Raw genomic sequence first — 144,179 nt, 5'->3', positions numbered from 1 at the left:
GTATAACACATATATACAAAACAAAGCATGCTGGCACATAAAAACACAAACGCAAGAAAAATGAAAAGTAAAGGTTACTTGGTTTAGGAGATTAATTCGGGGTCTGGCCCCCTCGGGAGCCAGACTTGGGCGGCACGGCCTGTTGGGTCACTTTAGCTTTCTTTCTTGCCGGCGATTCCGGCTTCTCTGTCCTCTCTTCTGTCTGTCCGGATACGGTCTTCTTCAGGGTCATGGGTCTAGTAGAGAACGGGGTGATTAGAGGCTTGGTGACTTGTGGCTGCTTCTGGATAGATAGATTTCCTGGACTTGGTGCCTTGGATCCGCTACTAGGTCCAGGAAGTGTCTTTGGTGCGTCAGGGAATTTCTCGCGCAACCACTTCGTCATTGCCATTATCAGCGAGACACCCTCTGTCATCCTCTCAGAGCATCTGGATGACGTCGCCACCAGATCAGAGATGCGCCCCTTGAGGGCCACCATTTCCTCCCTAACCTTCCTAACCTCCGTTCTCATTTCTTCCACTCTCGTTCTTACTCCGACAACTTCTTTCCTGACCCTCTCAGCCTCACTACTGTCCTTTCCATTACCCCGTAGGGCCACGATTTCTTCCCTCACCTTTTTAATTTCGGATCTCATCCATCCGACTTCCTTCCTCATTACTTCCACTTCCACGACTGACTGTCTGGCTCCATCCACATCAGCAACTTCCTTCACTCCCGCCACCTCTTGCTTCTGTATGATCTGGGCATCCGATTTACCAACTTCATAAAAACAGACATCCTTCCCGTGCGTGATTAGCAGCCCCTTGTTAAAGAAGTAATCCATGTTGAAAACCTCTGGGGGTAGACACATCTTCACTTCCCGGCAAGCCTTGTGGATCTTCATGATCACATTCCGCTGTAGATAAGCCCCAAGGAGATGGCATGTGTATAAATGCCGAGAAGGGTTGGCAGTTACTTGGTGGCAGGCTTGGGCTAACCAATAACCCAAATGGACACGCACTCCCGTGGCCATGCACCATGTGAAGTATAAGTCGGGGGTCGTCAATGCGTTGTTGGTCGTGCCCATCAGATTGTAGCTAATAAAGGTTTGGGCGAACCTTAGGACCCTGTCCTCGATATGGTGAGCCTTCAAAAAACTAGTTTTAAATTGACCCACCCTCGGGTGAGTCAAGAATTCCCATGCGCTCGGCGCTTTGAAACCTGGTGTGAGCTTTGGTGGGCCAACCATTCTCTCGTTCCATAATCCTTCGTCATCTTCTGTACGCGTCAGCAGACCCATTCGTAAAGTCCACTCATGGATGCTCATCACATGCTCTTCATTGAAAAGCCGGAAGTTGATGGAATCGGCATCCAAGTCAGTGGTGGACTTAAACCGAAAAGTCGAGAAAAATTCTCGTGCCAAGTCTATCGGAACCTCAAGGGTGCTATGTTTTAGCAACCAGTCAAAACTGATTGCCTCTATATACCCCCGAAACTCGTCATTGCTTGAGATCCCCTTAAGCTCGGCCGAATCGTACATCTTCCCTGATTTAGCATACTTCCCCACGACACTCTTCTCCGCATATATTGTTGTGCATTTTGGGTCTGCGAACTTCTTCATCTCGTTCATCAGTTCTTTAGTGATCCAGATTTCTTTCGACTCAAAGTTGAGCTCCACTTCTTGTGCTTCTTCGGATTCACTGGACCCCTCAGGGCTTTCGGACTCAGCAGCGTACGGTACCTTAGCAGGTGGAGTGAGAGAGTGTTCAACGGGCTTTCCTTTTACTTTCTTGGTCGAGGAAGGAGCAATCTGTTTTCCTTTCCTCTTTCTATCCACCGCCTGGCGGCGCTCCTCCTTGTCGCTTTCCTCATCGTTAAGACTAGGAGAGATTACCTGCTCAGGGGCTGCAGTCTCTAGACCCAGCGACCCTTCTTCCGTCTGCTGGACGGTTTCATCTATCTCATCAAGTAGGCTCCGGCGAGCTTGCCTCCTTGCTTCCCTTGCGTTAACCGGTGAATCGGTCCCTTCGGGGACATCAGTCAGGTCTACTATCAAATTCATCCCGTCGCCGACGGGTTCCTGTACATTTCCAGAAACGAGGGATTCTCCCTCTTCACTCAGTAAAGGGGTTGCCCCCGTGATGTAAATAGGAGTTTCTGTCCCCTCCAAACCATCTCTAACGTGGGCTTTGGAACCCACCGCTTGTACAGGGGTTTCCCCCTTACTAACATTTTCTTGGGCGTCATCGCCCTTTGGAACATTATCACCAACAACAGGGGTTTCCCCCTCAACAAACTCCTCCAAAACAGGGGTTTCCCCCACTGTACGACTATCAGTAAGAACAGCAGAAAGATCCACACCCTCAGATTCAGGTAGGGATTCTCTCTCAACAAAATCCACAGCGGCAAACACAGGATTTACCCCCTCAGAAACGCCAACCACTTTACCCCCTACCTTTAAAACATGGATTTCCCCCTCAGTGGTAGAACCTAACCTGGGTTCACTTACGGCCAACAATTCCAACCCCGCGGTCAGATCTGCTTCTTCTTCACGAATTTCCGCGGCGGTGGTTTCTTGAACGGCAGTAGTGATTTCTGGAACTGCCTCCGGCTCAGCGGTGGATTCTTGAACTGCCTCTGGTGGCGGTGCGGCGGATGTTGAAACGGCTGGTACGGATTTCCCCATCACAGATGCGAACATGGCGAACGCCTCCATAGCTTTTTTCTGGCCCCCCAAATTTTTGTAGTAGGTCAACCATGAATGCCGCCGCGTTAGAATCGGCGGATCCTGAAGTGTTTCCGGTACTCTGCTTGTTATCCATGAAGAATTCTGTAGAAATTTTGACAAAAACTTGGAGAGAAATTTTCTTGGATTAGGGTTAGAAAAAGAAAACCTAGAGAGAAATTTGGGGAATTCTGGATATAGAGAGAGAGTGAGTAAGGAAAAATAAAAGGAGAACACGGTTATTAGCCGATAGGTATGGGAGAGGACGGTTTTGCAGGCAGTTGGCAGGCATGACGCTAGCGACTGTATGCCTCCCCATAAAGGTGTCCATTGAAATTCGAACCGGTGCCAACTCCCTCCAAAATTTTACTCCTCAATTCCCTGCCCCAGTAAATACTCTCTGCAGAACTACATATAAAAAAAAAATCAAACTAGAAAAATGAAACGCCAGACCCCCCATGTCTAGGATATGACAATATCAAAAACATTCCCAAGGAGTCTGGTATTTCGAAAATATTTTTGGAAGATTATTTTTTTTCTGATTTGTTTGGGTTTTCTTGATTTAAGGAAAACAATTAAATATTTACAAATTGTGTTCAAGTGTTCTCACGATTCCTAGGTCAGGTCATGGTAAAACTTCTTGGATACTGGACCTAGGAAGTCCTTAAGAACACTCTCTTCCTAGACTGATCAGGTGATATCAGGGAGTGCGCGTAGTCCCATTTCGTCCACTACACACAGCTCCGAGTTATCCCTAAATACCTTCACACGATGACCGTTGACAAGAAAAAGGAGTTGAGTTTGAAGCACTTCCCTGGATCTCTACTGCTCCATTTGCACGAAGACTCACAATAGTGTATGGTCCAGTCCACTTGGACTTCAGCTTACCAGGCATTAACTTGAGCTGGAATTGGAACAGGAGAACTTTCTGCCCAACTTGCAGTTCCTTGGTCCGGAGATTCTTATCATGCCAAAGCTTGGTCTTTTCTTTGTACTACATCGCTGATTCGTAAGACTCAAGCCTCAATTCTTCCAACTCCTGGAGCTGCAGTTTCCTCTCTCCCTCACAGGCTTGAGGATTCATATTAATCTCCTTGACTGCCCAGTACGCCCTATGCTCAATTCCCACCGGCAAGTCACACATCTTGTCGAATACTAACCTGTAAGGAGACATTCCAATGGGCGTTTTATATGTTGTTCTGTATGCCCATAGTGCGTCATCAAGTCTCTTACTCCAGTCCTTCCTTGACGGATTAACCGTCTTTTCCAGAATCGCTTTGATTTCCCTGTTTGATATTTCAGCTTGCCCATTTGATTGAGGATGATATGGTGTGGAAAGGCGATGGTGAACTCCGTATTTTCTCATTAGAGCTTCAATAGTCCGGTTACGGAAATGCGTCCCATTATCAGATATTATAGCTCTGGGCACTCCGTACCTGTTAAAGATGTTAGCTATAAGAAATTTTGCTACCTCTTTGGCTTCACACGATGTGGTCGCCTTGGCCTCTATCCACTTTGAAACATAGTCAACTGCCACAAGTATGTATGCGTTCCCGTATGAAGACGGAAATGGACCCATGAAATCCATTCCCCAGACATCGAAGATCTCACACACAATCACTGGAACTTGTGGCATTTCGTCCCTCTTGGAGATTCCCCCTGTCTGTTGACACCTCTCACAGTTCTGGCAAAACTCGAAAGCATCCTTATGCAATGTAGGCCAGTAAAATCCACTATCTAATACCTTCCTTGCGGTCTTCCTAGGTCCAAAGTGACCTCCACAAGCTAGGGTATGGCAATGATTCAGCACATCCCTCTGTTCCCACTTCGGAATACACCTCCGGATTATTTGGTCGGTTCCCATTCGCCACAAATACGGGTCATCCCAGTAATAGTACTTAGCGTCGCTCTTCAATTTCATCTTCTGGGCCCGGGAGATTACTTGGGAACAGGGCACCTCTCCAGTGACTAAGTAATTTGCCAGGTCAGCGAACCATGGCTCATCGTTTTGATGACATTTCCCTTTTTCGGCTTCCCCTAGACCTGTTAACGCCATAATCTCTTCCCAGCTGATAGGTCGAGGAAATTCTTTCACATAGTACAAATGTTCCTCGGGGAATGCATCTGGTATTGCTTCCTCGGTCTCCCCTTGAAATATCCTACTCAGATGATCGGCCACCTTATTTTCTGACTTCCCAATCGAATTCCTGCAAAAGCAACACCCAACGGATTAATCTCGGTTTGGATTCTTTCTTCGCCAACAGGTACTTTATAGCCGCGTGGTCGGTGAAGACTATCACCCTCGACCCAAGTAAGTACGGGCGAAATTTCTCAAATGTGTACACTACCGCCAGCATTTCCTTTTCACTAGTGTCATAATTTCTCTGAGCCTGATTCAGCGTTTTTGAAGCATAAAAGATCACATAGCTTTTCCCATCGACTCTTTGACCTAGCACCGCTCCCACGGCATAGTCGCTTGCGTCACACATAATTTCAAAGGGTAGATTCCCGTCGGGCGCTCTAATAATGGGAGCAGATACTAGCCTATCCTTCAACAACTGAAAAGCCTTTTTGCACTCCTCATCAAAGACAAAATCAACATCGTTATGCAACAGGTGAGTGAGTGGCTGAGCAATTTTTGCGAAATCATTTATGAACCTCCTATAGAATCCTGCGTGCCCTAGGAATCCTCTTACCTCCTTCTGATTCGTCGGGTAAGGCAGTTTTGAGATCACATCAATCTTCGCCTAGTCTACCTGTATCCCTCTTTCCGAGACTACGTGCCCTAAGACAGTTCCTTCAGGGACCATAAAGTGGCATTTTTCGAAATTCAAAACCAAATGTTTTTCCTGGCACCTTCTCAATATCACATCCAAACTTGCCAAACATGAGTCAAATGAATTCCCGTACACAGTGAAGTCATCCATAAAAATCTCTATGCAATCCTCCAGGAAATCTGAGAAGATACTCATCATACACCGCTGAAAGGTGTCTGGCGCATTGCACAGACCAAACGGCATCCGTCTATAAGCATACGTTCCAAAGGGACACGTGAAAGTTATCTTCTCCTGATCCTCGGGATCCACATAGATTTGAAAATACCCACTATACCCGTCTAGGAAATAGAAATATTGCTAGCCCGCCAGCCTTTCCAGCATCTGGTCAATGAAAGGTAGAGGGAAATGGTCTTTCTTGGTCGCTTCATTTAACTTCCTATAGTTGATGCACATCCTCCACCCAGTTACTAGTCTAGTGGGCACCAACTCATTCTTGTCGTTCTTTACCACCTGAATTCCTGACTTCTTGGGTACCATATGTACTGGACTAACCCATTCACTGTCTGGTATGGAATAAATGATTCCTAGGGAGAGCAGCTTCAATACTTCCTTCAGCACTTCCTCCCTCATGTTCGGATTCAATTTGCGCTGAGGATCTCTGCATGCTTTTGCTCCTTCCTCCAAGTTGATGTGATGCATGCACAGATCGGGGCTGATTCCTACCAAGTCAGAGAGTGTCCACCCAATAGCCTTCTTGTTTCTTCGAATTACCGTCAGCAATTCCTCTTCTTGTCCCTCGGTCAAGTTGCTGTTAATAATCACAGGGAAATTTTCATTCTCCTCCAGATACGCATACTTGAGCCCAGGTGGAAGCGTTTTTAACTCTTTCTTGGGAACGTCTTTTTCCTGGGGCAGGGGATTTTTTTCTGTTGCTTCCGTTGTCATTCCCTTCGTCGACCCAACAGAACCTTCCACACTCGCCACATAAGGTGTATTCCTTGACCTAGCTATCTCCGGGTTTACACAGAATTTCAGAATTGCTTCAGCTAACTCTTCATCTGATAACTCACTTGTGTTCATTGCTTGACACCAACTGGCCACTTCTCTATCAATGGCATGACTCATCTCGGAATTCTCAATCTGTTCCTGCATTAATTCGGTCTCAAGATATTCCTGGACCAAGGGGTTAATAACATCTATAGCATGCAAATTTTCGACGTCAAGAGGTTTTTTCATTGCCTCATCTAGGCTGAATGTATATTTCTCCCCATTATAATCAAGGCAGATGGTACCATCAAAAACATCAATGATAGTCTTGGCGGTACGTAGGAAAGATCTCCCTAAAAGTACTCCGCCAGACTCTGCGGACTCATTATCACTCATCTTAATCACATGGAAATCAGCCGGATACAAGAAGTTATGTACCTTGACTATCACATTCTCAAGTACCCCTTCAGGACAGATGCATGACATGTCCGCCAATTGGATCACAACCTTCGTGTCCACCATGCCTACCCCCACTAATTTCTTGTATATGGAAAGTGGTAACACATTTATGGATGCACCTAAATCGCACATAGCATGCTCGATTTTTACATCACCAATAGAGATGGGTAAGGTAAACATACCTGGATCATTGCATTTCGAAGGCATCCTCCGCTTTTGAATCACTGCAGAGACGTTCTCGCCTATCAAAATTTTCCCACTGGGTCTAGCCTTCCCAACTATAAATTCCTTGATGAACTTGCTAAACACCGGCAATTTCAAGGCCTGTAAAAATGGTAGATTAATCTCTAATTTCCCAAAAATATCCATGAAGTCCACCGGTTCTTCCTTCTTCTTCTTGGCTTCCCCCCGACTTGGGAAAGGCTTCAGTCGCTTCCCTGCTCCTGTAGAGCTTTTAGCTAAGAATTCTCCAGTTTCCTCCCTTACTGCCTCGTTCTCCAACTCCGGCTCTGGATCGAGGAAAAAAAGCTCAGCTGACCTTGGCAAGGGTTTCTCCAAATCCCCTGTCTTAAGATCATCCTTGACCCAGAAAGTTCCTCCCTCCAAGTTCCTAGGCCTAGGAATTGTATCCTCGTCCTTGCCTCCCTTGGGGCTTGTCGTTTCTTTCGTTCTTACCACTGGCCCATCATATCCTTTCCCGGATCTTAAGGTAATCTGACTTATATTCGCTCTATCCGGTGGCCTTACGGAGGCGGGAATCTTCCCTTCAATTCCCCTCATATCACTCAAAGAAGTGGCTATCTGGGATAACTGCTTGGCCAACATATCCATTGTTGCCTTTTGCTCCTGTTGAGCTTCTTGAAGCTTGTGCACTACGTCATTGTTCGATTGCAGGTTGTTTTGCATATGCTGCTGAGAACTGACGAGATCGTGCACCATATTGATAAGTCGTATTCTAGGCCTAGGTTACGGGTCAGTATGATGTGCATAATTGAATTATATCTGCAAAACTAGTTGCTTAAGCGTGCAGGGTAAGCGTTCTAGCCAGTAGGCAGAGTTTCAGACACTTCAAGTGAAAAGGGCGTCAGGACGATTACGTACTGACCAGTATACATGCAAAAATAGCTCGAGATGGAGAAGGAGGATAGCTGGGACTGCTCAATCACAATTAAGGGCAAAGAAGTCATTTCACCGCAAGGTCTTACCCTAAAAATCAAGGGTAAGCCTCCCTATAAAAGGAAGCCACTTGGAGAGAGAATCATCATGAACCAATTCATCATCATCACTCTTATGTAGAATTCTCTCGGAGTTCAGTCCTTCAGCCCAGTCCTGAATCTCATTCCTCGCCACTGCCATGGTCACTTGAAGATCTAGATGTTCTCGGAGTTCCAGATCGTCCGTTCCAGCCAACAGAACCGTAGTTAGAGATATCATCGCCCGGAGTGGCAAAACACTTTTATTCGCTTTCGTAGTTTAATTTACTTGCTTTCATTACGTTGGATCTTTGTTTGCTTTTGGATATTTTCTGTTTTTGAAGTACTTGTGGAAGATCCGAACGTGTTTATGATATTAAGTTGATTTCCGTTTCAGTTATGGTGTTGATTTCTTTTCCTTCCTATTCCGTCTAGTTAGCTTAGATCTAAAGTTCCTTGGTGTTTAAGTGCTGAAACTTTCCTTTATTTGTTTCCGTCAAAATTCCTTTAGTTAAATGTGGAACTATTGATCGTGAGTGAATCGCTGCATGTGAAGTCTTGTTTGAGTTCGTTTTCGTTTTCCTGCTGACCAGTACGCGGAGTTGCATTTTCTGTGTTTTGATTTCAGATTTGGTGTTCTTATTTGTGGATCTGTGATCGCGAATTGATAAACTGTGTTTCCGTGTTGAATCTGGAAGCAGATTCTGATTTTAGTTTGTGTTGTTGAAGAAGATAATGTCCATGTCTAATGTTGGGGACCACTTTACTTTTTAGATGCTTTTTTGCTTTTTGCCCTTTACTTTTAGTTATAACCTGCAGATCTGTCAGTCTAGTCACCATGACTACCACTACCCTCTGAATATTCTGTCTAGCCCAAAATAGAATCTCGTACCTTCCAAATATTTTCTGTTATAAAAATGTCCCCCTATTTCCACGTACACAGCTGCACCCCTACACTTCTTTCCCTATTCCAGTCAGTAGGAAATTACCTTTAAGTTCTTGCCTAGGTAGAGACTCAACCCGAGCGTGGTAGCTAACCAAACCATCCAGAATATCACCACAATAGTTTTAACGCACCATCTCTGTGGGATTCGACCCTTACCACCACTATACTGATCAGTAGAAGTGGGTTGAGGAATTTTTGAAACCAGGGTCTAGGCTTAGTTAGGATCTCTATCCTGACCAGTAGGATATATCCTTGCTAGAACGACACCTAAGCGCCCTGAGGTCCTTTCAAATGGCGCCGTTGCCGGGGATGGATGGCGTAACCTAGGCCTAGAATACGACTTATTTGTGTTTCAGTCCCCTCGTTAGATGAATTAAAGGTTCGGGAATCGTTTCTCGCCCTTTTCCATGAATTGGGTTTTGAATGGTTGTTATGAAATGAGAATTTGAATGTTCTGGTCGACTTGGCCAAAGAATTTTTCGCGACCTTTCGATTCAAGGTCACAACGGATTTGGATGTAGAGTGTATCAGTTTCAGAGTATTTGGAGGAGAGATTAGGATGAATTTGATTGAATGGACTGTCCGGCTAGGGATATGCAGTTTGGAGGAAGCCATAGGGCCCGAGTGGAGAGATAGGGAGCGGGGGATTCCCCGCAGGCATGTGGACTTTGAGCCCCAGGTAGCTTGGGAAGAGCTTACTCACCCCGGGGCAGGACAGTTTCAGTCCACTATCTCCCGATCTATCCATCTCAACGATCCTAATCTACGCCTGGTTCAACTCTTCTTGGGTTACAACCTTTTAGGACAGTCGAATTCGGCAGTCCGGACATCGATGACGGAATTGTATCTTATGTGGTGTGCCAAGAGAGGCAAGAAGTTGCACTTAGGGTTCTGGACTGCATACACATGTCACCTCATCGCTACCCACCTAGCACGGAATATTTCCCTCTGCCATATATTGGGAATCTTTGTGAGAAACAACATCACCGTTTCAGAGGACGCATACCCCTTATTCGTCCGGACGAATGCGGTATACATGAGGCAAGGTGTGCCACACTTCTACGCGATGGGAGAGGAAGCTACACCCACTGCTCGGTTGGCAGCAGCTCATGAAGCACCGACACACGACCAGAGGCAAGAGGGGATGGAAAAAGCAGTAGAGGAGATAGCGGAGGGAAGCAGACAGATAAGGGCAGAAATGATCGGATTGGCATCAGACCAGGAACAGCGTCAAGGGAAGATCGAGGAAGCGATGGAAGAGGTGAAAGAAGAAAATCAACAATTGAAAGCGGAAGTGATGAAATTGGCAGCAGTGATGGAAAGAATGTTGAGGAGTCTGCGGGGCAGACGAGACAGAGTCAGAGGCAAGAAGCTTTGGAGACGATTGTTACTAGGCTTGGAGATGAGAACCAGAAACTGATAACGGAGATGGGCAGAATGGCATCCGTGATGGATGAGTTATTGAATGAAGTCACAAGCCTGAGGAAGGAACAAGCTGTTGCACCAAGGGGCCATGGAGGCCGAGTTAATGAACCACGAGTATCCGAGGAGAAATTACCCGAGACAAAGGAAGCAGAGAAGGAACACGAGGAAGGAGAAGCCGAAGAGTCGGTAGAATCTGGGAACAAGCAAGCCGAGAAGGAGGAGGAGAAACCGGTAGAACCACCTGCACCACAACCTGCCCCGCGAAGGAGCAGGAGGAACAAGTGACCACCACCCCCATCTGACCAGTTAGTTTTTCTTTTTATTTTCTTTTTTTTAGCTTTTCGTTTTTAATTGTGTTTTGTGTGTTTAGGTAGTATACTTTCTGTTTGTGCGCAAACCCCATTCATAACACTTAGCCTATTCTATAGTCTAAGTGTGAGAAGTTAAGGGTTTGTCTTTTTGGCGCATGTGTTTGTGTTTCTGTTTTTCGTAAGCATGCCGGCTCACACTTAGCCCATTCCATGGCCTAAGTGTGAGGAGTTTTGTATATATGTGTTTTGTTGGTTGCTGTTTAGGTTTTCAAACTCTCACACTTAGCCTATTCCATAGTCTAAGTGTAAGAAGTTTTAGTTTTAATTTGTTGTTTTTGTCTGTTTGTCTATGTGTCCATCATACTGGCCATTACCTTTTCCACTTCACAGCCCTATCTGAGGGCAGACACTTGTGAAGTGGGAGGAGGGACGCAATGACCAGTATGATGAGTATGTATATATGTGTAGTTTTTGTGTTTGTGTTTGTGTCCCGTTAAGTATAGTTTTTTTATTTTGTGTGTTGATTGGGCTTAAAACTCAACCATCTTGAGCTGACGGTGAAGGGAATTGAGGGAGATAGGACAAGCTGGAAAACCGAAACCACCCTCCCTAGTACCTTCTAGTCAGGATAGATGATGTGAGTATGAAAGAAAAGCCCATGCTTAGAGCCAAACGCGAAAGCCCTCTTCAAATGTGAGTTATAAGCTTAAAGTGGAACCACTTTCCACAAATATTGAAAAGAAAGAGAGGCTGCCACAAATTGCCTAGGATGAAGTGACCACGGGTAGCAAACACTGAAGGCAGTAGGAAACCCCCCCCCCCCAAAAAAAAAAAAAAAAAAAAAAACCACCCTTAGAACCTCTTTTCCCAACTCTTTTACCCAGATAAATACCCCTAGCCCCTGGGACTGTGTGTGTGCAAAGCGTGAGGCGAATGAAGCTTACTGGCCAGAAAGATGTACAAGAAAGCAGACTCCAGCTGGGCAAGAAGGTTCGGAAGAAAATCGACCAGGGAGTTATCCGGGGTCCACAAAAAGGAAAAAAAAGGGGAGAGAAGAAGGTATAAGGGTGGCGAAGCCACAAAGGAAAAAGAAAAAAAGAGAGAGAGAAGAATGTGCAGAAAAATGGTCAGAAACTTGACCACAGAAAAAAAGAGAAGGAATAAGGGTGGCAAAGCCACAAGATGATACTGACCAGTTGGAGACCCAAGCCAGAAGCGCCAACTAAGAAGCAACTGATCAGAAGCCTAATGCACAGAGTCCCCCCCACATCAATAAAATAGAAATGTTGAAACTTAGAGCCTTAGGAACATCTACCCCAAAACACTACAACCCAATAGCCCCATTACAAGCCTTTAAGCCCTTCAGTAGCTGCACGTGAGATCCAAGTCCGAAGCAAGCGTGGTTGAGCATATTGAGAGAATGCGGTCCCAACATTCCTGGTGAGGTATGAGAGACCGAGTGAATCTAGTGTTTGGCCGAGAGTTTGGGCGATCTTGACAAGCGGATATACTGACCAGGAAGGAATGGGGGGTGGCAGAAGTTCAAGGCTGTCTAAAGCCGGATTGCACCAGATCCCGAGGTAAGGGATGGTTGAAAATATAGCCCAATCTTTGTGTTTTAGTTTTTTATTTGTGTTTGTGTGTTTTTCTATGTTTGACCTAGTGTTTTTCTTTGCGTCGTTGTAGTATAGAGTCTAGTTTAGGTAGAGTCGGTCAGGGGAGTAACCAGGCTAGAATTCGACTTATTTCTTTTTGTTTGTTCTTCACACTTGAGGACAAGCATGTGGTAAGTGTGAGCAGTTTGATAAGTCGTATTCTAGGCCTAGGTTACGGGTCAGTATGATGTGCATAATTGAATTATATCTGCAAAACTAGTTGCTTAAGCGTGCAGGGTAAGCGTTCTAGCCAGTAGGCAGAGTTTCAGACACTTCAAGTGAAAAGGGCGTCAGGACGATTACGTACTGACCAGTATACATGCAAAAATAGCTCGAGATGGAGAAGAAGGATAGCTGGGACTGCTCAATCACAATTAAGGGCAAAGAAGTCATTTCACCGCAAGGTCTTACCCTAAAAATCAAGGGTAAGCCTCCCTATAAAAGGAAGCCACTTGGAGAGAGAATCATCATGAACCAATTCATCATCATCACTCTTAGGTAGAATTCTCTCGGAGTTCAGTCCTTCAGCCCAGTCCTGAATCTCGTTCCTCGCCACTGCCATGGTCACTTGAAGATCTAGATGTTCTCGGAGTTCCAGATCGTCCGTTCCAGCCAGCAGAACCGTAGTTAGAGATATCATCGCCCGGAGTGGCAAAACACTTTTATTCGCTTTCGTAGTTTAATTTACTTGCTTTCCTTACGTTGGATCTTTGTTTGCTTTTGGATATTTTCTATTTTTGAAGTACTTGTGGAAGATCCGAACGTGTTTATGATATGAAGTTGATTTCCGTTTCAGTTATGGTGTTGATTTCTTTTCCTTCCTATTCCGCCTAGTTAGCTTATATCTAAGGTTCCTTGGTGTTTAAGTGCTGAAACTTTCCTTTATTTGTTTCCGTCAAAATTCCTTTAGTTAAATGTGGAACTATTGATCGTGAGTGAATCGCTGCATGTGAAGTCTTGTTTGAGTTCGTTTTCGTTTTCCTGTTGACCAGTATGCGGAGTTACATTTTCTATGTTTTGATTTCAGATTTGGTGTTCTTATTTGTGGATCTGTATTCGCGAATTGATAAACTGTGTTTCCGTGTTGAATCTGGAAGCAGTTTCTGATTTTAGTTTGTGTTGTTGAAGAAGATGATGTCCATGTCTAATGTTGGGGACCACTTTGCTTTTTAGATGCTTTTTTGCTTTTTGTCCTTTACTTTTAGTTATAACATGCACATCTGTCAGCCTAGTCACCATGACTACCACTACCCTCTGAATATTCTGTCTAGCCCAAAATAGAATCTCGTACCTTCCAAATATTTTCTGTTATAAAAATGTCCCCCTATTTCCACGTACACAGCTGCACCCCTACACTTCTTTCCCCATTCCAGTTTGTAGGAAATTACCTTTAAGTTCTTGCCTAGGTAGAGACTCAACCCGAGCGTGGTAGCTAACCAAACCATCCAGAATATCACCACAATAGTTTTAACGCACCATCTCTGTGGGATTCGACCCTTACCACCACTATACTGATCAGTAGAAGTGGGTTGAGGAATTTTTGAAACTAGGGTCTAGGCTTAGTTAGGATCTCTATCCTGACCAGTAGGATATATCCTTGCTTGAACGACACCTAAGCGCCCTGAGGTCCTTTCACATATCATCGATACTCTTTGGTGATTTCGATGGCTGACTGGGCCCTGGACCTATGCTCAGAGTCGGTCCACTCACTTGACCCTGACGAGCGTTTCCTTGACCTCCTGAAGAGTTGTTGGATTGATTTTCTTGACCCTGGTAATTGTTCTGAAAATTCCTTTGGTGCGGTGGTACATAAGAGTTCCCTTGACTGTTCTGATTTCTGTTTCCCCAGCTCGAGTGGTCTCCTTGGTTCCGATTGATCCAGCTGCCCTGCCCCTCTTGATTCATTCCTGACCAGTTACCTTGTCTTTCGGGCTGAGGTGCAAATTGCTGACTTTGTTGTGGTGCCGGCTGATTCTGCTCATTGTCAGTCCATCTGAAATTTGGATGGTTTCTCCAGGGCGCATCTCTCTGTCTCCCTGGATTCCAGCTCCCATCGGGATTCCAACTTCCCATTGAATTGACCTGGGCCTGATAATCTCTTTCCTGGGTCCCGTAATATTGCTGAATTTGATTATCTCCTGAACCAGGAGATTTCTCCTTCCCTTGTGAAGCCAGCGGAATCGTCTTTTCAATCGCGTTCAAAAGAGCTTTCTCGAGCCTATCAATTCTTGCTTCTACTTTGTCATCTTCTTGCTCTCTTACAGCATGCACCGATCCTCTCCTCACTGCATTCCTAGGGTTATCGTATTCTTTTTTAGCGTCGATCAACTTCCCCAGGATTTCTCTTGCCTCACTTCCAATTTTTCTTGTGAAATTCCCTCTACTCGAGGAATTCATTAGGTCCTTTGACTCAGGAGTTGCCCCTTCGTAAAACAGAGAGTAGGTCTCTGCCTCTATCATTCGGTGGTTCGGGCATGCATCCAACAACCCCTTGAATCTCGACCAATACTGACTCAACGATTCATCGTATTCCTGCTTACACTCTAGTATTTCTTTTTTCAGTGCATTCGTCTTGTTGGATGGAAAGAAATAATCTAAGAATTCCAACTTGAAGTCCCTCCATGTGCGGATAGAATCTGGGGGCAACCTCAATAACCACGTATTAGCTTCCCCCTTCAAGGTAAATGGAATTGCACGTAGGCGATAATCCTCCTCTGTTGCATCATTCAGCCTCTTCTGAATACCACACAACTTACTGAATTCATTTAGGAACTCATACAGACACTCATTCCTACGCCCAGAGAACGTTGGCAAGATGCCAAGTACGTTTGTCTTGATCTCAATAGTCCTCTGCGTGGATTCATCACTATTGCTTGAGCTGGTTCTCCATCTAAATGGGCAGTGAGCGAACCGATCTCTGGATCTGGATCTACTACTTGCGCCATGACTACTTCCTCTGCTTCCCCTGTTTCTGACTCTGTTTCTGATTCGGGTGGTGACTCTGGATCTTCGCGTCCTGACGACGTCCAAGATTCGTCGCTAGTAAATTCACTCAGAAACGGATCTCCCGTGGTGAACCCTGATTTGGTGGTCACAGTAGAGACTGTATCCTTTACCCGCCAGTTAAACTGGCCGTGCTTCCACCCAGATGAGTTGCTCCAGTAGGTAGATCTTGAGCCTCTGCTCATAAACTACAAATAAAAGAGAGAGAAAATAAATTAAAACTATTTACACCACCGACTCTAAACACTAACACAAAGTACGCCATCCATCCCCGGCAACGGCGCCATTTGAAGTCCCGCTCTCGCTAAGATATGACTCAGGAGCGGAGTGAGCAAGTGTGCACAGAGAAAGTTAATGCAGATGCCCGGTCAAGACACCGCGCTTCTTAAATTCACTGGATCACTAGGTCCAAGAACTCAAGGAACATAGAGTGTTTCTGTCGTTGGACACACTCGACTCCCCTTCAACAATTAAAATCCCTCAACCCCAAATACTATAGATTAGTATAGGGAAGCGGGGTCGATCCCACGAAGATGGATTCGTAAAGTAGTGCTTAGAGACTCTGGAAACAAGCGGCTGCTGCCACGCAAAGGGTTGAGAATTTTACCTTACTCTAGTCCTAGGCACGAAATGTAAATGCTAGACCTAGGAAACTGTAAACACACTGACAGCAAACATCGTCATGACCGCGAGGTATTAAAATCACTTCCTAGACCGTGTAAACGATTCACTAATTAAGACTAGACAGAGAGAATAAAAACAGTGGGGACCATGACTCCAAATATAGCAAATACGGTAAAAGCTGCAAACAACCAACTCATGCCCTGACTAACAACGACATGCATTTTCCTAACCGACTCAAATACGTAAATGGAGAAAACAGAGCACATACCTAGATTCAGACAGAATATAGAAATCAAGACGCCGGAACTTGCTATGAATCGAAAATGCATCAGATCGACATAAACTAGGCGAAGCGAAATGAAAACACGTAAACTAGTCATGAAATTAAATCAACACTGCTCAGATTCACGTCGGGTGCTTAATCCACTCCGGATCCAAGCCATCCGAACTCAACAACCATCAAAATCAACTCCATAACTCCGATTCTTACAGATCTGCTCCGATCAACTCCGAATTCCAACAATCACAGACAATCCTACAATATCAGCAAGACAAAACCCCGATTCATCCACAAACAAACTCCATTCTCCCAGATCCAACCACGAACCTGCAATAATCCACGAAAACAACCAACTCCAACAATTCCAACTCCAACATTCAAGTGAACACAATCAACAAACAGAAATCAACACAATCAACATAAGCGAAAACGAAACTTGCATTAAGATAAGAGAAATATTCAGCAAAGAAACAGAGGACCGAGCTTCGAACAGCGGAGCTCGGCGAAATCAGCAAAGTACGAAAACGGAAATTAAAATTGTTTCTTCGCCCCACAGAAGGACGGTGTTACAACCCACAAATACTTCCGAGAAAACTAAACGTGAACCCCAGTGCGAACCCGAGATCCTCCGCGAATTAGAACCCAAGTGTGTGAAAAGTGAACTTAAGCTACAAGCTGTTAGTGAGGCCTCCAACCGAGAAGGTCCCTCCAGCTTGCATGCTTCTTCCTTTTATAGATGCGGACATAGCCTTCTAGAGTCATCGTAGAAATCCCTATTCTACCCTTCAACTCCGAGGCTCCCTCCGTCAAGCAATTTTCTTCATAATGTCCACTCTTTCGCCAGTTTCCTAGGTCCATGCAAGCGTCCTCTTCCTTTCCTGGATCTAGCGAAAACCTTCACACACCTGGCTTTAAACATACGTTAGACCCAGCATTTTCACGAAATAAAATCCCTAGACCGATTCATGAAATTAGCCTTATCACTACCCAACAACTTACTCCTTTTATGAGTCAGCCAACCCAATTTGTTTCCAATGGCCCAAACCACTAATTGAATATTTGTGAACTATAAGTACCAATGTGATCGATACCCTCTTCATGGCCCATAGGAAATGGGCTGAAAAAAAGGACAAACCATTCACTGGGCCACTTTCATTTCTGGTGGTAAGTTCATAATTTATTAACATTGAGTAAATTTGTTTTAAATATGAAGCATTATGTACACCTGATGAACTATACTAATGATAACTTTCATTTTGTATCCATGCTATGTGGATAGGATTGTCATTTGATCGCGGCTCGTTACCCAAACATTCCCAACCATCAAGTGCTGTACGAGCAAGCTCCCAAACCAACGCTAGAAAATGGAGCTCGTGCTAGGGCCATTTGGTAGAGGCATTAAGGAGCCAATCTTCGACCCCCGAAGAAGCAACTTGTCTGAAGATGCTGTCAAGGTGAACATTGGGTCCTCATCTGGGGTGAAGCCCAAAGACAGCTCTAGTAGAGTTGCCGAATGTAGAAGTACCTTGGTCACAGTTATGGAAAAGGCTGTCGATGCCCTTGGAGAATTGATGAAGAACATGGAAGATGGGGCAGATGATGTGAAGAATGATGGCTTCTCTAATATCGCAGCCGAATGCACATTGAGAGATGATGAGAGTTCAGGAGATGGAGCCCGATAAGGAGGCGAATGAAATGTAGTCCATGTTTCAAGTAATGGAAGAAGATGAGCTAGACAATCTAGAGTTTCTTGTTGCATTAGAAAAATTAATGAGGGTGGCTGAACAGAGAAAGAAATGGCAAACAGAAGGCCATCATTCGATCTTGGCTTTGAGTTTGGTGTGTTGGTTTCTGGGATTACAAGATATAAACCGGGCGTAATACAACCCAAAAGAAGGAATACAAATGAAATAACTAAAACTGAATTACAAGGATAAAACTAAAAAGTAAACCGTAATGATTATTTTAGCAGAGTCGAGGAGTCCTCTTTCCACAATACGAGATATGGCCCGGTAGTGATCTCGGGTTGGCGTTTCGTCTCCAAAGATAAAATGGCTACGTCTCTGGTGAAACAGCACCCCTGTCAGCAGAGCTCCGGTGAACTGGATGGAGGAGAGGGCAGAGCTTCGACAGAAAAGACAATGCAGAGAGGGAGAGAGCTTATGCTGTGTATGCTTGTGAATTGGTGTAGAGATGCATGGAATCGCTAGCCTATTTATAGGCTTAGTCCACTGCAGGGGTCAACCAGCCATGATGGCTGTCATCATTGTGAGTCTGTAACCGCTGACCGTTACAAGGCATTACAAACCGTTACGAGAGCTGGAAAGCCTGACCCTGGACGGACGTATCGGGATACGCTGCGAGTCTAGGTTCGTTCACAACGTGGACTTCATCCTGACGAGGTGTCAGCTATGTAGGCTTTTACCGCGTCTTACTGACAAGGTGTCATCCCGCTTGGCTCGCTGACGTGGAAAGGTTGGTGCTCTAAAAAGAACTAAACCAACCAGCCTTGGGTCGAACCCCAGCACCGAGCCCCCGACCAGGCCCAAAGAACAGTCCAAAGACCACCCAAAGACCAATTTCCAAGATCCAAGTCCAAGTCCACGGACACGGGCTCGGGCTCAGGCTCGAAGCTCAAAGCCCGAGGCTCGCGGCAGGGTGGGCGGCAGCGCGCGCATATGCGCGCGCATGTGGGCTCTACAGCCCATCTTAGTCCACTAGAATTATTATATGTAATAATCCTACTTATTAAATACTTGTTTAATAAGCTTGCTACTTTCAATATGGGATAGTTAACTCAATTAATACCATGAGTTCTCTCATAGCTCAATTAAATAACTCGCAATTTTGCACGACTTTAATCCATTATTTCTCACTCACCGGGAATCGGATTTGAGAAAATGAATATACCACGGTCATCTACTCCGAACGTAGATCGTCGCTATATCATTTAATTTCACAAAATTAAATGTCTCATTGGAAGTATTATTGGTCAAGGTCCTTTGATCGGGCATACGATTCCAACAATCCCCCACATGAGTGGAAATAGCCAAATGCATGCAGACACAAGCTCAACCCTCGAGTAGTATATAAGCATAAGGATAGGTAGTTGTTGGCTTTGAACCATCCATAGTCAACACCATCGGATACACAAGCGACTTAGTAGCGTGATGCTTTGAACTATTTCCCCACGGTGTGCACCGAGACAATGGTGTTAACACTTAAACACTTCAACCTCATCCGTTCTCACGTTTTGTGTCCTTTGCGGCCTTGGACACCACTTTGGATTCATAAGTGTGTTATTTGAAGCAGCCACACTTCACACTTACATAGGTGATTCCTAATCGAGTATCTTGCCCTACTCGGTTTCCTTGAGAACTCAATCTCCTCGAGATCCTTAGGAGTCATTAAAATTCATAGACTTAGCCTCACCACTGGGCAAGTTCTTCAACACTCTATTGCTCTCTAGGGAACAGATATAGATGAGTGTTTCACACGAACTCTCATAGCTTAGTTTTCCCATTGAACCAAGTTCTTGAGATCTTCAGTCATCATGGTTGGGTTACCACTATGACAATTCTTTAGTTTGTGGATTTTAAACTCATTCCCTCTTGTAATTTATTCATTTGATCACGGTTTAACCCTTAGGTTAGCGGAACCGCTAGATTATCTATTGACTTCCACATAGTAAATTGTAATCACCCCTGTTGTGATTAAATTTCTCACGGTATTATGTCGTCGACGTATATGTCGAGACTTACCGTTATAGAAGCCATTGTTTGCCCTTCCAATAGCAGCTTGGCTATCACAGTGGATCAACACTGGTGGCACTAGATTAGACCAATATGGAATATCTTCAAGGAAGTTCTTAAGCCACTCGGCTTCCTCACCAGCTTTTTCTAAAGCTAAGAATTCTGATTTCATTGTTGATCGGGCTATACATGTCTGTTTCATGGGTTTCCATGATACAACGCCTCCCTCAATGGTAAATAAGTATCCACTTATTGAAAGTGAGTCCTTATTGTCGGATATCCAATTTGAGTTTGTTTTAAGTATCTCAAAACCCTTACAAGAGCTCTCCAATTCTCTCTGGTTGGATTGCTCATGTAACGTCTCAAGTCGAGTGCAATTAGTCAAGTACATAATGCACCCGATGACCCGGGCATACTCTTCTTGTGCAACGGGCTGGCCTTTGTTTTTGCTCAAGTGAACGTCGAGTTCAATAGGAGTCTTAACCGGCGCGCCATCATAGGCATTGAATTTCTTCAATATTTTCTCAACATAATGTGATTGTGTTAAGATGATTCCGTCGGATGTTTTTAGAATCTTCATACCAAGAATTACATCGGCTAGATCCCATGTCTTTCATGTCAAAATTTTTCTTTAACATGGCCTTTGTATTGTTAATCACTTGAGTGTTACTACCCAAGATTAATATATCATCAACGTATAAACACACTATAACATGACCGTTATCAGTGCTCTTAATGTAGACACATTTGTCGCATTAGTTGATTTTAAACCCATTCGATAAAAACACATTATCAAACTTCAAGTGTCATTGCAACGGCGCTTGTTTCAATCCATATAGGGACTTTACAAGTTTGCATATCTTTCTCTCTTGTCCAAGTACTACAAACCCTTCGTGTTGTTCCATATAGATTTCATCTTCTAATTCACCATTTAGAAACACTGTCTTTACATCCATTCGATGAATCTCAAGATTGTGCAATGCAGCAATAGCGAGAAGCACTCGGATATATGTAATCCTCGTTACAGGTGAATATGTATCGAAGAAGTCGTGTCCTTCCTTTTGTTTAAAATCCTTTACCACTAGTCGGGCTTTATATTTATCAACTGTTCCATCGGCCTTAAATTTCCTTTTAAGGACTCATTTGCATCATAAAGGTTTCGCACCTTCAAGTAGATCAACCAACACCCAAGTGTGGTTTAGCGAAATTGAATCAATTTCGCTTTGACCAGCTTCTCTCCAATGTAGCCCATCTGGGCCATCAAATGCTACTTTAATAGATGTTGGTTCTTCATCTAACATAAAAGCAATATAGTCAGTGCCAAATATTTTTGGTGTCCTGACCCTATTACCACATCTTAGAACTGTATCATTTGGATCGGGTCTTGCACGCTTGCGCGATTCAGGTTCTTTATCCACTGATTTAGAACTAGTAGCTTCTTCTTCAATTCATGTCTCATAATTGGGTGAGACCTCTTCTTTGTCCTTGCAAGGAAATGTATTTTCAAGAAATACGGCATTCCTTCACTTGATTGTTTTTCCTACTGTTATAGTAGATATTTTAGACTTGTGAACAACGAATCGATATGCACTATTGTTAAGTGCATATCCAATGAATACAATCAACTGTTTTAAGGCCAATTGTAACTTCTTTGGGCGGGGGAACCATCACCTTCGCCAAACACCCCCATACTTTTATGTATTTGTAAGATGGTTTCCTTTCTTTGCACAACTCATAAGGAGTGATGTCCTTTACTTTGAGTGGGATTTTGTTTAGGATATAGTTGGCTGTCAAGATAGTCTCCCCCCACATGTTTTGGGGCATTCCTGAACTAAGTAGCAGCACATTCATCATCTCTTTTAGAGTTTGATTTTTACGTTCTGCAACACCATTAGTTTGTGTTGAGTATGGTGCAGTTGTTTGATGAATTATACCACTTGCGTTGCATAACTCCTCAAACGGGGCTACGTATTCGCCTCCTCTATCACTACGAATCATTTTGATTTTACAACCAAGTTGATTCTCAACTTCGTTCTTATAATTTTTGAATGCTTCAATTGCTTCATCTTTACTTCTTAAAAGATAAATGTAGCAATACCTTGTGCAATCATCTATGAAAGTGATAAAGTATTTTTTACCACCTCTAGTTTGCACCATCCTTAAATCACATACATCCGTGTGAATTAATTCAAGGGGTTTTGTGCTTCGTTCAACCGAGTGAAACAGTAACTTAGTCATTTTCGCTTCAAGACATATTTCACATTTGTCTTGGGTATCCACTTCATTAGCCTTTAGTAAATCTAAATTTACTAATCTTTTAATGGCTTTTGAATTTACATGTCCCAATCTACAATGCCACAAATTTGAACACTCAGTCAAGTAAGAAGAAGTAGATGCTTTATTATTATTAGCCAATGGATTTGGGACAAGGTGTGTAGCCACAGTACGCTTGAAAAGTCCATCGGTTACATAACCTTTTTTCCGAGTGACTTTCCAAACTTGTACAATGCAAACCTATCAGACTCAAATACAATTTTAACCCCCTTATTAACTAGTATTGATCATGATACTAGGTTCTTGCGGATGTCCGGGACGTGCAGCACATCCTTCAAGGTGATTGAGACCTCGGACGTCATCATGAGAATCACGTTGCCAATGCCGAGGACTTCGGACGATGCTTGATTCCCCATGTACAATGCAAACCTATCAGACTCAAATACAAGTTTAAACTTTTTTCTGAGTGACTTTCCAAACTTGTACAATGCAAACCTATCAGACTCAAATACAAGTTTAAACCCCTTATTAACTAGTATTGATCCTGACACTAGGTTCTTGTGGATGTCCGGGACGTGCAGCACATCCTTCATGGTGATTGAGACCTCGGACGTCATCATGAGAATCACGTTGCCAATGCCGAGGACTTCGGACGATGCTTGATTCCCCATGTTGATCTTCCTCCCTTCAACAGCAGTATAGGAGCCAAACTTGCTTTTGTCGGAGCAGACATGAGCAGTAGCTCTGGTGTCAATGTACCAGCCACCCTTGTTATCAACAAGGTTCACTTCTTCGGTGACCACAGCAATGAGGTCATTCTCATCACAGTCCTTGAACTTCTTCTCAACGACGTGGGCAGCCGACTTCTTCTTCTTCTTCTTGTGGCAGTCTTTGGCGAAGTGGTCAGGTTTGCCACATTTGTAGCAATCGCCGTCAAACTTCTTTGCAGGCTGCTTTCCCTTCCTTTTGTCCTTTTGATTTGGGCGAGGACGTTTGTTGGAGGGACCGCCCTACTCCAACAGGTTGGCTTTTGCTTCAAGTGGGCTAAAGCCCTTAGCCTTTTGATCGCTTTTACGCACATCGATTTCAATGCGCAGTTTCACGATCAAGTCTTCGAGAGTCATCCTCTTTCGCTTGTGTTTGAGGTAGCTCTTGAAGTCCTTCCAACTAGGAGGAAGCTTCTCAATGATCGTGCACCTTGTGAATTTATCGGGCAAGGTCATCCCTTCAGCCACAAGTGCGTGGATGAGCATTTGGAACTCTTGAACTTGTTCCATGACAGGTCGGGAATCGACCATTTGTAGTTCAAAAATTTGGCTACAACAACATTTTCAATACCTACTGTGTTGTCGATACTATACTTCTTTTCTAGGCTTTCCTACATCTCTTTTGATATGTTTACAACAGAGTATACATTGTACAAACTATCATCTAAAGCACTTAGAATGAAATTTTTACAAAGATAATCTCCTTTTTGCGAAGCTTCATAGCCCGCCATGACTTTGATCCCTGTCTCTTGATCACTTGGCGCAGGCGGCTCGTTTTCCATGAGGAAATTCGCGATGCCCAATGTTGTTAAATAAAACATCTTTTGATGCCCCCTTTTGAAGTCAGATCATCTAAATTTTTGTGGCTTCTCGGTGCCAAAGGTACCGCAATTGGTCCATGAAATAAACCAATCCTGTTGCCCCCGAAGGAGCCGACAACTTGGTTGGGCATAGAGCCCCCACCATTCATGTTGGGCATACAGCTCGCCATGGTCACACCGACACCGAAGGAGCCGGCACCCGTGTTAGACTGAAGGCCCCAACACTCGATCCAATAAAGGATCCGATGGAACAACTAAAAGTGGAACCAACCGCCCCACTCGAGGTGGATCCAACAGTGGGCCCAAAGGGGTTAACAAACTCCCAAGGGGTTGTTGATGAAGATGGATAGAACCCGAAGGTTGGCATCATCGATGGAATCGACGACGTGTTGATCAGTGCAGCAGCGACAGTGTTGGATTCAGTCAACATATCCAGTAAATGTGTTAAGTTTCGAAAGTTTTTAAGTTCAGTTATGTCCAAATTCCTTCAAAGTCAAGTTATATCTCGTCTTGCGATTGTTGGTTTCTGGGATTACAAGATATAAACCAGGCGTAATACAACTTAAAAGAAGGAATACAACTGAAATAACCGAAACTGAATTACAAGGAAAAAATGAAACAGTAAACCGTAATGAGTATTTTAGCCGAGTCGAGGAGTCCTCTTTCCGCAAGACGAGATACGCCCCGGTAGTGCTCTCGGATTGACGATTAGTCCCCAAAGATAAAACGAATATGTCTCTGGTGAAGCAGCACCCCTATCAACAGAGCTCCGGAGAACTGGATGGAGGAGAGGGCAGAACTTCGACAAAAAAGACAATGCAAATAGGGAGAGAGTTTATGTTGTGTATGCTTGTGAATTGGTGTTGAGATGCATGGAATCGCTAGCCTATTTATAGGCTTAGTCCACTGCAGGGGTCAACCAGCCATGATGGCTGTCATCATTGCGAGTCTGTAACCGCTGACCGTTACAAGGTGTTACAAACCGTTACGAGAGCTGGAGAGGCTGACCCTGGAAGGACGTATTGAGACATGCTGCGCGTTTAGGTTCGTTCACGACGTAGACTTCATCCTAACGAGGTGTCAACTATGTAGGCTTTTACCGCGTCATACTAACGAGGTATCATCCCGCTTGGCTCGCTGACGTGGAAACATTGTTGCTCTAAAAAGAACTAAACCAACCAGCCTTGGGTCAAACCCAAGCACCGAGCCCATGACCAGACCCAAAGAACAGTCCAAGGACTACCCAAAGACCAATTGCCAAGATCCAAGTCCAAGTCCAAGGGCTCAGGCTCGAAGCTCACGGCTTGCGCAGGGCGGGCGGCGGCGCGTGCGTGTGGGCTCTACAGCCCATCTTAGTCCACTAGAATTATTACATGTAATAATTCTAATTATTAAATACTTGTTTAATAAGCTTGTTACTTTTAATGTGGGATAATTAACTCACTTAATTAATCCCATGAGTTCTCTCATAGCTCAATTAAATAGCTCGCAATTTTGCACGACTTTAATCCATTATTTCTCATTCACTGGAAATCAGATTTGAGAAAGTGAATATACCACGGTCATCTACTCCGAACGTAGATCGACGCTATATCATTTAATTTCACAAAATTAAATGTCTCATTAGAAGTATTATTGGTCAAAGTCCTTTGACTGGGCATACGATTCCAACATGGTGGCAGAAATGTATGTTGATGATGGGCTGCCTCGTCGAAAATCATGATGTTGTGCTGGGAGTTTTGGGTTTTTATTTGGGATGTAATTTATAAAACACATTAGCATGGCATGTAATTAACTAGCATGTGTTGATCTGTTTTGGATGAACTAAACTGATTCATTGTATCATATTATATAGTTTTTGCAATAGTCTTGCTACATTTTGGGGTTTTAAAATGGTGATAAGTTCTTCATTTGGTTTTGTGTGTATTGTTGTTTGATAATTGATCGGTCAATACTACACCGACATGGGACAAAAATATATCCCAGAAACTACATCTTTCATGTTGTACCATTCATGCCCGTACATGATTTGGATAAGGTAAAAAACTATTTTGCCTCTCATTTTTCATTCATGAAGTGTTCACACATAAATAATTTTACTTCATCCTGTGTGATGACGTAATATTTAAGGGGTTGAAGTAAATATCTTATTGAATGAACTATTTTATTATATAATACTACTGGCAGGATATTAATATACCAATGGCAGATGTTATTCCACAATCAAACTTCAGCATTGATGCTGGACTTATTACGGAAAACTTAGAAGTGAATCTAATGGCAAAGGTAATACTATGACAATAGTTAGAAGCTTACCTTCTATATGATGAAGTAAATTGTCTTTAAAATATTTCATTTTTTGAATGGAAGTATTGTAACTGTTGGTTTAAATTGTATGAATTACCAGGATGTTAATACGCCGTGTGTCATTCAGTGTGGACAATACGCCAAAATACAAAGGTTGAAAATACCATGGAGAACATCTTATAACGTTGAAGATTGTGGAGTGTATCTAATGCGCCACATGGAAACATACAAGGGTGAGCGCGGAGGTTATTGGAATTGTGTCTTGAAAAAATCAAGTTCGAGCGTACTTCAGAGCTTGAGGGCCAAATATTGTTTAGCGTTGATGTTAGTAGAAAATAGCCATGAAAGCTTCAACAACAAACATGTTACAGCAGCATACTACGAGGAGGAAAGCAAACATAGTGTAATACATGTTGAGAAAATGATAGCAGGATATTTAAAGAAGAAACAATGAGTTTAGGAGATCAAGTTTTGGAATAGACATACATCTGTTTTGAGCAATTGAGAATAAAGTTCCACAGCTTTTAATTTTGTTCATTATTAGCCTGAAATACTTCATTGGGTAATAGATTTAGTTAATTTCGCAGATCTATTGACTATTGATTAGATGATTGACAAATGGAATATATATCAAAGTAAGATTAATAATATACTGGTAAGAGATTGTGACAAATTTAATATTTCATGAGATTTTAGTTTACGTCGATTAATAAACTAAATTACAGACTTAGAAAATATTTTCAGCCTCGACATAAGGAAAACATTATAATAAATAATAAAAAATTGTGACACACAATATATATTCTACAACTTAATTAATATGTTCATTTACTTCATTAATGTCAGTTTACATTACTTAATTTCATGGCGTTATTTAGTTCATTCAATTTTAAACAAATTCAAAATCAAAGTGTAATTGAACTATATAATAGTTTCAGCCTTGACATGACAAAAATATCATGATAAAGAACAAATACGTCATTAAACATTTCACACGGTCAATTCTCTTTATGCTTGCAAAAAGTTTAAACAAATTCAAATTCAAAGTGTAAATAAAGTAATAAACTACATGACTGAAGTACAGAACTAAATGAATGAAGAACAAAACATATCCGAATGAAGCAATATATGTTGGAAAAGAACTACTGGAACAGAATAGAACAACCAGCCTTTCACTTGTTTTTCCTCTTCTTCTTCTCCACCTGTATCTTGTCACAATTCCTTGAATCATGCCGACCAACCTCGTTATGTTTGGCACATTTACGACCAAGCTTGGACATCTCTTTTATTTCTTTCTCAAGGCGTGAAAGACGTCGACCGGAACCCTTGGTGCTGAGGACAACATGTGGATGAACTTCTATTTCACTAGGGACTTCCGAGCCATAAAAATTCTCAATCATCTGTCTCTTGTCAATTATGGACAATACATTTCCCTCGCCAAGTAATTCTTTTCTCCCTTAAGCCATATGATGCACTATTTTTTAGCACTAAATAAACCTGCAAGTATACAGAGTATGTATAGTATAGTGAAAGAGCAGGTTTGTGCAGGTGCCGTTTCAAGCAAAGGGTGTATCCTACTGATCCCTACTAAACCTGAACCTGGTATCAATAATTCCTCAACCCTCTTCTACTGGGTAGTATAGTGAAGGTAGGGGTCGAATCCCACGGAGATGAATGCGTTTTGGGAATTGTGGTGATATTCTGGAAAGGTTTGGTTAGCTACCACGCTTTGGGTTGAGACTTATCTAGGCTGGAATTTAAGGTAGTACTCTACTGACTAGGAGGCGGGAGAGATGTTAAACAGACGGCTGTGTACGTGTGAGTGGGGAACATGATGTTTGGCTAATAAATGTAGAAGGTACGAGTTTACTATAAAAGGCTAAACGGAATATCTGAGGAAAAGAGGTAGTTAGGCGACTAGACCTGCAGATCTAAAAAGTAACAGCTGAAAAGTAAGGACAAAAGTAAAAAGTTGTTAAAAAGCAAAGTGGTCCCAAACTTGGATGGAGATGTTGTCTTCTTCAACATAAATCAAATCAGATCAGCAAAACCAGATTCATCACCATAAAAACACAGATTAACAACTTCAAGAACACAGATCTACAATTAAAACTTCAAATCAAAAGATCGAACACTGAAACTTTCATTATGCTTACTGGTCAACATGCAGGGTGGCAGGAATCACGTAAACTGGGTTTTCACACTTAACTAATTCAGATCTAAAATCTAACAGCTATCTAGACTTGCAAACTCAGAGAGATTAACTACAGAAGTTAAAACATGCGATTCCACACTGGAAATTACCGTAACAGCTAGATCTAAGCTATCTAGGCTGAAAGAAGAGAAAACGGACATGAACCGATGTTGGAAAACAACTTCATACTCAATAAGACGTTTGGATCACAACTAATACTTCAAAGTAAGTAAATATTTAAAGTGCAACAAATCCAATCTTAAGAAAACAGAATGTGATTAACTAAGAAAGCAATAAAGATTGTTTTTGCCACTCCGGGCGATGGAACTGCTAACTACGATCGTGCTGACTGGAAAGAGAACGTCTGGAACTCCGGAGGTTTCTGGAACTCAGGTGATCATGGCTATGGCGAGGAATGAGAATTACGAAGGATAATGCTAAAGGAGTGATCTACCGAAGAGAGATTGCTAACTAAGCGTAGGAGTTAACTAACTAATTGATGATCATTCTCTCTCCAAGTGGCTTCCTTTTATAGGGAGGCCTCCCTTGATTTTTAGGGTAGACTTCAAACATGAAATGACTCTGTTGCCCCCTTGCTTGCGGCTGATCTTCCCAGCTACCCTTCTTCTCCATCTCGAGTCTTTTTGGCATGCATACTGGTCAGTATTGCACCCTCCTAACGCCCTTTTCGCCTGAAGTATCCGAAGCTTTGCCTACTGGCTAGAACACTCAACCTGCACACTTAAGCAACTGTTTTGCAGATATAATCCAATTATGCACATCATACTGACCAGTAACCGAGGCCTAGAATACGACTTATCATATAGCTAAAGGTCAGTACCGAATATCGAACACAGGAAAACAGACAAAAATTGGCTATCTTCTACTAAGCTCCTTTCACTATTTGGAAAACCGAAAGTTTTGGGATTTTTGAAATAAAAACAAGAGTAAACAACTAATTGCAAATATAACACATAGATAAAACAAATGAGATAAGGGAATTCCAGAGATGTGCTTTCACTGTTTTGGTTATACAAATTTCAATTACAATACCTAGCACAGTTCATACTTTGATAGAACGAGTCACATAAGTTATGTCCATACGGCACAAGCGTAGATTACATACACTAGGGGCGTCAATCCTAGATTTTGTAACTCCCTAAAGCTCCTAAGACCCTTGAAAAGTCCTAACTCTCAATTAACAGTGTCGTTTTAAAGGAAACTAATTGTAGTGCCAACTAAGTTTTTCTAACTTGCCAACCTCCTCTCACGATTATGTAGCAAGTCAATAGATCATCACCAAATGTGTCACTCAAACGTGAAGCAGTTATCCATTACTTAGAATAGGAACAAAGTATGAACAAAACGAATATTAAATAAATAAGAATTGTACAACCAAAGTCGTTACTAACACATCCATAGAATTCTATGAGTTTAGTTACACATAGTGGAAAATGCTAAACACATAGTTTGTAGGGAATTCATAAAGAACATAAGAACTAAAGCAAATAAAACTCAAAGTTTGAATCCTTGTAGCCTTGATCTTCTTTTGATTCCTTCTTCAAAACCCTTGAACAATGGAACTCTCAATTATTTCTCTCTTTTGAATTATGGAGCAAAAAAAAGATCTCTAATGATGAAGCTTGAGGGGGTATATATAGCTGCAAATTTGTCCTCCTTAATTAAGGAAAAATGCTGCAAAGTATGGTAAATCTTGGGGAGAAAGTAGGTCAAATCTGTGCGCCGCGTTTTCCTAATAGGCCACTGCACAATCTTCAGCAGTCGCTGGCGAGTGGTCCGTAGTAGGGCTGGCAATTTTCGACACGACACGATAATCTAACACGAATCCGCACGAAATTATTGGGTTGGGTCAAGTCTTATTGGATCCGTGTCCTTATCGGGTTGACCCATTAAGAACCCGATAATTTCGGGTTGGGTTCGGGTCGGATACGGGTAACCCATTAAGAAATAATATTATTATTTTTATTATTATTTAAAAATATATATATTACTTTAATTTTTTAAATAGTATAAAACGAATTTTAATTGTGTAAATTAGGTTAAAAATTAAGGTTTAATCGTGTAATATTAGGTTTTAATCGTGTAATATCAGGTTCGGGTTGTTATCGTGTCGTCTCAACCCATATTATATCGTGTCGATAACGGGTTCGTGTCGGGTGCGGGTCGTGTTCGGATTTGAAGGTAGCAGGTCGGGTTCGTGTTCAGATTTACAGTTTCCTTAACAGGTCGGGTTCAGGTTAGGCCTTATTGGGTTGGGTCATTATCAGGTTGACCCGATAACGACCCAATCCGCACGATTTGCCAGCCCTAGTCCGTAGCCTCTGTTTCTTCATCAGCGGTCACTGGCAATCATCTCGTAGCTTCTGGAAATTCTGGAGCGGTCGTTGCGCACACTCCAGCGGTCGCTGGGCGTGTTCTTCGTTTCAGCACAACTTTTCCGGAGCAGACCGCTATCTGTTCAGAGGTTGATGTCGGCCAGCGGTCGCTGGCTGAGTTGCAGGGGACCGCTGGACGTCTTGAAAGCTCCAGATTTCCAACTTCGACTTTTAGCTATCTTTTTGGGCTCTAATTTACACATTTATTACAAAACACGTCAAAATACCAAAGTAGATAAAACATGCAAAATATGGACATAAAATGTGATTTTGACATTCAAAGCGTACCAAATAAAGGCCTTAAAATAGTATAAAATACGAGCGTATCACCATAATATGTCTAAAAGCACGTATTTTATCACCATTTCCTTCAAGAAGTCGTGCAATTCCATAAAAATCTACATGCATATCCCTGTATTCCTGCTTTGTCTCATCCACAACAATAAATGTTTCAATATCATCATCAAAACCACGATGCACATGCTTGACAAATTTAGACTTCAACCAACGCCCTCCATGTAACTCTTCAGGGACTAACGTCATTTTTTTGTTTCTCAAAACCCAAAAAATGTGATTGGATACGAGCCCAAGCCTCTCGAACATCTTACAACCACATGCATATGAATCACGAGAAATGGAGTATGACAAGGTCCAATTCTTTGAGAACTTGTCGTCGACCTCATAAATCTCGTTCTCACCATCAATTGACACTGTCATCATGATGACATTATCGACTGCTTCCTCAATCTCAATTGACAAAGTTGGAATCGTGTTAAAATCCAAGTATTCTAGCCTATTGTTGTTGCTCTCTGGCCATCCAATGCGTTGTTGTAATTCATAAGAAATTCAACAAGATTAGAGCGAGAATTGGAGTACCTCTTGAAGAATATGTTACGAGATTCAGATATAGATGTGGTTTTATCAGTGAACTCATTGGAAAATCCCTAAAGTATGCAGCCACTTGTAGTTCATTATATAACAAAATTATTCCAGCGCAATGACATAAAACAATTCATTGGATAGAAAATATGTTTCCAAAGGAGGATGTGTACCCAAAATTTTCGTGAGGCAAACATCAAGGAAAACCACGCCCATATTTTTCTATTACTTCAGTCTAGGCTTCTTCAAATTCTTCAGGCTCTATCAACTTAGACCACACACAATTGTTTAACTCATTTTCAAGTCTTTATTGTCAAGTTGATTCATTGGTAACTTTTCCACAACCTTAAACATGATGTGGCACATGCACCATCAATGTCTTGAATCAACAAGGACTCTGGCCACAACAACCTTCATTCCCAAATCCTGATCAGTAATAATCAATTTTGTTGCAGAACCCATAATGGGCATTTTGTTAGGGTTTTGTTAGGGTTTTGTATACTAGAAATCACCTTTCGAGTGATTGGATACTGTAAAACACTAATTGTTATTTTCCAATAAATGCAACATATTATTTTTTGTCATAATGTTCTTATGTTTTACATTTAATGGTTGTTTATTGCATATTTAAATGTATAAGCAAACGTAACAAAGTCTAAGTCTTTGTTTTAGTAGACCGGTTGAGGGCGTCGTCCAATTTAAGGTAACTCGGTCAGTTCTAAACAAAGAAAAATAAGAATTTCACAACCTAGATAGGCCTAGACTACCTATCGCGAAAGGTTGCAATGTCAGTCCGATTATTTCTAAGCCTTATTGAAATAAGATGACGTTGGTGTGGTATAGCACTGAATGGATCTAACAGCAAGACGAGTCTTTATGCTATCTACTGAAAGACGAGGTCTTGAAAATTAATTTCTTAATCAATGTACGTTAGCATTGAGCATACGATATTGAGTATCTACTACTTTGACTTACCAAAGGTGCGGGTTTTTCGTCACCGAACGATCCAGGTATATTGGGTAGTGGCGATCATTATCTAGCGGTGCTAGAATTGCTATTGCGTTGAATCGTGCGCGAGGAGAGTCTCGTTTGATAACATCCACAAGAGGAGCTCGAAACAAGGTTTTATTATTCGGAACCTAGCTAGTTAGAGTTTAATTACTCTATGAATAATAAATAAGAGTTTCTTGCTAAGTCCACTCTTAGAGATTAAAATATGTTAATTAATTAAGTCCATAGCAGACAATAATTAATTAATTGATGTTTCTATCTTAAGCGCGGGAAATAAATTAAATGCAATTAAAGGAAACCAGGAATACTTGTAATTTCGGATTTGGAAGGCAGTGCAATATTACGTCTGTAGTGGCTACTTGTAATATTCCAATATAAGCTTATATTAAATTGTGGGTTCAATTTAATTAGTAAAAAGCTAATTGGGTGATGCATGTTCCAAATTCTTCTTTAGATCCCTGACTGGGCCCAATATGTGACTTAATATAAATAGGAGAATAAAGGAGACAGAAAACATAATTATTATTGTTGAGAATTTTCGTCCCCCTTAAAGAAAGAGAGAGTTCGAAATTTTGCCTCCTCCGTGAGCAGAGTTTTGTCGTCGTTATTCAAGTCCTAGTACGTTGGAGAGATTTTCCCACACAAATATCAGCGTATAGTCCGGGACACCAGTCAGAAGGTCCGAGGTCGAGTACTGAAGATCTTCACGTGGAGAAGACGCAAGCCATCATCGATTCTTGACTGAATCAACAAGGTAAATTGGCTAATTCTGTAGTAAGCATGTTTTAGGGATTTTACATGCTAAAGCATGTTTTAATTCAAGTTATGAGCATGATACATGTGATAATTACGCGAATAGAATTTGTCTAAATAATCTGCTAAATAGATCAAATTTATGTGATCGGTAAATTCCTGGACGCTTCCGCTGCCAACCCCTTCAATTGGTATCAGAGCCAGTGTTTGGCTCTGATTATTTGGATTTAAATTTCGCGAAATTCATGTATGCATGTCCAATTTGATTGCAAAGCATGTTATTGGTGTTTTGTTTAACTTAATATGCATGATGAACTCAAGAACTATCGAATCAAAGAACTTGAATTGCTCGATCGTACGAGACGTGCAATCCGTCGGCGCTCGCACCGAGACGGATCACACCACGCGCGATCGAGGTAGGGATGTCGAGACAGTGGGAGCTAGGGAGCCACGATCACATGGCGACGAGCGGACGAGCGAGGGCTCATGCGTGTCACAGGCAGAGATAGCACGCACCAGACGCACCGCGTCAAGACCGACATGGATGTTGGCGTGGTGCGGCGGTTCGACCGAGAACCGGCCCAGACACCGAGACGCGAGGGAACTCCAACCCTAGGCCGAAGGTCCGAGACGGAGTCCCGAGCCACTGGCTGAGACGGACGCGCGGAGTCGCGCGCCGTGTGCCACTGAGATGGGAGCATCGTCGCTCGGATAGGCCGAGATGGGCGACAGCAACTGGCTGAGAGAAGCGCCACCGTCGTGCGCGCTGCTGGCCGAGGACCGCGTCACCCGATGTGCTGAGACGGCCGAGAAGCATCGGCAACGGGCGCTCGCAGCTGGCCGAGACACGTCGGCACACGACGGTCGACAAGACCGAGACGAGCGCTTGCCGCTGGCTGAGACGCGGCTACACCCGATGGCTCGACGGGCCGAGACGCTGGCGCCCCACCTGCGCGACGATGGCCGAGACGCTGCGTGCGTCGTGATTCGACGACGAACTCGTCGGATCTTCGTCGTTCATCGTTCGTGCGAACCTCGTACGATGAGATAACGATGAAGGATTATTTTAATGATTATTTAATTATTTTATTAAAAGATATGATTAAAATAATATTATTTAATGGAAATAAAATCTTTTTGGAAGATTTGCCTAGATTTTAGGAATATTTTTATTATTTTCTATATCTATAGAAACAAATAATATTATTTTATTCCTAGATGATATAGATGAGAATAATTTAATAGTTTCCTAATATTTATCTAGATTTAAGGAATATTTTCATTATTTTCTATATCTATGGAAATAAATAATATTATTTTGATTCCTAGATGATATAGATGAGAATAATTTATAGTTTCCTAATATTTATATATCTAAAATCCTAAAAAGGATAGATATGTATGAATACATTAAATAATGAAATATATCTTCCTAATCTTGAACAAGGAAATAATTTGAATTTATTTTTCATGTCTTATTAAGGATTAAATAATTTGTTTATTTTAGATATACCTTATAGTAGACATGAATAAGAATTAAATTCTAGAGTAACAGTTTCCTAAAGGAAGATAACAACATTAAACTAAAGATTTAATTATCCAGCAAATTAAATACCAACAAAATTTAATTAAGCCTTAAACTGCCTCAAGGCTAAGGATAATTAAAGAAAAACCATAACCCAAATATTTAAGCTATAATTTCGAACTCAACGTTTGTATATGGTCTCCACCAATTGGTCTGCAATTTATGAAGCCTTTTTCTAATATTATCGCCACCTGCACTGTGGGGACAATAATCCTAAGAAATAGCAAGTTCATATGGCGGACTTCTCAAATATAAATGGTATGAACTAGAATAATCCTAAGAAACTACGAGATTCAGAAGTTCACACAGGATTTATGAGATAGCTTGATCTTGTTAGCAGCACATAAGCATTGTTATGGGAGTGTGTTGTAGAAATGAGATTCTGTAATGCTAAACTTGGTGGTCTTGCTTAGGCAACATTAGGCGGCCATGCCACTCTGTGGTCTCTGGACTATTCGTCGGTGTTGTGACCAGTAATATTGTAAGATTTTAATGCGTATTGACTTCCTCTGGAGGGTACAAAATTTTAATTTTACAGTTGTAAGATTTTGAAAAGTTTTATGGTTAATCTAATCAAATTTCTTACAGAAGTTTATGACAAATAGTAAAATACTCTGTTTTGTAGTGCAATTCAAATCGTCACAATGTCGTTCAATCCTCTTTCTGCAATTCTCAAAGAAAACAAACTCGAGGGCCAAAATTACATAGAATGGAAACAAAATTTGGACATCGTTCTTACAGCTGAAGAGTACAACTTTATGCTCACAACCCCGCGACCTCCAGTACCGGCAGCTAACGCTGCGCTAGGACTCAGAGATGCACATAGAAAGTGGCATAAGGCGAATGAGATGGCTAAGTGCTACATGTTGGCATCTATGTCTTCAGTACTCAAGCATCAGCATTCTGCCATGGAAACTGCCACTGAAATTATGCAGAATCTCAAGAATCTTTTTGGTACTCAGACTCGAACGGCTAAGTCTCAAGCCTTTCAGAGTATCATGTCGAAGACAATGAAGGAGGGCTCGTCTGTGAGGGACCATGTCCTCGAGATGATGGGCCACCTCAACCAGATTGAGGTATTGGGAGCGACGATCGATCCCGAGTCCCAGGTAACAATCATCCTTCAAAGTCTTCCCCCTAGCTTCCAGCAGTTCAAGCTCAACTTTGAGATGAACAAAAGGAATTACACCTTGGCAGAACTATTGACTGAACTTCAGTCAGCAGAGGACCTTATGGTCCAGGCTAAGGCTGCCATGATGACTTCGGGACCTCGTTCCTCTGGCTTCAAGCCTAGCAAAGGAAAAAGGAAGGCACCAAACTCAGAATCGGGCAAAGTGGCTAAGAAAAGAAGAAGAAAAGGGCAAACAAGAAGCCCTCGGGGAAGTGTTTCAAGTGTGGAGAAAAGAGGCATTGGAAGCCAGACTGACCTAAAAGGGGCAAGGCTACAGGTATGCACCAAGCTTAAGTAGTTGAGTCATGTTTGACTTTGACATCTACTTGCACTTGGGTTATTGACACAGGAGCCACTGATCATATTTGTTTTGATCCTGACTTAATGCAGGTGACAAGACGGCTACAAAATCGTGAGATCGAAGTCCAGCTGGGCGACGCTACCAAAGTGGCGGCCGTTGCAGTGAGAGACATTTATTTGCGCTTTAGTAGTGATAGATTTTTTTATTTTGAAGAATGTTTTGTTGATACCTTCTTTTAGAAGAAATTTAATTTCAGTTTCTATATTGGTTTATGATGGATATTCGATTTCTTTTAATGACAACTGCGTTATTAAGAAATATGGTTCTTATATCTGTCGTGGTATCATGGAAAACAATCTGTACACAATCATTTCTACACAATTTAATAATCGCAAATCAGAACTCAATACAACATCGAAAATTTCAAAGAAATGAAAGGAACCTTCAAGTTCAATGAATGAAACATACTTATGGCACCTTAGACTTGGTCATGCAAATGAAAGGAGGATCCATTCTCTTGTTCAACAAGATCTTATCAAAGGTCTAGAGGAGGAACCTTTTCATAAGTGTGAGTCATGCTTAGAAGGCAAGATGACCAAGAGGCCTTTTAAGGCTAAGGGCAATAGGGCCAAGGAAGTACTTGAGCTCGTTCATTCCGATTGTATATGTCTATTTGATGCGTCACAAGTCAGAGTCTTTCGACAAGTTTAAAGACTTTAAGACTCTTGTGGAGAAGCATCATGGAAAGAATATCAAAAGCCTACGATCTGATCGTGGAGGCGAATACCTCAGTACCGAATTGTTGGACTACTTATCAGAGTCGGGAATTAAATCCCAACTGACTGCGCCGGGCACGCCCCAGCAGAACGGCATGGCTGAAAGAAGGAACAAGACCTTGTTAAATATGGTTCGATCGATGATGAGTTATGCACGTCTGCCTATTTCATTTTGGGGACATGCCTTACTTTCTGCAAGCCATATTTTAGACAATTTACCATCAAAATCCGTACCTACTACTCCTTATGAGTTGTGGACTGGGCGCAAGCCCAATCTAGCACATCTCAAGATTTGGGGTTGCCCTGCTCATGTATTGGAAAAGGATCCAACTAAGCTAGGATCAAGGACTGAGGTATGTTTGTTTATAGGATACCCCAAAGGGACGAAAGGTTAAGAATTCTTTAGTCTCCGAGACAAGAAAGTCATTGTGAGTACTCACGCGACATTCTTAGAGGAAGACTATGTAATGAATCATAAACCCAGCACTGAAGCGGCTCTTGATGAGCTAACTTCTGTCACAAATTCCATTAACCAAGAATGAGTACCAAGTGTACAAACAATTCCCGAAACTTTAACTTCTACTCAAAATATTGTAGTGCCGCGCCGCAGTGGGAGGGTCTCGCATGAGCCCGACAGATACATTGGTTTGGGAGAATCTATGGATCACTCCTCGGACAACAATGTATTAGATCCCTGGAACTTTGCGGAGGCGCATGCAGATGTCGATCATTGCGAATGGGTGAAAGCAATGGATTCAGAACTACAATCTATGATAGACAAAGACGTCTAAGATTTGTCTATCCTACCCGAAGGTTGTACTGCCATTGGGAGCAAGTGGATATATAAACGTAAATGTGGACCCGATGGACCAGTTAAAGTCTTTAAGGTAAGACTAGTGGCCAAGGGGTATACCCAAAAGGAAGGCGTCGATTATGACGAGACCTTCTCCCCAGTGGTCATGCTCAAATCGATCCGGATACTATTGTCTATTGCAGCTTATATGGATTGGGATGTATGGCAGATGGACGTTAAGACTGCGTTTCTAAACGGCGGTCTTGAGGAGACCATCTACATGGAACAACCCGAAGGATATGCCATAAAGGGCAAAGAACACATGGTTTGGAAGCGTAAGAAGGCTATTTATGGCCTCAAGCAAGCATCTAGATCGTGGAACCAATGTTTCGATCAAACTGTTCGCAAGTTTGGATTCGAAAAGTGCCCAAGTGAAAGCTGCGTGTATAAGAAAGTTGATAAGGGGAATGTGGTGTTCTTAGTTTTATATGTAGATGACATTCTTATAATTGGAAACAATAAAAAGATGTTGTCATCAGTACGAACATGGTTGTCGAACCAGTTCGAGATGAAGGATATGGGAGACGCGGGACACATCCTCGGGATCAAGGTTTTTCAGAATCGAGAAAAGAAGATGTTGTGCTTATCTCAAGAACCTTACATCAACACAGTACTTAGTCGTTTTAGCATGCAGGACGCCAAGAAAGGTTTCTTACCTTTTAGACACGGCATCCATTTATCTCAAGAGATGTGACCTAAAACGCCGTCTGAGATACAAGCAATGAGAAGGATTCCATATGCTTCGGCAGTTGGAAGTCTCATGTATGCTATGCTTTGTACTAGACCGGATATTTGCTTTGTTGTTGGTATGGTGGCAAGATATCAGTCGAATCCGGGCCAAGGACATTGGACTGCCGTAAAGAACATACTCAAGTACCTTAAACGGACTAAGGACTATGCTCTAGTTTACAATGCAGTCGAGCTCTGTCCTTTGGGATATACTGACTCAGACTTTCAAGCTGATCATGACTCGAGAAAATCTACTTCAGGATATGTGTTCACCTTAGGAGGTAGAGCCATAATTTGAAAGAGTGTGAAGCAGAAATGCATCGCGGACTCTACCATGGAAGCCGAGTATGTGGCCGCTTCGGAGGCTGCAAAAGAGGCTGTATGGTTCAAGAACTTCCTTATGGATTTAGGTGTGGTTTCGAATCTGCCCAAGAGCATCACCATTTATTGTGACAATTCTGGTGCTGTGGCAAACTCGAAAGAACCAAGAGCTCACAAAGCGAGCAAACACATAGAGCGGAAGTATCATATCATCAGGGATATAGTGCAGAGAGGAGACATACAAGTGGTCAAGATTGAGTCAAAGAACAACCTGGTAGATCCTTTTACAAAGGCTTTGGCGGTGAAACCGTTCGAGTGCCACGTTGAAGGGATGGGAGTTTGACTCATTCAAGACCTCAACTCGCTTTCAGTATAAGTGGGAGAAATTTTAGACGTGTGCACTACCATTTTGTATACTCGAAAGCTGTTTTGAGTATAAGTGGGAGATTGTTAGGGTTCTGTATACTAGAAATCACCTTTCGAGTGATTGGATACTGTAAAACTATAATTGTTATTTTCCAATAAATGCAACAGATTATTTTTTTTTCATAATGTTATGTTTTACATTTGATAGGGCCTATTTCATGCATCGGTTTATGGGTGAAATACATGCTACTTGATCGGTTTATCGCGCAAAACAAGTGTTAAATGTGCAGAATTACCACTTGACCAAGGCTTCAAGGCCGACCTGATCAAGCAAGTACAAAGGCGATAAAAGGCTCAGAATCGGGAGAGTTGATCAAGGGGAGCGATCAAGCAGTTAGGAGCGGACCACGGGCTTCTGGAAGAAGAGCACGTGAGGAAATGAGCTGGATACAGCGCACCATTCTGTTATCAAGGACGACGTTCTAGAAGGGGACACGTGCTGGAATATGAGACGCAAGGATGAAGCTGAGTCACGAATTTTTTATCAAAAAGCGACGACATTCTAGAAGAACAACACGTAGCAATCAATGAGTCGCTCATTCTCAGAATGAGTGAATATTCCCTGACAAGATCGTTATCCAGCTGGAGGCCGAATCGAGCTTATAAATAGAGGGTGTGCCACCACAAAAAGGAGACACTTTACTTTCCGCCTAGTTTAGTTTAGCATAGTTATCTAGCGTAGTCCAGCTCTCTAGCTTAGTTTAGTTTAATTCTCTAGGTTAGTTAGATAGCTTAGTTAGAAGGGCGACCAAAGGGAGCGCTGCAGAATACTCATTTCTGTTAGCGTGACTTAAGTTTCCCGCTGAGATTCTTCTCAATTTACCGCTTTCTTAGACTCCAAGTGTTAGCTTAGTTTAATTTCACGATGTAATCAGTTTTTAGTTTAATCAAGTTATTTTCGCTTTAAATCCGCGCATTTACTTTTCTGTTATTTCCTGCAAATCACTTGGCCCAGTAGTTAGAATTTCGTTGATCAAGCTAGCTAGTTTAAATTCTGTCTAGATTAAAACAGTAGTTAAAACTCCCAAATTAAAGCGTGGCAGCAGCCAACCCCTCCCCCTGTTCACTACTCACGCACTCGACACACCAACTTTCCTGTGGGATCGACCCCGAACTTGTCGCTTTACTTTTAAAGTTGTGCAAAATTGGGAGTTATAAATTACTTTGGCAAGGCAGAAAGGGCGAGAGCTAGAGTGCAATGATTAAGTGGCAACGACATTTGCTAACTGATCCAATCGGTTCGGTTATCACTCCATATAACTTGATCCGCATTCTATTCGTGTTTTCGATCTCTTTCCTAGTCCCTCCAAAATGGCGCCGTTGTCGGGGAAGCATGGTGTTACTTTATGTTTGTGCGTAGTGCGTAGGTGTATATAATTTTGTTTCTCATTTTTTGTTTTTGCTGTTGATGAGAAGGTACCACCAAGGCGATTACTGGAATCATCCCTTGATATACAGAAGAACTAACACTCACTGGAGAGTCCAGGAAGCCGACGTTGTCATCACTCATCGCAGAGCCGCATTAGAAGCAGCAGCAGCCACCGAGCAGAAAACACAACCACCACCACCAGAACGAACGGAAGCAGAGATGGTCGTTGTCATCGACGACTCGGGGATCGGTTCTCTACATGCTCATGATGAGAGAGAGCCCACGCATGCCATCACCGCTACTCCTGGGATGCGGACCATTGCCATCAAATCAGGAGTACTGGCCGTCTTGTCCCACTTCTATGGCCTTTCGAAGGAATGTCCGTATGCTTTTCTGGACGAATTCTGCCGGTACTGTGATATTCAGCCCGTGCCAGCTGGGTCCACATCCGAAGATTACAGACTCAAAGCTATTCCTTTTGTCTTGAAGGGGGACGCGGGTGTCTGGCTGTCAAGGCTGCCAGAAGGATCCATCAGAACGTTGGCTGAGTTTCGCATGATATTCATCGATCGTTTCTTTCCAACATAAAAAACAAGTGCCCTAAAAAGGGAAATTACAGAAGCCAGACAGGAATACAATGAGCCCCTCATCCAGTACTGGGATAGGTTCCAAGGACTGCTTCAAGCATGCCCTAACCACAAATTGGGAGAGAAGGAAATCTACTCGATTTTCTATGGCGGACTCACGATGGATAGCAAAAACGACCTCAACCTCGCAGCACAAGGGGATTTCTCAAAAACCCTTTTTAGCCAAGCTAAGAATATTTTGGAGAGGCTGATTGAGGCTAAGCGGTCGTATGAAACCTCTCGAGGGCAGTACAGGAGAGGAGCAGTGCACGCAGCAGAAGCGCGCAACGATGAAAAGCTGGAGGCTCGATTCAAGCAAATGGAGAAGAAACTATTGGAAACAGTAGAAAAAACGAGACCACTACCACCACCTGCACCAAAGGAGACACAGTACGTACCACAGCCGCCACCTCCAGAAGAACATCATTACTATTACTGTGAATTTCCTCCTGAGGTAGAGCAAGTGAACGCAGTAGGCCACTGGAACACAAATGGCAACTGGATCCAGGGGAAGCAGAGAGATGCTCCGTGGAGGGACACCCCAAACACAGGAGGAAATAGAATGCAGGGAGGTCAGGCAGGATGGTCAAGTGGACCTCAAGGGAACTGGTCAAGTGGAGGACAGCCTAACTGGTCAAGCCGACAACAAGAAGGAGAATGGGGGTACCAACACCAAGCTCCTCAGTATGGCAACCAGGGTAGGCAACCAAGTAATCAAATGGTGAGTTATGTCCCGCAGTACCACAGAGGAACCCAGCAATCCCAAGGGAACCTACAGTACTACCAAGGAAATCAACAAAACCATCTGTCCCAGAACCAACCAAAGCAATATGGATCTTCCGATTTCTACCAGCAAGGCCATGGAGGAGGCTGATTTAATCAGAGAAATAACAGGCAGCAAGAAGTTCCAGGGGATATGATGGTTCTACATCAGCCTCATGATGTTGTGCGGGAAATACAGGAAGCCCAGAAGGAACAGAGAGCCGCATTAGAAATGCTTACAAAGCAGTTATCTTAGGTCGCCATGTCACTAGGCGAGCTGAGAGGTAATGATGGAAAGATTCCGGCTACAGTGCAACCTCCAGCAGGGCGAGAGAATGTTAACACAGTCTCTCTGAAATCAGAAGGAGTTTATCAGACCCAACTGCAAGTTTTCCAGCATCCAGGGCAAGTCTTAGTAAAAACCTTGAATCCAGCACCCCTGATCAAGTCACAGCGAAAGAAGAGTCTAACATATGTGAACATGGTGCTGAAAAGAGAAGGAGGGTCGAAGCAGAGGAAGTAACCGGTGAGATCCAACCTGATGATCTTCCCTCAAAGAGAACTGACCCAGGAGTATTTACGCTCCCAATTTCTATCAGAAATGTTCAAATAAAGCACGCAATGTGCGACCTAGGGGCTTCCATCAATATTATACCGTATTCTATATACAAGAAGCTGGAGAACGCTAAGCTCGTCCAAACCAATATGGAAATACAGCTAGCAGACGGATCCTGCATCTACCCCGAGGGAGTTCTGGAAGATGAAATCATCAAGGTGAACAGATTCATGTATCCCGCTGACTTCTTTGTTATAAAAATTAGGAAACCAGGAGCGGAGGAGTCTATTGGAATCCTTTTGGGGAGACCTTTCCTATCCACCGCTAACACCGTCATTGACGTCCGCCATGGGATAATTAATCTGGAGTTTAAAGGAGAGCGACTTACAGTCGGCATTAATGCAGCTGCAAGAGAGCCACAGGACAGAGAGAACATACAAACAGTAAACGTTATCCTCCCTCGAAAAAAGGAGTATCCAAAAAGGGAATCCCCCAAAGAGCCACCGTCTGGTTCCGCTGAAGGCGAACAGCTGAAGAGAGAGGCAGCAGAATGGTATGATACGACAATGGCTGAAGCAATGGATGACCAAGCCATTGGAAGGGCAATTATGGAGTTTTGCCAGCCATCACAACCAGCTGAGGCAAGAGAGATTACTCAGCTAAGAAGGGTCGAGAAACCACCTGACCAAGTTGCTCCATTAAAAGAAATGCTGAAGAAGGATCCCTCGTTTACAAGGCAACTATTTTCCGTACCAGCATCACCGATGGCATTCAAGGACCTGTCCAGTCAGACAGATCACAAGACAGTCAAACCACGATTGCAGAGAAAGGAAGAATTACTCTTCCAACATCAACCCCAGCTGATGCCCAAGAAGCAAAATTCAAACTGGCCGGAACATGGGACAGTCATGGCAAGACACACACATGTGGCAAAATTTCCATACCTTATTAACCAGAGGAAGATCAGAATCTTGTTAAGGCACACTAAGGGCCGTGGAGGACGTATCAAGGATTTCGCCGGGGGAACGCAGACCCTGACAAAGTTTAAACTTTCTGATGACTGCAAAGCCACGTTCACATTCCTGAAGGAACAATTGATGAGTTATTCTATAATTCGTGGTCCTGACTGGAATCACTCCCTTGAGGTGATGTGTGACACTAGTAACTGTGCTGTGGGAGCAACACTAAGTCAGAAAATCAAAGGGAAAAGTTATGTTTACCTCTACGCATCAAAAGCATTGGGTCAGGCGCAAAGGAACTATGATGTAACAGAAAAAGAAAAGTTATCGATAGTCTTTGCATTTGTGGCGTTCAGGCAGCACCTACTCGGTTCCAAGGTGACGGTGTATACAAACCAGGCGGCCATCAAATACTTATCGTCGAAGAAGGGATCAAACCCGCATTTGATCAGATGGTTACTCCTTCTACAGGAGTTTGAATGGGAAACAGTTGACAGAAAAAAATGTGAAAACATAAAGATCCATCAGGAAATGAGGATTGATCAAGTTAAACAGAGAAACTGGGAGCAACGTAAACCTAAAAGGGCAAAGTTCGCACGAAGGACCAACGGTTTGGAGCAAAGCGAGCTACCCGGAAGGAACGAAAGGAAGGCGTTTGTAGTGGACGACATTTCACTACCAATGCCTAGCTTGTACCAGTAAACAGGTATAAGGAGTGATCGGGTATTCATGGATGGTCTGCTTGATCAAGCAATAATTTCTAAATCTCTAATTCTGATCAAGTAACATTCCAAGGAAACCCGGTCAAATCCTTGTAAATTAAGTGTGTTTAGTTTTATTTTCGTTAATCAAAAGTCAGAAGTGGAGGAAAGGAACTGATCAAGTGGAATAATGTGAGCTGTCATCGAGATTTAATTATTCACGTTATTAGTGCAATTTGAATTTAATTAGTGGAACAGTTATTGAGTTGATAAGAGCAGGTGATGACGAGACATGTGCAGTAAGTAGAGAGGTGTCAGGCGGCGCCGACTATTGAAATGAAAGGACGATCTGGAGAGAGGAAGGAAGCGTATCGGGGAAGCTTTGCCATCTGGCATTCTAAAAAGGCGCGCCGGTACACGAAAGGTCACAGAGATATCAATAAGTGGGGATCTCAACAGTCGGAATTTGAGTATAAAAGAGGGTTTTCCGGATCTCACTTTCCATCAAATATCTTCAGAACCTTTGTGCTATCTTTATTCGGAAAGAAATGCAGGGCAATCAACTCGAGACCTCCAATACTTCCTCGTTTTCTTTAGGAGCCGGTCCCGATAGTAATAATCAGAGATCCTTTTCACCACCGAGTCCACCAACCACCAGAACCCCATTATCGCCTCCTAGATTCATCGGCCCACTCCAATATGTGGACCCGGCTGACATAAGGCATGTGGACTCCGTACTCAGAAGTTTTCCCGTGGAGATTCACACTGCCCTAAAGGCTCGCCCAAGGATTTCTCGGTCTAAGGACCCTGTCCGCCACCACAAACAGAGGGGCTGCCTCGTCCCAGTGATCTCTCTTTACGACGAAAGGAGGCAGAATTTAACCTTCCATCGACCATAGAAGAAGACTTCATCCCGAGAAGAACGCGCCACCAGGCAATGAACCAGCTGCTTCTTGAAGCTGAGGGTTCAAGATAGCAAGTGGATGAGGAGAAAATCAAGAGACCGGAGCAGTCATTGAAGCAAGCAAGACTGTGGAGAGCAACCAGGTGAGAGCAGAGAAAGGGATCAAGAGGAAGGGGCTTACTAAAGACTGTGGGCCACCATACCAATTAAGGTATGGGGCTTACTAAAGCTGTCAGCAGGTCTTTTGCTTCCCCTCCCCGAAGGAGAAAAAGAATAAAAATACCAAGGAGGAGGAGCTCCGATAAGCACGAAGCCGTAGAGGCAATAAGGAATGCCTGTGTAATGGAGGCAATAAGGAAGGAGCGCAACATTCCCCTGATTCAACTGTCTAGAAGGCAGTACTATCACCCTTAACCTTGTTTCTTTGTGTAAATTGTGTACTCCAATCTCACACTTAGTAATGTGTCTGGACTAAGTGTGAGAAGTTTATGGAAGTTGTTTTCTATTTTGCCTATATCTGTTTATTTCTATGTGGTTACTAGCATGTTTTGATTGCTGGCACTATCTAACACTTATGCCGTTGCCTGTGCCTAACCCTTCTTTCCACTGCATCCAGCCCCTCGAGGACGAGTTCATATGCAGTGGGGAGGGGGGACGGATTAGTTACAGTAGAATCATACATGCTAAAAAAAATTTCGAAAAATAACAAATTCCAGATAGTAATAAAATAGGCAATATGCATGAAATTGGATAAATGGAAGACTTGATTACTTCTTGGGAGAGTTAGAAAAAGGATTCAGTATGCTCACATGTAAAACTTGATTGCAAAAGCTTGATCAATTTGAATGACGCAAGTATGATATAAACGCTCAATTTCTAAACCAACTGTGAAGCCTCTCTATATGTGAGTTATAAGCAAAAAGTAGAACACTTTCTACTATTTTTACAAAAGAAAAATTATGAGAGGCTGATTTTTAATATTGAGATGAAAATTGCACAAGTAGTAATGACTAAAGACATTAGCACTTAACCATTTGAGTCGTGTTCTTCCTTCGTTCCAAAAACCCGCCTCATTAGTCAAGGCACCCCCTAGTTACCCAATTCGAGCTTATACGCTCTTTCCCTTTCTTTGAAGCCTTAAAGACAAATTCAAAGTTTCATATCACATAAGGAAAGAGGGTCAAAGAGATGGAGTTTGTCAAGGGTAACGAAAGGAGATAGCAAGAAAAAGGAGGGGCAGCCAGGTTAATCAAGTTAGACAATCGGGTTGATCATTGATCATATAAAAAGAAAATGATGAAAAGGTTTTAAAAAATAAGGGCAGGAAATAGTTGTAACCTGACCCAGAAAATCAAAAGAAAAAATAATATAAGGCTGAAGGTCGAAATCTGACCAAGAAGGAGCACCAATGTCACGACCGCCCAAACAAGGGGTACCACAACGCGGCGATCGTGACCGACATGCATGGACAACAATTTAAAAGAACACCTTACTTAAAAGATTTTAAGGTAAATTTTTTTTTGAAAAGACCTAAGATAAAATACTTAAAAAAAAGGATAACGGAAAAATTAGACTTAAGAAAACACAACAATTAAATAACTAAAGTAAAACAAACATTAACTCAAATCCCGAAGAATACCTTTTTCAAAAGACGACGTAAACACACGTTTAAATCCTAACACCACCATACATGTTCAAACACAAAAACATAAAGATTAAGGTCTTAAGACACAATTTAAAACATAGCAGCGGATAAATAAGGTTCAAGAGAGTCAAGGATCACGCCTATGTATGACGACACAACGTATCCTAGGGTCTTTAACCAGCTCAACATCCACCGCAACATCCCGCTCAACCTGCAAAATTTTTAAAAGAAATTGCAGGGCTGAGTACTTGTTGTACTCAATGGGCTCATGCCGAAAACATTTATGTAGTTATGTCATCCATACCAGTGATCTCGAGTTTTATACGTAGTAAAGAAAATATCACGAGAACACAAAAATGTTTCATAGACTGGCCAGTCAAATAATCTCCCCACTTTTCACATCAATCCAACAATCACAACCACAGTGCGACGAAAGTGTGGCCACACTATTCGCCCACGAGACCGGCCGACTTGCAAGGACGGCTCACGATCCCACCAGTGTACACAGCCCGATAGGGTTTACGGCCCTACTCGGACCCGAATTCGTTTCACAAAACAGCCATATAGCCTAACGGAGTAAACTCATACGAACTAGGCATCAGACACACAATCTCATAACAAAAACAGTCCATGGCATGACATAACAGTTAAACCACCCTTGTATCTCCACATAATATTTTTCGGAAAAATAAAGAGGTTTGAAAAGAAAGCCCACCTCGTTCTCTTAGTAATTCACAACCCAACTTAGCAACTCTCGATCCTCGAGTTCACGAGTACCCAACACCCTTGTCAACGACAACACAAGTCAGCCTCACACAACATTATTTTACTATGCATGTCCTATCGTCTCTCTCTCAACGTTTTCCTCAATTTCCCAAACCCAACATACATCTCAAAGGTGTAAAACACACGTAACACATTTCAACTTATCACAAGTGATTTCAACATTTAAGCACATTCCTTGGACATACATGCATCATACAATACTTTTAAACTTGAGAAATAAGTGTCATTTAATCAAGGCAGAAAACTGGCAGAATTGCGCGACCGTTTTGTAAAAATCACTTTAATTTTACCCGACCTCAAAACAAGCTAAATTTTGGTCACGATACAGAGGACACATTCAAGTTCATCCATGAAAATTTTCATATCGAAATCACGTCATTTAGTCAGTCATATCACATATTGAACTCTCTGGTCGGAACATACAATTTCTGGCAGTATTGCGCAGTTCATTTGAAAACTTCACCATAAATTCATACGATGCCCAAAAAGGTCGAAAATTTAACACAACATAGAAGACACTTCAAATTTTCATATAGTTTACGAATCACATCGATCGGAGGTCATTTGGTCAGTCAAACAGAAAACGAAACATTCATGGCGAGAACTCACGTTTCTGGCAGATTTGCGCAGTCAACTTCAAAGATTTATTAAAAATTCATTTTTCGATAAAACAGGCTGAAAATCACACGAGACACAGAAAACACCTTGAAGTTTACTCAGTAAAAATTTCATAGCCAAATTCGTTCGTTTGATGGGTCGAACACAGATCATAAATCACTGGTCGTGCATCACAGATTTCTGGTTCAAGTTCGAAAATAGGGTTTTTAAAACATCCACAACAAAACACCGATTCTTCATACTCGAGAACTCACATCATTCACAAATATTTCGATCCAACCCATGATTTCAACCAACAATGCAAAAATCAAACAAGTTCTTACGAACACACAATTTCCCTCCCGTTAAAACTTGCGATCTATCAAACCTACACTCTCTACATGCATGTAGGACTCAAAACATGGTTCAAAAGAGAAGGAGGAGGAAAAGTGTGCGAATATACCTTCCTTTGACAAAACGAATCGGTAGAAACGTAGAATGGAGCGATTCGTCGGAGGTTCTCGAAGATAACTTCAACGAATTGCAAGAACAAGGGTTGGATGGAGGATTTTTGGAGGTGGGAGCGTGGGAGAAGATGAAAAAACGTGTGGGAGAGGGAGAGAAGAGAGGGGGCGAATTTTTGAGGTGAGTGGGGGCTAGGGTTTGATTATTTGCTATTTATTTGTTAGGTTTAAAATCCCACACATAAGGAATTAATTAAATTGTGGAGAATTAAAATATAGATTAATGAATAAAAATCCCACAATTAAAAGAATAAAATAGGCATGTGGGAGAGTGGAGTTTTCAAAAATTCCATGTACACAACAAGGAATTTATTTGGTATTTTTTTTTCTTGGAGAATATATTCATAACTTAGGAAATAAAAATAATGAATTAAGGGGAACAAATAAATTAAATCTCCAAGTAGGAAATAATAGGGGTGGGGGCCGAAAATTAATGGGTAATTGCACAAGTAATTTATTTAAATCCCCAATTAAATAGAATAGGATTTAAATTAGGTAATTTCTTTATAGGAAAAAGGCTCCCACAAAATAGGCAACAATTTATTTAAATTCCCACAAGGAAAAATAAGCATAGGGGCGTGTGATATGGAGGAAAAAAAAGGAAAATATTCACACCCCCAATTAATTAGACATAGGAATTTATTTGAATAAAAAGGGATTCCATAAATTAGGAAACAATTAAAATATCCCTCCAAAATTTCTTGGAGGAGCCGAAAATTGCTAAGCTCAAATAGCCAAGGAAATATCCCAACTCTCTATCTATTTTGGGTAAAGGAATAAATTTTAACATGATTTAATTAGATTAAATTCAAAGGAAGGGAGTCAATAAAGCACCAATTAAATCAAATGAAAATAATTCTTTCTCCTATAGGAGATTTTCGAACACTCCCAAGGAAAATAAAATGGAGTTCGAATTTCATGTAGTACTACTTAGGGGTCATTTGGTTTGGATTTAATTTGGATAAGTATCCCAAAATAATTAATTAAATCCACAAAAAGAAGTACTATTTCAATAATTAGGAAGGGCCGAATATTTCAATGAATCGACTCGAGAAAGGATAAATGCATGATCCTATTAATCTTTTCCCCACATTGGAAAAACGATAAAATCTCAAGCTCATCAATCCACAATTACCACGGCAATTTATTTCACGCAAAGCACTTAATCACATAAAATCAAACGTTTAAAAAAAATTCCAAAATTCCAATAACAAAATAAAAAGGGTCACAAAAGTTTGGGATGTTACATCCTTCCCCTCTAAACAGAAATTTCGTCCCGAAATTTGATCGTCTCACACAAACAGCTCGGGAAACTTTTCTTTCATCTTATCTTCTAACTCCCACGTAGCTTCCTCGGGACCATGGTGCTTCCACAACACCTTCACGGACGCTATCGTCTTGTTCCGTAGCTCTTGTACCTTCCGATCTAGGATTGCTTCGGGCCTTTCCTCGTAGCTCATGTCAGGGGTTAGGATCACTTCCTCTTGGTGAATCACATGTTTGGGGTCGAACACGTACTTGCGCAACTGCGACACGTGGAACACGTTGTGCACGTTCCCAAAGCTGGGAGGTAACGCCAAACGATACGCCACAGGACCTACTTCGTCGATGATCTCGTACGGTCCAACAAAACGCGGTTTCAGCTTGCCCTTCACTCCAAATCTCACAACTCCTCTCGTCGGGGACACTTTCAAGAACACTTTGTCACCAAAGTCGAATTTGATTTCCGTTCGACGCACGTCAGCATATGATTTCTGCCTATCTTGAGCTTCCTTGATCCTTGCACGGATTTGATGCACAATTTCCATCATCTCCTTTATGGCGTCGGGTCCTAACATCTTTCTCTCGCCAACTTCATCCCAATAAAGTGGGGATTGACACTTCCTGCCGTACAAGGCTTCGTACGGAGCCATATCGATCGTCGCTTGATAGCTATTGTTGTAGGAGAATTCGACCAATGGTAGAACCGTTTCCCAACTTTCTCCTCGATCTAAGACAACTGCTCGCAACATATCTTCAAGTGTCTGAATCGTCCTCTCGGACTGCCCATCCGATTGCGGGTGATATGCAGTGCTGAAGTTCAGTTGTGTGCCCATCCAAAACTTTGATGTGAACTTCGTATCGCGGTCGGATACAATGGTCTTTGGCACTCCGTGCAATCGCACAATCTCGTTCACGTAGAGCTTTGCTAGTTTGTCCGCGCCATAAGTAATCTTAATCGGTAAGAAGTGCGCGCTTTTAGTAAGTCGATCAATGATCACCCAGATCGCAGTGTTGCCCCTCTGTGACCTTGGCAAACCCGTCACGAAATCCATAGCTAGATGCTCCCACTTCCATTCAGGAATTTCGAGCGGTTGCAACTTCCCATATGGTCGCTGGTGTAAGGCCTTCACTTGTTGGCATGCTAGACATCGTTCCACATATGACGCTACATCCCCTTTCATCCCATTCCACCAAAACCGTTGCTTCAAATCCTGATACATCTTCGTGCTTCCGGGGTGTGCGGTGTAAGGCGTGTCGTGCGCTTCACTCAAAATCTCCTCTTTTAGCACCTCATCGCTTGGCACACACAATCGTCCATCGTATGTCAAGGCATTATCCGCCTCCTCGAGGTAATGATCAAGCTTCTCAGCTCTCACTTTCACGCGTAATTCCTTCAACTTTCCATCACGTCGTTGGGCTTCTATGAGTTTGGTTCTCAAATCTGGCTCAATCACTAGTGTCGCCAATTTTGCACCTACTGTCTCGGGCGCTTTCACTATTTCCAAACTCATCTTGTCAAACTCGTGAATCAAAGCTTCCTCTTGCGTTAGGAAATAAGCTAGTTGAGGTTGGTTCTTCCTACTCAAGGCATCGGTGACCACGTTCGCCTTGCCTGGATGGTAATTAATACCGCAGTCATAGTCTTTCACGACCTCTAACCAAGGTCGTTGTCGCATGTTTAGCTCCTTCTGCTCGAAGAAGTACTTGAGACTCTTGTGATCGGTGTAGATTTCGCATCTCACTCCATAGAGATGATGTCTCCAAATTTTCAGTGCATGCACCACTGCTGCTAACTCCAAATCATGCGTCGGAAAATTCAACTCATTCGGTCTCAGCTGTCGGGAAGCATATGCTATCACCTTCCCATCTTGCATTAACACACATCCTAGTCCTACTTTCGACGCATCCGTATAGAAGGCGAAGTCCTTGTCGGGTTCTGGTACCGCTAGGACTGGTGCTGTAGTCAATTTCTCCTTCAATAATTGGAAACTCGCCTCGCACTCTGGCGTCCAAACTACCTTAATTCCTTTCTTTAGTAGTTGCGTCATCGGTCTCGCAATCTTAGAGAATCCCTCGATGAATCGTCGATAATATCCCGCCAATCCCAAGAAACTGCGGATTTCACTTGGCGTTTTCGGCGATTTCCAATTCTGTACGGCCTCGACCTTTGCTGGGTCTACTTGAATCCCGTTTGCCGTCACAATATGACCAAGGAAGTTCACTCGAGTCAACCAAAACTCACACTTACTAAACTTGGCATAAAGTTTCTCCCTTTGCAACGTTTCCAACACTGTTCGTAGGTGCTGTCCATGCTTCTCTTCGTTCTTCGAGTATACCAACACGTCGTCGATGAAGACTAACACTAACTTGTCAAGATACTCGTGGAAAACTCGGTTCATTAAGTCCATGAAAACGGCTGGGGCATTGGTCAGCCCAAATGGCATCACGACGAATTCGTAATGTCCATAGCGAATGCGAAAAGCAGTCTTAGGCACATCCTCTCGTCGGACCTTTAGTTGATGATACCCTGATCTCAAATCCATTTTCGAGAATACGCCCGCTCCTCGAAGTTGGTCAAACAAGTCATCAATCCTAGGCAGTGGGTACTTATTCTTCAAGGTCATCTTGTTGAGCTCACGATAGTTGATGCACATCCTCATCGTCCCATCCTTCTTCTTAACGAACAAAACTGGCGCTCCCCATGGTGACACACTGGGTCGAATGAAACCCAAGTCTAACAGTTCCTGCAACTGGACCTTCAACTCGGCCAACTCCTTAGGGGCCATTCGGTATGGCGCCTTTGATACTGGCGCTGACCCTGGTTCTAAATCAATGGTGAACTCCACCTGTCTGTCGGGTGGCGGTCCTGGCAAGGCTTCGGGGAACACCTCGGGAAAATCTCGCACCACTGCCACGTCTTCCACTCTCAATTCTTTCTTTTCTTCCACATTCAAGTATACCAGATACGCCGGACGCCCTTTTCTTATCATCGTAGTTGCTTGTAAAGCAGAGATTATGGAGGTTCGCCGGTTCATGGAGATCCCATACACGATAGTCGGCTCTTCGTCCGGGGCTTGAAAGGAAATCTGTCTCTCTTTACAGTAAATCGTTGCGTGGTTCTCGGTAAGCCAATCCATTCCCAAGATTATGTCTACATTCTCCAAAGGCATAACGTGTAAGAGTTGAGCCACTACTCTTAGTTCTCCTAACACAAACTCTATGTTCGAGCAAGTTCTCACAATATCTATCAGTCCTCCAACCGGTGAAGACACATTCAAACTCGATTCAAGCATAGCAGTAGGGAGTTCTAAGGCATTCACACATGACATGGAAATAAAAGAGTGCGAAGCACCCGTATCAAACAGCACAATAATAGGCAATTGTTGGAGCATTCCCATACATGCCAAATTCTCCTTGCCCTTGTTGGCTTGGGGTTCCTGCCCTAGATTCCCCTTGAGTGCATATGCCCTTGCTTGCTGTGGGGCCACTTGTCGGATTGGTTGAGGCTGCTGTGGTGGCCTCTGTCCTTGCCCATTCTTCACTCCACCTTTGTTATTGTTTTGGCACTCTCGAGACATGTGCCCGTTTCCACCGCAGGCGTAACACCGAATGCCTCCAACTCGGCACTCCCCAACATGATGCTTGGAGCACCGATTACAGTAGGGTGTTCTCTGCGGGTTTCCTCTCTGCTGTGGCACAATTTGGCGCCCATGATTCTGCGGCTGCCGAAAAGTGGAAAAACGCCTCTTGTTGTCAAAAGGAGTTCGGTTTCCCTCCCACTTCCTTTTGTCTCTAAAGTTCGCTGGGGGTGCAGACGGTGCAGGATTTGTTATCCTCTCATTCTTGGGCAGTGCTTCCTCCACATCTAAGGCACAGCCCAACACCTCGGAATAAGGAATTCCCCTCCGACTAGCCACTGCTACACTTATCTCTGTCCTAAGGCCGGAACGGAACTTTGCAGCCATCTTCTCGTCTGTATCCACCAATTCTGGCGCATAACGCGTCATCTCACATAGGGTGCGGTCGTACTCTGTGACCGTTATACTTCCTTGCTTCAACGTGTGGAACTCCACTACCCTCGCCTGCCGATAACTTTCCGGAACATACTTGTTGTAAACCTCTTCCTTAAAATCCTCCCAAGTAAGCGCCTCACGGCGAGCGGAGTCCATGGTTCTCTTCTTCGTTTCCCACCAAAAGTCAGTGGGTCCTGTCAGCTGATACGTCACGCAGGCCAGGCGTTCCCTGTCGGTGCATCCCATAAACTCAAAGATACGCTCAATGTCGCGTACCCATGCCTCCGCCTTCGGGGGCTCTCCCAATCCATCGAACTTAGGTGGGTTATCTTTCCGAAAGGCTTTGATGTACTCCCTTTCGTTTGGTTGGGGTAGAGGTGGTGGTGGAGGCGGGGGTGGATTCCCGACACTTCCTTCTGTCTGTTCCGCCACGTTGTTCTCCACACGCGGACCACGTCTACGTCTTGGAGGCATGTTGATCTAAAACGCAGGTTAGCACCGTTGTGAGTACATCGTTATCAAAACACCACCACTTTCATGCATGCGTACAGTACAATAAAAACACAAGTACTTAAAGGCATACAAAAAAAAGGAAACTTCCAAAAACAACGTGGAAAGGAAAAACAAAAGCATTCGTTCGGAAAAACAGAAAGGTACTACTTCCATCGTCTTAACAACTTAAGGGAAAAGAAACAACATCACCCATCTATCTAGTGCTAATATCCTCTTCCGGGTCTTCTTCCTCTTCCGGGTCTTCTTCCTCTTCCGGGTCCTCTTCCTCTTCTACGTGGTACTCATCAATCATACGGAGATCTTCTTCGTCATCCATACTATCATCCGTGTTAACATCCACGTAGTCATCTTCGAAACCAGGGACCATGCCTTCTTGTGGTACGGCTTCTCTTACTGCCGTTGGTTTAACCTCGATCACATCTTTGTCTTCCCAAAAGGTCTCATCTTCTTCTTTCTCTGTCGATGGTGGTCGCTCGGAACGTGAGTCAATCAAAGCACAGGTTAAGGCCTTTAGAAAACCTTTCATGTCGCCGGCCATCATCTGGTTTCTTGGTTCGTACCACGTGAACCGACTGGCTGTTGTTTCCATCCAAGGCTCCCAATTGTCGGGCATCAACTCAATTAGTCTCCTTATTCCACCATAGGCCGTTACATGGTACCCGCAGACATCTCGCCATAGGGTCTCAAAACGGGCAACAACCTCTCTCTCATAGTGGTTGTAATCGTATATCGCTTGTCGCATTCTGGCACTATACTGACTGCTCTTAAGCGCGGTTCGTTTCGTTCGTACCATCTACGTGGAGACGAAAATTTTCTTTTAAAACACCAAATTGTATTATTGTTTGAAAAAGTTGTTAAGTTTGTCGCGTGGTTTGAAAATTTGTTGTTGTCTTAACGTATTCGTACCATCTCGATATCACATTTGTACATACAATACATGTCTAAATTATCACGCCAATCATACTCGTATTCCATGTAATCATGCTATTACAACATCATATTTACGCACATCATTCATTCACATGCATAAACCTGTCAACGTCATATCATATCATCCTTGCATACTTCCAACAATTTAAACATACCTTACTTTCATCGGTTGAGCGTGATGCTTTGGATGTTGAGCCTTCGTGACACTTCTAGTCAAATAAGGGTTCGCTAACTTAGACTTAAAGTGAAAGAAGACTCTCGGACCAGAGAGAAAGAACAAAGCTCTGATACCACTCTGTCACGACCGCCCAAACAAGTGAAAGAAGACTCTCGGACCAGAGAGAAAGAAGACTTAAGGTAAATTTTTTTTTTGAAAAGACCTAAGATAAAATACTTTAAAAAAAAAAAGGATAACGGAAAAATTAGACTTAAGAAAACACAACAATTAAATAACTAAAGTAAAGCAAACATTAACTCAAATCCCGAAGAATACCATTTTCAAAAGACGATGTAAACACACGTTTAAATTCTAACACCACCATACATGTTCAAACACAAAAACATAAAGATTAAGGTCTTAAGACACAATTTAAAACATAGCAGTGGATAAATAAGGTTCAAGAGAGTCAAGGATCACGCCTATGTATGACGACACAACGTATCCTAGGGTCTTTAGCCAGCTCAACATCCACCGCAACATCCCGCTCAACCTGCAAAATTTTTAAAAGAAATTGCAGGGCTGAGTACTTGTTGTACTCAATGGGCTCATGCCGAAAACATTTATATAGTTATGTCATCCATACCAGTGATCTCGAGTTTTATACGTAGTAAAGAAAATATCACGAGAACACAAAAATGTTTCATAGACTGGCCAGTCAAATAATCTCCCCACTTTTCACATCAATCCAACAATCACAACCACAGTGCGACGAAAGTGTGGCCACACTATTCGCCCACGAGACCGGCCGACTTGCAAGGACGGCTCACGATCCCACCAGTGTACACAGCCCGATAGGGTTTACGACCCTACTCGGACCCGAATTCGTTTCACAAAACAGCCATATAGCCTAACGGAGTAAACTCATACGAACTAGGCATCAGGCACACAATCTCATAACAAAAACAGTCCATGGCATGACATAACAGTTAAACCACCCTTGTATCTCCACATAATATTTTTTGGAAAAATAAAGAGGTTTGAAAATAAAGCCCACCTCGTTCTCTTAGTAATTCACAACCCAACTTAGCAACTCTCGATCCTCGAGTTCACGAGTACCCAACACCCTTGTCAACGACAACACAAGTCAGCCTCACACAACATTATTTTACTATGCATGTCCTATCGTCTCTCTCTCAACGTTTTCCTCAATTTCCCAAACCCAACATACATCTCAAAGGTGTAAAACACACGTAACACATTTCAACATATCACAAGTGATTTCAACATTTAAGCACATTCCTTGGACATACATGCATCATACAATACTTTTAAACTTGAGAAATAAGTGTCATTTAATCAAGGCAGAAAACTGGCAGAATTGCGCGACCGTTTTGTAAAAATCACTTTAAATTTACCCGACCTCAAAACATGCTAAATTTTGGTCACAATACAGAGGACACATTCAAGTTCATCCATGAAAATTTTCATATCAAAATCACGTCATTTAGTCAGTCATATCACATATTGAACTCTCTGGTCGGAACATACAATTTCTGGCAGTATTGCGCAGTTCATTTGAAAAATTCACCATATATTCATACGATGCCCAAAAAGGCTGAAAATATAACACAACACAGAAGACACTTCAAATTTTCATATAATTTAAGAAACACATCGATCGGAGGTCATTTGGTCAGTCAAACAGAAAACGAAACATTCATGGCGAGAACTCACGTTTCTGGCAGATTTGCGCAGTCAACTTCAAAGATTTATTAAAAATTCATTTTTCGATAAAACAGACTGAAAATCACACGAGACACAGAAAACACCTTGAAGTTTACTCAGTAAAAATTTCATAGCCAAATTCGTTCGTTTGATGGGTCGAACACAGATCATAAATCACTGGTCGTGCATCACAGATTTCTGGTTCAAGTTCGAAAATAGGGTTTTTAAAACATCCACAACAAAACACCGATTCTTCATACTCGAGAACACACATCATTCACAAATATTTCGATCCAACACCAATGATTTCAACCAACAATGCAAAAATCAAACAAGTTCTTACGAACACACAATTTCCCTCCCGTTAAAACTTGCGATCTATCAAACCTACACTCTCTACATGCATGTAGGACTCAAAACATGGTTCAAAATAGAAGGAGGAGGAAAAGTGTGCGAATATACCTTCCTTTGACAAAACGAATCGGTAGAAACGTAGAATGGAGTGATTCGTCGGAGGTTCTCGAAGATAACTTCAACGGATTGCAAGAACAAGGGTTGGATGGAGGATTTTTGGAGGTGGGAGAGTGGGAGAAGATGAAAAAAAACGTGTGGGAGAGGGAGAGAAGAGAGGGGGCGAATTTTTGAGGTGAGTGGGGGCTAGGGTTTGATTATTTGCTATTTATTTGTTAGGTTTAAAATCCCACACATAAGGAATTAATTAAATTGTGGAGAATTAAAATATAGATTAATGAATAAAAATCCCACAATTAAAAGAATAAAATAGGCATGTGGGAGAGTGGAATTTTCGAAAATTCCATGTACACAACAAGGAATTTATTTGGTATTTTTTTTTTCTTGGAGAATATATTCATAACTTAGGAAATAAAAATAATGAATATAAGGGATCAAATAAATTAAATCTCCAAGTAGGAAATAATTGGGGTAGGGGTCGAAAATTAATGGGTAATTGCACAAGGAATTTATTTAAATCCCCAATTAAATAGAATAGGATTTAAATTAGGTAATTTCTTTATAGGAAAAAGGCTCCCACAAAATAGGCAACAATTTATTTAAATTCCCACAATGAAAAATAAGCATAGGGGCGTGTGATATGGAGGAAAAAAAAGGAAAATATTCACACCCCCAATTAATTAGACATAGGAATTTATTTGAATAAAAAGGGATTCCACAAATTGGGAAACAATTAAAATATCCCTCCAAAATTTCTTGGAGGAGCCGAAAATTGCTAAGCTCAAATAGCCAAGGAAATATCCCAACTCTCTATCTATTTTGGGTGAAGGAATAAATTTTAACATGATTTAATTGGATTAAATTCAAAGGAAGGGAGTCAATAAAGCACCAATTAAATCAAATGAAAATAATTCTTTCTCCTATAGGAGATTTTCGAACACTCCCAAGGAAAATAAAATGGAGTTCGAATTTCATGTAGTACTACTTAGGGGTCATTTGGTTTGGATTTAATTTGGATAAGTATCCCAAAATAATTAATTAAATCCACAAAAAGAAGTACTATTTCAATAATTAGGAAGGGCCGAATATTTCAATGAATCGACTCGAGAAAGGATAAATGCATGATCCTATTAATCTTTTCCCCACATTGGAAAAACGATAAAATCTCAAGCTCATCATTCCACAATTACCACGGCAATTTATTTCACGCAAAGCACTTAATCACATAAAATCAAACGTTTAAAACAAATTCCAAAATTCCAATAACAAAATAAAAAGGGTCACAAAAGTTTGGGATATTACAACCAAAGAAGAAAAAATATCTCAATTCTGATCCAGGGAGTCTAGGCAAATCTTTGGCTTTTGACTGATGTGATTTTTCTTTAAAATTTTTAATTTTTTTTATTTTTATTTTTGAACTTAGAACCCCTAGGACCCCACCCTAATACGTTACTAACCTTGAGCCTCGTTACAACCTTAAAACAAAGACCTTAAGGAACTATCTTGTGCAGTCCGATTCAAGGTATTAAATTTATGGCAACATCGAGTGAACAGTCCTAACTCTTCAGGTAAGGAATGAGTGACTGAGTGAATCCAACAGTGGTTTTTGAATTGAGCAATCTTGACAAGCTGACACCTTGATCAAGCAAAGGCGAAAGAGAATGAACACAAGCTACTGACAAATGGATTGACCTCGACCTCGGGTATGATTGTTGGAAAATTATTCGGTCTAATGCATACATGTGAATACGTGTCTTTATCTTAAGGTCTTGTTTTTCTTTTCGTCTTTTCTTTTACTTAAAAAATAAATAAACCATGCCTGAAATTTGCCCTATCTTTTTCTTTTCTTTTTCTTTATACTTGGGGACAAGTATGTTTTAAGTGTGAGCAGTTTGATAGGGCCTATTTCATGCATCGGTTTATGGGTAAAATACATGCTACTTGATCGGTTTATCGCGCAAAACAAGTGTTAAATGTGCAGAATTACCACTTGACCAAGGCTTCAAGGCCGACCTGATCAAGTAAGTATAAAGGCGATAAAAGGCTCAGAATCGGGGGAGTTGATCAAGGGGAGCGATCAAGCAGTTAGGAGGGGACCACGGGCTTCTGGAAGAAGAGCACGTGAGGAAATGAGCTGGATACAGCGCACCAATCTGTTATCAAGGACGACGTTCTAGAAGGGGACACGTGCTGGAATATGAGACGCATGGACGAAGCTGAGTCACGAATTTGTTACCAAAAAGCGTCGACATTCTAGAAGAACAACACGTAGCAATCAATGAGTCGCTCATTCTCAGAATGAGTGAATATTCCCTTACAAGATCGTTATCCAGCTGGAGGCCGAATCGAGCTTATAAATAGAGGGTGTGCCACCACAAGAAGGAGACACTTTACTTTCCGCCTAGTTTAGTTTAGCATAGTTATCTAGCGTAGTCCAGCTCTCTAGCTTAGTTTAGTTTAATTCTCTAGCTTAGTTAGAAGGGCGACCAAAGGGAGCGCTGCAGAATACTCATTTCTGTTAGCGTGACTTAAGTTTCCCGCTGAGATTCTTCTCAGTTTACCGCTTTCTTAGACTCCAAGTGTTAGCTTAGTTTAATTTCACGCTGTAATCAGTTTTTAGTTTAATCAAGTTATTTTCACTTTAAATCCGCGCATTTACTTTTCTGTTGTTTCCTGCAAATCACTTGACCCAGTAGTTAGAATTCTGTTGATCAAGCTAGCTAGTTTAAATTCTGTCTAGATTAAAACAGTAGTTAAAACTCCCAAATTAAAGCGTGGCAGCAGCCAACCCCCCCTCCCTGTTCACTACTCACACACTCGACACACCAACTTTCCTGTGGAATCGACCCCGAACTTGCCACTTTACTGTTAAAGTTGTGCAAAATTGGGAGTTATAAATTACTTTGGCAAGGCAGAAAGGGCGAGAGTTAGAGTGCATTGATTAAGTGGCAACGACATTTGCTAACTGATCCAATCGGTTTGGTTATCACTCCATATAACTTGATCCGCATTCTATTCGTGTTTTTGATCTCTTTCCTAGTCCCTCCAACATTTAATGGTTGTTTATTGCATATTTAAATGTATAAGCAAACGTAACAAAGTCTAAGTCTTTGTTTTAGTAGACCGGTTGTGGGCGTCAGTAGACCGGTTGTGGGCGTCGTCTAAACAAAGAAAAATAAGAATTTCACAACCTAGATAGGCCTAGACTACCTATCGCGAAAGGTTGCAATGTCAGTCCGATTATTTCTAAGCCTTATTGAAATAAGATGACGTTGGTGTGGTATAGCACTGAATGGATCTAACAGCATGACGAGTCTTTATGCTATCTACTGAAAGACGAGGTCTTGATAATTAATTTCTTAATCAATGTACGTTAGCATTGAGCATACGATATTGAGTATCTACTACTTTGACTTACCAAAGGTGCGGGTTTTTCGTCACCCAACGATCCAGGTATATTGGGTAGTGGCGATCATTATCTAGCGGTGCTAGGATTGCTATTGCGTTGAATCGTGCGCGAGGAGAGTCTCGTTTGATAACATCTACAAGAGGAGCTTGAAACAAGGTTTTATTATTCGGAACCTAGCTAGTTGGAGTTTAATTACTCTATGAATAATAAATAAGAGTTTCTTGCTATGTCCACTCTTAGAGATTAAAATATGTTAATTAATTAAATCCATAGCAGACAATAATTAATTAATGGATTTTTCTATCTTAAGCGCGGGAAATAAATTAAATGCAATTAAAGGAAACCCGGAATACTTGTAATTTCAGATTTGGAAGACAGTGCAATATTACTTCTGTAGTGGCTACTTGTAATATTCCAATATAAGCTTATATTAAATTGTGGGTTCAATTTAATTAGTAAAAAGCTAATTGGGTGAGGCTTGTTCCAAATTCTTCCTCAGATCTCTGACTAGGCCCAATATGTGACTTAATATAAATAGGAGAATAAAGGAGACAGAAAACATAATTATTATTGTTGAAAATTTTCGTCCCCCTCAAAGAAAGAGAGAGTTCGAAATTTTGCCTCATCCGTGAGCTGAGTTCTGTCTTCGTTATTCAAGTCCTAGTACGTTGGTGAGATTTGCCCACACAAATATCAGCGTATAGTCCGGGACACCAGTTAGAAGGTCCGAGGTCGAGTACTGAAGATCTTCACGTGGAGAAGACGCAAGCCATCATCGATTCTTGACTGAATCAACATGGTAAATTGGGTAATTCCGTAGTAAGCATGTTTTAGGGATTTTATATGCTAAAGCATGTTTTAATTCAAGTTATGAGCATGATACATGTGATAATTACGCGAATAGAATTTGTCTAAATAATCTGCTAAATAGATCAAATTTATGTGATCGGTAAATTTCTGCACGCTTCCGCTGCCAACCCGTTCACATTTTCCTTAGATAATAAGTCTGCACCAAATGTTACGGGTCTCCCATGGTTTCCTTTGCTCGTGAAAGGTGCAAATACCATGCAGTACTTGAATTACATCCATTCATCAAAAAGTCAATAAAGGTACAATAATGCAGTTATATATAGTTCATTATGTTAAGTATATACTTCATTCTGATCCATTCATCAAAAAGTCAATAAAGGTACAATAGGAGTAAAAAACTAAAATCGCCAAAGGTCAAACAAATAAGATGATACTCCCTCAGTCTCACAAGAATATGCACTATTTCCATTTTAGTCCGTCGTACAAGAATATGCACTTTCTAATTTTGGAAACTTTTTTCTCTCTAATGAGGTGGGACTCATTCTCCACTAACAATACTTTAATTACTTTTTCTCTCTTCCTCTTTCTTACTTTACCAATTATGCATTAAACCTGTGTCGAAGCCAAAGTGCATATTTTTCGGGGACCGAAGGAGTAATATTTTATTAGTTAAGTAAATCAAGATTTGAACTTTTGAAGTCCAATGCAGATAAATACATTATGAAACCTTACTTATTATGTTATCATGATTTATTTTATCATTTTTGGTTGCACTTGATGTTATTAATTTAGAGTATTGGTCTAAGATTTGTTTGATATGCTTAAGAGCATCCGCAACGGTGGTGACGGTCGCCACCGCCGTCCGCGCCGCTGGCAATGCGAAGCACCGCCGCCGCTGCGCTCGCGCCGCGCCAGCGAGCAGCTGACGTGACGGCACGGGATTGGGCAACGGCATAGCCGTTGCCTTCAAATTTTTTTTTTTACTTAAAAATCGGTATTTAATTGTAAATAATGATAAAAAATAAAAAAATATATTTTCCAAATCCAAAAAGTATGGCCGTTTTTTCCCGTTTTTTCTGAATTTTTTGAATTTTTTTTCCCCAAAATCATCTATAAATACACACATTCATCATCCATTTATCACATCAAATCATCTCTCATTCATCTCTCATTCATAATTCTCATACAAACTATCAACGCATTCATCCCTCACTAAAAACCTAAGATGGATTTCACCCATATTATGGCGGAAGCGGAGCGCGAAGAACAAGAATACTACGAACAACATCGTGCCGCTTACGAAGCATATGTCGCGGCAAATACCTCCGCTCCTCCTCCTCAACGAACTAGATCAAATCGCCGCTACATCCATCGTGACCGGGAGGGAGCCCACGAAAGGCTCGTTGCCGACTACTTTGCCGACCAGCCGCGGTTTCCGGCAGATTACTTTAGGCGCCGTTTTCGCATGTCAAAGCGCTTGTTCATGCGAATTGTCAACACATTGTCCGCACGTGTTGAATTACAAGAAGACCTAATCAACCACATGTAGGCGAAATTCGGCAACGAGTAGTGTTTTTTTATTTTTAGTATTTTAATTGTGTAATTTTTAATTTTTAGGATTTTAATTATGTCGTTTTTATTTTATTTGTCATTTGTAATTTTATTTAGGTTTTTTTAATGAATTTTATTATTATGGAAATGTTATTGTTTAATTGAATTTTAAATTAATTGTGCTCGTCCTTGCGGAAGAGCACAGCTGTGGGTGTTGTGCTCTTGCCAGAGAGCAGGCAGAAAAAGTGGGGTCGGGCCAACATCCGTGCCGCTGGCAAGAGCACCTGCAATTATATATAGTTCATTATGTTAAGTATATCCTTCATTCTGTTATGAGTTTACTTCATTCCACTTACACATCTAAACGCTTCTACACTTACATCATTCCAGTGGACTATTAATTCACTATAGAGTGTTAATAGTACATTGGATTGAGTTATTACATCAATCCTGCAAATGTTTCGTGCATATGCAAGTTGATCACATCAATAATCATGAAACAGTAAAACAAAACATTGTTCGTACCTATTAGTTGAATAAGTTGTGTCAAACGATACTATGTCACCGTATAGATTGAAATTCTTCTTAGCATGTTGGAATCTTGATTGGTCAAATGACTTTGACTAATAATAAATATTATAAGACATTTAATTTTGTAGATGACCGTAGTATATTCATTGTCTCAAATCCGATTCCCGGTGAGTGAGAAATAATATATTAAAGTTGGTCACAATAAAGCTAGAAATGAGCTATGAGAAAAACTAAGGGATTAATTAACTAAGTGTTAATTATCCCACATCGGGGATGATAAACTTCTTTGATGAAGTATTTAATCAGATGAATTATTATGTGTAATAAATATCGTGAAATAAGACGGGTGAAAGATCCCACACGCGAGCACACGCGCGCCGCCACGGCCCGCCCGCGAGCCGCCCACCGTGCATCGTGCACTGTGACCAGTGTCCCGTGTCAACGTGCCCCGTGCCCCGTGCCCCGTGCCCCGTGCACCGTGTGCCGGGTGCCTTGTGCCTTGTGCCTTGTGCCTTGGATCTTGGCAATTGGTCTTTGGGTGGTTTTTGGGCTGTTCTTGGGAGTTGGTCGTTGAGCGTGGTTCGAGCCCCGCTTGTTCTTTTTAGACCACTCCAAACTTCAAGCTATCCCCGGCGGGTCCTGGTCCATGTTATGGTCCCGCTGGACCCCGACGCATGACGGGAGACAAAAGGTTCCCGTTGGACCCCGACGCACAATGGGAGACAAAAGGTCCCCGCTGGACCCCGACGCACAACGGGAGACAAAAGGTCCCAGCTGGACCCCGACTCACAACTGGAGTCAAAAGGTCCCCGCTGGACCCCGACGGTCCATAGTGTATACCGTCGTGTAGCATGTCCAGGTGCATCGTGTCTCTCCAGCTCCCACTGGCTAGTGCAACAGTCAGTAACCCCCGGAGGTTACAGTCAAACCATCATGGCACACATGATGGCTGTTGACTCCATCAATGCTCCTGCAGGTGGACTTGGCCTATAAATAGGCAGTCACTTCATGCATTGCACACCATTAGACACACAACACATTTGCATAGCTCTCTCCCTCTATCTGCATTATCTTCCCGTCGAAGCTCTGCCCTCGCCATCATCTAGCTCACCGGAGCTTGTTCCGTCTGCGGTGCTGCAACGAACAAGACGAAGCCGTTTTATCTTTGGGGACGACACGCCAAACTGAGAGCACTACCGGGGTGTATCTCGTCTTGCGGAAAGAGGACTCCTCGACTCGGCTTATATCTTTACGGTCTATTGATTCGAATTCTTCTTTGTAATTTCAATTCAGTTTATTCCATTTAATTTCTCCATTCTTCATTGGGTTGTATTGCCCGGTTAGTGTATCTTTGTATCACAGTTGATCAATTTTCTACCAACAATCGCAAGACGAGATATACTTGCCGTTGAAGAAGGAGTTTGGACTTTAAATTAAATCTAAAACTTTCGAAACTAATACCTTAGCGTGGAGATGGATCCCGTCGTTGCGTTCGCCACCGTCGCTTTCCCCGACTCTAACGCTGACGTGCCCACTGTTCCCCGCTGGGTCCCCGTCGGGTCCCCGCCATGACCACGACTCCCGTCGAGTCCACATCATTACACTTAATTACCCAAGCGCCTTGAGCGCTTACTAACCCATTTGGGTTGACTGGTGCATCCACCTTGAGTGGCACCGATGGTTCCACATTAAGTGGTTCCATGGGATCCTTGATAGGATCGAGTGTTAGACCTTTCGAGGTTAACACGGGTGTTGGGACCTTCGGGACCAACACGAAGAAAGACGGTTCAACTTTTTGTGGTTCCGTGAGATCCTCCAATGGATCGTGTGTTGAGTCCTTTGGGATCAACACGAGTGTTGGGGCCTTCGGGGCCAACACGCAAACTGACGATTCCACTATTAGTGGTTCCTTTAGATCCTCTAACGGATCAAGTGTTGAGTCCTTCGGGGCCAACACGAGAACTAGTGGTTCCACGTTTTGTGGCTCCATAGAATCCTCTAATGGATTGAGTGTTGGGACCGTCGGGTCCAACACGAGAGTTGATGCCGTTGGGATCAACACGCCTGACTCCAATGTGGGGGAGAGACCTCATGAATGGCCAATAACAGGAAAGTCCTACGGGACGTCTCCCGTCGTTCTCATTGATAGGGACATAGGGTCGTTGGGCGTGTCCCATTGGTCTCAAGGGACGTCTCCCGTTCGTCAGGAGACATGGGAGACGTTTTGCTCCCGTCCGTGCCTTAGAAAATGTTGGAAGACATTTGGCACACGTTAGGTCCCAAGGGACGTCTCCCGTTCGTCGGGAGACATGACGGACATTCGACTCCTGTCCGTGGCATGGGAAATGTCAGGAGACATTTCTCACCCGTCCGTGCCTTCAAAACGTCAGGAGACATGGGGAGACATTTCGCTCCCGTTAGTGCATTAGAATATGTCGGGAGACGTATGGCACACATCTGTGACGTGGGAAATGTCGAGAGCAAATTTTGCAACCGTCGGTCTCCTGATCGTCGGGAGACCTGAGGTCCTATCCGTGCCTTAGGAAATGTCAGTAGACGTTTTACACCCCTACATCCCATGTGAAATGGCTGGACAAATTTTGCACCCGTCGGTCTCCCGTTCGTCGGGAGACATAGGGAGACATTTGGCTCCTGTTCGTGCCTTAGCAAATGTCGGGAGACATAAGGCACACGTCGGTCCCTAAGAAAATATCGGGAGACGTTTGACACCCGTCCGTGTCTTGACAAAATGTTGGGAGACATTTGGCCCCGCCCATTCCATGAGAGATGTCGGGAGAAAGATAAAGCCATCAACCAAGAAGCTTGGTGGATCCAAATTTATCAAATATGCCAAAGGAAACATAGCCGTCGTGGTAACTAAAGAAGTCAACCACGTCGAGAATAAAGGAGATTGGTACATCGACACGGGCGTCACTGCCCACATGTGTGCCGATAGAAGTAAGTTCTACACTTACAAGACTGTTGAGGGGAGGAAGCTCAACATAGAAAACCAAGTCTCATCCAAATGTGTCGACTTTGGAGATATGGTCCTCAAGATGACGTCCGACGTGACAATCACTCTAAGGAAGTGCTACATGTCCCGGATATACGCAAGAACATAGTTTCTGGATCAATACTTGTAAATAGGGGTTTTTTAACTTGTATTTGAGTCCGATAAATTCTTTGTGTATAAGTTTGGAAAATCCATCGGAAAATGTTATGTAACCGATGGTCTATTTTAAACTAAGTTTATCGGCTATTCGTCGTGTTTGAAAAGCCATTGGCTAATATTGAAAATGCAAAAACTTCCTCCTATTTGTAGCATTATAGATTAGGACATGTGAATCCTAATGCTATAAAAGTTTAGTAAACTTGAATTTACTAAAGACAAAAGAAGTCTATACCCAAAACAAATGTGAGATTTGTCTTGAGGTGAAAAATGACTAGATTATCGTTCCATTATGTTGAACGGAACACGAAACCCCTTGAATTAATTCACACCAATGTATGTGATTTAAAATTCGTGCAAACTTGAAGTGGTATAAAATACTTTATCACGTTCATAGATGATTGCACAAGATGTTGCTATCTTTATTTTTTAAGAAGTAAAGATGAGGCAATTTAAGTGTTCAAAAATTATAAGAACGAAGTCGGGAGTCAACTTGGATTGTAAATGAAAATGATTCAAAATGATAGAGGAGGCGAATACTTAGCCTCATTTGGGGAATTATGCAACACAAGTGGTATAATTCTTCAAACGGTTGCACCATATTCACCACAATCTATTGGTGCTACAGAACGCAAGAAACTGAACTCTTAAAGAGATGATAAATGCGTTACTGATTAGTCTAGGGATGCCCCAGAACATGTGGGGGAAAGTTGTTTTGACAGCTAACTACTTCCTAAACAAAATTCCACTCAAAAGTAAGGATGTCACTCCTTATGAGTTGTGAAAGGGAATGAAGTCATTTACAAATACCTCAAAGTGTGGGGGGTGTTTGACAAAGGTGATGGTTCCTCTGTCAAAAGAAGTTACAATCAGTTCTAACACGGTTGATTGCATCTTTATTGGGTATGCACTTAATAGTAGTGCATATCGATTTGTTGTCCATAAGTCTGAAATACCGACTGTGACCGTGGGAACAACAATCGAGTCAAGAAATGATGTATTTCTTATGAATATATTTCCTCGCAAAGACAAGGAAAATATTGCACCCAATTCTGAGACGAGAATTGAGGATGAAGCCACTAGTTCCGAATTAGCGGATGAAGAGCCAGAATCGCACAAGCGAACAAGGCCCGATCCAAACGATACAATACTAAAACGTGGTAGTAGGGTCAGTACACCAAAGACAGTTGGTTCTGACTATATTGCTGTTATGTTAGATGAAGAACTAATATCGATAAAAGCAGCCTTTGCTGGCCCAGACGGGTTGCATTAAAGGAAAACTGTTCAAAGCAAAATTAATTCAATTTTGCTAAACCACACTTGGGTGTTGGTTGATCTACCTGAAGGTGTTAAACCTTTAGTTTGCAAATGAGTCCTTAAAAGCAAGTTTAAGGCCGTTGGAACAGTTGACAAGTTTAAATGGTGATTTAATATGAAATCTATATGGAATAACCTAAAAGTTTTGTAGTACCTGGACAAGAGAGAAAGGTTTGCAAACTGGTTAAATCCCTCTATGGATTGAAACAAGCGCTGTTGCAATGACACTTGAAATTTGATAATGTGATGTTATCAAATGGATTTAAAATCAACGAATGTGACAAATGTGTCTGCATTAAGAACACTGATAATGGATACCTTATAGTGTGTCTCTACGTTGACGATATGTTAATCATGGGTAGTAACACCTAAGTAATTAACTATACTAAAGCCATGTTAAAGAGAAACTTTGACATGAAGGATATGGGTCTAGCCGATGTGATTTTGGAATGAAAAATTCTAATTCAAAGGAATCATCTTGACACGATCTCATTATATTGAGAAAGTACTAAAGAGATTCAACGCCTATGATGGCATCCCGGCTAACACGCCTATAGAGCTCAAAGTTCACTTGAGCAAGAGCAAGGTCAAGGGCAAGCCCGCTGCATAAAAAGATTATGCACGGGGCATTGACTGCATTATGCATTTGACTAATTACACTAGACTTGACATTGCTTGCATTGTGAACAAATTGAGTCGTTACACGAGCAATCCAAGCAAAGAGCATTGGAAAGCTCTTGTAAGAGTTTTGAGGTATCTCAAGTATACTCAAAATCATGGGCTACACTTTTCGAGATACCGCCCGGTACTTGAAGGGTACTGCGATGCAAATTGGATATCCGATAACAAAGACTCACTTCCAACAAGTGGATATGTCTTTACTATTGGGGGTGTTGTCTCATGAAAATCCAAGAAACAGACATGTATAGCCCGATCCACTATAGAATCTGAATTCATAGCTTTATATAAAACCGCAGAAGAAGCCGAATGGCTTAAAAACTTCCTTGAAGATATTCCATGCTGGTCAAAGCCCGTGCCTCCAGTGTTAATTCATTGTGATAGCCAAGCCGCTATTGGGAGGGCAAACAGTGGCTTGTACAATGGTAAGTCTCGACACATTCGTCGACGACATAATACAGTGAGATATTTGATCACAACAGGGGTGATTACAATTGATTATGTGAAGTTATTGAATAATCTAATGGATCTTCTAACCAAAGGGTTAAATCGTGATCAAATGAATAAATTGCTAGAGGGAAAGAGTTTGAAATCTACAAACTAAAGAATTGTCATAGTGGTAACCCAACCATGATGACTGGAGATCCCAAGAACTTGGTTCAATGGGAAAACTAAGCTATGAGAGTTCGTGTGAAACACTCATCTATATCTATTCCCTAGAGAGCAATAGAGTGTTGTAAAACTTGCCTAGTGGAGAGGTTAAGTCTATGATTTTTAATGATCCCTAAAAGGATCTCGTTGAGATGAAGTTCTCAAGGAGACAAAGTATGGTAAGATACTTAACGAGGAATCACCTATGTAAGTGTGAAGTGGGGCCGCTTCAAACAATACACTTATGAATGCAAAGTGGTGTCCAAGGCCTAAAATGGACACAAAACGTGAGAACGGATGAGGTTGAGGTGTTTAAGTGTTAACATCATTGTCTCGGTGCACGCCGTGGAGGAATAGTTTAAAGCATCGCGCTACTAGTCCACATGTGTATCCGATGGTGTTGACTATGGACGGTTCAAAGCCAAAAACTACATATCCTTATGCTTACATACCTCTTGAGGGTTGAGCTTGTGTCTGCATACATATGCATTTAGCAATTTCCACTCATGTGGGGGATTGTTGGAATCGTGATTGGTCAAATGACTTTGACTAATAATAAATGTTATAAGACATTTAATTTTGTAGATGACCGTAGTATATTCATTCTCTCAAATCCGATTCCCGGTGAGTGAGAAATAATATATTAAAGTTGGTCACAATAAATCTAGAAATGAGCTATGAGAAAAACTAAGGGATTAACTAACTAAGTGTTAATTATCCCACATCGGATGATAAATATCTTTGATGAAGTATTTAATCAGATGAATTATTATGTGCAATAATTATCATGGAATAAGACGGGTGACAGAGCCCACACGTGCGCACATGCGCGCGCACCGTGTACCGTGACCCGCGAGCCGCACACCGTGACCCGTGTCCCGTGCCCCGTGCACCGGGTGCCGGGTGCCTTGTGCCTTGTGCCTTGTGCCTTGTGCTTTGGATCTTGGCAATTGGTCTTTGGGTGGTCTTTGGGCTGTTCTTTGGAGCTGGTCGTTGAGCGTGGTTCGAGCCCCGCTTGTTCTTTTTAGACCACTCCAAACTCCACGCTATCCCCGACGGGTCCTGGTCCATGCCATGGTCCCGCTGGACCCCGACGCATGACGGGAGACAAAAGGTTCCTGCTGGACCCCGACGCACAACGGGAGACAAAAGGTCCCCGCTGGACCCCGACGCACAACGGGAGACAAAAGGTCCCAGCTGGACCCCGACTCACAACGGGAGTCAAAAGGTCCCCGCTGGACCCCAACGGTCCATGGTGTATCCCGTCGTGTAGCATGTCCAGGTGCATCATGTCTCTTCAGCTCCCACTGGCTAGTGCACCAGGCAGTAACCCCCGGCGGGTACAGTCAAACCATCATGGCACACATGATGGCTATTGACTCCATCAATGCTCCTGCGGGTGGACTTGGCCTATAAATAGGCAGTCACTTCATGCATTGCACACCATTAGACACACAACACATTTGCATAGCTCTCTCTCTCTCTCTGCATTATCTTCCCGTCGAAGCTCTGCCCTCGCCATCATCTAGTTCGCCGGAGCTTGTTCCGTCTGCGGTGCTGCAACGAACAAGACGAAGTCGTTTTATCTTTGGGGACGACTCGCCAAACCGAGAGCACTACTGGGGCGTATCTCGTCTTGCGGAAAGAGGACTCCTCGACTCGGCTTACATCTTTACGGTCTATTGTTTCAAATTCTTCTTTGTAATTTCAATTCAGTTTATTCCGTTTAATTTCTCCATTCTTCATTGGGTTGTATTGCCCAGTTAGTGTATATTTGTATCACAGTTGATCAATTTTCAACCAACATAGCAATGGGATCACACCAGAAGAGACGAGTGAGTCTATCATGAATTGGGCCAATTGCAAAATGATCGTGAATTGAGCCACCACAATTTTCCGACGATGGAGATCAATGAAGATTGAAGGAGATTACGAGAAGGAGATCGATGACAATTACAGGAGATTGTGCTTGTATAAGAAACGCGACCAATGATTTGAGAGAGAGGAAGAATCACGTATTTTGTGCATGTTAATAAACTGATTTTCCAAAATACCATTCAATAATTTTTATGGAATAAAATATTGAAATAATGGTAAATTAATCCTAACCATAAGATTAAGAAAATGGATGGACAATATTTGATCTCTAGTTCGGTCTTTAAGATTGGTTCGACTTTGATCTAAGGAAACCACTACTTAAATGCATAACTAGAGAACACAAATTTAGTTCACTATAAGAGTGATTTAGTTCACTACACGAGGAGTGAACCAAAACGCCATTACAGTGAACTAAATCCTTCACAGAGTAAATACTTCACTATAATGGTGTTTTGGTTCACTCCTTGTTTTCAAATTCATATTGTGAACTAAATCGCTCATATAGTGAACTAGATCGTTTTGATCTAATGGCTTTGTTCTCTAGTTATGCACTTAATTTTAGTTATACTTTGATCTTGATCATCTCCATATATATATATATATATATATATATATATATATATATATATATATATATATATATATATATATATATATAGGGGAGCGTTATTCTCCTTTTCACATCTTAGATCCTTTTTCCTTCTTAATATTACGCGTTAGATCTAAGGCATCAACGGATCAGATTGATTCTATAAAACTGGTTCCGTGTTGCATTATAGAAGGTGATTGTATGCATTACAGGGTTATTATTGACATTTGACGGAAAAGTAACTGCCACATTTTGGTATCTGCGAATAATGCACCACATGGTCACGAGTAATGCATATAATTGACTATATAATGCACAATATGTGAACTGTAATGCATATGAATAAGATGTACCATGTTATGATGTTTGGACACACGTTTCTTGTTTCCCCTAAGGGTTTAATAAGCATAGGGGCTAGGGTATAGTACGTAGACACGTATGTAATCTTCACATGGTAACGAGTAATGGATATAATTGACTATATAATGCACAATTTGTGAACTGCAATGCATACGAACAAGATGTGCTGTGTTATGATGTTTGACACACGTTTCTTGTTTCCCCTAAGGGTTTAATAAGCTTAGGGGCTAGGGTATAGTACGTACGCATTAATAACAAATTATAAAACGATACGAATAATTCATCAAATTGTCACGAGTAATGGATGTTATTAACTATATAATGCACAATATGTGAACTGCAATGCATACGAATAAGATGTACCATGTTATGATGTTTGACACACGTTTCTTGTTTCCCCTAAGGGTTTAATAAGCTTAGGGGCTAGGGTATAGTACGTAGACATTACTAACAAATTGTTGTTATTGGAATATACGTATGTGCATTATTTGATTTAGGTAGTGCATTATGTAGCTGTTAATTGTCATTATCTCAGTATATTATGCATTATTAGAGGTATTGTGTATATGGGTTAATCAACGGATTGAAGATTACATAAGTGCATTTAGTAATGTCTACGTACTATACCCTAGCCCCTAAGCTTATTAAACCCTTAGGGGAAACAAGAAACGTGTGTCAATCATCATAACATGGTACATCTTGTTCGTATGCATTGCAGTTCACATATTGTGCATTATATAGTCAACTATATCCATTACTCGTTACCATGTGAAGATTACATACATGTCTACGTACTATACCCTAGCCCCTAAGCTTATTAAACCCTTAGGGGAAACAAGAAACGTGTGTCAAACATCATAACACAGCACATCTTGTTCGTATGCATTGCAGTTCACATATATAGGCAATTATATGCATTACTCGTGACCATGTGGTGCATTATTCGTAACGGTTTCCAGCCATTATTAGATTACTATTGTACCCTTATAATGCACAAAATAGGACAAATAATGCAACACGGGATTAATTACCCAATGTTGATCTTGACCGTCCATTTCTCTAATCTAATGGTTGATATTAAGAAGGAAAAAGGAGGAAATATAGGAAAAGGAAATGAATACATCCTTATATATATATATATATATATATATATATATATATATATATATATATATATATATATATATATATATATATATATATATATATATATATGTATATATATAGGGAGATGATCAAAATAAAAATGCATTTAAATCCAGAAATGCAGCTCAAATCTTGGCCTTGTAATTAGATGATCTAATAGTCAATAATTAACCAAAAACACGAAAGGTCATAATATCATGCTAAGATCATTTTAGGTCATGCTTTGTTAGCATGACCTAAAAATAAACTAACTATGACCTAAAAGTTCCCTACGTATGATATTGTTCTGCGTTTCTATAATTAAATCTAGTTTTGCATAGAACTAGATTTAATTACAGAAACGCAGAACAATATCATACGTATGGCACTTTTAGGTCATAGTTAGTTAATTTTTAGGTCATGCTAACAAAGCATGACCTAAAATGATCTTAGCATGATATTAAACCCAAATATTATAATATGATCTAAAATTGCTTAATTATGACCTTCCGTGTTTTTGGTTAATTATTGACCATTAGATCATCTAATCCTAGGGCAAAGATTTGGTCTACATTTCTGGATTTAAACACATATTTATTTTGATCATCTCCCTATATATATATATATAGGGGTGCATTATAATGATAACCCCAATTTCAGTAATAACCCTATAACTAAATCTGGACCACACATTTTTAAAATCACGTGGTCTAGATTCAAACTTAGATTTACTTTATAAAAAAAAAGCGCGGGGTAAATATGTCATTTCGCTCATGATAAAATTTACGTATCCAAATTTTGCTCATTTAATTTCTGAATTTTGCTCATTTTATCATTTTATCAGTCAGTCAAAAGTATCATTTTATCAACTCAGAGTATCATTCTATCCGGCAAAACTATCATTCTATGCAATAAACCTATCATTTTATCATTTTATCATTCAGTCAAAAGTATCATTTTATCAACTCAGAGTATCATTCTATCCGGCAAAACTAACATTCTATGCAATAAACCTATCATTTTATTAGTCAGTCAAAAGTATCATTTTATCAACTCAGAGTATCATTCTATCCGGCAAAACTATCATTCTATGCAATAGTTTTATCATTTTACGTGATATTTGGCGAAATTCAGAAATTAAATGAGGGAAATGACAGTTTTACCCCCGCGCTTTTTTTTATGAAGTAAATCTAAGTTTGAATCTCAACCGCATGATTAGAAATATGTGTGGTCCAGATTTGGTTATAGGGTTATTACGATATTTAGGGGTTATCATATGATCACGGCTATATATATATATATATATATATATATATATATATATATATATATATATATAGGGTTTTGATCTATGCAAAATTGGATTTAAATACAGAAACGCAGAACAATATCATAATTAGGGCACTTTTAGGTCATAATTAGGTAATTTGTAGGTCATGCTAACAAAGCATGACCTAAAACGATCTTAGTATAACATTAAATCCAAATATTATAATATGACCTAAAATTGCTTAATTATGACCTTCCGTGTTTTTGGTTAATTATTGACCATTAGATCATCTAATCCTAGGGCTGAGATTTGGTCTGCATTCCTGGATTTAAACACATACTTATTTTGATCATCTCCCTATATATATATATATATATATTACAATTACAATTACCAAATTTAGGGTTTAGGAACTCAACATTATTTTCTCTCGTACTTTCTTTCTCTCCACTTTAACTATTTATTATCATTTTTTTCAAAACGAGTGCAGAAAATGAAAGTACCCTATTTTTCGTGGACGGATGGAGTATAACATACTAATAATTATCACAATTTTTTTATATCAATATAATGTATTACAAATATCGTGACATGAGAATCTCAACACAAGTACCCGAAAATATCAACACAGTTTTATTGATATTGTACACACATTATATTGAGATTGTTTGACGCATTTATTGATATAAAATCTGCTTATCAACATATACGAAAATCAAAATCAAAATTATAAAATTTCATCTTCCGATAATTCTCGGAACATATGCAATTGAGATCTAGTTAGAATCCTTATGAAATTACCTTTTTATTTGATATATTTTTTATGAAAAAATAATTTAAATCGAGATAGTTATGTAAATTTCAAGTTTAAAGATGATTTTGAGGAGAGAGAAAGTGATTAGTTTTAACTACCCTATATAAGAATTGACCTATATACCCTTTAAGTTTATTTAATATTTTTTAAAATTTTAAATATAATCCATGTGTCATTAATTCAAACACTAGATCTCCTAATCCAATGGCTAAGATTTTGTCATAATTTGGGATTGCTAATTAGTTAGCAATTGATTGCAAATCATATACTTACCCGAGTTATTTCTCATCAACGAAAAATTTCGGTTATATTAATAGATTGAAGAGCAATTTAGGAGGGTGTAATTCAACGAAAATCTATCCTCTAAGAAAATCTATCCTTTAAAATTGTTGTCGAAAAATTAGGGAAAAAAATATATATCATAATAATATTTGGCATAATTTTTTCACGAATGGAAAATAACAAACTTGGGTAAAGTTTCATGATATTAGAGCATCTCCAATAGCGGCGAGCGCACCGGCTAGCCGATTCTTGGCACTCGCCGGTCCGCTCGCCGAATCATTGCAGCCGGCGAGCGCCAAATCACCGAGAAAAATGGCGAGCGCTCGGCGATGCGCTCGCCGATCTCCTGGCCGCCATTGCAGGCTCCAGATCGGCGAGCGGGATTTTTTTTTATTTAATTTTCGAAACACTATATATACGCGATTTGATCGTCATTTTCATTTGCACCACTTGTTTTAACGAGTACTCTTTCTATCTTAATTTTTGTACAAGAGCAACAACACGAAATGGAGCACAACAACGAGCCTACTCCAGGGACGAGCGGGTCTCAAACTCCGACGGTACCCGCGGGGGGTTGATGGGGTCTGATGCCCGGGTACTACTACGCTTGGCAGCAGATGATGCCCGGGGTGGCATCCGGGGGTGGTATGCCGGGATGGCAGGGGATGCCGGGGGGTTCCGGCGATGCAGGGCGGGTCGGCGGTTCCGGGCGGGCAGGGGGGACCGGGGATGCAACCCCTTATGCCGATGATGTCGGGGTGGACACCCGGGATGCAGATGACGCCAGGGTACCTGGGGATGCAGGGGACGTCGGGGGGGACAACGTCTATCGCCCCAGTCTTGATTTTGCTACTGCTGCTTCGCACACATCGACTCCAGCGGAGACGCAGTTCACTGGGTTTGAGACCTTCTCCTTAGAGGAGTTGGGACAAGATCTCGGGAATGCGGACACTCCCGTTCAAACGGGGGGAGTAGGGCGGGGTCGGGGCACGCCCAAGAAGAAGAAAGGGGAAAAGGGTGGTCGGCGAGTCGTCGCAGCCAGCTGGTGACGACTCGCTCGGCACGGAGGAAGTGGACGGATGTGGAGAATGTCGCGCTGTCCAAGGCGTGGGTGAGTGTTTGTGATGATCCTCTCACCTCGAATAATCAGAGGATTGTCAACTTGTGGGCTAAGATAGCAGCAGCCTACAAGGCATTTTGCCCGGAGGGGAGGCCACGCAACGGGGAGGAATGCCGGAAGGGGTGGGACCGAATCCGGCAAGGGGTCTCCTGATTTTCGGGCTTGTACACCAACGCCCTCTGAATGCAATCCAGTGGCCAAACTGACGAGGACTGCAGGAGGATGGCGGAGAAAGAGTTCCCCGTGCCCGGGCTTTACAAGGAGTTCACATACTGGAACTGTTACCTGGTGCTAATGGACTCCGAGAAGTTTCAGGCAGGAGTCAATGCTGGCTGTCCGAAGAAGCAACACCTGAACTATACCGGTGATTACTCCGGCGGCAGCAGCAGCGGTTCCCACGACCTCCCCGAAGATGCTCAGGAGACCCTGTCCCCTCCCGTGTTTACTCTCCGCACTCGCCCGGTTGGTCAAAGGCGGGTGCAACAGGCTCGCCAGAGGTCCGAGGAGGTCCAATCGCCATCCCCCACAGTTGGCAGCCCGACAGCCGACCTCGTTTTCTTGGCGCGTCAACAAACGCAGGCTCAGATGTACAAGGTCATATCTGACTGGAAGAATGCCACTGACCGCGAGGAGAAGAGCTTTTTTCACGCACTGCACGTGAATATGCGAGCCGATTTGACTGCCGCCGAGGCACAGGTAGGGGGCTCAGACGTGGGCTCAGATGCCGCAAATTTAGGGGTCCCGGATAGCGGCGACAACGGCGACGATGGCGACGACGACGGCGAGGCGTGAGGCGGAGGCGGGGGGCCTCGTGCGTGGAGTGGTAGTTTTTTTTTAAATTAATGTAATTTTTTTTGTTAATGTACTTTTTTTTACTTAAAGTACTTTTTAAAATTTTAATATTATTATTGAATTTTCCCGTATATGTGTCGTAAATTTAATTCTGTATTTTGTGTGATTGTTAATTATTTGTTTTTAATAATTTTGTTTATTGTGGTTGGGCTATGGCTGGGCTATTGCTTGTCCAGTTGCTTGTCCTGATGATGTGGCAGGAGGAGTTTTAGTGCTGATGACGTGGCAGGAGGAGTTTGTGGCGGTGCTATTTTGATTGGAGAGGCTCTTAGAGCGTCCACTATAACGTGGACGCGGCTATAGCCGCGAGCGGGGCGATGGCGGGGCGGAAGCGGGGCGGCTTATAGTGGGAAGGGTGTCCGCCGCGGGGGTGGACGCGGCTGGTGAGGGGAGGGACGGCGGACGCGGAATCGCCGCGTGCGGGGCGAGGACGCGGCGAGGGGGCTATAGCCGCGCCTATAGGCGCGGCGCCTATAGTGGCACGAAGATGAAGCCGCGGCGCTTGCATGCGAATTTTTTTTTTTTTTTTACATTTCAATTCACCTATAAATACACCCCACTCCATTCATTATTTTCACACCATTCAAACACAACATCTATACAAATTTCTCTCACTACAATTTGGGGTCGGAAATGAACAATTTGTGGAGAGACAACTGGAATGCTCTGATTCAACAGGTGCAACACCAGGCCGCCCAGGAGGTAGCGGCCCGTTTGGCGGAGGATGCGGAGGATCCGATCCCTCACACCATTACTCATCGGCGGACAATCCCACGAGACCACGTCGGTGCTCACCAACGTTTAATGGATGATTGCTTCGTGGATAACCCCCGTTATCCACCCGAGATATTCCGCCGGAGATTCAGGATGTCGCAGCGGCTGTTCAACTATATAGCGACGAATTTGGCGGAGCGTTACCGGTGCTTCACCCTCCGGCGTGATGCGTCTGGCCGGATCGGGCTGTCCACACAACAGAAGTGCACCGCTGCAATCCGACAGCTTGCCTACGCTGGACCAGCGGACATGTTTGATGAATACCTACAGATGGGTGAGACGACTAGCCTCACGGTGCTTAGGCAGTTCTGTAAGGGGATCCGGGAAATTTTTGGTGGGGAGTTTCTACGGAAGCCCAACCCGGATGAGTGTCAGCGCCTACTTGATATGCACGGGTCGGTCCACGGCTTCCCCGGAATGTTAGGAAGCATCGATTGCATGCATTGGGAGTGGAGGAACTGCCCCGTGGCATGGAAAGGCCAGTTCACTACTCGATTCAAAAGCAAACATCCAACGATGATACTGGAAGCCGTGGCGGACTACCGTCTGAAGATCTGGCATGCGTATTTCGGCGTGGCAGGTTCGAACAACGACATCAATGTTCTTCAGTCGTCGCCTCTCTTCAAGGGGAGGGGCCAGAAATCAGCTTCATAGCCAACGGTACGCAGTACAGTAGGGGCTACTATTTGGCAGATGGAATATATCCGCGGTGGCACGTATTCGTAAAGACTGTCCGCCAACCGGTAGGACCGAAGAAACAATATTTTGCGCGCAAATAAGAGAGTGCTAGGAAGGACGTTGAGCGGGCTTTTGGTGTCCTCCAATCGCGGTGGGCTATTATACGGTGTCCGGCACGAGTTTGGCACGAAGATGATGTCGCGAATATTATGTTAGCCTGTATCATATTGCATAATATGATAATAGAAGATGAAGGATTTGCGGCAGAGCAATGGGCGCCGGAAGAGGGTGCAAGTACAAGTCACGGTGTCGCCTCCGCGCCGATCCAGATGGGCGTACCACGGAGCAATGAATATTTGATCCAACGCTTCGCTGATATGCGCAGGACCACATCACATAACACACTGCAGGCCGATTTGATTGAAGAAGTGTGGGCACGTAGGGGAGGTAGTGGCGTTGTGTAAACTTGGTAGTGATTTGTACTAGATTCAATGTAGTGTGTGATTTTAATTTTAATTTAGTGTGTAATTCTAATTTTAATTTTAATTTGTATTTTAATTTGTATTTTAATTTGTATTTTATTTTTATTTTTAATTCGTATAGTCGGCTTCTTCTAATCCACTAAGAGCCCGATAAATTTGTTCTTAATTACTTGAAATATTATAAAATGAAAGTTGATTATAAAATTTGGGGCTATTGGAGGTGTCCACTATAGTGGCGGACACAAAATTTTGGGGCTATGAACAATAAAATTGGGGCTATGGACAAAAACTGAGGCGGGGCTATTGGGCGTGTCCGCCTTATAGTGGACACCGTTAAGGCCAGTATTTCATTCATTCAGGATGCATTTCTTTCCCACTTTTAATAAGTGAACCAAACAAACTTTTAAAAGTTGGCACGAGGACTGGTTACTGAGAGTCCACTCTCACTCTCAGAAATGGGCGATTTCACAGCAATGCTCTCACTCCCTCTCCTACTCTCTCTCGCTGCCCTCTGCTTCTACCCATCGACGATCTCCTCCATGCCCCCTCCTCGCTTCTCTCCAAAGTCTAAATATGCTCCTCGCTTTCTCGGAAAACCCTCTCGCTCTAATTATTCCGCTCCTACTTACCAATACGACACCCGCTACTTCGACCAAAATCTCGACCATTTCAGCTTCTCCAACCTCCCCAAATTCCGCCAGCGCTACCTCATAAACACCGACCACTGGGCCGGCCCTAGCCGCGCCGCCCCCATCCTCTTCTACTGCGGCAATGAAGGCGACATCGAGTGGTTCGCAGCCAATACTGGCTTCGTGTGGGAGATCGCCCCTCGTTTCCGCGCCATGATTGTTTTCCCTGAGGTATTATTACTATCTCCTCCCCCTCTTCCCTTACTCTCAATCGCTATATTTGTACCAATTTTTACTTGAGCAGTGGTAATTGTAACCTAGAATTTTTGAATTTGGGTACTGATTGATCATGCGTTTGTTGTGATTGATTATTTTAAAAATTTTGGTGTCAAAAATCAACAAAAATCAACATTGAGTTGAGCAGCATCGATATTATGGAGAGTCGATGCCCTATGGAAGTCAGGAGGAGGCGTATAGAAATACATCGACGTTGGCTCATTTAACTGCTGAGCAAGCCATTGCTGATTTTGCTGTCCTCATCACTGAGCTGAAAAGGAATATGTCGGCTCAGGATTGTCCTGTTGTGCTGTTTGGTGGATCATATGGTGGAAGTGAGTGTTCATGCATTTTTTTTTTCGTTGTGGAGATTCCTTAGTTTGGAAGTTTTGTGTGTTCATTGTAAGATCAGCTATAGTTTCTTCTTTAAACAGTGTTAGCATCGTGGATGCGCCTCAAGTATCCCCACATTGCCATTGGAGCCCTTGCTGCTTCAGCTCCCATTCTTCAGTTTGAAGATCTTGTGCCTCCGGAAACATTTTATCAAATTGTTTCCGATGATTTTAAAGTAGGTTTTCACCTTTACAGTGGTCCTATTACTTGATAACTATTGGCGTGTGTGTGTGTGTTAGATGTCCTTACTTCTGTTTGTTCGTTTGTTTGTCAGAGTGAAAGTTTTAGCTGCTTCAATACTATAAAAAACTCTTGGGATGTAATAGAAGCAGAGGGACAGAAAAAGAATGGGCTTTCATTCTTGTCTGAAACTTTTCGATTTTGCAAGTATGTGCTGCAAGTTTCTAGCTCGAAAGCTCCTTTTCCTCTGTTATGTTTCAATCTTGGTGATAGTTCTCGAGTTTGACATTGAATTTGAATTGACAGGAAACTCAAGAGTACTGCTGCTCTTTCTGACTGGCTATATTCTGCTTATAGTTATTTGGCAATGGCAGATTACCCATATCCTGCTGACTTTCTAATGCCAATGCCTGGAAACCCGATAAAGGAGGTTCGTCTGGCTCATGTTCAGTGTAAATGTTTCTATCATCAAGCGGATCGTACTCTAAGTTTAATAATAGCATTCTAGCTTGTCATCTCAGATATTGTTACTTAATGAGACGATGGGAGACTCCGTACTCACGTTCACATGGGAAAGTGTTTCACCTAAATTGGTGGTTCCATTAGATTGTTTATGTAACACTGAACTACATGTTTTGCATTTCTAAATGCTCATCTGTATAGCCTTCTTTGTCAGGTATGTAGAAGGATTGACAACTGTCCAGATGGGACTAGCATCTTACAACAAATATTTGAAGGTGTAAGTGTTTATTACAACTATACAGGAACCGTTGACTGCTTTGATTTGGACGATGATCCTCATGGTATGGATGGGTGGAACTGGCAGGTGCAAGTTTATGTCTTTTGCAATGTGATTCTTTTGCTTTCTCTAATAACAAAACTATATACTTAAAAGTACGGTGTACAGGAATATTAATGTATTTTCTGTATTTCCCAGGCATGCACTGAGATGGTCATGCCAATGGCTACCAGCAAGTACAGCATGTTTCCAGAATACAGTTACAATTACACTTCTTATGAAGAGTGGTGTCTGGGGGATTATCATGTCAAACCCAGGCCTAACTGGATAACCACTGAATTTGGTGGGCATGTATGTAAACTCTGTACAAAATATACTCTAATTCTTTATTCGTAGGTGAATCGATTTGTGAATATATTGTCTTCCCTTTTCCGTATTGTTCTTAATTGGCAGGAGCTTCACTTCTCTAAGAGGGTTCCTTACTAGCCATCTAATTTGAAACCCCCTTAACCTGATGACTCCCTAACTGAGCTTTTGCATGGAGTCTATTTTGATGAACGGACTTCCTTATAAGTATTTATGTGATCACCCCATGAAGCCCTCCCCTTGTTTTACTACTACTACTACTACGTTGTTTATACCATACGTTAGATATCAATCTCTGGTAGCAGTATATTGATCTGTTTTCTTATTCTTCCATATTCTCCTTTTTAAAGGGATTTAAGCATGCCCTCAAAACCTTCGGGAGCAACATCATATTCTCAAATGGGTTATTAGATCCCTGGAGTGGTGGCAGGTAACATATTATGCCTCTGTATTTATTGTTAGCTTGTTTTTGTACATTACTTAATAGAGCATTGATAAATCATTTATTTCGATAAAATGGTTTTGTGCAGTGTTCTGGAAGACATTTCTGAAAGTATAGTAGCTATTTTTACGAAAGAAGGTAACTATGTTAGAAACCAGTTTTATGTCGATTTAGTTGTGAATGTTACAGTTGACGATTTTTACCTTCTCCATTAGTTTTAGCAACTGGGATGATTCTGGAAACCAGATTTATGTTAATACAATCAGGAATATTATTAACAGTTTTACTTTGACTCCCTACTATTATAGATTGGACTAATAATACATACAGTAGGAGTGAGTATCTAAAGGTGTACATTTGTGCATATGTAAACTGATCTTTTTTTGATTGCTTATTAGGAGCTCATCACCTAGATTTGCGTCCATCCACGGCCGAAGATCCCGATTGGCTTGTGGAGCAAAGGGCAACTGAAATCAAAATCATCCGAAGCTGGCTAGATGAGTACTTAGAGAGAAAAAGAGCAGTTCTTGACATGTGAAAACCTCTTAATTTAACCTTCTCTCCTACCAATCTCTCTACTGAAAAACTGTTTGTTTTACTAGCTATTTTGGCTGAACACTACTTCCACGAGTTGGGAAATGAATTTCACTATTTCACTATTTCACTATTTCACGAGTTGGGAAATTACACTAAAAACCACTATTTAGTCGAAATAATGTACAGTGGTGATTAGTCCTGCCTTTATTCTATTGTCGATTGTTGACTTAATTTGCATTCAATAACAGACATTATTTTGGCATCCCATTTTTTCAAGGTAAATAGATTTCATGCAAAGGGCTTGTTCATTGCTGATGTGGGCTATTCAGGCCTTGGAATAGAATGAGAGAACGAAGTGATATTCTTAGACGCCATATGTGACTCGGCCGAGTAAGATCTTATGGATCGATTGGCATTGGCATAACTCAGTCGAGTGAGTTAAAGGTTAAACTCCATTGGGCCGAGTAAAATTTTCTGAACTAATGTAATGATAAGTCGTGTTTTAAGCCTTGGTTACTTGTCAGACGTGCTTTACCGAATATTATGTGCAAGAAAGTTGTTGAAGTGTGCAGGTCAAGGTTTAGATCATCCAGGAGGGAGTCGAAAATTATTCAAGTGAAAAGGACACTAAGAGGGTGCAATACTAGCTGGGATGCATGCCACAAAGCTTGAGCGGAGAGGGAAAGGAATTGCTAGAAAACGGTTTAACTATTGAAGAGGGGTAGAGCTGTTATTTCAGGAGAAGAAAAACCCTAAGCAAGTCACCCTATAAATAGAAGACCAAATGAAGAAGGAAGATATACTTGGAGACTAGCACCATTCACTCTCATTCCTCACTCTTAGTCCAGTTTTCACTTGGAATCTTTGGCAGCCTGCCAAAGGGGAGTTACCGTCCGTCACAGCCAGTTGTCGTTGTAGTCCAGTAGTTTATCAGTTCATCGCTCCGAGGAGCCAAACAATCTTACTTGATTTGTTTTCTTTAAGAATTCCCAGTTTACGTACTTGTTTTGTTGCATTTGATCTGGATTCTAGTAGTTATCTTAGTAGGAACATCTTTTGGTTGATGTCTTAAATGCAAAGGAGTTTGTTTCGGTTCTATTTCGTGTTTCCATCTCAATCGTGTTCTTATTCTGCCTGGTTAGCAAGATCTAGTAGTTTTACGTCGATTTCTGTTGCTACATGCTTGGATCTGTTTAGATAAGTTAGATCTAGATGTTCTTTCAAGTTTGTCCAAGTTTCAATTGTTTAATTCTTTTGAAGATGCATGGATGTGTGTTCTGTTCTCGTTCCACCACCTCACATGTTAGTCAGTTTAGGTATTTGTTGCTTCCTGCATGATTTAGTTGTCGTCGTTGAATAGGGATGTCAGGGTAGCCCGCTACCTGTGGGCTGGACCGAATAGCCCGCAAAATTTATAGGGTTAGGGCTGGAAATTTCTAGCCCGATAAAATTAAAACCCGATTAGACCGCACCAGAGTAACCCGCAACCGGTTAAGGCCAAACCCGAAAACTCGATGGGCTGGCCCGAAAATCCGATAAAATTTCTATTATTCTAATTTTGTACTCCTAATTCGACACTTCATTGATTAATTTTATAATATAGCTAACTAAAAAAATAACTTTTAATTTTATATTAAATACACAAATTATATATTGAATTTTTACTAATATAATAGTTTATCAATAAAATAAAAACTTAAATTTCAATTGAAAATTATTTAAATTTCTAAAATATGCATTAAATTTCACGAAATATCGCAAATATATGTATTTGATCATGTTTATGGTTGAGTTTAACCATATATCTCAAATTATCATAACTAAATATTTTACATTTTATGAATATAACTAATTTTTGTCATTATTTATTGTATTGATCACTTGTTAATCTTATAGGTTGCAACCCGATGGGCTAGCCCGAAATCCGAGATTTTAGGGTTAGGACTGAACTTTTATAACCCGAACGAAACCTCAACCCGATTAGCCCGCACCCGATTGACCTGCAACCCGAATAGGGCCGGCTCGAAACCCGATGGGTCGGCCCGATTGACATCCCTATCGTTGAATTTCTAGTTTAGATCTGGATTTTGCAACTTATTTGTGTGCTAGATCTGAGTGTTTGAGCTTGATTTTTTAGCATTCATCGATAGAATTTGATTATCTGCTCGTTTTTGTTGCTTGGTGAAGAAGACAATGTCACAGTCTAAGTTGGGACCACTTTGTTGCTTTATGCTTTTGTCCTTTCACCTTTTTCTGTTTTCTGCATGTCTAGGTAGTTAGCCATTTTTGTTATCCATTTGTTATCCATTTTTAGTAAATTTTCATTTTTCACATGCACACTAGTAGTCCAGTTCACCCATTACGTACACATTCCACAACATGAATCATTCAGTATCTTACTAGTCAGGATAGGCGAAAGTCCTAAACTATCTCACATCTAGTTAAAACTCAACCCTCGAAAGCGTGTAGCAAACCAACCTTCCAGAATGTCATGATCAGTGTATAACGCCTACATACATTTATGTGGGATCGGTCCTTTACTACATTATACTAGCTAGTAGAGTGTGTTGAGGTTTTGATAAAAAAAGATAGACATAGACCCAACGAGACAACTAGGTCTAGGTACCCTCCTAGCCAGTTGGGAACATTCACATACGGGTTTGTTCAGCATTTGGCGTGACTCGTGAAAAAAGCTTTAGAATCGCACAGTGCATGCAAATGAGATTAAACTAGCCAAGAAAGCAACAAAGACCTAAATGTGTCGTTAAGCACCGACTCTAGTTTTTCACAACTTTAACCCACTAGCTATTAACTATCATATGGAAGGGTTTTCAATCATATGAAGATGAATGGATTTTAACACGCATGCAATAACATTTTGGAAGTGTTTTTGGCTGCTGCCATGCATTATAGAGGGTTAAGTTTGTATCTACTATAAACTAGACTGAAAACATGGCATATTAACTAAACTGACCAGTTGGCTAGGGAGTAACATGAAGACTCGATATGCATAACAAAATGGGAAACAGAACACTGGACTGGCCAGGAAAGATACGAAACATTCATAGTTGAACAAAAGCAGGAATTTAACCACCAAGCGCATAAATCCACTAAAATTGAGTTGATTCACAAGAGAACACATATACTAAATAGATTGAAAGAAAGCAGGAATTTAAAAATTTCTTAAAACCTGTGTCGAGTCAAAATGGGACCTTAAATTGCAAACGAAGGGAGTACAAAAAAGCTGTAAAGCAGATCTGATCTGATTTTCTACACTCCTTCCTCTCCAAGAAATGTGAAAACGGAGCATTGAGTTTGCATGGATGAAAAATAAATAGAAGAATCAAATCTTAAACTAAACTAGAAAATGCAAGGAAATCTAGATATACTAAGATTCTACGTAAACAGGCTAACTTGCATTAGATCTGAACATTTCCAATCGATTAAAATGGAATTAAACGCACACAGAAATAACTCTAGACCTCTAGATATACTAACTTCACATGTAAAACCAGTTGTTGCAGCCTACAGGCATCCAACCGAAACAAGACTTATGCAGACATCTTAAAAGTAACATAAGCTTCAAATAACTTCCAAACATATCAATATCCAACAAAGTATTGCAAAATGACCAGAATATCCAAAACAAGTTTACTTAAGAGTGTTGAAAGTAAACGAACTAAAACATAATGTAAATGATTGTTTCTTTGCTCCTAAGAGTGGTGGTGCAGTCTTGAGCTTAATAAAAATACGACGACTGATAAGTCGCATTCTAGGCCTTGGTTACTGGTCAGTATAACGTGCGTAATTGGATTATATCTGCAAAATAGTTGCTAAAGTGTGCAGAAAAAAGGTCCTAGTCAGTACGAGAGGGTTCGGATAACTCAGGTGAAAAGAGCGCCATAAGGGTGCAATACTGACCAGGATGCATGCCAAAAAGACTCGAGATGGAGAAGAAGGATTGCTTGGAAGGATCAACCACAAACGAGGGCAAAAGAGTCATTTCACGCAGAGAGTCTACCCTAAAAAGCAAGGGCTGGCCTCCCTGTAAAAGGAAGCCACTTGGAGAGAGAATCATCATCGACATTCACACTTAGTTAGAATCTTCTCTCTCGGTAGTGAAGTTCCTTCAGCATCGTCCAAATCTTCTCGTTCCTCGCCACAGCCATGGTCACCTGAACTACCTCAGTCCACCGGAAAATTGCCTTCCATCATTCCAGCCAGTTCATTTCGTAGTCGTAGCAGTTTCATCGCCTGGAGTGGCAAAACAATCTTTATTCGCTTTCCTAGTTAATCTTTACTTGTTTTCCTTTCGTTGGATCTGTTGAAAATTCAGTACTTACTATCTTTTGAAGTGTTTGTTGTGACCCAAACGTTTTATGCAATGAAGTTGTTTTTATGCATTTCTTTCGGTTTGAATATGTTTTATTCTTCCTAGGTAGCTTAAATCTAGTTGTCGCGGTAATTTCTAAGTGTTGAAAGCATGATTTCATTTGGAGTTACTTGATCTGAGATTGTTAGTTAAGTTTGTTGTTTAGATTTAGTTTCCGAAGTGATTAAGTGTGAAATCTGAGTTTACGTGAATTCTGTCACCTTGCATGTTGCCCAGTAAGTGTAATTCTTGTTTTCACTGGATTAATCTTCGAATTTTAGAGTGTTACATTGTGGATCTGAATTGTAAAGTTGTTAATCTGCAGTTGTTATCAATGGAATCTGAGTTTGTTTGATTTTGTGCATATTTGTTGGAGAAGACAACATCCACATCCAAGTTTGGGACCACTTTTGCTTTTTAGTTACTTTTGCTTTTGTCCTTTACTTTTCTGCTGGTACCCTACAGACCTGACAGTGCAGCCACCAACCCACCACTTATTCTCTGATATTCCGTTTAGCCTTTTATAGTAACTATCTACTTTCCACACGTCTCTGAAACACCGTGTCCCCCACTCTCACGTACACAGCCACATGTCAATCCCCTTCACAACTCTCAGTCAGTAGAGTTCCACTTCTAACTCCTGTCTAGGTAGAATCTCAACCCAAGCGTGGTAGCTAACCAAACCCCTCCAGATTATCACCACAATTACCCAAGAACATCCATCTCTGTGGGATTCGACCCTTACCTCCACTATACTAGCCAGTAGAAGTGGGTTGAGGAATTTATTGATACCAGGTTCAGGTTGGCTGGGAATTCTATCCTGATCAGGTGGATACACCCTTGCTTGACACGACACCATGAACCTGCACGCATATCAACGACCATTAATAGGTGAATGTTCATTCCCTCCATGCTTGAAGGCCGAGAGCTTTGAAGAGTGGAGTAGAGTGAAGACCAAGAGCCTAGGATCTTGTGTGTGTGTTCTTCCTTCATGTTAAGTTCTCTTTCATAGGATGACTTGGGGCTCCAATCCCTAGGGTATTGTCCTACAGGCTTGACATTTGTACCCTTGTGAAGGGTTTCTTCTAGAAGCCTCGTTCATTAATACTCCATGCAGCACTGACACACTGATGATGCGTCTTCTTGGACAGTTGGGGCGTCACTTCTGTATATATACACCTTTTCGCTCAATCTGTACTCCTATTATCAGTGTGCACTCAAATTGACCAAGCGGCATTCCCGCACACTAAATTGACCGGTTTGTGCATTATCTCATCTAAAAAAATGAAATATGACAAAAAACCAATGCACGAAACATGCCTTATCAACTCACCTGAGTGAGTTTATAGACCAAATTCCACTAAGCCGAGTGTGATGTTCTAGATTAGATGACTTCGGCTTGGCTCAATCGAGTTGCTTCTAGGTGAAGCTCTACTCGACACAGTAGAGCTCTCTTAAGACTTTTGCTGCATGTGCTCACATTTTAAGTTTGTTTTCGCATGTTATCTTAATACATTCTCAACAAACTCGTTAAACTTTCATTTGTAACATAATTGGTCGAAAACTAAGGATTCGAGCCATAAAACTCAATAATATGTGCATCAAACATCCAATCATAATACTACGAGTTTATCACGAATGTTCCTTTAAAGCTAAGAGACGTCTCTCAAATCATCAAAGATCAAATCAAATTAACATGTAACCTACAATTTGGTGCCAAGTACTGCCAATCCTAATTATGTGTTGATATTTGTTCGTTCTCTTCTTCTTTCTTTCTTTTTTACTCTCTCCGTCCACGAAAAATAGGACACATTGTGAATTACACGAGTTTTAATGTGAAATTGATAAAGTAAGAGCAAAGTAGTGTTATTGGAATGTGGGGTCCATATTATTAGTAAGAGAAAAGGGAAAAAAGTAAGATTAAAGGAAAAAAGTAAGAGAGAAGTAGTGTTAGTGGAATGTGGGGTCTATATATATTATTAGTAAGAGATAAGAGAAAAAAGTAAGAGAGAAGTTGTTGAAAACTTTCATTTTTTAGATGTGCTCTATTTTTCGTGGACAATCAAAAATGGCAAATGTGGTCTAATTTTTTGTGGACGGGAGTATTTATTTTAAGTCTGTCTTTCTCTCGCTCTTCATTGATGGATTTCAACCGAAATTTTCGTTTAGTTATTTTTTTAAAACGGCCATAGATAAGTGATAAGACTCGTTTCATGCATTGGTTATGGGGAGGATTTCTAAATTTTCGGGGAGTTAATGTGCAAATTTGAGTTCAGGTGTGCAGGAATATGCTACGCTCAGCAAATTGTGTTAGCTGGCATGAGTAGATGCAATAGGAGTGAAAATGGAGTGAAAACTGTTGTAAGCACCAAACTGATCGAGGAGAATCAGAGCAAATGAAGACAGCAGCATGGAGTAAGAGGAAAGGAGTAAATCTTGAAGACACCCTTACTTTTAAGGATACAATTGTCAAATCAAAAGGAATATACCCTAGGGATTTGGGCCACAAGCCTCCCTATATAAGGGGATGAACATCAAAGGATGGAGCAGCTCTTAGAGCATCCACAGTGGGGCGGACGATAGCGCGCCTGATGCATCGGGCTCGCTATCGTCCGCCACAGTGGCTCCGCGGACAACGAACGATGCGTCGTCTGTGCCTTACGCTTAGTCTGCGGACGAAGCGCGGACAATAGGGCATCGTCTGTGCCATCGTCCGCCCACTGTGGGTGCGGCGGACGATGCAACGCGTTTTTGTTTTTTTTTTTAATTTGAAAATTTTCTATTTAAACATCGATTGTCATTCTATTTTTCATACGAACATTTCTCGCATCTCTCATTTCTCTCATCTCTCACGTTTCTCCATCTCTCACAAACCAAAATGAACCACGACGACGACCGGAGTTCCTCGGAGGACGGTAGTCCAACCTTGACTCGAGCCTTAAATGCAGTTGTGCACGATGCAATGGCGGAATGCTTAGCCATAATGCAACGCGAGGAGGCGGAAGCGGCAGTGGCGGTGGCGGAGCAGATCCGCAGGCCTATTCGACGTCGGGCGTTTGTCCCACGCGAACACGACGTAGTTCATGAACGTCTATTTACAGACTATTTTGCCTAGCAACCACGGTGTGGCCCGACGGTTTTCCGCCGCCAGTTTAGAATGCCTCGTTACCTTTTTCTCAGCATTGTCCATACGTTGGAGTCACGTGATGAATACTTCCAGTATCAGGAAGATGGCATCGGCAGACCCGGACTTACGCCATTGCAGAAGTGCACAGTTGCACTCCGTCAGTTGGCCTACGACACCAGCGCTGACATGTTCGATGAGTACCTCCACGTCGGGGACACAAACACAACAGGCAGCGAGTGCCTGAAGAGATTTTTTAGGGGAGTTGTGGAGGCCTACAACGACACATATTTGCGAAAGCCGATAGCTGTAGATTGCCAGGGCCTAATGAGAATGCACGAGACGGTGCACGGCTTTCCTGGGATGCTAGGGAACATCGACTGTACGCACTGGGCGTGGAAGAATTGTCCGACGGTGTGGAGAGGCCAATTCACTAATGGATACAAGGGCAGCCACCCGACGATGATCCTCGAAGCCGTCGCTGACCATCGGCTCTGGATCTGGCATGCTTACTTCAGTGTAGCCGGATCGAACAATGACATCAATGTCCTCAACTCATCCACCATCTTCACCGAGCAATGCAACGGCAACGACCCGGCCATCGAGTTCACTGCCAACAGGCGCCAATACCACATGGGGTACTACTTGGCCGATGGCATATACCCAAGGTGGCCTGTTTTTCTGAAGACGATCAGCTGCCCAATTGGTGAGAAGAGAGTTTTATTTGCGCAAAAGCAGGAGGCGGCGCGAAAGGATGTGGAGCGGGCATTTGGTATGCTCCAAGCACGGTGGGCAATAGTGAAAGGGCCTGGCCGTCTCTGGTTCAAGGAAGTCCTTACCGATGTCATGTATGCGTGCATAATCTTGCACAACATGATAGTCGAACATGAAGGTGGGAGCATCACCGATTGGACCGATGACGAAAGTGCATCTAGCTTCTCCAGCACGGCACCGAGCCCCCCGCTCGAGGATTACCGAAGGGCTTCAATGAGGTTCTATCTAGACAGGCCTCAATGCGCAACCAACACGACCATGCGCAGCTCATGAACGACATGGTTGAAGAAGTGTGGGCCCGTAACCCTCGTCGATGAGTTTGCGTTTTTTTTAATTCGCATTGTAATATGTATTAATTTTATAAATGAAATGAAGGTTTTCCCCAATTTTTGTAGTTATTTAAGTATTCAAATAGAAGAAAATGCTTAGGGCGCCCCACTGCAGGTAGAAGGGTAGGAGGATAAAATGCTGACATGGGGGTGCATAGGGCGGGCTTTAAGGCGCCCCACTGTGGATGCTCTTAGCTCTCGGCTTCCTCAGTTTCTCTTATTCCGGAGCTCAACTCACTCCAAATTTCATGTCTCAGTTCCTGCTGCACACTTGGAAGGGGGATTTCTATTCCTGCTGGCATTCTGTGTCCCACCTCTCTTAGGAGCGAAGAAACAATCTCTATATTCTGTTTGTTGTTTTAAACCTCATGCTTTGAAAAGTTGATGGTATGTGAACATCTTGTTAGTTGATTTCCGTAGTTGTTTTGTTGCTGAATCTGAATCTAGACTTTGGATTGCGTTGAATCTGGTTTGAATACTGAGTAATGGAAGTTCCAGTTGGTGTTTTGTTGGATTTTGTCTTGTTGAGCTTAGTTTACTCTTTGTTGGATGCTTTTCACAATTGGTAGTTGTAGGATGTTTAGATCTAGTTTGTTGACGTTCAATTTCGTAGGTCCAAGCTTGATTATGTCTGATTTTGGTAGATCCATGTTGGCTCAATGTGTGATTGCGTAGATGTGAAATCCTCTGTTTAGAATCTGCATGATTAGGGAACACGTACTATGGATTATATGACTTAATGGAGATCTGCATGATTTTCTCTAGAATTCGCTTGATTTGTTATTGGAGATCTCCGTTTGCCCATTTGAATACAGGTGGTAAAGTGTTGACACGTAGTGATGGACTTCATACTTCTTCATCAAACTTTTCATCATCCAGTTGTGGAAATGTGCTCCTATCGATGGTAGCAGCGTTTCTCAAGTCCACAAATACTCTCTCTGTCCCACAATAAGAGTCACATTTTTACTTTCACCACAAATGTTAAGTAAGTCTCGTATTCCAATAACTCATTTCACTCGTATTCTATTATAAAATCAATATAAAAAAAGTGAATTTCATATTTAATTGACTCCCACTGTATGACTCCTTTGCTATATAAATAACATCTCAAAGTATTCCAACAAAAACCGGTGCCGCAGTGTCGATTGCATTTCTTGCGGAGTTCTATTTTATAAGTACAAACTTATTTCAATTCAGTTGAAACAAATTTTTGATAACCAAAATTAACCTACACAAAAAGGGATCTTGAACTGTCGTGATTCGTGAATATTTTTAATGGGACTGAATAACTATAATCATCCAAAAATCAATCTTTATTTAATTTGACCAAATTAACGCCCAGTTAAGCAATGCAAACACCCAAGAGGGTAGTTGGCTGTGCTGGGAACTAGGGGTGGCAAATCGTGCGTGTCGGGTCGTTATCGTGTCGACACGATAACGACACGAACACGATAACAACAAACACGAACACGACCCGTTAAGAAAACCTCAAACACGAACACGAACACGACACGAAACCCTCAGACACGAACACGACACGAACACGACACGAACCCATTAACGACACGAACCAATTTGGGTCAACACGACACGATAACAACACGTACACGAGATTACACGATAACGACTCGATAACAACACGACCTGATAACGGTTAAACCTATTAAAAATGAAAATAATAAGAATTAATAATATTAAAATATTATTTGTTAACGGATAACACGAACACGACACGAACACGACACGGACACGTATTGTTAACGGATAACACGACCCGACACGAACACGACACGAACACGACACGAAATTTTCGTGTCCTTAACGGGTCGACCCGATAAGGACACGAACCCAATAAGCTCTGACCCAAACCCATTATTTTCGTGCCGGTTCGTGTCGTGTTATCGTGTCGTGTCAAAAATTGCCAGCCCTACTGGGAACTGAGAAAAACTCAATGAAGGGTTTATTCCAAATGGGAGAAAGTAGATGGATGGGAAAGACGATGGCCATCTCCACAATATCTCTTCTACTCATCTCCTTTGCAGCTTCTCAATCTCAGGTAATCTTTTTCTCTTTCAAGATCCAAATACCATATCATCCTCCTCCCAGAAGGGGTGAAAAAAAGAAGAATCTTCAGCTTTCTATGTGTTTCGAAATCATTCACAAAATTAAGGAATTCAACATACCCATACTTTTTCTTTCTTGATTCATGCGTGTTTCTTTTAGAATTCATTTGCTTTGACTTCATAAATCAGGGCCGGTTGGTTTCTTGGATTTTTATGCTTGCTGTGATTTCACATTGTAGAAAATGCTAAACAGATAAGCCAATTATGTCGACCATCATGTCGATTCACTTTACCAGGGAGTCATGTAATGTTTACCAAAGCTTATACTTAGATAGGAATAAAGATTTTGAGGGAATTTTGGTGTGGAATTTAAGCTGCTACCCAAAAATCAAATTTTGTGCTATTATATATAGTAAAAGGTTTGCACATTGTAGGCTTCCTTCTACTTTTTTGTTCATCTTCATCGTCATCTTCGTGTGCTTATCATTCTTGCTATATCAAGTGTGTTACTTGATGTAAATTGGGTAATATGTTCATGTCTTGACATGTTATTTCACTATTCAGCCGGAGCGGATCACCTACAATAAAATAAAATAATCTTATAAACATGAGCAATTTTAATAAGTGATGGTGGGATTATTTTATATTATTGTGAGTGTGGAGTAGGAAATGGATTGGTGTTTTGGAGTAGGCAGCTTAATTAGAATGTATGATTCATTGAGCAACTTCATTTTATATCAATTGAGTTTGTGGTCAAGTCATGTTAAGTTGCAAATGATAGAACCATGAAGGTGTTTGCAATAGTTTCTCTTTCCGTATGAAGAGTACTCAATTTCACACTTGAGAATTTAACACTTGCAGTTTTACTTTTTGCCACAGGATATCAACAGTGGTACTTCAAGGTAAATTATCAGTCATTTCTGTTAGATTTGTGGATATTATCTATTAGGTTAATCGTATAGTTGCAAAATTATGACTAATTACAATCTAGAAGAGTGTAAATAGGTAGAATATGGATCTGTTTGAAGAATGAAGAGTGGTTGTTATGTATGGAACAATTATTGTTGCCTCGTAAAATGCTCGTATTAGAATAGAGGTGGATTGTATTAAAAAATTTCTGTATCACTGGCAGTTAGAAACTTTAGCTCTCCCAGGTTTTTAGTTCACATGCCTCCTCAAATTCCTTTAGCTAGCGGTCTGATTTCGTCTCCATAAACTTTCGTTTTGCTTTGAAAAGTACAAATTACAAATAATGCCCAAATTCACGAACAATAACTACATCTAGATCTCCAATCTCTAGGAGAGTTATCCAATACACATCTTTAAGGATCATACCGTGTCTACCATTAGTCTTGTTTTGAAGAACTATAGTAGCCGTATGGTGTTGGGTCATGATTGAATAACTTTTTTGGTAATGTGGTTATCTAATATTTCTATACTTTCATCACCATATACTTATTACTTGGCCATAAAGGTCCACTTGCAGCCAGTGGTGTTCTCACCTCAAGAATTTTAACATTTCACCTCCTCAAAGAAAGCGTTTCCTGGTGTGGTTGGCTCAGAGCCTCAAGAACGACTGTCATTGTTCTAATTGCTCTGAATACAGAGATAATTTTTTTGTTAAAAAAGTTATAATTGTGATGCGTGCTATGAGTCTTGACACCCTTTCAATGCAAGCTAGAATCAATAAAGAGGATGTGTAATGTGTAATGGTGTTATCTAATCACGTATCTGTTTCTTTTCTTTCCATTTTTGTATTACACTATCTATACTTCATTGATATGTTTTTGCCTCCGATTTCCTGGTACAAATGATGGATGAGGTTGGGTTTTGATTTCAGTCATGTGAAGGTTATAATTGTGTTGATTATCTTTGAATATGATGGAGGCCTTGAGGTTCAGTTGGAGGCTGGAAAATGTCCTAGGTGTGGTCTTAGTTTCATGATAGAGGTTGTCAGTGCTCAATGGAAAAATGGCAAGTGATAATAAATATTGACAATTGTATCAAGAGACTTGATGTGTGCGGTCAATGGTGAAGGGTGTTTGGATCATAACTTGCAGTAAGATTTCAGTTCCTTCGCTAGAGACTTAAACAATAAGATAATTTCCATAATCATACTCAGACCCGACAATCAAGCAAATTGTGTAGAACTGTAGGTTAGAATGGGACGATGGGAAGGTATGCGCAAGACCACTGTAAAGTTCAACTCTAAAAGGAATCCAGCGATTGAGCCTTGGGATATGATGGATATAGATTACATTCTAAATGAATTAAATGACGAGATAGATCGATTAGGAGTAGCATTCCCTCCAAATTATTCATTTTCCATGATGATCATGCAAGTAAAAAAGATATGATTGCTTGAATGTGGTTGTCATATTGGGCGTAATCTCAACTATGTTGTTTTAATGCTTAGAAATCTTAAAGAAGGACACCAAGAAGTTCATTGCTCAAGAGAGAGGAGTCGAGCAGCCTGGAAGATCATAGAGGAGGTATCAAGAACTGCAAAGCATATTGTTTGATATATGTAGAGGCCTTCTTTAACTTTGAACTATTTATGATCCAGTATCTTACACCTTTTGTGGAGAAAGAGAAATATCAACTTCCAAGCAGATGCAGGCTCCATCCAAGCAGCGATTTATTCAGGGATCAGGAGGAGCATAAAACTCACTTTGACATAAATGATTGGCGATGTGGTTATTGTAAGAAAATCTTCCGAGCAGAAAAATATTTGGATCAGCATTTTGACAACAGGCACTACAATCTTCTAAATGTTGTATGTGACATTGTCTTAATCTTTAGTGTGCTGGTTATCGGATTCAAGATGCTCTTATTTTAAGTTTTGTGTTGGCAATAAGAGATGATATTATGTGAGGCCATCTTTATATGCTTGTTAGCATGCTTACTAAGTTCGTAAGGTTCTCTACTCACATATATTTTCAAAAAATCATCTCGTTTCTTTAATAACTTCTAGTTTCTGTGAATAAGCCCTTCTATCTCGGTTTGTTAAAATGTTCAGATTCTGTCATCCATGGATCTTGAATCAAGAGTTTTATGGTTCTGGACCGAACTCTAAATTGGGCATGACTCTTCTTTTCTATATTAACACAGAAAGTAAATGGATCGTCTGAATTTAATTTCTTTCTATTAATTTTACACTATCATCCATATGTGATAATTCAGAACCATTAGGAATTACTCTTCATCCCCTGGAATTATCTTGCATAATGAGAAAATTGACGATTGAGTGTCTGGACCAGGAGATCAGTTCGATATTATTATTATGTTGTTTCCTTTGTTGCATGCCAGAATTCAGGGTTGCATTGAAATGTGTATATATATGATACAACTTTACTGGTTTCTTTACCTTCAGAGTCATGGCAAATGCTTGGCGGATTTATGCGGAGCTTTGCATTGCGATTATGTGATTAATTCACAATTGCATAAAGCCAAGTGTACTCCTGGAGCTGCTTCAAGGAACCGTCACTTGTGTGAGGTTGTCCCGTATAAGATATAAGGCTTTCCTAGCAATATGACCTAATCATCTAAGGCACTCTTTTCTTCTTTGCAGGATCTTGCAAACAACTGTTTTCCTGTGAATAAGGGCCCATCGGCTACTCGCCTACATGGTACCTCTTTTCTCACTCCTGAAGCATGAAACCTCTTTGGTCAAATCATGTTAATTTACAACATCCTTCTCTTAATGTTCTTCCAGAATTCTTTTTACATCAGTTCTGCGATGCACATACTTGTTCAAAAGGAGTAAAACCGTTCTCTCGGGGAGGCAAGGTATGTGGTTACTCCTTGAGATCCAGGTTGCAAGTGTACGAAAAATTTAATTTTCTGCTACAGGGATGATAAAATTTTCCTCAAACAAAGATAATTGCTCACGAAAATAATACTATGCAATAGTTTTGTCTCATTCTTTTCCGTTGCAGAAGCATAGCAGCATATTGTACTTGGCGGCTTCGGTACTGATATTGATGTTCGTTCCTATATTTTACTTACTTGTGTACCTGTCTCGGAGGTACTGTCTTTTTCTATAAATCTAGTCACACATCAAATGACTTCAAGTTAAAATGAATGTGTAAAACCTCATGGATTTGGCTATATACCCAGGGGGAAAAAAGGAACGACACAGCTCACGCGCGTAGCAAGACCTGGGAGAAAACCAAAACCCTCTTGATGGAATCAGGTAATTTAACTTTCCCTAATCTTGCAACATAGGGTGATTATTGTCATAGTTTCATTTCCTCTCTAGTTTGTGATATCTCTCAACTATGCATCTTAAAGTGAATTTATTTGATTGATATATTTGTCTTAAAATTCACAAACTTTGGGCGAATTTTGGTAGTTCCCACAAACCTTGGATGTGATCTTAAAAATCAAACTTTTAAGGGTGCAATTTTCCCAACCCGACCCAAATAGATGTATGTGGCTTAGTCTGAATTATACATGAAACAATTCGAGATTGGATAATATGTAAATATGCAATGTAGATCAGAATGACCTGATCCGTCGTGGAAAATTGGCACAGATTTTAAACTTTGTGATTAACATCCTGATTTGGTTCCTTGAAGTATTCTTGGAATTCAATCAACTTTGGTTTTTAACTTGTGTCAATGAGAAGTCACTTCAACATGCATGTGATTTATATCCTTGTATGCTCTTTATCTGTTTTCAGGTGAATGAGCACGGCACATGCACAATATCTTGCTGTCCGATTCAGATCTGCAGTTGAGGCGTGTTCACCGAGAATAACCCCAAGATTCTGGTGATATAACAACTGAAAATTAGCTGCATTGCTTTATTTTCTTTTCTTTTCTTTTCTTTTCTTTTATAATTGTTGTGACACTGCTTCATTGAACACATCTTGTAGACTAGTTTAAAAATTGAGGGCTCTGTACAATGCTCTTAAGTGTATATACAGCTTACAAATTACACAGATTTTTCTTCGTTATTTTTGACAAATGGTGTTGAAACTGAGTTGAGTAGCTTCAGCTACCTGCCATTACTAATCATCATTACTTCTCTCTCTTAATTCATATTCCCAAAGTTCCTATTTATATGAGATGATTTTACTCGAATGAATATTGAGCATATATAGGAGAAAAAGTCTTGGGTAACCGTAATTATGAACCTCACGTGTAGATTCACATCATTGGGTTACAAGAGTCCTGAGTTCTAAATGATTGGCTTAACTTTATTTGTTTCCTTTCTTTTGCCTTGACATATTTGTGATCAAGGTGGAGTTATTGCTATTGGATTGAGCTGGCAAGTTATATACTTGGAGATGACCCGTTCCTTTAGCAACATGAGATTTTATGCAATTTTATTTTGTGTATTAAGTAGAAAGAATAAAGTAAGAGAGAGGAAATAAAAGAGATAAAAGAGTTTTCATTTTTTGTCATTATGATTGGGACAAACAAAAAGGAAAATAGGTTATCTTTAATGAGACGGAACATCAATTCTCTCCGTAAAATACAAGTGAACATTCCTTGATTTGAATATTCAATTGTATGACTGAAATTTATTATCATGTTTTTGGTATAACTGGAGACCTTGTTTTTTTCAGAAATAATATAAATCAATGAAATAGTACTTTAATTCATGGATAGAGGGAGTGTATAACTCATTAAACTCACGTTCTTTTATAAAACCTTATAAAGTGGTACCCGCATTCCACTAACTTTTTCCAACCCACTTTCCTTCTCATTTCTTAAAACTCGTGCCCGGTCAAAATGGTACTTTAATTCATGGACAGAGGGAGTGTTATTTAGTTGTTACTCCCACCATCCTTCACTAAGTGATGCATTACTCTTCGGCAAAAGTTTTAAGAAAGCGGAGTTTTGTTAGTTAAGTGGAGAGTATAAATTAAGAATAGATAAAAAAGTTGAGATGAAAAAGTAAGAGAGAGTGCCAAAAAAGGAAATGACACACTTAGCTTGAGATATCCAAAAAAAATGTGAATCACTTGAATGGATCACATCATCTTGATTGGAATTACATAGTGTGTGTGTGATACGAAAATATCTCTACGAATATCCACATATCTCTATTATTTAGTTTAGTATTGATTTAACATATATTTCTCATATATTATTAGGATCTTTATTTTCTTGTTCTCTAAGTTATGGTAGCCTTATAAATAGGAGGCATTGTATTCTTCCCATTCAATCAAGAAATAACATATTTTTCCTACTTTTTTTGTCTTCTTTATTTTTTTGCAAACCCTAGTTTGGAGCTGATCCCGGAGAAAGCCCGAGACGTCCATTGTTATCTTCTCGCCGTCGATCTCTCGTCGACGTCGAAACCTTGTTAGGGGAGAACACCATTAACAATTGGTGCTTTCATTGTCGTACTCATGACTCGTTACACCAACGAGGATATCATTTCCCTATGTGACCGGATAATGGCTTTCTGCATCAGATTAAACAGGCGGTTGGATGCAGCTCACCCATGGCAACAGGAGCGTGCCTCCTTTTACCAGCCAGACCGGTACCCTCCTCCACCTGATCCAGATCCACCTCATGCCCTTCCGGCATACGCCCACCACGCTGTCACGCCGCCTCCTTATCAACCGCCTGACCCCCTTGATTGGCAGCACCTCCAGTTTAAGGACCTTCGACCACCAGTTACTGCACCGCCCTACGACACCAATGATCAGTTCCGCCACCATCATTGGCACCCACCGCTGCAGCCCACACACCGCCCTACCTCCTGGGACCCACCTGGACAACATGGATCTTCGACATATGAGCATCCGTCCCTTAACCGCAGCCACCGCCAACCACCACAGCCGAGTCCGTTCCAACAGCACGCCTATTGGCAGCAACACCATCAGCACCAGGAGCCCGTGCTCGACCAACCACTACTGCAACGCTGGCCCGCCTGTTGCCATCCCCCGAGCCACCACCGTTCAGCAGCACCGATGCCTGCTACTCCGGCACCAGCCCCGATCTCCCTGCCTTGCAGCCCAGATATAAGGTATGGTTCAATATAGTCCCTTGCCGATGATATTGATAATCGTGAATCAGTGCAATCTCGTCAAATTTATTATGATGATATTGTAATTGATCAATTACTTAATCAAGATCCAATTGGTGAGGAAGAGGTATTGACAGAAGTTGAGGAATTTTTGCAAGTATCCGATGAAACATAATTTGATCTGGATCTGTCGAATGTGATTGCACAGATAAAAGATGTTATTCATTCTAGTGTTGATGTTAGTGGATCAATTTATGGCAATAATGATTCATGTACTGCCGCTGGATTGATTCTTGCGCGCCGAAAACATGATGGGGAGCATGATAGGGTGTATAGTACATTGTTAAGCAACTGGATAGATTCTTTTTTGTTGAAAAAGGACAGAGAGGGTCTCATAGAGGAAGTTAAGAAGGTAATTTCCTGTGTATATGTGGATTTGCATGTCAGTGATGTTGCAAGTATTGTTCAGCATTCAACAAGGCTCGACGCCGATGCTCGGTTAATCCCTCCGTGCAAGGACACGTCGTCACCACAGTCGTGTTTGGGGATTCAAGGATGTTTAGACATGCTCTCTGTTTTGGGGCTGAATAATAGGAAGCACGATATGGATAGACATAAGTCACCATTCACTCTCGCAATAGTCACACACCATGGTTCATCCAATCTTCAATTTGGGTTGCAAGGGGTTCATGATTTACAGTCTGCTACAGATGAGGGTGGTAGGCTATTGGAGTTAGATACGAGTTGTAAATGTCTGCCCAAGGAGAAGACCGAGAGCATTGCTAATGCTGGATTGAAAGCGGGGGATGTCATGCCGGAGTTAGACGTTTCTCGACTTTCCTTTCCCAAGTATGAATTGGCATATGTGTTGGATGAAGGCACGCAGCTAGCAAAGGTGGTTTCAGTGGGCAATGCTTTCGACCTGGCCGTTTTGGAGGATCGGGTTATTGAACATGGTTTTAGAGACGTTTTTTATCACTTAAAGGGCCACAGACGGAATTGTTTGTTTTACACCACCTTGCTCAAAGAGGTTCAGAATTTTGCAAGAAGTGCAATTTTAAACCCTGTCATGGTCAATGTAGGATGGACTGGTGCGGCAAATTCGAATGGGATTCAAGAAGTTGAATGTGTCAAGCAAGAGGCAACAAGCATTTACCTTCTCAGATGTTTTCAGAAGACATCACCTCCTGTTCTAGTACTGTGTGAGCACGAAACAAGTGGAGATTTTGTTGTTAAATGGAGCTATAAAACTGATGAGGCAGATTGGGAGTCATGCAAATATAGTTGTAGCGGTTGCAAACGATCTCACGAAAGGATTGAGACATATGTTAGAACTCTTAAAGGATATTCGATGTGTCGATGTTGTTCTAATTTGTTGGTGAAGAATCATACTCACACTTTTGTCAACACAATTGGTGAACTTGATTTCAACTTTCCAATTGGAGCACCACTTCTGATGAGCGCATTCTTGATAACAATGCAACTAGAGCCTTTCGATAAAGCAGATGTTTATTTGAGTGGTCCAATAAAAAACTATATCTTGAAAAAGGGTGGCAGGTTCCATTTGAGGTGGCATGGGGACAAATCCTTTATGATTACGTTGTTGATGGAAATGCATATGTACAGGAGCTTGCCATGTCGAAGGATACTGAAAAGAAACTCATTAAGACTGATGTTTATGTGGCGAAGGAAATAGGCACCTGTGTTATTGTCCAGCTTGCAGGATTTGCAAGGAAATTGGTTGCCGAAGAGGCTATAGGAGGACTCTGGAATCTTACGGTTGGTAAAGTATACAATGGTGTCAGTGCTAAGGCGGCTGAATGGAGGCATTCAACTATCACGTTATGCGCGAAACAACAATCTGGTGCATTTGATCTAGGAGGGGAGGCCTCGCCAAAGCTTCTGTTCGCGATGTTCATCATTGTGTCGTGGTTCCCACCTTGAGGACAAGGTGGATTTTAACCGTGGGGGAGTTGATACGAGAATATCTCTACGAATATCCTCATATCTCTATTATTTAGTTTAGTGTTGATTTAACATATATTTCTCATATATTATTAGGATCTTTATTTTCTTGTTCTCTAAGTTAAGGTAGCCTTATAAATAGGAGGCATTGTATTCTTCCTATTCAATCAACAAATAACATATTTTTCCTACTTTTTCCGTCTTCTTTATTTTTTCGTAAACCCTAGTTTGGAGCTGATCCCGGGGAAAGCCCGAAACGTCCATTGTTATCTTCTCGCCATCGATCTCTCGTCGACGTCGAAACCTTGTTAGGGGAGAACACCCTTAACAGTGTGTGTGTGCGATCCTAGCTCCACTATATTCTAAGCCTTCCGACGAGCAATTGGGGAAGTGAGATCTATCTTAAACCTCCTGATCAGTGCTATTCATAGTCATTTTGAGGTAGTTTTAAGTTCAAAATTGAGTTAATTTGCACGTTTAGGTGCCAAATGACTCAGGATGAAGGCAAAACATCAATCATATGATGTGAGACATTTTCGGAAGGAGCCCCAAGTCGAGCGAGCTGAGATGCCAAGAGGCAAAGAAGAGTGATCTCGACGAGAGAAAGGAGGTACATGATGCAGCAAATTATGAGCCTGAGTAAGAGCATAAAGAAAAAAGTAGTGTTCTCATTAGAATAGTGTTTTACTCTTTCATTCCTAGAATTCTAACAGACAAGTTGAAAGGCCAACTAGTGCTCCTTAGGCTAGCAAGTTAGGAAGACTCTCGAAGCGAACCAGATCAGATCTCCACTCTTTCCACCGACCGCCATATGTTTCAAGTCTCCGATCCATTTGCTTACAAACAAACACTTCACTAATTTATGTTCTAGTTTTCATATAATCATCATATCCACATGCTCTTTTGTATTCGAGATTTAATATATTCTCTGTTAACAACTGTTTCATATTTCATTTTACGTAATTATTTCTTGAGTTTAGGGTTGTTACAAGTTTCTTTTAAGTTTTAGCTTTTGATCTTGTGCTACTTCACTTATCTGTGTGTTTTTAGTTTTTTTCTTTCTGTTCATCTCAAGTAACTTAGTGTCAATCCGATACTGTAAAAATATTCAAGTTTAGTTTCTTAAGAGAGAGAAAGAAGAAAAATCACATTTATTTACTTGTCAGGCATGACAACAAAATGATAGCAATTCGAAGTGATGTGTAATTATCTATGTTTCTTGCTATGTCATTAGAACATCGAGTTTATTTGTTTTTATTCCTGAAAAGATGGATTATGGCAATCAAATATCTATGCACGAGTTTATCTTCATTATTTTCTTCTTCTTATATGAGGACACACAACTACACAAGAGTTTAAGTTTGCAAGATTTAATAAACTCATATTTGTCTAAATTATGTTGATTGTTTGATTTAGATTATGGCAATCAACCATCTATGCACGAGTTTATCTTATGAGGATCCACTAACTGTCAATCGATGTCCGATTCTTGGTCGTTTTTAGTATGTTTCTCCAACCATTTATACTAAATTCAAATTCATTTTTGAATATATGTTAACACCAAAAGGTAATTTTACTCCAATCATTTACACCAAACTCAAACTCAAAAGAATATTCCATATCCTCCTACTTTTTATACCTTTTCAATTACACCTACATACTTATTTAAATTACACATTAATCCCACAACATTATATCAAAAATTTAAATTAAATTAAATAATAAAATAAAATTTCTTATTATATACTCCCTCCGTCCATGAAATATTGTCCAAGTTTGACTCGACACGAGTTTTAAGAAATGTGAAGAAAAGTGAGTTGAAAAAGTTAGTGGAATAAAGGTCTTACATTTATATATTGGTTTTATAATAAAATGTGAGTGTAAAAAGTTAGTGGAAAGTGGGGACCATTTACCAAAAATAGAATAAAAGCAAAGTGGACATCTTTTCAAGGACGGATAAAAATGGTAAAACTGGATAACATTTCACGGACGGAGGGAGTACATTAAACATACTTTATATTAAAAAAATACACTAACTTGAAAATTAATATACACTTCATATGTTATGATGAAATTAAAATATAAATCAAAACGTATTTAAAAATACCACAATTACACAAAAAAAAAAGCATACCAAGATATGGATATAAAATTGAAAAAAATTCAAGACTCAAAATTTGCGTTTGTTCCCACGACTGATCAACTAGTGCAAGTCTAGAGAAGCATTTTATTTATTTTTTGTGTCATGTCAAGTCAGATACTTTTAAAATCGAGCATCTTCATTTGTTATTGTAATTTTTTTTTCCTGTGTTTTATTTCACACAATTAAATAATAATTGACTGATTTGCAATATCTCATAATTTTTGCAGTAACCCCATATTTAATGTAAATCCGTAGCAAACACCAAAAATTTGTTTGAGTTTAATGTATGGTTGGAGATAATATTTACACCAAAAATGGATTTTGGTGTATAGTTGGTTTTAGTTTGTATTCTAAACACATTTTTAACAAACTCTGTTAAGTTCTCAATAGTAATATTATTGATCAGAAATTACGGATTCAAGCTAAAAAGCTTGACTTTACGCAAATCAAACAATCAACATAATTTACACAAATATGAGTTTATTAAATCTTGCAAACTTACTATTTGTTGTAATATATTTAGGGGTTGTTCAGTTTGCAAGATTATATTATTAAACATGTAGTGGATTTGATTCATGAGATTGAATCTCACAACTCAATCCTAGATGAATAATCATATAATAATTAGTCATAGTCAACTCATCCAACTAAAATAATTTCACGACTGAATCCTAGATTATATTTTGGTACTATTTTATCTAGTAAGCCGAACATCACCTTAGGCCATCCACAACGCTGTCACTATACCGTCCCTTAAAACACTATTTTCCGCCCCCACTGTACTTTTTCACTTCATCCCTTAACTAAGGGACGGAACCTGCAGCCCTCCGTCCCTTAAATACTATTCATTCAATTTCATTTTTTTATTTTTTTCCAACAAATTCAATTAATAAAAACACACTTCATTCAAAATAAAATAAAATTACAACATAAAATAAAAATACAACTTAAAAGTTAAAAATTAAAAAAACACACAATTAAAATCCTAAAAAAATAAACGTGGCATAATTTAAAATACAATTTTATAGAAAATAAAAAAACTAATCCGCAGGCGAATCATCCCCCAAAGGCGGTGGAGATGCACTAAAGCCGGTAGGAGGCGGAAGGCCAAGTTGTGCTGTCATATAGACAATTCCGTTCCACCATGCTTGGTACTGGGCGGGCATAAAGCGGGAAGTGTCCGCCATTGTGGCGGTCATGTACATGGCCATAAGGGAGTTCGAGCATCCCCCGAGCCCGAGCCCGCCTGGCTTGGTTCGGCTCGGCCCCTCCTCACTCTAGCCGCCTTCGCCGCATTTCTCCCTTGCGGCCGACGGCGCCCACGGGAGGACCCCCCTGCATCGTCTGCCGGGGTTGCCTCCTCCTGCAAGGCAAACTCCACCACCGCCGGAGTTTTCATCGCCGGACATTTTGTGATGAGATGTTAGATGAAAATTGGAGAGGAAATAGAGATGAATTGAGAAGAATAGATGTGTAGCTGTATGTGAAATGTGGATGAAATAAGAGTATTTATAGAGTAAAAAATAAAAAAATTAAAAAAAGGTGAAACGGCTCTTTAAACGGTAATATTACCGTTTATAATTTATTTATTTATTTTTTTTATTTAATCTGAATTTTTTTAAAAAATGAATTATTGCGTCACCGTTACGATGCCCACTCGCGGGGCGGCGAGTGGGATCACGCGTGGCCTGGGAGCGCGCCACGTCGCCTCGGCGCGTGGCGAGCTGTCCCGCGTTTCGTCGCGGCGGGACGTGTAACGTGACGGGCTGGCAACGGGACGAAACGCTGCAAGGCGTTCCGCCCCCGGTTCCGTCACTGCGGAACGAAACATGGGCCACCCGATTGACGCGTTGCGGGTGGCCTTAGTGTTTCATTTCTCTTCTCGAAGCCGTAAATAAATCAAGGTTAGCCTCTGAATCTCTGTCGCTAGTCATGAGAGCCATTGTGCATCGCTTACAAATACATCTTCCATCAAGCCATATCTATATATATTTCAATATCAAACACAAACAAAAGCCCGGTGTTGCGTTGCACTAGTGTTTTTTCATTTGAGGTATTTCACCATGTACGGACCTTCAAGCTCGTACCCCAATTTTCTATAGTAATGCCTTGTTCCTACACCTGAAATAACAGCTATCTTTGTCGATCTGTGCTCCCTCGTAGCAATTCCTTCTGCCTCCTCCATTAATAGTGTACCATAACCTTCATGCTGCAGTTTATCAGCATCTCGTCCATGAACAGGAACTGCAGTCCCATAAACATGCAATTCGCGGACAATTGAACACTTCCCCATAAGCTCTGGGCAAGTCACATTCTTTCCACATTTCCGCAAACGCAGCAACCCAACAAGTATATCCTGGATTAACAATACACAACGGCATGTAAGTTACATCGGAAAAATAAGCTAGAGGGAAAATTTCTTGGCGAGTAAAAAGCAGCTAGGACCGATATATGTTTCCCTAGTTAAATTGACAGTACAAATGGCTACTCCAGTTTTATTTTTTATGCAGATCACTCAAGCTTCTAGTGTATATTGCAAGTAATCATGTTTCTCATTGAAAACAAATAACTTGGTGTCAGGCATATGAGTTGAAGATGAGAGCTAAGGTTCTTAGATATTCCTTAAACTAAAAAAGATGAATAGATGGTCTTTGTACATTTGCTTTTCATAAGTAGGCGCATGACAACAAAAACTACCATATCGTAATACATAACTAAATGAAGAAATGAGGCTTGTAGATGAATTTGAGCAAGAACTCGAAGAAGAAAGTGTTGAGAATGTTAAGGATTTGCTTCGTTGGATGACAATAATAAGTGGTTGGCATCTTAAACTATTTGAGTTAGGGAACAATGATACATCCAGTTCTAACACGCACTCATGTATCCTCAATAAGTGTAATTACTTCAAACTATATTGAAAAAAATTGATGGTCAGTCGCGCACCTGGCGAGTGTCTTCATATGAAAGAAAAGTTTCCCACCCCTCGTTAGCATGTGGTCCCAGGCAATAATAGTCTGGCCGCCTTAAAATATAAAATAGAAATAAGCAGCAGTCAATTACAGGAACGAGAGAAGTCAAATGACTTTAGAACTGAGACGACCCATTTATATAAGGAATAGTGAAGCTTGTTTTTGTTTCGTCAATACAGACATTAAAATTTCAACGGATCAGAAGTAAAACCAACATCTTGCTCAGCAAATGTGTCTCCATAAGAAAAAAAATGCTAGAAACTGGTGTGCACTTGGGGAAAATCTACAAACCAATTTAACCAAGGTCGCATCTAAGATTCTAAAAAAGAAAATCTCATTTGTGACTTACGTCTCAATTGTCATCCCAATACACTTTATTGCACTGTGCTCGGAGTAAGATACAGCTTCTTCAACATTAGCAGAAGTGTGCCCCGATAAAGCATCATGGAGATTCCTGGTAAAATAATCACGGTACTCTGCAGGCAATGACATAAAAGTACCACCCATCAAGATGAACTCGACCTGTATGATTAACACATCATAACAATTTAATTCTAGGAATTTTTCCCATGTGGATTAAATCTGTGTAGGAATAAGCCTCCGCAGAAAAAAGCAAACCTTGTCCAGTGTTGTTAGGGTCGCGGGGCGCATCGGGTCGATGAGGTAAAAATTCGGGTCGCGGGTCGACGAGTCGACAGGGTCGAGAGACCCACAAATCTAGGCTAATTGTTTTGCCTTTTAATATTAAATAAAATAAATATATTGCTCTAATGTTTATAATATATCAAATAATATAAATGTAGACGCAATTCATGTGAATAGAGATAAAGTGGAAAATAGAAATGATCAAAATACCAAAACAATTCATAAGTCATAACATAATAAATAATTGATACCATTGTCTGAAAATATCAAAACAAAGGAATATATGAAGGGTGACAGCAAAAGATCTTTGAATTGTTTATTTGTTTAGGAGTGAAGAGGCCGAATTCTAAAGTGTAGAAAGTAGGTTTGAAAAGTTTGATGTGGTGCATGCATATATATAGAGAATTGTGATTCAGAAAGTCAGAAAACATGTGAGAGATTTGAGAAAATCAGAGATAGCATATATTTAGGGCGACCCAGGCGACCCACTCGACCCAACGGTGATGGTTTCGACCCAGGCGACCCGGGCGACCCGAGCGACACTTTGACAACACTGACCTTGTCAACACTGTGACCCAATCTCTTAAGCTGGTCGATCCTGCTTCTTGCCTGGACATATGGGTTGTATCTAAATCACCAGAAAATAATAAAAAATTATTCAAATTTCTGATGTACATCCCACCATATTCAGGAACTGAAAGCCATGTTTTTAGAAAGTAATATAATAACTGATAAAATTCCAAATCAAATACAGATGGGTTGAGCAAAGATTGTCAAGTATCTTCTTAGGCCACTATTTCCTATTTTCGTAAGGACTAAAATCCAAGATCTATATCAAAATAGAATCACAGAGTTGCAAGATAAAATGCCAAATTGAATAAAAAAGGAGTAAACATAGAAGAAGCATCACTTAAGATCAATGATACAGATTCCTCATACAGTCATACTAAATCAATCCTTCAGTAACTTTATTCCTTGCAGAGGATTTATCTACAAAATTAAAATCCCAAAAGTTTACAAATGGAATTTGTAATACAAAAACAAGAATCATAGTACTTTATAACAACATTTCCAGTGTAGAACCCAGTTAGATGTGCCCATGTTTAAACAAAGAACGATTAAATTAAGATAAAGGATTGTAGAATAATCTGGAATTATAAACATCTTAGAGATCATAATCTTGTTTCTTAGTTTATCAAACTACTTGAAGATCTGCCAATTCTACAAAAACATCATGCTCTTTACTCTTTAGCAGCCAATCCTAGTAGCTTTGCTATTGGGATAGTAGGGATTGCTTTTTTAAGCTTAGTCATGTCAATGGTATAATCCAGGAAACTAATAGAATGTGAAGATAGATGAAGCTAGAGGGCTACATAATGAAACCCACTTTTCATCAAACTAAACTATAAGGGAAAATGATACTTATTGTGGTGAAAAAGAGCACTAGTTAAAGATGGAACCATGAGTCAAGACCAATTAATTGGTATTTAGTAAGGTGGTGTTCGGTTTCCTAAATAAAATAATACTAAGATATAATCTAGGATTGAGTTATAAGATTATTTTAATCATATGGGTTAGCTATGACTAATTATCTCATGATTTTATTCATCTAGGATTGAGTTATCTCATGAACCAAACACACTACATATTCACTCCTGGGATACAATCTTGCAAACCGAACACCCCCTAAGTAGACAAGTAGTCTGAACATCATCAAATGCCTTGAAGTTTGAACCAACGAGAACCAATTTTAAGATAGTTCTACAGAAATTCAAACCTTCTATGTGCACCCTTGGAGTAATCAGCAATTGAATCATGAGTTCATGACCAAATATGAGGAGTTCAGAGCCTATGACCAAGGACCTTAGAGCATCTCCAATGGCGGACGTCCGGTCGGACGTCCGCGACTGGCGACCGGGACGTCCGCCATTGTGGCGTCGAAGGTCGGATACGGACGTCCCGTGAGGACGTCGGGTGTCCTCGGACGTGCGGGCGAAGGGAAGGGCGGATTGTGCAGGGGATGTCCTAGTGACGTAGCAGTGGGATGGGAAGTCCTAGTAACGTGGCAGGAGGTGTTTTTGGGATGTCCTAGTGGATGTCCGAGTGGGACATCCGCCTACTGGAGATGCTCTTATCAGCATTGTCAGGGGCACTTGGCCCACTATGGCTTACTAGTAGCATGTCCTAAATTACATCGGGATGAATTTCACCTGATGAGACATGCTAAAGTAAAAAAGCTAAATCTCAAACATGTCCAACACACTTTCCAAGGTACAATCTTTCTAAACTAGAGGAAAGTATTCATTTTTATCACAGAAACGAAAATGATATAGTTAAATCACAACCCCAGAAGCAGTGCCTATGCTCATCTTTTCCGATGAGGAGTAAACAATTTTGACCTTGTCTGATCAAGTAATCCTGTAAATAAACAATCCTATTCATTTCCAATCCAATCTATCACCCAAAGTAAACGTCTTCTAAAGCAAGTATTATACATTACAAGTGGAAAAGAAGATAATTTACCTAGCCCTAATAGCTCTCATTCTAGTAGGCTCATATCCAGTATAACTCTGCGTGCTGTATTCGAAATCGGAATCGGGGCCGCCCGGGCAATACACGCATATATTCCCCGTGGTTGCAATATTCGGGCAGCGGTGAGGCTTCGACATTACGGCCACCACGGCAATCCCAGACGCCGTGCGAACTGGCTTAGCCCGGAGTTTTGGCAGCAGCGCCTCCTTCTCCGATTCCGGCAACGTTGCTATCATCTCGACGAGCTTCGGCGCCTTCGAGAGCCCGTATTTCCTGCACGCCGCCGATTTCACAGCGTTTAGGTCCACGTCTTGCCCCTTTCGCGAGAGATCAACCATCGTGGATACTATTTCCGCGATTGCTTTCACGCGCGCTTCTTCTTCGGAGAGTCCATGGCCGATTTTACTAAACCATTTTTATTTATTTAAAAGAGAGAATAATTAATTTTGATTTAAATGCTGAATAAATCGTGTTAAAAAAAAGTGCCCAAAATTGAAATTCCCATCATTCTCTCTCTCCTCTCTGTATTGCTGCCTCCTTCCTCAAGAAAACTCTCCATCTCTCTCTCTGACTGAAAGAAGCAAGGAAAAGGTCGGCAATGGAAGGTGAAGGAGTTCAGCAGCCACAGCTTGTGCTCGCCAACAATCTATTCCTGCTTACTCAGAACGACGTCGACGACATTGAAAAAGTGCGCCTCCGTGATGAGGTCTTCAAATTCATCGTTGCCAATGGTAATTGGGCCATTTCTCTGCAATTCATTCTTCTATTAACAGCTATTAGTTTGATCGCGGAGCTTCATTGTGGAGGAATTGTTTTGTTTTGGTAGATATGGCTCCATTGTACGAAACCCTAGTTGCCAGCAAGGTTTTGGATTTGGATCAGAAGGCACTTGACTCGATGCGCTCCAAGATCGATGATGAATTGAAGAAGCTCGAAGAGAAGTCAGTTCTGCTTTTCATGAACTAATATTGAGTTGCAACTGCGTTATGTGATCTCTGTGACTTATGCTACTCGATAATGTGAAGTCTATGTCTATGAATTCATCCTTTTTGTTCTGCTGCTTTCGTTACAATTTCCTCCATAAGTGCCTTTCTATTGTACTTGCTGCAACGTCCAATGTCTGAAAGTTCTTTCTCCTTGTTGATTCAACTGTTGTTTTTGCTTTTGGTGTTAGTCAAATAAATTTTAATAGTGCAACTTTTTGGACAGAAAATTGAGCTATGATTCATTTTTAGAGCTTATTGAGGATTGCCATAAGCCAAGATGGATTGTATATGATGCTACTGAATGGTCGTCTTTTAGAGTTGCAACTTATGCAGGTAGTGCTAGACTGCTAGCGCGGGTTTATAAAATTAGTCTTCGGAGTTAGTTTCTGAATCTAATTGATATCTCCGTGTTACATAGTTCCTTAAAAATCTCCATATTGTCATATTTAATAATTTTGTGATAAGTTATCCTCATTAGTCATGAGCTCTAGATGCTCTAAATTCTGGTTTGTGAACAGTAAGTACTTAGTAAAGGGACTTGATGAATGATGATTGCAAGGCCTATATATAGTGCTGCTACATGTACTTTAGAGTTGTATTCCTCAATCCACAATGGTTTACTGAATACAGTTTACTTTATTTTGCCAAAACTTCTTATATCCTCATTTTATTATTTGTTCACCTTTTAAATTCATTGATATGTGGAAATATGATTGGTTATCATCTAGACCATCTAGAGTTCAACATATTGAGTGGGCTATTTCCTTAATTTTAATCACTGTGATTTCATGTAGGATTGCTGACGCAGAAGAGAACTTGGGTGAAAGTGAAGTCAGGGAAGCTCATTTGGCCAAATCATTGTTTTACATTCGAATTGGTGACAAGGTAACACAACAAAACCCTTTGTTTTCCAGTTCTTTTTTCCATATGAAATCCTTCTACAATCCTTCATATCCAGGAAAAGGCACTGGAACAACTTAAAATAACAGAGGGCAAGACTGTTGCAGTTGGACAAAAGATGGATTTGGTATTCTACACACTACAAATTGGTTTCTTTCACATGGACTTTGATCTTATCTCCAAAAGCATTGACAAAGCTAAGAAGTAAACATCGGTTTCTGTTGCTGTGGATAAATTTTCCCAACCCTTTTTTTTTGTACACAGAGGTTGAGCACTGATTTTGACTTTTAACCTTTCAGATTGTTTGAGGAGGGTGGTGATTGGGAAAGGAAGAACCGTTTGAAGGTGTATGAGGGTTTATATTGCATGTCCACTCGCAATTTCAAGAAAGCAGCTGATCTTTTCCTTGATTCTATTTCGACTTTTACAACTTATGAGCTCTTCCCCTACGACACCTTCATATTTTATACTGGTCTTACGAGCATCATATCATTGGATAGAGTTTCACTAAAACGGAAGGTTTGCTATTTTTCTTAAACTTGGTATTGTTTTCACTAGATCACAAACTTGCCTTGGTTTGCCTCACATTTTTGCTGATGTGCAACCTAGTACCTACGTATGGATGCTCTAATCAATGCGTAGCCGTAAGTAGAAGAAAATGTGAATAATTTAAATTCGAAAAAATGTAACTCCTCGTACTGAATTGGAAAAAAAGAGTATTAAACTGATACATCAGATTACTTGGACTCGATCAAGTTTGAAATTCCAGGTACTATTGTCCATAATATACTTATGAATGGTCAAACATTATTAGTAAGAGTTGAATGCATCAATATAATTTCATTTTTATTTTACAAACATCTGATTGGACCGTTGGACCATGGAAAGTAAATGAGGATAGATAGATCATGTTATTGCTATCTTAAGTGTGATATTGCTTTCATTGTCAATAATGATGCCTGGTCTACCACACTCTCCGCAAAAATTGGTCGAATAATTATACGGATGCTTTCTTGATTTATTTTGTGGTTGGGAGAATAATAGATGCTATAAAGTTTATAATTTAGTTTAATAAGGACGATTTTTTATTGGTTCCAATTCTATACTCATTTTAAAAAATGATGTTTAACAGTGGGTCATTAAGATTAGCTGCAAATTCTGGCTAATTTTCATCTGCAATGTTTTCATTTAATATTTTTGGTACGTACCTTATATATGGAGACACGAGTTGGTGGTGTGCCTTCTTTGAATGCATTACTGCATGGCAGGACCATTTATGTGAAGGATTAATTAGCTTTTGGATGCTTTTCATAGTTGAATTATTAAATCTGTTGTCCAAAAAGCTCTCCTATCTCCATAAAATTTTCCATCCCCTTCCCCAACCACCGTGTTGCTAATCGATCAACTTCTTTTGTGGTTGGATATGTGGCAGGTGGTGGATGCACCAGAGATCCTGACCGTCATTGGCAAAATCCCATACTTATCAGACTTTCTGAACTCTTTATATGATTGCCAGTATAAATCATTCTTTATCGCTTTCGGTAAGTACCCCCTTCAAGCAGGGTCCTTGTTCTTGTAGCAACTGCTTATTGTGCTGCTTTGATCAGAGGGCGTATACGATCTTATACATGTTTAGCTCTGCTAATTATATTTAGCATATTTTGGTTATTCAGCTGGCTTAACCAAGCACATTAAGTTGGACCGCTATTTGCACCCGCACTTCCGGTACTACATGAGGGAGATAAGAAGTGTTGTGTACTCACAGTTCTTGGAATCCTACAAGAGTGTTACCATTGAAGCTATGGCAAAATCATTTGGCGTGACAGTGGATTTCATAGACGTGTAAGCGCTTAAACTCCTCCATGATGTGAATGAGCAACTTTATAGGTTTGAGCAATATGTTAAATGTGTTAGTTTTTCGTAGGGAGCTGTCTCGGTTCATTGCAGCGGGGAAGCTACACTGCAAGATAGACAAAGTTGCGGGCGTGTTAGAAACCAATCGGCCCGATGCAAAGAATGCTCTGTACCAGTCTACCATCAAGCAAGGGGATTTCCTCCTGAACCGCATCCAGAAGCTGTCACGTGTTATTGATCTTTGAACTTAGCTTATGATTATAATTTGCCCTGTTTACAACTCAAACTAGTCAAATTTCAAAGTACATGTAGCCCTCTCCCATTTGATTAATGTTTGTTTTTCAGCGTCATTGCTTTGCCACTAGTTCCCGAAATGATTTTGTTCCTGGAAATTTAATTATTAGTGTCACTTATGCTTGGAGCATCTATGATTTAAAAGATGTCGTTTCAGATTTCTAATCAATTGCTAACTAAGAGCATCCACAACCGTGCTCTTGCCAGCGGAACGGTTGTGGGCTCGGGCGGTACTATTCATGCCTGCTCTCTGGCAAGAGCACAACACCCACAACTGTGCTCTTCCGCAAGGACGAGCACAATTAATTTAAAATTCAATTAAACAATAACATTTCCATAATATTAAAATTCATTTAAAAACCACAATAAATATTACAAATGACAAATAAAATTAAACATTACATAATTAAAATCCTAAAAATGAAAAATTACATAATTAAAATCCTAAAAATTAAAAATTACATAATTAAAATCCTAAAAATTAAAAAAACCACTACTCGTTGCCGAATTTCGCCCACATGTGGTTGATTAGGTCTTCTTGTAGTTGATTGTGGATTCGAGTATCGCGCATTGTGTGTCTTGTCTCGATCCTCTGGCCAACCGTCGTATGCTCGCTTCGGCGTGGGGGAGACCTCGTTGTTGAGCTTCCGGCTTCGTCCTCGTCGTAGAAGCTAGCCGCCCTCGGCCCTTCGTCGGCTATAATCATGTTGTGTAATATAATACACGTGAACATGATGTCGGCGATATTATTCACGTACCACAGCCGAGCCGGGGCCTTCACAATGTTGAATCGAGCTTGAAGGACCCCGAAGGCTCTTTCGACGTCCTTCCGCGCTGACTCTTGACGCTGCGCAAAAAGAACTCGTCTCGGGTCGTGCGGGTTGTGGAGCGTCTTCACGAACGTCGACCACCTTGGGTAGATACCATCGGCGAGATAGTAACCCATGCGGTATGTATTTCCGTTGATGGTGAAGTCGATCGCCGGTGCTACACCATTCATCACATCATTGAAGAGTGGTGAAGAATAGAGCACGTTCAAGTCGTTGTTGGATCCGGCAACGCCGAAATATGCATGCCAAATCCATAGGCGAGAGTCGGCGACCGCCTCAAGGATAAGTGTTGGGCCGCCGCCTTTGTGACCGCTTAAGTGTTGCCCCCTCCAAGCAGTCGGGCAATTCTTCCACCTCCAATGCATGCAGTCAATGCTGCCAAGCATTCCGGGAAAGCTATGGACTGATTCGTGAAGACGAAGCAACCGTTGGCAATCATCGGTGGTGGGTGCCCGAAGGAATTCATCCCCAAAAGCAGAACGAACGCCCTCGCAAAAATTCTTTAAACAAAGGATTCCAGTGGACTCACCGATATGCAAATACTCGTCGAAGATGTCGGTCGTTTGCCCAGTAGCGAGTTGTCGGATGGCACACGTACACTTCTCCAACGCCGTGATACTTTGTCGGCCGGCTGCATCTACACCTGTTTAAAAGTATTCAACACGTGCGGACAATGTGTTGACAATTCGCATGAACAAGCGCTTTGACATGCGAAAACGGCGCCTGAAGTAATCTGCCGGAAACCGCGGATGGTCGGCAAAGTAGTCGGCAATGAGCCTTTCGTGGGCTCCCTCCCGGTCACGATGGATGTAGCGGCGATTTGATCTAGTGCGTTGAGGAGGATGAGCGGGGGTATTCGCCGCGACATATGCTTCGTAAGCGGCACGATATTGTTCGTAGTATTCTTGTTCTTCGCGCTCCGCTTCCGCCATGAGATGAGTGAAATCCATTTGATGTTTTGAGTGAATGTTGAATGTGTTGATAGTTTGTATAAGAATTATGAATGAGAGATGAATGAGAGATGAATTGATGTGATAAATGAGTGATGAATGTGTGTATTTATAGATGATTTTGGGAAATAAAAAATAAAAAAATCAAAAAAATTCAGAAAAAACGGGAAAAAAACGGCCATATTTTTGGGATTTGGAAAATATTTTTTTTATTTTTTAGCATTATTTATAATTAAATACCGATTTTTTTAAAAAAAAATAAAAAATGTTTAAACACAACGGCTATGCCGTTGACGAATGGGAGCGCGCCACGTGTGCGTCCGCTGGCACGGACGTGCTCGATACATCGAGCAGCGCCGTGCCAGCGGCGCGAGCGCAGCAGCGGCGGATGGCGTCCGTGCCAGCGGCGCGGACGGCGATGGCGACGGACGCCACCGCTGCGCATGCTCTAATTAGCAATCCCTAATTAAGATTAAATTTTAGCCACTAGATTAGGTGATCTAGTGATTGAAATAATACTACGTGGATTATATTTAAAATTAAAAAAAAATATATTAAATAAACTTAAATGGTATATAGGTCAATTCTTATATAGTAGTTAAAACTAATCTTTTTCTCTCTCTCCAAAATCATCTCGAACACTTGAAATTTATGTAACTATCTCGATTTAAATTATTTTTTCGCAAAAAATATATCAAATTAAATGTAATTATTTTAACGAGATTTCAATTGCATATGATGTTCCGACGAAGATCGGATGATGAAATTTTATAATTTTAATTTTAATTTTCGTATATGTTGATAAGTAGATTTTATATCAATAAATGCATCAAACAATGTGTTGAGATTTTATATTTTCCGGTACTTGTGTTGAGATTCTCATGTCACTATGTTGATATTTGTAATGCACTATGTTGATACTCCCTACGTCCCATAAAAATATGTGCACTTTCCATTTTCATCTGTCTCATAAAAATATGTGCATTACATTTTTGGAAAGTTATATCAATTTAATAATGTATGTCCCACTATCCACTAACTCTATTTTAACTATCATTCTCTTCCTCTCTCTCTTACTTTACCATATCATTCTCCTCATCTCTCTTACTTTACCTATTTTGTATTAATTCACGTGTCATCTCATCCGCCCATATTTTTATGGGACGGAGGGAGTATAAAAAAATCGTGAAAATTATTATGTTATGGCATATTTACTATTTTACCCATTTATTGATATTTTATCTACTACTATTTATTGAAATACGTGAGCTTTAATCTCATACACTCATTTTAAGATCTAATGATGTAGAATTGGTCTTAGTTGTGGATTGGATAGCATATGCATTTTAACATGACCCTATAGTTTCAATAGAGTTGTCAACTGGGTCGGGCTGGGCCGGCCCACTAGTGAAACGAAGCAGGCCTGGGTTGGGCTCATTAGTTGAGATGGGCTCATATTGGGCCATTTTGTGAACCCAAGCCCATGACCATCTGAAGCTCAGCCCAGGCCCGGGCACATCAGAAGCCTGCCTTTTATAAAAAAATATAGTATAATTAGGTGATTAATCATTAATAATAGTATATTTCTCTGTTTATGCATGTCATCTTATGCACGAGACACGTTAATTTTTTCTATATCATTCAAATTTTTTGGATGTCTCCGAATAGACTCAAATAGTCATGAATGCAACATTCAATCTTGACTACATCTATTTTTTTTTCTTATATTTTTTTTCCAAGATGTAAAAAAGATGTTATGAAGTTTAACTTCAAGAATATTACGTATTTAAACCTTAATATTTGATGAATAATTATAGAATTCTTTAAATTTTTTACTCAGTTCATATACTTGTAGTTTTAAAAATACAACATCAACCCAAAAATACAACATCGACTCATATGTCATCATCTACTAACAAAGTCAATAAATGAACTTAAACAAATTATTTAAATGTAGATTTAGTTAATGAGATATAAATATAAGTTATAGATTTTATTTGTGCATATAATATATTTGGATATCTTTAAATACAAAAACAAAACTATTCATAAATTCCTTTTTTATTTTCTCTTAATTTTTATTTCAATTATTCATTGTGAAAACTAAAAGTACGCAATTAATTACAAATTGCATTATAAGAAAACATAATTTATTAAAAATTACAGTTAAAATCTTTTAAAAATCTAAAATTACATAATTAAATTGCTAAAAACTTAGTCGCATGACATCATGACACGAGTACACCTCTTGCTCGCACTCATAGATGCACATTTTGGTGCTTGTTGAATATTGACTCTTCTCGGTGTGCTTTTTGTGCATTTCAGGCTCTAGCTCGAACTCGACTCTATGACACCAGCCCACTTGACGATGTTACAAACTTTTTCTCAGGTTAAATCATACTCCCTCTATCCTAACTAAGTTGAATCGTATTCATTTTTAGGATGCCCCAACTATGTTGAGTTATTTCAATTTTTGATAAAAAACAAAACATTCAATCACTTTTATTTTATTCTATCACATACTTTACTCTCTTTATCTTTCATACTTTAATTTTCTCTCATTTCAACACAATTTCTTAATCTTCGTGCACAAAAGGTGACTCAACATTAGGCATGTACAAACCGAACCGGACCGCCGGTTAACCAGCGGTTCGGAACCGCCGGTTCACAAACTGGAACCGGAACCGGCGCCGGTGGTTCGAACCGGATGGCAGTTCGACGGTTCAGCGGTTCAAGCGGGCCTGTTCAAGTTAAAAAAAGCGTGACCGTAACCGACGGTTCAGCGGTTCGAACGGTAGGATTCCGGCTAGGGCGTAGGTTTTCTGACGTAAACCGCTAGTTTCCGACGGTTACGGACCTTTTTCAGGTGGCGGCGTATAGGTGGCAGTGTATAGGCCTGAAAACCGGTCAGAAACCGCCGATTTTTCGGCCAGAAACCTGCATTTTCCGTCAGAAACCGTGGACTGAACCGCCGGTTCAGGCGGTAAACCGGCCGAAATTTGAAATTTTAATTTTTTTATTATTTTTTTATTTCTTCCAATTTTGCTCCTATAAATACCTCACTTCCCCCATCATTTTTACTCACCTCATTCTTGTGTTAACAAGGATTTCCTTCTCAATCTCAATTTCTCTATTCTCTATCCTCATTCTCCCTAATTGTTCAAGTTGTTTACTGCTATATTTGTTGTTGTGTTCGTAATTTACCATTTATTCAATACTCCATATTCCATACTACTTTCATTTTGCATTATGTCTTTTTCTTGTGGTGGAACGGGACGTGGTGATCGGGGCAAAGGAATTGTCCAAGATCAAAGTAGTCGTCCCCAAGGATCAAAGCGACCTAGTCGTCGAGAGGTTATGGAAGAGGTTTCCCGAGTGGCGGCTGAACACATGCAAGTAAGTTCTAAAAAAAATTTATTTTTACAATTCATAATTTCATAAGATTGAGTTTTTAAATTTTTTTTTGTGTTCCTAATTAAAAGTTCAACTTATATAATATTTATAGATAGAAGAAGATCATAGGACCGACATGCTACTCGTTGAAATGCATCAAGGAGGAGGGAGGGGCGGTGGTAGTTCCCAACAACAAGATGACGAGTACGACGTGTCTATATCGTCGGACTCGGACAACAATGATGATAAATCTCATTCTCGTATTCTGTCTAGCACCGGCGGAAATGAGGACATGCCTCCCCCTCCACCCACTAAAAACGCATTGAAATATGATATTTTTTGTTAAACACTACAAGAAGGTCCCAGTGGTAATTCCAAGTCCTAATGATCCGCTCTCTCAAGAAGAGATATCGGCGTTTCATGCATATTGTAACTATTGTGATAAAGTCTACAAATTTGCGAGTGGTGGGGGATATGGACCCTCCATCGTCATTTGGTGACGAAGCATCCGGTAGAATGTGGCACTGCCTCTACCTAAACCCAACTAAACTTCCAACCCGGTGGCTCAGGTTCGTCAAGTACGCCTCTTTTTAAATATGATCCTAAAATTTTTGTTGACGTTATGACTAGATGGGCTGCAATGAAGCATTTTCCTTTTAATGTTTATGATAACAAAAAATTTGAGGTTACTATGCAAAGTGGTTTGAACGTAGCTGTCAAAAGAGTAGGTCGAATGACCGTTCAACGATCTACCGTTCGACAATGTTTGGAGAAAAAAGTTGAATTATCACGTTATTTACTCAACTTGGGACACAAAGTGAACATTTGCTAAGATGTATGGACTGATTCTTTTAATAGACATTCATACATGGGCATTACGGTTCACTTTGTGGACAATAGTTGGACTTTGAACAAGCATTAATTGGTTTTAGAGAATTTGAGACACCACACACTGCACCCGAAATTGCTTCTTCAATTATTCAAGTTTTGAATGAATTTCAATTATGCAATAAGATATTTTCTGTTGGTTTTGATAATGCAACTGCTAACACTGCAAGTATTAATAACTTGATTGCGGCATTTGCTCTGGTTATTGGTGGTAAGTATTTTCATCAAAGATGTATATGTCATATTTTGAATTTATGTGTACAAGATGCGCTTGAATTATGGCAAAAGCATGTTAGTCCTATTAGAACTGCAGTTAGATTAATCCATCAAAAGTCGCCTATTGGCAAAGCTTGGAAGAAGTACCATCAAAAGAATGTAAGATATACGAATTTTACCATAGATGTGTCTCATATATGGAATTCGACATATGATTGTCTGAATTCTACTTTGACGCATAAAGATTCTTTGTGTGATTTTTTAGAACCTATCCCGTTTTTTATTTATATCTATCGCATAGTTGTTGGGATCATAGCGTGAGTTTATTTAAATTGTTCAAATATTTCAAAAATGAGACTGTTGGATTATCGGGTGTTTATTATTGCATTGTTGTTCGTGTTTTAGAGCATTGCATGTATATATCAGTTGGTTTTAAAACTGCGATGAAAAATGTTTGCTCTTCTCCTGAATTGATGTGTGTTTTATATTATATGATTGACAAATGACTTAAGTATTTCAGTGAGATTCCAACGGTGCAAAGGTCTTGGATTCAAAATGGAAATTAGCCAGTACCTCCAGGATTTTAGATTTTTATTATAACAATTTTAGTTCTATTGATCTTGGTCCACTTCAAGCATAGCAAGCGGATACCAATGACCAATGGGGAGTAAACCTAACCGAAACATTTCAAATAAACCTCCTGTACCGGTCAATTGTCCAACAAACCTTCGAGTTTAACTTGCGTGCTCTCTACACCGAATATGAAACCAGGTATAACAGTACCCATCAAGTCAGAAGACCTACCCCTCCTCAACAACATAATTTTGGCTTCGCATTTCAAACTGATTACGATGACCCCAACGTTCAATCCCAATTAGCTGACCTATACTGCTACAGCACCGGCGGAAGGTCGACCTCAGGTATGGTAAGTGAGTTAGATTTATATTTCGATTCACTATTTTCCTTTGGTGATGAATGTCCTATTCCTCCCGCCCAAATCGACGTCCTCGATTGGTGGGGAACACACGAGAAAGATTTTCCCATACTTGCGTCAATGGCCATGGAGATTTTTTCGGTTCCGGCTTCCACTGTCGCCGTCGAGTTCGCTTTCAGTGTTGGATCACGTGTATTGGATGAATCAAGAAGTAAGCTCTCCGCGAAAAATATGGAAGTCGTGATGTTACTTGATGATTGGGATGATCGTCAGGAGGAATCACAAGAAGAATTCACTGGTGATGAATCGTAGGCCAACCCAACCGTCAACCGCCGGCCAAGCCAAATAGGTAAGTAAGGTAAGAGAACTACGTAGGCTTTGATTCCCTAATGCAAATGAGGATTGGGGATACGTAGACACCTCAACTTAAATTTTAAATTTAAGTTGAGCTCAAGTCCTTTTTTCTTTTATTTCTTTTTTTTTCATTTGTTTCTACTTTAAAAATATGCAAATATAATTAAATAATTGTATTTGTATATACTCTAGTCGGTTAAGTAGATTTCTCTATAAGGCTAAATCCGAGAAACTTTTGACAATTCTACTATAATTGTTGATTGTTAGACTAAACTCAATATTTAAGGTTGAATTGCTAAAGGTGTCCTCAATTTAGTTATGTAGAAACATCTCCTTCGCCGACTAAGAGTATATATACTTATAAATTTATTGTTCAGAACTTCAAGTCTTTTTTGTAATTTGTAATTAGCTTCGTTGTAGACTAATAGTGTCGTTGTATTTAAATTTTTTGTAGAGTATATAAGACTTCAAGTTTTTTGTAATTTGTAATTGTTGTAACTTGTAATCTCAATAAAATTGCAATTTTCATCGTGGTTTTTTGAATTTTATTTACGCACATTTCATAGATAAATAATCAAGAAAATGCAAAAACAAAAATTACGAACCGCCGAACCGGCGGTTTTTTGAACTAGAGCCGGAACCGCCAAAACCCTTGGTGGGCCGGTTCCGGTTCATGAAAATGTTGAACCGTGAACCGCCAGTTCCGAACCAGAACCGGCGGTTTTTGAACCGTGTGCATGCCTACTCAACATAGTTGAGACGAAGGGAGTACTACATCTAAAAGCTGGTAGCAGTTTATCATCATTTCCATATATTAGAAGGTGATACCAAGAAAGAACTACAAATACTAGTATCAGAGCGAAATTTGTAATATAAATTCTATTTGTAGCATAAAAAGAACCTAAGCTCCACTAAAGAATTAATGAGAAATATGAATGTATATGTATTTCCTACAAATTATCCATTGTCCAATAGCAAGTAGTTTCCTTTAGTTGATTCTGAGACATGAAGAGAAGACTCCAGAATCCATGACGAAAATACATTACAAACTGAATTATATCAAGAAACAATAACCACAACCATTTTAGGGGCTCAACCAAATCAGGTGCTAAAGGAGTTATATCTTCAGCGGATGGCTGCCTGTGAATCGCTAGATGAAGATGAAACACTGGAAGAAGATGAATAACCACATTCTGTAGCCAATGACTCTGCATCACTTGGACTTCGAGTATTTGTTGTACTCTTGTGTTTTGAGAAGATATGAAGAATAGACATATTTGTTTTAGCTGCCTCGTTTGAGAAGGCGGTAGATTGTTCACTAGAACTAGACATTGGAAGAGATTCTGCTGAGGAACAACCAGCACCGGCACTCACAGCCTCCTCCGGAGATTCGATGGCCATGATACAAACTGCATCTTTCCTTGAATAATCCTCAGGGTCGCAAATTGGATTGCAACGAGAGCCTTGTTTAAGTTTGAGAAGGGTCGATTCTACAACAATTGGAGCACAAAATGATAATGAGTTTGATTCTGCAACACTATTTGCACCAAGTAGAGCTACCAGCATATGAAAATAATGTCACAATAGTGATTCAACTCAACTAATGTATTTATGTTCAAGAAAGATTGAACTGCAATCACCATCAATTCTCCGTCTCTCTTAGTTCTTAGGTTAAGATGTCGACTTCCATAGCACTCAGCCTCACTCATCTTCAAATCCACATTTTAATATAAGGAACCAACTACATGAGTTCTTGAAAACTAAAGAATATGACGTACTCCTATCAAGGAAACAGATTTAGTAGAATGCACAAAAACACACAGAATCTTGCTACATCAGCTGATAAATTGTGAGGGCTGACCATTTCATTTCTAAAACATATATAATGGCTAACCTGAAGAAGATCTCAATACAGGCTTTTTTTCTATACTAAAGTGGAGCTGCATAAACAACAAAATCCCAGTACAAGTGAATTAAAACACCACAAAGGCTGTTATGTAACAAAACAGCAGCTAACAATCTTCCCAACAATAGAGCAGCCAAGTAACTCCTAAACTCCAATTTGCTAGCATGCTATAAAGGAAAACAAACTTAACTGCATTATCAACTCTCAAATATTTCCCTAAACAACTTCAAAGTTCAAACGGTCAAAAAAAAATCAGGAAAAGTCAAGTTTGATACCGCTAGTACCACTACATCATAGTACTCACATTCTCTAGCTTCAAGAAAAGCTCTTGGGCTCTTGCACAAAATTTCCCAGTTTTTTTTTCCTAAAATATCTCTAAAGAAGTCATCTATGCACAAAATTATTTGTATCGAATACATTACAGAATTGAGATAGACATCACAGCCAATATTATCTGCATAAAGCTTCCCACTTTATGGCAAAATTCGCAATGCTAATAGCGTGTCTCATTTAGAATTTGAACATACCAATTATAGTGGCGTGTAACGGTGAAAGTTTCCGCCCTTTTTCTAAACACGCCATTAACATTGTCGTATTTCCCTTTCACAGAATACAAAATAAAATTGTATAAAGTGATTCAAAACATATTTTGCAAAAGAAGGGTTACCCTTTTCGAAGAAGAAAGAGAAAGGGGTTATGAAAAAATTGCTAATGTTTGAACCGGAGCTACTGTAAACCTAATTCAATTAATTCCCAACAACAATTATAAAGAAAACCCTCTAAACAATACAATTAAACAGAAAAGGAAAAATATGGGATTTGATGAATTTCAACGAAGATCTGAATACAAATTATACGGCATTCATGAATGGAAGAAGGAATTGGTGATGGTGTTACCGTAGATGGAGAGAGAATCGTGCTTGATGATTTTGATAGAGGATCTTTGGGATTCGAGGGGTTCCAAGGAGCTGATCGGCGCCGGTCTCACCCTACCAAACATCTCTTTGCCACTATGCTTGTGTTCAAAGCCTTTTGGAGAGAGAGAGAGAGAGATGTGAATGAAATTGCGACTCTTTCAACAGTAAATTTGCTAACTTTGTTTTGTTTTCATTTCAAAGCCGCCAATTATTTGCGCGCCAACACTTATTTTGGAACAACTTGATCTTGATAAGCGCGGTTTATAGATGTGTTTTATACTTTAAAATAAAATTTTGAATTTTTCAAAAATACCTTCACAATTATTGCTTACTTTATTACATCGGATTTTGGTTTGTATACAATTATCACATACAACCTAAACATGATTTTGAAAAACTGAAATAAATGTTGCCAAAAGAAAATCATTTAGCCTTAAGACAATTTCCAATGGGAGCAGGCAATTAGCTCCGATGATACTCTAAAACCTATCTCATTTTAGGTTTTTTAGTAGTAGAGTAGTACTTATTTTTAATAAACTCAAATCACTTTTCAAATTTTGTGAAAAAAGATAGTGGATAGAGAATATTTTTTTAGTATGAGTTTATGTAAATGATTAAACTAAAATCACTATTTGATATGACTTTTACACTCAAATGAATTTAAATTTAATATAAATGGTTGGAGATGCTTTAACCGGAACGATTCAGAATTGGATAAATTAGAGTTCCAAAGTCTTACTTCTAAGGACATGCCAAAATTTGTTAGAACTGTATGTGAGTCGTGAGATGCATGTTATGTTCTTCATTTAGTTTGGCCTTGCATGATTAAACATATTTTTAATGTTGAGTGAGCTTACTATTTTTATTAGTAGTTGATTATTGCATTTATTGTCGAGTTTTATAGCTCGAATCTTGAATTTTAATTAATTACATACGGCATACCAATCGGTTAAGTTAACGATTTTGTTCAATATATGTTGAGAAAATTGATGAAACCAAGCCAAAGCGGACAAGCACACCAAAGGCACGTCACCGGCCGGGTAGGTATAACCTTCAAACCACCTGGTCGGGTAGCGCATGCAGAGTGAGAATGGACCAAATAATTCACCCGGCCGGACAGGATAGGTTCCTCGCATTCCAGACCATAAAATTGATTTAGGGTTTATGGTGCTTGGAAGCAAAGACAACTATTTGTTTTGTTTTGTTTTCAAATGCACAGGAAAAGACAACTTCTTCACTGTCAGTGCTGTCCCATGCGTCTCTGAATCGTGCTACTTGGATTCAGCCGGAGTGTATTTCCCCATGAGCTTATTGAATTCCTCATCAAGCTCCTTCTCCAGCTCTATCTCTTCAGCCATGTGCTTGCGCTTCAGTGCAGATCTTCGCTCTTCATGGCCTTTCATCAGCTTGTCCCTCTTGCTGACTAACTCATCCATCATCTCTTTGTCCTGCACCTGAATCAATCTGGAAATCTCTTCACCCCTAAAACAAAATTATCAACATTCATCAAATGTTTTCTTGAATATATACTAATGCAGAACTTGAACAATCAAATACAAAGAAATAGTAGGATGTAAGGCATCATAAATACTCATGAGAAAAATGACATAGACAAACTGTATAAGAAAACACAGATTATAAAGGCAGCAAACTCAAAATGGATGCAACATTACCTGCGAAATCGCTCTTCAGCAGAAGAAATATTTGCCTCGGACTCAGTTAACTTTTCACGTTCATAAAACTGTTGAATGTGCTCATTGTAGAATTGCTCCTGACTATCCATCTAAGTTCAGAACAAAGTCGTAGGAGAGGAGGTTAACACATAAAAGGAAAAGATAAACATAAAAAACTATGCATCCTAAAACTTATAGGAAGAAATCCAATAAGTGTGCAACTATAGTTAGATCTAATTAAGACAGAACAACTTCCAACTCGATTCACCTTTATCCAACTTCTTTATCAAGATAGATTAAACTCTCCACCAGATACGGCAAGATTGTTCAGTATTTCTGCCTTGGTACATTTATAAAACATTTAGCATACCTCTTCTTTGTTTTGTTCATGATGCTTTTGTGTCCTGAGCTTAATTACTTGATTCTCTACCGTCGTGTTCCGCAGCATTTCACTTAGTATTTCAACAGACTGCTCCAGGGCTTTCATGTTCATCTGTTGTTTGGCAACTTTGTTCTTAAAATACATGAGCAGCTGATTGCCATCACTCATCTGTTTCATTTGTTTCACGACCATTTCTTGATAAGATCGGACCTCGTACTTCAGTTTGGATTTACCTAAGCATTTAGGATAATCAATATATAATCATAACCAATGAGAAATTAACAATAAATCACCAGCACCATTTATGCGAAAGAAAAAAAAATCCATGAGCACCTTTAGAATGTTGATTAAAGTCCTCCATATCATGTTTTTCGGCCATGTAGCCATAAAGTTGCCGCTGGCCTCCAGGGTAGAACGGAACCTTGTTCCTATGCCATGCAGTCCTATCTCGGGAACTGACTTTGAAATGCTCGCTCAAGCAGTCAGCCTCTGAATATCCCACTGCTGTGGCCTCGAAAATCAACATACTGATGCCACGATGCCCCTGTGGTCCATACGAATTACATGCCTTAACTGCAGAATATTCACTGAAATGCTCAAGCAAGTCTTGATTACCCATGCCAATCCACTGTAAAATGAAGTTTTCAACAGAGAAGGATTAAGTAAATTTGCATAAATACTAATAGAAATACAAACTTCTATAAGAATTTCATACTCTATCCTTATCATCCTTGTCATGCTTGGTATTCAAAATCACCACCATGGGAGGCCAAACTATGTCTTTATCAGCTCTTTCATCCAGACCCTTCCATTTTCCAAATACCTCACCAGCTGGCACTGCTATTATTCCCCTTCTTTTAAGTTCCTCGTCTAAGATTTCAGCAAGCTCTCTGTGGAGCTTCACCCTTTTGGATCTTTTAGTCTTAGCATGTGTAATTAGCGGTTGCCAGCCATGATACCAGGTAATAGCTCCAGGGCCATTTTGGCATGCTGGGCAATGCTGCCTTTCAGGTTCATTAATCTGCTCGGCGGTTAAATTATTCAGACACTGAAAAAACTCCTTAAACCACTTGTTCTTCTTTCTAGTCTCGTGGCTTTTCTGGCTTTCATCTGAATCAAAATCATCGCTCATAAGCTCATCATCTGAGTCATCAACGTCATCAGACTCATCATCAACTTCGTCACTCTTAAAGGGCTGATTATTAACTGCTTGCGCACTTGGTTTCTGAGTCACACCATCATCCGAGGGCTGAGAAGAAGCCGCTCTAGTGTTCCATCCCCATCCATTCTTTAAAGGAGGGGGGATTACTGGATAGTTTTGTTGCTTAGTATACCCTCTGCCATAATAGTATTGTTGACTGGAGCCCTGTCCAGTTCCTCCATCGGTTCGCATACCAAGTTTTTGCAAAGTATCAGCATGACCCCATGCCTTAGGGGTGGAATGCTGAGGAACCACCCACTGTTTTGAGGCATTATTCTTGTTCTTCGATTTCTTTCCATATTCTTGCCATCCGTCATCTTCTGTAGGATTCACATTCATATCCGAAACACCACGCAATAACTGATCCATGCTGGAGTTAGATACATCTGCTGTGCTTTTACCCTTGAGGGATGGATCAGAAGAGTACCCAACCCCTCTCCTCAAGCTCATCTCCAAATTCATCATGACCACAATGATCAATAGCAGGATGTCATGTAAGCATCACTTTCCAGAAGATGCCACAAAAGGAGGGTAATATTTAAGACAAAACACAAGAATCAAGCAATGAAACAAGCATCATCACTTTCATTAGTGTTTCAAGTTAATACATTCATATACCCAAAGTTCATACTTACAATAAACAAGAATCAATGAATTCATTCAAAACAAAAATGAAACTACTTGTATGATTTACATAAACTTAAAACAGTTTGTACCGACTTGAAACATTTTGTATGTATCCCATCAACCATGACAAAGAGCAGGTAAATAGATAAATAATTAAACTTAAAGAACATCCAACAAATTGACAACCCGCACTTTCTTCATACTAAGCAGAGGGCAGTAAGTAACATCACATGATGATAAACATAAAGAGGAGAGAAAAAACCTTGGGAAAGAAATCAGTGGAGAGCGAGAGGGAAGGGAAGGGCTTGTATTGTATCACAGTCTCTCTCTCTCTCTATCCTTCCTCTCAGTTGCACACTGTCGTTGTATTCATTCATCCTTGTATTTCTACCTCGGACTCCAAATTTCAGTCAACTTTATTTTGGAATGAAAATTTAGTGCTCCACCAATTATTAGTTTAATGTTTAAATGGACAAGTTGCATTCATTCACAAAATTTAAAATTATGTAAACTCGACCTTTTGCTTTTCCACTTTTAATTATAGTTTGAAAGGATATTTCCACTTCCACCCCAAATGGTTAACTTTTTATTTTGAATTATCTTTTGTTTCTTTTGAATTTGTGATTGATGACGAGAGCTTAGTTAGATGAAGCTAAATAGACGAGAGTGTCGGGTTGGGATCCTCTGCTAAGCAAAATGCCACAACAAGGATGTTGTGGTGATCTACGCCATAGATTAATTTCATTTACTTGTATTATTATTTTTTTTATTTTACAAATGAATGGTTTGGATCACCACAACATCCCCTGTTGTAGCATTTTGCATAGCAGGTGATCCCATCCCGAGATTGTCGAGGACTTCTTTTTCAGGAAGCATATTCTACTATGTTTGATTACTTTTGGATTTATTTTTCTGTGTATTTTGGTTGAGGAAACGGATACAACTTACAAGAGAATTCAAGATTGGCGAATATGATTGCTTTCCACTTTGTTTTTCGTTTCCTTTGGTTTTATTTTATATACACCATTCTCTTGTATTCATATGTCTGTTATTATGCAACCCTAAGTATATACTTCAGGGAAATTTTGGTTGGCACTAAAAAATTAGATGAAAAAGGTGATTAATTGGGTTAAACTAGCTGGCTGGCTGGTCTGGTCATATATGTTGGCTGTCAAAAACAAGAAATTTGTAAACAGACGAGATGGTTTAATTGTCCATTTTTGTCAATTTTGGACGTCTTCCATTAATTTTCTACTCTAACTTTTTTTTATCTTAAATGGCAAGTAGACTTCATACTCCACTAACTCATTCCACTCATATTTAATTAATCCCCCGTCCCTAAAGAATATGCACTTTTGGTTCGACACATGTTTTAATGCAAAATTGGTAAAGTAAGAGAGAAGTAGAGAGAAAAAGTAATTAAAGTATTATTAGTGAAGAATGAGTCTCACCTCATGAGAGAAAAGAGTTTTCGAAATTAGAAAGTGTATATTCTTATGGGACGGACTATAAAGGAAAGAGTGCATTCTTGTGGGACGGATAGTGAATAAAACTAATGCTTCCTCCGTCCCATTTAAGACATTTATATTTACTTTTTAGTTTGTATCACTCAAAACGTCAATTTTCTATATTTTAAAATAAATCTCTTTTTTCTCATTAAAATATTAAACTACTTTTTTCTTTACTTACTCCTCCTAAAAGCTCGTACCACTCAAGAATGTGGATATCTTGAGTGAGATAGAGGGAGTATATAAAAATAGAACATACGATTCTACTAATTTTTTCAATTCACCTCCTTTTAAAATTGTGGTACAATTATTGAGAGAGGGGAGTAGGTTGTATGAAAGCATGAGTAAGCCATAGTTAAAGCGATAATTTTCTTGTAACATTTGTTGTCTTGCAGCAATATTCCCTCCCCATACAACAACATCATTTGCAATCACAAAGGCCAGCAACAAACAAAACAAATCAACCAACTGTTTTTTTACAAACACAATGCTCTCGTCTGTACCGATGTTTGGTCCTACTCCTCCTCGCACTCGCCGCCCTCCCTTACTATATACTTTCCCTATACTCCCCACCACCCTTTCCTAAAACATGGAGGTCTCAATGCGCCCCAACCGAATCAGAAGCGGCTACGAGCCATCCGACACAGAGAACGAGCACGAACACGAACACAACCACAATGGCAGCAGCGCGTACGACCATATATGCAGCAGAAGCCCTCTGCCTGCCTCCACCCCGAGCCCTGCCCGGAGAAGGCACAGCAAGTCCCCTTACCGACCGCGCACCAACGCTGATCTCCCGCGCAGAACCTACTCTGATCTCCGCATGCCCGTCTCCCAACGAAGGCACGCCAACGCAAACGACTGCCCCTTCTCCCAGTCCGAGTGCAGGACTAATAATCTCAACCACAACGGGAGCCAATTCTCAGCATCAGAGCGGAGGAGATACGCTTCCCCTTTAAAGGACGACGCGAGTTTAGGGCGTAAGGAGCGGTCTAGTAGCTACACCAGAAGGGCAGCATCCGCCCCCCGGTCGAGGCTAAGACCGCGAACCAAAGAGGTGAACATGGATGAGCAGAAGCTGCCCTCTGTTGGAGAGATCAACGAAATGGTCGCCAATGCTAACATGAGGTCTAATGGAGTAGGAGTTAACTTAGACAGCATGGACTCCATCTTCTTTTCCCGCGCAGCGAATCAGCCCTCGTCCGCTCTGCCTAAGCCGCCCGGGAGAAGCTCTGCCTCTTCCATTAATCAGAATTCTAACTGGAGCTCTCTCATGAGCAGGCAGAGTAGTAACATAAGCGACACGAGCGGGCGGACGAGTGGCAGCACCGCCAGATTCGTCGCCAGCAGAAGGAAGAATCAGTCGGAAACGACATGGTTCTTGTGCATCAAGAAGGGCTCTTGCAAGACCTCTAACAAGTCCCCGGTGAAGGAGAGGCAGTTCGACGAGGCTTCTTTTATTAGCAAGGCAGTCGTGGTCGAGAGCCTCAGGCCGCTCTGGGCTGATAAGCATCAGCCTCTTTCCTTGGCCGGATTCGCTTGCCACAAGAATGAAGCTCAGCTTCTTCTCCAGCTCGTGAGTAGTTTCGTTCGTGTGTGGATTATTATAAAATGAACATAAATTTAAAGGCTGCGTGCGTCACTGATTGTTTTTTTGTTGTTGATTGTGTTACTAGGCGAACGGTGAAATGTTTCCGCATATTTTGCTCAAAGGGCCGCCCGGTACTGGTAAGAAGGCTCTCACGTTGGCTCTTCTCCGCGAGCTATATGGTGATCCTGTTTGGAATGTAAGGTTTCCTTTTATCATGACATAAATGTAATTGAAAATTTTGATGTTTAAGCAACTAAATCTGTAATTTCTTTGCCATGCAGATATCTCATGACTTGAGATACTTTCACATTTTGGTAAGTGTATGAAGATATAAGTAACCTTTGTTGCTATTTTCTTAAATTTTGAGTGAATGCTTGAGTTATATGAACAGGAATCAAGGCCGATCCAAGTAGTCGTCCCTGTAAGTTCGAGTCCTCACCACGTGGAACTCAACGTCTACACAGAGTCCAAAGCCGCATATGCACTGACAGCTCTAGTGAAGCAAATCAGCAGCGAGTACGCCATCGTCCCTGAAATCAGTGTAGCTCTGAACAAGGCACATTACAAAGGTCCATGTCTATTCATCGAAAAATACAAGTATCCACCATTTCATCGAAGTATAAACGTTTTTTATTTGCAGTATTGGTTCTGTATGATGTTGACAAGGCTGCAGAGAACATACAACATCTCATAAAATGGATCATGGACTGTTACGCGGATTGTTGCAAGCTTATCCTTTGCTGCGAGGACGACACAGACGTCCTCGACTCTGTCAAGAGCCGCTGCAAACTCATCAAGATCGAACCCTCAACAACTCATCAAGTAAGTATAAATATTGTATGCATCAATAACTTCCTATTTCCACAAAATTTCAAAGCTTTCATATATTCGACTTAGGTAATGGAGGTCCTCATCCAGATCGCGAAGAAGGAAGGTTTTGAACTATCCACAAGTTTTGCTTCAAAGATTGCAGACAAATCAAAGCAAAACTTGAGGAGAGCAATCATGGCACTTGAAGCATGCAAATTGCACAAGTAAGACAATGACTAAGATAAATATGTTGATATTATTATTTTCAGTGCAAATGAAATAAATTAATACTTCATTTTTCAGCTATCCTTTTGCAGATGATCAACATATACCCGTTGCGTGGGAGGAGGCCGTTGCGGAACTTGCTGCCGACATTTTGGCAGATCCTTCTCCAAAGAGGTAGGTAGCCAACTCTTCCATTTTATAGAAAAACTAAACATTTTTACTACTCAAATATTAATATCTACTTTACTTAACTTGTTTAGATTATTGACTGTGAGAGGAAAGATTCAAAAAATTCTGGCAGATTTTGTCCATCCAAAACTAATACTCCTGGTAATTAATTGATCAGAACATATATATTACTACTTGAAAACTTATGATAACTTACTTTTTGTTTCCTAGAAACTAGTCGAACAACTCCTTCGAGGAGTCGATGCCAGTTTGAAAAGGGAAATATACTATTGGTATGCATACTATGTAAGTCAAGTACTCTTTACTTCACCTCTCTTGTTTCATTTGAGACTTACCTAAAAGAACAAAGACAGACACATAGGGAAAGGGAAGAAACAATGTCTTATGATTACTTGTGCAGGATAAGAGACTCCCTAGTGGAGCAAGTGCTTTACTCAAGTTAGAAGGTAACTATTTCCAATATTTATGCCTATGATAATACTAACATGCAATTAATCAAACGGTTGATTTTGGTGTTGCAGAATTTGTGGCAAAGTTTATGAGCATATATAGGAAGAGTTCCAACAATCGGCGTCAGTTAATCTGAACAGCATGGAGAAGATACACTGCATTCAGCCATAGGGAAGGGGACGGGGAAGGGGAAGAGTTCCCGATTTATTAGAGGAGATACATACAATGTGAAGATCAGAGCAGTCGGCCAATTTTTTTTCGATTAACGTGAATTTTCGGTCCCTGCTGATATGCCTTTGTATAACTCCTTTATTTCAGATGAGGCATGAATGATCGATACATTGGCATCTCGGATATAGATTATCACGAAATACTACAATTGACCATGTACATTCAGTGTTTGTACAAATAAGAGAATGGAAGACAATTTTTATGAGATTTATTTTTCAGAAATTGTAATTTTATGAGTTTATGTGCATCCACTGTAATAATACACTAAGCTCCATCTATATGAATTAATAATGCATGCTTTGATCTTTATCGAAGACAATAGAAGTTTTGCATTGTATGTACAGAAATCTCATGCATGCATCACTACCTTAATATGCAAGATTAAAACAAAATAGATATGTGTATACTAACATAATGTCAAATCTAGGGTTTAAAAACCAATGACATTTGATTTGAACAAAGCAAGTTAGTTGTCCTGATGAAACAAGACAAAGCATGTCTTAGCAAAAAAGGACGGATAATCCCAGAAGATGATTCATCAATCATCTCATTTCTTTTTGTCTTATATGATTAACCACAACGATTGAGTTTTGCCATTGTTCGGAAAATTAACACATAGCCAATTGTTGCGATTGTCCGAACGACTGCTGTATTGGCTTAGCCATTGTACTTTCAATCGTTTCGAAAAAAAATTTACGCGTCTAAGTTCATGGGGAAAAAAGGCTGCTATATTTGATGTACACTTGATAAACCTATGTTTTTGTTCTGCAAACCTGATAGAGATCATGCTAGTGATCTCCCTTATCTCTTGAGGTTATTTAGTGTTATGCAAGATTACTTTAAATATTGAGAATTTGTTTCCTTGTTTATTTATACGTTGATTTACTTTCCTATAGCTCCTCTTTAGAAGAGCTAGATATCTTAGAAAATAAAGTGTCTTAGGACGGTGTGACCGTAGTCCTAGGGTTAGGTCTGTCAAAATGGATATTGGGTATTGGATACCCGATATCCAAACCCGAAAAAGTCAGGTGATTGGATACCCGAAACCCGATTTTTCGGGTATCAGATCGGGATCGGGTGGTGAGAATTTTGGATGATCGGGTATCAGGTTACCCGATACCCAATCGTGTATACCCGAATTATCCGATTTATTTTTTTAAAATCAATAAATTATATTTTTATTATAATTAAATGTAATTTCTTAATTACATGTGGATGGATGAAAGATGCTAATATGTCAATTTCTTATTGTGGATGGATGAAAGTTGTAATTTAATTCAATTTAATTTCCTGTTGTAGATGGATGAAAGATGAAAAATATAATTTAATTTCTTAATTACACGTGGATGGATGAAATATGTTAATATGTAATTTATTTTTTCTAATGTAATTTATTTTCTTATTGTGGATGAACGAAAGATGTTAATATGTTAGTACTATAACTTATGAATTTTGTATTTCTCAAAGTTTGTAGTTATTTTTCTCTTAATTCGAACTACTACAAGAATTTTCTCTTAAATAAATTGTAAAACTTTGTAGTTATTTTTCAAAAAAAAAATCAAAATTACAATCGGGACTGGATACCCGAGTCGGGTATCTGGGTACCCGAAATCAAATTCGGGTCGGGTATCGGGTATTGGATTTTGTTAATTTTGGGATCGGATATCCGCGAGTACTCAATTTGACCGGCCTACCTAGGGTTATCATGGCCTCTTTGGAAATTTGTTCTTTTAATATTAAATTCTAGTTCTTGTTTTACTTCCACCTTTCACTCCATATCAAAACGACAGATGAATAACAAGGTACTTGCCATGTTAGTAATTTTCTTCGTTTCACTGGAGATCTGGAATAAAACTTTTGTTTGGTCACCCGTTCGAAACTATCTGCTTGAGTTTCTTGACAACATCTGAATTCTTCTTGAGAGAGAAGTGGAACCGACCGGAGGGGAAACACAACCCGACCATGACCCTAGTTCTAGTTTGAAGTTGAGACAAGTGGTAATTTGTGGAGGAGATATTGGAACCAACTGTTCATGCAACATGTATTAAAGAAAATTAGTGGTAGTGCCAATAGTGGCGATAATTCTAGTAGTAGACTAGTAGTAGTACTCTTGTAATTCTCCTCCTCCGAAACCTAATGTGCTACTAGTACGCTAGTACGTAGTCATAGTAGTAAGAGCATCCACAATGGCGGCGAGCGGACCGGCTAGCCGATTCCCGGCGCTGGCCGGTCCGCTCGCCGAACCATTGCAGCCGGTGAGCGGCAAATCGGCGAGAAAAACGGCGAGCGCACGCCGATTTGCGGGCCCTAGCCGATACGCTCGCCGATCGGCTGGCAGCCATTGCAGGCTCCCGATCGGCGAGCGATCGGCCAACCGATTTTTTTTTATTTATTTAGTTTTGGCGGGTTTTAAATATTGTAATTTGGTCCTTCAATTATCGGAAATTACATTTCCGGATGAAGATTTCTGTATAGCAACTTTAATGGAAATAAAAAATTTCCAAGCTGACCTGGGGCTGCCGCCCCTTGGACCCCGCTCTAGGGGGCGCTACCCCCGAACCCCCGTCCAATCATAACTAATTCAAACAAGTGTGCACTCCGCACTTCCAACTTATTTGATGTTTCATTATGATCATATTGATCAATCAAGTTAATCCAATTACACTAAAATATCCAACACCGGATAGCGGCGACGGCGGCAAGGAGTGAGGCGGAAGCGGGGGGCTCGTGTGTGGAAGAGGAGTTTTTTTTAAATTAATGTACTTTTTTTAATTAATGTACTTTTTTTAAATTAATGTACTTTTTAAATTTTAATATTATTATTGATTTTCCCCTATCTGTGTCGTACATTTAATTCTGTATTTTGTGTGATTGTTAATTATTTATTTTTATAATTTTGTTTATTGTGGCTAGGCTATGGCTGGGCTATTGCTTGTCCTGATGATGTGGCAGGAGGAGTTTGTGGCTAGGCTATGGCTGGGCTATTTCTATTGGAGATGCTCTAATAGTGGTAGTTATCCTAAATTTGTTGTTGAAAATTATTGAAATTATTGACAAAAAAATGAGGTAAAATGTGTATTTGTATTATGTTTTGTTTATTAAAAGTAAAACAATCATTAGTGTAGGGTTAGCTTACAAATATGTGATACCTAATCTATAAGGAATGATATGCTACATACCTTATGTGAGCATCGATCCCGTTTGACGCACGTTTAGCGTTGTTTGTTTCGATTTAAATATTTAGTTTGATTCTAATACATTAAAAACTGTTATTTAATTTTTTAATTTTATAAAATTTATAAAAATCAAGCTTGATTTGTTATTTTATTAATTTAAAATTTAAAATTATAGAGAAAATGAACAAATTGAGCTTTGATTTTTTTAATTTTTGTGAAAGTAAAAATCTCAGTAACACTTTCTAACGTCTTAGAATCAAACTAAATATATAAATCGAAACGAACAATGCTAAATATATGCCAAACGGAAGTGGTGCTCACATAAGGTATGTAGCATATCATTTCTCCTCAATCTATAAGAGCATCCACAATGGGGCGCCCTATAGTCCGCCCTATGCTTCGCTACACCATCATTCTATCCTCCTACCCTTCCACCTGCAGTGGGACGCCCTAAAGTCCGCCCTATAGTTTTAACTACTATTTTGTGTTTGTTTATTATTTTTTCTGTTTGCAAATATATCAATTAGCAAGAATAAATATAAAAACACCACAAATAAAGGCAAATCCTATTGTCAGTATTATTTTTTATATTTTATGCTTGCAAATATGGAAAATCGTCGGAATTCATTATTGAATTTAGAGAGAAATTCGGATGGGGAAGAGAGTGAAGTGAAAGGTATGAAATGAAGTAAAAAAATTAGTGATATATATAGAAGAAAATATAAAAAAAATAAAAAAAAGTGAAAATGTGTGCATCTCTAGACTATCCTCCTTACCCCCGCAATGGAGCGGAGGATAGGCCGGAGGATGCAAAAAAGGGTTCATCGTCCGCAGGCTATGCATAGGGTGCGGAGGAAGGAAATGGCATAGAGCGTGGAGCTGCAGTGGGTGCCATAAGGCGCGCCCGATGCATCAGGCGGGCTTTAGGGTGCCCATTGCGTATGCTCTAATGGAAATGCATATTTTTTAGGAAGGAAATGCATATTTTTTAGGAAGCGAAATTAGATCCAACATCAAATTTATAGTATAAATTGTAAATTGAGTTTCTAGTTAGTGCACATTAGCTAAAAAAGGAAATATTAATATAGGTCCAACCCTCTAGAATTCATACATTCCAAAAATTCAAGAAAAAAAAAACATCATTCAAACAGCAATAACCCTCATTTGATTACAAACCTCAAGAATTCTGTATGCATTCTTACACTACATATCAACAGAAATCCCCACCCAACATTCTACACTACACTTGAGCAAAAAGATCCAAAGTTAAACCAGAAAATGTGACGCACAAACCGAAGTCCCATATTTTGAAGTTGGATCAAGAGTGTTTAAGAATGAAGGACAAAATCTCTTGGGAAACTTGGTGAGCCCTCTCCAAGTGAATGAAGTGATGACCATCAAGTATCACGATCTCATGATCTGGCACCACAGTTTTGAAGGTGGAGCTCTGTATATACTCCTTGGTGCCACCGCTTTCAAATCCCATATCCTTGTCCCCCACAATCAACTTCGCCGGAACTCCGATCTTCGCCCCTTGCCACGGCGCCAGCAGCTCCCAATTCCTATCATCAGATTAACCATTAATTATAAACCTAATTTATAAATGTGTAGATTAAAGACTCACAAGTTTAGGGCTCGATAATAGTTGAATCCGCCCGTGAACCCCGACTCCTGGAATTTATCGGCGAACACCTGAATCTCCTCCTCCGTGATCCACGGCGGCGTCACCGCCGGCGTCTCTAGGTAATCCACGATTTCCGTTCCAGGAGGCGCGATTAGCATCCCCGCCTTGTTGTTGATTAGCAGGAACTTCTTCATCACCGTCGCGCAATCGTACCTCGACAGCGCCCTCTCCGCTCTCCCCGCCTCCTGAAACTGGCAGATGTAGAAGTCGTCTCCGAACATCTGCCTCATCGATTGAAGAGGTTTGACATCAGTAAAGCGCGGAGCGAAGAGAACGGTGAGAGCGACGATTCCTCTGACTCGATCGGGGCGGAGCAAGGCCAGATGCCAGGCGGCGACGGCTCCCCAGTCCGTCCCCACCACGTACGCCTTTTCAGAGGAGAAGTGGTCGAGGAGGGAGATGAGATCGGCGGTGATGTGGAACCAAGTGTAGGAGGAAGGGGAGAGGGGGGCGTCGGAGTCGCCGAAGCCTCGGAGATCGGGGGCGACGGCGTGGAAGCCGTGGGCGGCGAGGAAGTCGATCTGACGGTGCCAGGAGAACCACGTCTCCGGGAAGCCGTGGAGGAGTAGCACCAACGGTCCAGATCCTTTCTCGGCCACGTGCATCGATATTCCGTTACCTTTTACTGTTTGATGATTCACATCGCATCCAATCATCATCGTCGTCCGTCGCCGCTTTCTGCTAATCTCGCTCTACTGTAAATATCATTCAATTAGTCATGTTTTGGTATTTCGTACTCCATTAGTCAATAAAAACGGTGGACTAATATTTAATCTTATGGGATGATTGTTTAGACCATCCACAGTAGGAATAGCTCAGCAATAGCCCAGCCACTGTCACATCATCAGCACTAAAAATCCTTCTGCCACATCATCAAAACAAGCAAATAGCCCAGCAATAGCACAGTCATAGCCTAGCCACATAATATTCACATCACTATTAACAAATATATACAAAATGAAATAATTAACAATCACACAATATACAAAATTTAATTTACAAGACATATACGGGAAAAGTTTAATAATAATATTAAAATTTAAAAAAGTACAATAATTTAAAAAAATACATTAATTTAAAAAAAAAATACAATAATAAAAAGGAGTGTCAATTCACTCCTCGTCTCCGTCGTCGCCGCCTCCGTCGCTGTCGCCACCATCGCCGCCGCCACCACCGCCGGTCTCCCTCCATGCCGCCTCCAACTCGTCCTGCAGGCTCATGAGCAAGGTTTGAAGCACGCTCTTCTCCACGGGATCCGTCGCCACCCGCCATTCGGCCATCGTCTTGATCAACTGAGCGCGCTTTTGGGCGCGAGCGAAGAATTTGAGATCCTCGGTGGATTGGCCAAGGGGGATGCCAACTGGACCTTCTGGGAAGCCCCGGCGTTCCCCCTCGCCTCCCGCTGAGCGCGCTTGCGCCCCATCGGGCGAGGTCGGCCACCGACCGAACGCGGTGTGGGGAACTCCTGCGTCGTCTCGGGGAGGTCGTGGGAACCACCGCTGCTGCCGCTGAAATCGCCGGTGTAGTTCAGTCGTTGCTTTTTCGGCCAGCCAGAGTCGACACCTACTCGGAACTTCTCGGACTCGTTCAGCACAAGATAGCAGTTCCAGTAGGTGAAGTCCTTGTATACCGGAGTGCCACGCACCCGCTCTGCCCCCCCCTTCAACGAGAGTTTCCGGAGCTCCGGGAGTATCAAACACCAAGTCATCTAAGGAGAAACTATCAAACCCCAAGGGCATTTGGGTCGATGTGTGAGATGAACCAGTCGAAAAATCTAAACTGGGGCGATAGACATCCCCCGCCGTAGACGGGGACCCCCCATAAGTCCACTGTGTAGCCGGTACTACCCCCGGAGTCCCCTGTGTCGGCGGTACCCCCCCGGGCATCATCTGCATCCCGGGTGCCCATCCCGGTGGTGCCCACCCCGGTACCGCCGGAAACCCCCCCGGCGGACTCCCCCCGTTGGCATCCCGGAATACATCTGCTGCCACGGGTACATGTTGTAGTACCCGGGCATCTGACCCCATCCACTTCCCACGGGGATCGACGGAGTTTGTGACCCGCTACTCCCGGAACTAGGCTCGTTGTTGAGATCCATTTCCCTTGTTGATCTTGTACAGAAATTAAGATAGAGAGAGTACTCGTTAAAACAAGTGGTGCGAATGAAAATGACGAGCAAAGCGCGTATATATAGTGTTTCGGAAGAAAAAAAATTAAATTTCGCGCTAGGCGGTGCGCTGGGCGATCCGGGCGCTGCAATAGCGCCGAGCGGACCGCCCAGCGCACCGCCCAGCGCCACGCGACCGCCCAGCGCTGCGCGGTTTCTCTCTCCATTCGCCCGCTGGGCGACTGCATTAGACCGCCCAGCGAACCGCCCGGCTGGGCGGTCGACTGGGCGGCATTGTGGATGGTCTTAATAACATGCTAGTCTTTTGGGATGAGTTCTCCCGTTTGATCTGTATCAATTGGTGCTCTCGTTGAGAGCTCAAACGGCTCGGAGTGGTGGCCGGGCAACGAACTCGCCGTGACCAACGAGTACGTTTGGAGCCGCTCGGAGTGGTGACCCTCGGAGTGGTGGCCGGGCAAAGAATCCGTCGTGACCAACGTGGCCGTGACCAACGAGAACTCGGAGTGGTGGTCTGGCAAAGAACCAGCCGTGACCAACGAGTACGTTGGCCCTTAAAGGAGGGTCGAATGTTACGGACTCAATTTCCACATCGGTTGTGAGAACAACTGATGTGGGGTATATAGACTAAATGGACTCTCTCTCTTAACATGCTAGTCTTTTGGGATGTTCTCTCGTTTGGTCTGTATCAATTGTGGATTGTTTATTAAGTGCTGAATTACATAAACTGAGTACTTCATTCTTTAAAAAAGCTTCATTCACCTCTCAAAATTAGTGATATAGTAGTAGTCTCATATTTTTCCCTCTAAACTTCAAGAAATTTGTTTTATTAATATAAAGTAAATTAAAAAATAATTTTTTAAAAGCTTCATTCACCTCTCAAAATTAGTGATATAGTAGTAGTCTCATATTTTTCCCTCTAAACTTCAAGAAATTTGTTTTATTAATATAAAGTAAATTAAAAAATAATTTTTTTTAACTTTTTGGTCCGTTCCTTAAAATTGAAACTTTCTATTCAAGGAAATTTTTTTGAATTTAATATGATGGGACCTATTTTCCAATAGCACATTTTTCTTTCTATCTCTCATATTTTATCAATTTTTTTATTAAAATTTGAGTCGTTTAAAAAATACTTATTTTAAGGTATGGAGGGAGTATAGCATATTATCTCTTTTGAAATTCAGATGATGATTACAAAATAGGACAAAAGATACAATATTAAAACTCATATGAAGAATGTCAAGGAGTTATATACTATGTGATGATGATTACAAAATAGGACAAAAAATCCATTGATTTTGAAAATCCACCTAAGCATGGTAATATTAATAGCATAGGATAAGAAAGGAGATGGTGTGCTAAAGCCTAAAGAAGACCTTGCACCAATGACTGAGCTGCAAGAGCTTTTATTCCAGCCCTGATATCCATAGCCCTCTTTGTGCATTCCTTGGCCTTTGCCTCATTTCCTTCCTTCTCCCTCTTTGCTGCTGCTATCTTCTTTTGAATCAATGCAACATGTCTCTCATTCATTTCAATCACCTCCTCAATCCTCTCATTCGCCTCCATGCACTTTGCTGCCTTTTCCTTCACCAGCAAGTATTTCTCCGCATCCTTGTTCGCCTCATAAATCCTCTCCACCTTCTCGAGAAGCCATCTCACGTTGAACTTCTGGTTCTCGTAGTAGTAGAGCTCATCCAGCATTTCGTTGATCTCGGAATGTGTGATCTCTGCAAACTTCCTCTGCTCGAGCCTCTGGTATATGTGGCACAGGCGCTCGAGGAAGAGGGAGGCGACGATGGAAGGAGACTTGACACTGCTCTCTTCAGTGATATCGCCATACTTGTCGAATAAAGCCCCAACTAAGCAGCAATCACCGGCTTCACTTTGTGCACGCGG

General features: G+C 40.8%; 8 protein-coding genes and 1 non-coding gene across 18 annotated transcripts; 4 read left to right on the top strand and 5 right to left on the bottom strand.

Annotated features, from left to right (window-relative positions):
• The first annotated feature begins 80,922 nt into the window (after nt 1–80,922).
• Nucleotides 80,923–84,348, top strand: LOC121765793 (lysosomal Pro-X carboxypeptidase-like). 4 transcript variants are annotated; one of them, XM_042162029.1, is made up of 11 exons: nt 80,923–81,384; nt 81,578–81,764; nt 81,864–81,997; nt 82,097–82,209; nt 82,309–82,432; nt 82,524–82,574; nt 82,679–82,828; nt 82,940–83,092; nt 83,458–83,537; nt 83,638–83,687; nt 83,948–84,348. In XM_042162029.1, exons 1-11 carry the CDS (start codon nt 80,980–80,982, stop codon nt 84,085–84,087), a joined length of 1,587 nt encoding a protein of 528 aa, XP_042017963.1. In that variant the 5' UTR covers nt 80,923–80,979; the 3' UTR covers nt 84,088–84,348. The 4 variants fall into 4 exon arrangements, with proteins under 4 accessions (XP_042017963.1, XP_042017962.1, XP_042017961.1 ...); XM_042162028.1 differs by having other exon boundaries at nt 82,524–82,595; XM_042162027.1 differs by having other exon boundaries at nt 82,524–82,598.
• A 10,311-nt stretch (nt 84,349–94,659) lies between these two features.
• LOC121766110 lies at nt 94,660–99,719 on the top strand. Of its 2 annotated transcripts, none has more exons than XM_042162453.1 (10): nt 94,660–94,741; nt 95,628–95,650; nt 97,165–97,240; nt 97,315–97,524; nt 98,122–98,244; nt 98,320–98,377; nt 98,464–98,537; nt 98,687–98,775; nt 98,868–98,943; nt 99,433–99,719. In XM_042162453.1, the coding sequence occupies exons 1-9, from the start codon at nt 94,673–94,675 to the stop codon at nt 98,932–98,934; spliced, it is 789 nt and encodes a 262-aa protein (XP_042018387.1). In that variant the 5' UTR covers nt 94,660–94,672; the 3' UTR covers nt 98,935–98,943; nt 99,433–99,719. The 2 variants fall into 2 exon arrangements, with proteins under 2 accessions (XP_042018387.1, XP_042018386.1); XM_042162452.1 differs by having other exon boundaries at nt 94,682–94,741; nt 95,610–95,650.
• Nucleotides 99,720–107,809: 8,090 nt separating this feature from the next.
• LOC121766102 (elongator complex protein 3-like) lies at nt 107,810–112,333 on the bottom strand. Its single transcript, XM_042162444.1, has 5 exons — nt 111,981–112,333; nt 110,016–110,085; nt 109,162–109,334; nt 108,787–108,865; nt 107,810–108,199 (listed from the first exon to the last, which is right to left on the bottom strand). The coding sequence occupies exons 1-5, from the start codon at nt 112,325–112,327 to the stop codon at nt 107,888–107,890; spliced, it is 981 nt and encodes a 326-aa protein (XP_042018378.1). The 5' UTR covers nt 112,328–112,333; the 3' UTR covers nt 107,810–107,887.
• A 119-nt stretch (nt 112,334–112,452) lies between these two features.
• LOC121766101 (26S proteasome non-ATPase regulatory subunit 6 homolog) lies at nt 112,453–116,167 on the top strand. Its single transcript, XM_042162443.1, has 8 exons — nt 112,453–112,720; nt 112,816–112,930; nt 113,770–113,860; nt 113,934–114,079; nt 114,175–114,394; nt 115,308–115,416; nt 115,549–115,717; nt 115,800–116,167. Exons 1-8 carry the CDS (start codon nt 112,588–112,590, stop codon nt 115,972–115,974), a joined length of 1,158 nt encoding a protein of 385 aa, XP_042018377.1. The 5' UTR covers nt 112,453–112,587; the 3' UTR covers nt 115,975–116,167.
• Nucleotides 116,168–119,372: 3,205 nt separating this feature from the next.
• On the bottom strand, nt 119,373–119,473 carry LOC121766212. The gene has a single exon (XR_006042943.1). It is a non-coding gene; the product is annotated as a U6 spliceosomal RNA (small nuclear RNA).
• Nucleotides 119,474–124,507: 5,034 nt separating this feature from the next.
• On the bottom strand, nt 124,508–126,615 carry LOC121764019. 3 transcript variants are annotated; one of them, XR_006042545.1, is made up of 2 exons: nt 125,799–126,374; nt 124,508–125,078 (listed from the first exon to the last, which is right to left on the bottom strand). XR_006042545.1 is itself a non-coding variant. In XM_042160112.1 (2 exons), the coding sequence occupies exons 1-2, from the start codon at nt 126,492–126,494 to the stop codon at nt 124,714–124,716; spliced, it is 468 nt and encodes a 155-aa protein (XP_042016046.1). In that variant the 5' UTR covers nt 126,495–126,615; the 3' UTR covers nt 124,508–124,713. The 3 variants fall into 3 exon arrangements, 2 of the variants coding, with proteins under 2 accessions (XP_042016046.1, XP_042016047.1); XM_042160112.1 differs by lacking the exon at nt 125,799–126,374 and adding an exon at nt 126,392–126,615; XM_042160113.1 differs by lacking the exon at nt 125,799–126,374 and adding an exon at nt 125,483–125,792.
• A 745-nt stretch (nt 126,616–127,360) lies between these two features.
• Nucleotides 127,361–130,714, bottom strand: LOC121765989 (protein SUPPRESSOR OF GENE SILENCING 3-like). 4 transcript variants are annotated; one of them, XM_042162306.1, is made up of 6 exons: nt 130,557–130,714; nt 129,182–130,171; nt 128,800–129,094; nt 128,455–128,699; nt 128,085–128,194; nt 127,361–127,893 (listed from the first exon to the last, which is right to left on the bottom strand). In XM_042162306.1, exons 2-6 carry the CDS (start codon nt 130,130–130,132, stop codon nt 127,683–127,685), a joined length of 1,812 nt encoding a protein of 603 aa, XP_042018240.1. In that variant the 5' UTR covers nt 130,133–130,171; nt 130,557–130,714; the 3' UTR covers nt 127,361–127,682. The 4 variants fall into 4 exon arrangements, with proteins under 4 accessions (XP_042018240.1, XP_042018241.1, XP_042018242.1 ...); XM_042162307.1 differs by having other exon boundaries at nt 129,182–130,117; nt 130,557–130,702; XM_042162308.1 differs by having other exon boundaries at nt 129,182–130,027; nt 130,557–130,702.
• A 1,677-nt stretch (nt 130,715–132,391) lies between these two features.
• Nucleotides 132,392–135,203, top strand: LOC121764288 (replication factor C subunit 3-like). The gene is made up of 10 exons (XM_042160332.1): nt 132,392–133,378; nt 133,479–133,589; nt 133,785–133,962; nt 134,034–134,215; nt 134,291–134,427; nt 134,507–134,602; nt 134,689–134,758; nt 134,828–134,902; nt 135,018–135,063; nt 135,139–135,203. The coding sequence occupies exons 1-10, from the start codon at nt 132,392–132,394 to the stop codon at nt 135,201–135,203; spliced, it is 1,947 nt and encodes a 648-aa protein (XP_042016266.1).
• Nucleotides 135,204–139,534: 4,331 nt separating this feature from the next.
• On the bottom strand, nt 139,535–140,911 carry LOC121766092 (epoxide hydrolase A-like). The gene is made up of 2 exons (XM_042162433.1): nt 140,099–140,911; nt 139,535–140,036 (listed from the first exon to the last, which is right to left on the bottom strand). The coding sequence occupies exons 1-2, from the start codon at nt 140,815–140,817 to the stop codon at nt 139,793–139,795; spliced, it is 963 nt and encodes a 320-aa protein (XP_042018367.1). The 5' UTR covers nt 140,818–140,911; the 3' UTR covers nt 139,535–139,792.
• Between the last annotated feature and the right edge of the window lie 3,268 nt (nt 140,912–144,179).

This window comes from Salvia splendens, chromosome 14 (assembly GCF_004379255.2).
Source record: "Salvia splendens isolate huo1 chromosome 14, SspV2, whole genome shotgun sequence".
In the NCBI taxonomy this organism is placed as follows: domain Eukaryota; kingdom Viridiplantae; phylum Streptophyta; class Magnoliopsida; order Lamiales; family Lamiaceae; genus Salvia; species Salvia splendens.
The sequence above is the reverse complement of the archived record's forward strand: the minus strand, read 5'-3'. Positions and strand labels throughout refer to the sequence as shown.

Excerpts from the sequence above, each read along its gene's own strand:
- LOC121765793 (XM_042162027.1), top strand. The coding sequence starts at position 80,980 with ATGGGCGATTTCACAGCAATGCTCTCACTCCCTCTCCTACTCTCTCTC. Across the intron at positions 81,998-82,096 it reads TTGTTTCCGATGATTTTAAA|AGTGAAAGTTTTAGCTGCTT; the intron begins GTAGGTTTTCAC and ends TTTGTTTGTCAG. Across the intron at positions 82,599-82,678 it reads GTGTTTCACCTAAATTGGTG|GTATGTAGAAGGATTGACAA; the intron begins GTTCCATTAGAT and ends CTTCTTTGTCAG.
- LOC121766110 (XM_042162452.1), top strand. The coding sequence starts at position 94,685 with ATGGCCATCTCCACAATATCTCTTCTACTCATCTCCTTTGCAGCTTCT. Across the intron at positions 97,525-98,121 it reads ACTACAATCTTCTAAATGTT|AGTCATGGCAAATGCTTGGC; the intron begins GTATGTGACATT and ends CTTTACCTTCAG. Across the intron at positions 98,378-98,463 it reads ATCGGCTACTCGCCTACATG|AATTCTTTTTACATCAGTTC; the intron begins GTACCTCTTTTC and ends ATGTTCTTCCAG.
- LOC121766102 (XM_042162444.1), bottom strand. The coding sequence starts at position 112,327 with ATGGTTGATCTCTCGCGAAAGGGGCAAGACGTGGACCTAAACGCTGTG. Across the intron at positions 109,335-110,015 it reads TGGGTCACAGTGTTGACAAG|GTCGAGTTCATCTTGATGGG; the intron begins GTCAGTGTTGTC and ends TTAATCATACAG. Across the intron at positions 108,200-108,786 it reads CATATGAAGACACTCGCCAG|GATATACTTGTTGGGTTGCT; the intron begins GTGCGCGACTGA and ends TTGTTAATCCAG.
- LOC121766101 (XM_042162443.1), top strand. The coding sequence starts at position 112,588 with ATGGAAGGTGAAGGAGTTCAGCAGCCACAGCTTGTGCTCGCCAACAAT. Across the intron at positions 112,931-113,769 it reads TTGAAGAAGCTCGAAGAGAA|GATTGCTGACGCAGAAGAGA; the intron begins GTCAGTTCTGCT and ends GATTTCATGTAG. Across the intron at positions 113,861-113,933 it reads ACATTCGAATTGGTGACAAG|GAAAAGGCACTGGAACAACT; the intron begins GTAACACAACAA and ends CTTCATATCCAG.
- LOC121764019 (XM_042160112.1), bottom strand. The coding sequence starts at position 126,494 with ATGTTTGGTAGGGTGAGACCGGCGCCGATCAGCTCCTTGGAACCCCTC. Across the intron at positions 125,079-126,391 it reads CGATTCTCTCTCCATCTACG|AATCGACCCTTCTCAAACTT; the intron begins GTAACACCATCA and ends CAATTGTTGTAG.
- LOC121765989 (XM_042162306.1), bottom strand. The coding sequence starts at position 130,132 with ATGATGAATTTGGAGATGAGCTTGAGGAGAGGGGTTGGGTACTCTTCT. Across the intron at positions 129,095-129,181 it reads ACAAGGATGATAAGGATAGA|TGGATTGGCATGGGTAATCA; the intron begins GTATGAAATTCT and ends TTCATTTTACAG. Across the intron at positions 128,195-128,454 it reads ATGAACAAAACAAAGAAGAG|ATGGATAGTCAGGAGCAATT; the intron begins GTATGCTAAATG and ends TTCTGAACTTAG.
- LOC121764288 (XM_042160332.1), top strand. The coding sequence starts at position 132,392 with ATGGAGGTCTCAATGCGCCCCAACCGAATCAGAAGCGGCTACGAGCCA. Across the intron at positions 133,590-133,784 it reads ATGGTGATCCTGTTTGGAAT|GAATCAAGGCCGATCCAAGT; the intron begins GTAAGGTTTCCT and ends TTATATGAACAG. Across the intron at positions 134,903-135,017 it reads ACTATTGGTATGCATACTAT|GATAAGAGACTCCCTAGTGG; the intron begins GTAAGTCAAGTA and ends TTACTTGTGCAG.
- LOC121766092 (XM_042162433.1), bottom strand. The coding sequence starts at position 140,817 with ATGATGATTGGATGCGATGTGAATCATCAAACAGTAAAAGGTAACGGA. Across the intron at positions 140,037-140,098 it reads TATTATCGAGCCCTAAACTT|GAATTGGGAGCTGCTGGCGC; the intron begins GTGAGTCTTTAA and ends ATCTGATGATAG.